General features: G+C 48.5%; 4 protein-coding genes across 4 annotated transcripts in view; 3 read left to right on the top strand and 1 right to left on the bottom strand.

Moving 5' to 3' along the window:
• LOC139229020 (C-C motif chemokine 20-like) overlaps nt 1–1,126 on the top strand; it is a 10,626-nt gene extending 9,500 nt beyond the window's left edge. The window contains exon 4 of the mRNA XM_070860684.1: nt 1,052–1,126. Within this exon, the coding sequence (XP_070716785.1) occupies nt 1,052–1,126 (75 nt within the window). The remainder of the gene's footprint in view (nt 1–1,051) is intronic.
• Nucleotides 1,127–31,107: 29,981 nt separating this feature from the next.
• pnhd (pinhead) lies at nt 31,108–110,207 on the top strand. Its single transcript, XM_070860683.1, has 7 exons — nt 31,108–31,177; nt 31,536–31,625; nt 34,251–34,393; nt 100,738–101,005; nt 104,507–104,688; nt 104,798–104,856; nt 110,051–110,207. The coding sequence occupies exons 1-7, from the start codon at nt 31,108–31,110 to the stop codon at nt 110,205–110,207; spliced, it is 969 nt and encodes a 322-aa protein (XP_070716784.1).
• Nucleotides 110,208–123,418: 13,211 nt separating this feature from the next.
• admp (anti-dorsalizing morphogenic protein) lies at nt 123,419–128,844 on the top strand. The gene is made up of 5 exons (XM_070860843.1): nt 123,419–123,698; nt 123,801–123,946; nt 125,521–125,643; nt 126,905–127,100; nt 128,441–128,844. The coding sequence occupies exons 1-5, from the start codon at nt 123,419–123,421 to the stop codon at nt 128,842–128,844; spliced, it is 1,149 nt and encodes a 382-aa protein (XP_070716944.1).
• A 3,086-nt stretch (nt 128,845–131,930) lies between these two features.
• On the bottom strand, nt 131,931–137,545 carry pole4 (polymerase (DNA-directed), epsilon 4, accessory subunit). The gene is made up of 4 exons (XM_070860844.1): nt 137,298–137,545; nt 133,096–133,180; nt 132,860–132,901; nt 131,931–132,127 (listed from the first exon to the last, which is right to left on the bottom strand). The coding sequence occupies exons 1-4, from the start codon at nt 137,535–137,537 to the stop codon at nt 132,114–132,116; spliced, it is 381 nt and encodes a 126-aa protein (XP_070716945.1). The 5' UTR covers nt 137,538–137,545; the 3' UTR covers nt 131,931–132,113.
• Nucleotides 137,546–139,921: the final 2,376 nt, after the last annotated feature.

The following is a 139,921-nucleotide window of genomic DNA, read 5'->3' as shown; positions in this document are numbered from 1 at the left end:
GCCTTTGGGGTCCTCGAGAATTGCAAACTTCCCCAAGCTGCAGGGAGCAATAGACTGTATGCACATCGCCCTGCGAGCACCTTTATAGGATGCAGAGGTTTACCGTAACTGAAAGGGATTTCACTCCCTAAATGTGCAGCTCGTTGTCGACCACAAGCAAATAATCATGGCAGTAAATGCAAATTTTCCAGGGAGCAACCATGATGCGCACATCTTGCGTGAGAGCACTGTGTCTGACCTGTTTAAGAGTCAGCCAATAGGTCACGGTTGGATGCTGGGGGATAAAGGATATCACCTTGCCAGCTGGCTCATGACCCCCCTGCAAAAGACTCAGACAGAAGCCGAGAAGCGCTACAACGAAAGCCATATAGCCACACGCAATATCGTTGAAAATACATCATCATCATCATCATCATAGGCAGTCCCTCGAAATTGAGGAAGACTTGCTTCCACTCTAAAAGTGAGTTCTGAGGTGACTGAACAGTTCAATACGGGAATTACAGTCTCTGTCATAGGTGGTACAGACAGTCGTTGAAGGAAAGGGTGGGTGGGGAGTCTGGTTTTCCGCACGCTTCTTCCGCTGCCTGCGCTTGCTTTCTGCATGCTCTCAGCGACGAGACTTGAGGTGCTCAGCGCCCTCCTGGATGCTCTTCCTCCACTTAGGACAGTCTTTGGCCAGAGACAATTGGAATGCTGAAGCAGCGCTTCAGATGCCTGGACTACTCAGGAGGCAACCTACAATATCACCCTGAGCAGGTCGCTGAGTTCATTGTGGTATGCTGCATGTTGCATTACCTAGCTATCAGGAGAGGACAACATTTGCCAGATGGGACTTCCGGTCCACTTGAGGAGAGAGAGGAGGCGGAAGAGGAGGAAGAGAAGGACAAGGACCTCGGGGAGGACAATCAGCCTGGCAATGAACCCATGCCCCCACCCCGCCTCCCCCCCTCCACACCACCTCCCCACACCACTGGAAAAGCCCCGTGGTAGTTACACAGCTGCAAGACTCTTGCGTCAGCAGCTCATAAATGAACGCTTTGCGTGATGTTAGGTTGGTGACAGTTATAGTTGCGTTACATTTCATATTTTCCTGGCCATTGTTTGCAACTCTTGTATTGGTGTTTAACCTTACGTTATTAGAAGATACTGCACAACAATTGTAAAGTCAATAAAAATGTTTAGTAATTTAACAATTGATGTAAAAAAAATTTAAACAAACTATAACACCCATCTTCCCCATCCCCCACCCCCAACAGTCAACAACATTTTTTACCCAACAATAAATTTTCAATAACGGTAACAGTACAAAAACACCCTCCCACCACCCCCAACATTCAACAAATTTTTAATAATAAGAGGAACAGTCAAGAATTTTAATTAAAATAGATGAAGCCCTCCCCTCCCTACCTGCGGCCACACTCCCCCTCATCATAACCCACCCTTTCCCACTTACATTCCCCTTTCTAGCAACAGAGTCAAGTTGTCTTGCAGCAGGGCATCTCGAGAGCTGCTGCTGTGTTGGGGGCAAGGGGTTGGGGGGGCTAACGTTGTCAGATTCAATTCAGGGGGCCCATGAGAAGACGTTTCCGAAGAAACGTCTTTCGAGTCAGAAGCAACTGCTTCCTCCTGACTCGCATCTGTTGACGTTGTTGGTGGTACGGCACCTTGGGTTGCAGTGCCATATCCCGAAACCATCGCCTGCCGCATGGCATCGACGGAGCCGACTGTTCGCCGCATTGTCGCAACCATCTGCGCCATGTCCTCCGAGATTTGCGCAGATAGTGTGGCAATGTTGCCGGTCAACCCACCAATCGCTTGGAGGAGCTCCCGACCAATGTCAACACTCACCCTCGACAGAGACACCATGTCCTCATTCACATCTGCCTGTCGCTGCGCGTGCCTACCTTGCCGATCAACCTCCGCAGGATCGACGTGGGCACTGGACCACTCAGAGTGCCCTGCTGCAAGCCGCTTTGCCCCGCTACTTCATCCATTGAGGATGACATGGCCACAGGTACTGCAGACGACCCTTCAGACTCATCATCCTCCTCGGTTGTATCTTCTTCCCCCATGTTCAGCATGACCTGCAGCAATTGGGGTGATGCTCCAGGGGCCTCCCATTACATGTGGGGAGCCTGGAGTGCTGGAAAACATAATTAAGGTTAGTAGAAGAGCAGGGGAGACATGAGAATGATTGCGCTGTGCAGTCATACATACGGGGAGCAACACTACTGCAATAAATATGAACCAGTGACGTTACATATAATTAACATGAGAGTACAGAAGAGTACAGAAGCTGCATGCATAACATTACATCATTCATATATTATAATCAAATGGCATTAAATTACTTTAAATACCACTGGTTTACACATTAGTCATGGGATCTGCACCACCATGGGTGGTAGAACGATTATGTGCCCCTACAAGGGCTGAGGCACGCTCCTCCAGGTTAACTGAAAAAGATCAGCAGGCCCTCCTCTGGTCCACCTTTGCTCTGCCCGATTCTTAGATATCTTCTGCAAATGTGACAAGAGCATGGCATAAGCTAATTGCCTAGGTACTATGACAGAAACATAGAGATATTGTAATCCATAATTAGTCATCGCACATGCTATTCATCATTAATGTTATATACTAATATGGTTTGTATGCAATTGATGCATGGTTATAACATCTACGTTCAGAGAAAACATTTAATAAGACTGTGGTTAGGAACTAATGCATGACACCAACCCCCTCGCGTACAATTCCCAGGAAAGGCCCCATCCACGGACCATGCCATTCGCTGCTTAAGGGGAGGGAGCTGGGTTATTGCAATCGATGGAGGTCCCCGAGGGGGAGGGGAATCAGGACCGCTGATGAGCTCGGCAATGACCAGACCATGAGGGGAGAGGGCACCGTTTCCCTGGGCTGTACTCGGAGACCTCCATGTGACCAAGTGCTAATGTCCCAAGTGTCCCAGGACATACAGTGAGCCATGGCAGCTCTCTCCCAGTCCAGGCTGGGTCACTGTGTGACTGACAGCAGCCGGAGAGGCTCACAGTCTGGGCAAAGCAGAGCGGCCTCCTCAGCGCTGAGTCGTGCCCCCATCCACCAACCTAACCAAAAAGGAGAAGGTGCCCAAGTTAAAGAGTTGCTCACAGCACATAAGCAGCGATATAATTTAATAATTCTGCTTCTAAATTAAAATGGTAGAAATGCCGAGTGTTGCGCTCTGTCTGTTTCCAGTCATTGCTTTGGCCCCAATTTTTGATCAAAGCATTTAAATAATAATTAATACTGTCAATTCAGTTTAAGGCATCGCAGCCAGATTACGAATGCACATTTGAACGGAATGGTTCCTGGGACACCTGCCCTCCCAGGCTGAGAGTCCTGGGGGCGCAGGTTCTGACCCAAGGCCAAATCTTAACAGGGATGCTGCCCGAGATTACTCAGCTTAATTACAATCTGGCAAATTTACATTCTAATTAATTAGTCAGTGCATCATTACAATTATAAATTTAATAATTTAATAGTTAGTCTTGCAGATGGCACCAGACTGTTCCAGCAAGTGCGGCACTGGTTTGGCTCTCTCACGTCGTGGGCTGCCGAAGTTACCACTTCGATGATGTCCGCCCATATTCGCTGGTATAGAAACATAGAAACGTAGAAAATAGGTGCAGGAGTAGGCCATTTGGCCCTTCGAGCCTGCACCACCAGTCAATAAGATCATGGCTGATCACTCACCTCAGTACTCCTTTCCTACTTTTTGTCCATTCCCCTTGATCCCTTTAGTCATCAGGGCCATACCTAACTCCCTCTTAAATATATCCAATGAAGTGGCATCAACAACTCTCTACGGTAGGGAATTCCACAGGTTAATAACACTCTGAATGAAGAAGTTTCTCCTCATCTCAGTCCTAAATGGCTTACCCCTTATCCTTAGACTGTGTCCCCTAGTTCTGGACTTCCCCAACATCGGGAACATTCTTCTTGCATCTCACCTGTCCAGTCCCGTCAGAATTTTATATGTTTCTATGAGATCCCCTCTCATCCTTCTAAATTCCAGTGAATACAGGCTCAGTCGATCCAGTCTCTCCTCATATGTGAGTCCTGCCATCCCGGGAATCAGTCTGGTGAATCTTCGCTGCACTCCCTCAATAGCAAGAATGTCCTTCCTCAGATTAGCAGACCAAAACTGAACACAATATTCCAAGTGAGGCCTCACCAAGGCCCCGTACAACTGCAGTAAGACCTCCCTGCTCCTATACTCAAACCCCTGGCTATGAAGGCCAATTTACCATTTGCCTTCTTCACCACCTGCTGTATCTGCATGCCAACTTTCAATGACTGATGTACCATGACACCCAGGTCTCGTTGCACCTCCCCTTTTCCTAATCTGCCACCATTCAGATAATATTCTGCCTTCGTGCTTTTGCCCCCAAAGTGGATTTATCCACATTATACTGCATCTGTCATGCATTTGCCCACTCACCTAACCTGTCCAAGTCACCCCGCAGCCTCTTAGCGTCCTCCTCACAGCTCACACCGCCACCCAGCTTGGTGTCATCTGCAAACTTGGAGATATTACACTCAATTCCTTCATCGAAATCATTAATGTATATTGTAAATAGCTGGGGTCCCAGCACTGAGCCCAGCGGCACCTCACTAGTCACTGCCTGCCATTCTGAAAAGGACCCGTTTATCCCGACTCTCTGCTTCCTGTCTGCCAACCAGTTCTCTATCCACGTCAGTACATTACCCGCAATACCATGTGATTTAATTTTGCACACTAATCTCTTGTGTGGGACCTTGTCAAAAGCCTTTTGAAAGTCCAAATACACCACATCCACTGGTTCTCCCTTGTCCACTCTACTTGTTACAACCTCAAAAAATTCCAGAAGATTTGTCAAGCATGATTTTCCTTTCATAAATCCATGCTGACTTGGACCGATCCTCTCACTGCTTTTCAAATGCGCTGCTATTTCATCTTTAATAATTGATTCCAACATTTTCTCCACTACTGATGTCAGGCTAACCGGTCTATAATTACCCGTTTTCTCTCTCCCTCCTTTTTTAAAATGTGGTGTTACATTAGCATTAGCTACCCTCCAGTCCATAGGAACTGATCCAGAGTCGATAGACTGTTAGAAAACGATCACCAATGTATCCACTATTTCTAGGGCCACTTTCTTAAGTACTCTGGTATGCAAACCATCAGGTCCCGGGGATGTATCGGCCTTCAATCCCATCAATTTCCCGCCTAATAAGGATTTCCTTCAGTTCCTCCTTCTCACTAGACCCTTGGTCCCCTAGTATTTCCGGAATGTTATTTGTGTCTTCCTTCGTGAAGACAGAACCAAAGTATTTGTTCAACTGTTCTGCCATTTCTTTGTTCCCCATTATAAATTCACCTGATTCTGACTGCAAGGGACCTACGTTTGTCTTCACTAATCTTTTTCTCTTCACATATCTATAGAAGCTTTTGCAGTCAGTTTTTATGTTCCCAGCAAGCTTACTCTCGTACTCTATTTTCCCCCTCCTAATTAAACTCTTTGTCCTCCTCTACTGAATTCTAAATGTCTCCCAGTCCTCAGGTTTGCTACTTTTTCTGGCCAATTTATATGCCACTTCCTTGGATTTAACACTATCCTTAATTTCCCTTGTTAGCCACGGTTGAGCCTCCTTCCCCGTTTTATTTTTACTCCAGACAGCGATGCACAATTGTTGAAGTTCATCCATGTGATCTTTAAATGTTTGCCATTGTCTATCCACAGTCAACCCTTTAAGTATCATTTGCCAGTCTATTCTAGCCAATTCACGTCTCACACCATCCCACCCCGGGTTAATTGTTAATTGGCCCCACCGAGTCTCCACCTCATGGACCAGAGCTTCGTTGGTTTCATCAGAAAAGGCTTTCGCCCTCCTTCTCCCTGCAATCTCTGCAACATCAATCTCTCCCGACTTCTCATGTTCCATCTCCATTGCCCCAACACAACCATCCTTCTCTTTCTCCCTCCCTTTGTCTTCTGAGCATGTGCAGATGACCCCTGACCTCCCGAACCGCGGGAAAAGTTAATTGACTGAAAAGAAAACATGCATGCGCAGAACGGCAGTTGCTATGGACGCCGGCCTTGCACGACTGAATACAACAGTATCACCCATTTCACATCGCTAAAGCTATCGCCCAAATTAAAAAGGCGAAACTAGCAGTTTTTAAAATGGGCGATATTCCGGCGATCCTGAAAAATAAAACAACACCTAACGCCGGAAATATCACCCGTTTTTGAGCAATAGCGATAATAATGGAAAGTCTAGCACTAAATCTGCTTACTGAAGTCATATCAACAACAGCTTGTATTTATATAGCGCCTATAAAGCAGTAAAACATCCCATGGTGCTTCACAGGAGTATTATCAAACAAAATTTGACACTGAGTCATATTATTAGGACAGAGAGGTAGGAGTTAAGGAGGAAACGGAGGTGGAGAGGTTTTGGGAGGGAATTTCAGAGATTTGGGCCTCAGCACCTGGCAATGGTGGAGCGATTAAAATTGGGGATGCACAAAAGGCCAGAATTGGAGGAGCACAGATATCTTGGAGGGTTGTAGGGCTGGAGGAGGTTTCAGAGATAGGGAGGGATGAGGCCATGGAGGCGTTTGAAAAAAAGGATAAGAATTTTTAAATCGAGGCTTTGCTTAACCTGGAATCAGTGGCTAGGGAACGGAGTTTGTGGCGGGGACTGAAGACAATGACTTTTGTCTTCCCAATATTTACTTGCAGGAAATTTCTGCTCATCCAGTACTGGAGGGGTCGAGAGAGGTGGTGGGAAGGTAGAGCTGGGTGTCGTCAGCATACATGTGGAATCTGGTTGTGTTTTCGGATGATGTTGCCGAGAGATAGCATGTAGATGACAAATAGGAGGGGGCCAAGCAAAGATCTATGGGGGACACTAGAGGTAACGGTGTGGGAGTGGGAAGAAAAACCATTGCAAGTGATTTTCTGGCTAGGACTGGATAGATAAGAATGGAACCAGATGAGTGCAGTCCCACCCAGCTGGATGACGGAGGAAAAGCATTGGAGAAGGATTGTTAAGTATTGAATAAAGAGTCTGACCAGATACTGTGAGCTCAAAGTAAAGTTGACCGTAGTCTTTTGTTGCAGGTCTCCAGAGTGCCTCTCCAGCCTGTGAGGCCTCCTTAAGTACAGGTGCTCCCAAGGGATTGTGGGATCTCTTGGGACTCCAGGGGATGAGCCCTCTGGTGGTTAAACAAGGTATTTACAGGTTTACATATATAACAAGGATGGTGTGTTCAACCATGTCAAAGGTTGCAGACAGGTCGAGAAGGGCGAGGAGGGATAGTTTGCCACGGTCACAGCCACATCAGATGTCATTTGTGACTTTCATAAGAGCCATTTCGGTACTGTGGCAGGGCAGAAACCTGATTAGAGGGATTTGAACATGGAGTTCCAGGACAGATGGCACAGATTTGGGAGGAGACAACACCTTCAAGGACTTTGTAGAAGAAAGGAAGGTTGGAGCTGGAGTGATAGCTTGCAAGGAGGAGAGGTATTGTAGGAGGATGGTGTGGTCAAAGGTTGGTTGTTTGAGGAGAGGGGTGATGACGGCAGATTTGAAGGAGAGGGGGACAGTACCTGAGGAGAGAGAACCGTTAACAATATCAGCTAACATGGGGCCCAGGAAGGGAAGTTGGGTGGTCAGCAGTTTAGTGGGAATCATGTCGAGGGAGCAGGAGGTGGGTCTCATGAATAAGATGAGCTCAGAGAGGGCATGAGGGGAAATAGGAGAGAAACTAGAGAAAGGTTCAGGACTTTTGCAGGGGGGATAGAAACATAGAAACATAGAAAATAGGTGCAGGAGCAGGCCATTCGGCCCTTCGAGCCTGCACCACCATTCAATAAGATCATGGCTGATCATTCACCTCAGTACCCCTTTTCTGCTTTCTCTCCATACCCCTTGATCCCTTTAGCTATAAGGGCCATATCTAACTCCCTCTTGAATATACCCAATGAACTGCCATCAACAACTCTCTGCGGTAGGGAATTCCACAGGTTAACAATTCTCTGAGTGAAGAAGTTTCTCCTCATCTCAGTCCTAAATGGCTTATCCCTTATCCTTAGACTGTGTCCCCTGGTTCTGGACTTCCCCAACATTGGGAACATTCTTCCTGCATCTAACCTGTCCAGTCCCATCAGAATTTTATATGTTTCTATGAGATCCCCTCTCATCCTTCTAACCTCCAGTGAATAAAGGCCCAGCCGATCCAGTCTCTCCTCATAGGTTAGTCCTGCCATCCCAGGAATCAGTCTGGTGAACCTTCGCTGCACTCCCTCAATAGCAAGAACATCCTTCCTCAGACTAGGAGACCAAAACTGAACACAATATTCCAGGTGAGGCCTCACCAAGGCCCTGTACAACTGTAGTAAGACCTCCCTGCTCCTATACTCAAATCCCCTAGCTATGAAGGCCAACATACCATTTGCCTTCTTCACCGCCTGCTGTACCTGCATGCCAACTTTCAATGATTGATGTACCGTGACTCCCAGGTCTCGTTGCACCTCCCCTTTTCCTAATCTGCCATTCAGATAATATTCTGCCTTCGTGTTTTTGCCCCCAAAGTGGATAACCTCACATTTATCCACATTATGCTGCATTTGACCACTCACCTAACCTGTCCAAGTCACCCTGCAGCCTCTTAGCGTCTTCCTCACAGCTCACACCGCCACCCAGTTTAGTGTCATCTGCAAACTTGGAGATATTACACGTAATTCCTTCATCTAAATCATTGATGTATATTGTAAATAGCTGGGGTCCCAGCACTGAGCCCTGCGGCACCCCACTAGTCACTGCCTGCCATTCTGAAAAGGACCCGTTTATCCCGACTCTCTGCTTCCTGTCTGCCAACCAGTTCTCTATCCACGTCAGTACATTACCCCCAATACCATGTGATTTAATTTTGCACACTAATCTCTAGTGTGGGACCTTGTCAAAAGCCTTTTGAAAGTCCAAATACACCACATCCACTGGTTCTCCCTTGTCCACTCTACTAGTTACATCCTCAAAAAATTCCAGCAGATTTGTCAAGCATGATTTCCCTTTCATAAATCCATGCTGACTTGGACCGATTCTGGGATTCTTAGAGGAAGTTTGGCCCGGTGGGCTAGGGGAAGGGAGGGACATGGCAGAGGCAGCTGAGCAGATTGACTCAATCTTAGTGACAAAGAAGTCCATGAGCTCTTCACACATTGTTATCGGTGAGGATGGATGTCAGCCTAAGGACCTTCCTGTTTCTCATCTACATGCTGCCTGTCAGCGACATCACTTAGTCAGATCAAACCACTACACTGCAGCGGTTTAAGAAGAAGGCTTCTCCGGAATGGGAAATAAATGTCAGGCTTGTCAGCGACGCCCACATACCCAGAGTGAATAAAATCACACAGTGGAGTTAAGGATTGTTGCTGATAATGGCTGTTTGCCAGAATGTACAGCTTAGAACCTTCAAGTAAAGATCAGCAATTAAGATTCTGAAAGAGGTTGTTTGTGAACAAAAGCCTGTGTTTTGCTCAGGTGAGAACCTCTGTTCCTTTTGAAATACCAGGCTATGATTGCAAACTTTACACCGAACATCAAATTATTAGGGGCTGAAATTCCGTTGAGGGGGATTTCACTGCGGAATTGTAGCCCATAACTCTCATTAATCATCTCGCCAAAAGCAGAATGGAAATAGACTGCAGACCACTCACAGAACAGCAGTGGGTGCTGGTAACACAGTTCACTTCTTCTTCTTCTTAGGTGGCCCCTCGTATCGAGGATGACTTGTTTCCACACCAAAAAGGGATGAGTTCACAGGTGTTTCAATGAAGGATCTAATATTCCAGATCCCGAACTATATATTGAAGGGTGGAAGATGCCTGTGCGTGGATTTTTTTAATGTGTGATGGCCGTTGCACACCAGCTACCATGCAGGCTTGACAGAGCTAGGTCTTGGTCCAGTGGCAAAGATTAACCAAGGTGACTGGAGACCAGCTCTGCTGCACGGACCTAATGCGCACACATATTGCATGTGGGCTGGCCCGTGCTCCCTCTGGGCCCTTGCCTCTCCTGGGCCCCGATCACGTCGCTCCATGATCTCTCGCCACTCCTTCGTCCCGGCCTCGCCGCTCCTTCGCCCTGATCTCATTGCTCCTGCTGTACCTGCCCATGCTCCAATCAGCGACCTGGATTATGGTGATGTCCAATTCAGTCGCCCTCCTCCAAGTCATCGCCCTCCTGCGCCAGCTCGAGCTGCTCCCTGGAGTGGAGTTATGTGTACATGTGATCTTTATCCCCACCCATTTATTCCCCATTCCTCGCCTCCTCATGAAGACAATGGGGCTGATTTTCCTGTACTGGTGAAGCTCACTTAACTCGCTGAGGAAAGCTCATTTGCATAATTACTCCCAGCACCTGGCCAGACTCAGAGGGTGGCAGCCGGTAGGGTGGAAAATGGGGTGTCAGTGAAATTTAAAGGGATGTGAACAATTAAAGTAGAGATTCAAAATAGGGTGACAATAATTCTGAAGGCTTTTGAAAAGGCCCAAAGAGCTTGTCAGCCCATCAGCAGCCTTGGCTAAGGCTGGAGGAGCAGGGGATTAAGAGGCGGCTGGCAAATGATAAAGATATGGCACGGGCCTGCAGGCAAGTGTTGAAGATGAGGCCCAGCGACCAACCCCATGCTTGGTGGCTGCTGAAGTCACGGTGGTGTTGCAAGGAGAGTTTCCCTCTGTGCCACTCCAGGTTAGCATCTCCATAGGTCAGCACTGCAACGTGCCTGTACGAAGGTGGAACCAGGTTTCTAGGTGCAGCTGTCCATTGCTATCACTGGATGTGGCAGCCCAAGCCATATGGAAGCTGCCGGTGTCTCTACAGCAGATGGCACAATCCCTACAGCAAATGGCACAATCCTTACAGCAGATGGCACAGAGTCCTAACAGCTCTCCAAAGTACGGAGGAGCGGAGAGGTCGGAGCCCAGAGGTGGAGCAGCGTGGACAAGACCAAGGGAAGGCGCAGCACGGACCAATAGCGAGGCTGTGAGGTTGTGAGGCTCACATTGCATACTATGAATTTCACATAGAGAGAGATCCTGTGGGAAGGAGGAAGGAAGGAGGACAGTAGGAGTATGTTGGAGTTTGTGTGTATGTATTGGCACATGCGGCGGAGCCTGGTCTCCAGTCGTCTTGGTTCCCCTCGCCACTGGACCAAGACCTTGCACTGTCAGGCCTGTGTGGTGGCTGGTGTGCAATAGCCACCCCACGTTAAAAGAATACATGCACAGGCATCTTCCACCCTTTAAAATGAGTTCATCAGTCACCTGAGTCCTCATTCTTAGTGTGGAAGCAAGTCCGGGGAGCGTCGAAAGGCCTATAAAGGCCCAGCGTGTCGGAGAGGCGGCAGTCAGAGGAGTTTGGGCAGTCCGGGGAGTGTCGAGCGGCCTATAAAGGCCCAGCACGTTGGTGAAGCGGCAGTCGGAGGAGTTTGGGCACTACGGGGAGTGTCGAGAGGCCTATAGAGGCCCAGCGCGTCGGAGAGGTGGCAGTCGGAGGAGTTCGGGCAGTCCGGGGAGCGTCGAGAGGCCTATAAAGGCCCAGCACATTGGTGAAGCGGCAGTCGGAGGAGTTCGGGCAGTCCGGGGAGCGTCGAGAGGCCTATAGAGGCCCAGCCGGTGCAGCTGCAGCAGGATGAGAAGGCAAAAAAGAAGTAGAAAGAAATCGAACGGATGATGTCACGGCCAAGGGGGTGAGTGATTGGCTGGGGATTGGTAAGTAGCTTTTCTTTTTTCTTTTTTCTTTTCTTTATGAGTAAGTAACCTTTTAGCAATGTTGTTGCCAATTTAAGTTTATCTAAGGGTTAAGTCATGGCAGGAGAGCTCAGACACGTGTTATGCTCCTCCTCTACCATGTGGGAAGTCAGGGACGCTTCCGGTGTCCCTGACAACTATGTGTGCGGGAAGTGTATCCACCTTCAGCTCCTGACGGACTGCATTACGGAACTGGAGCTGTGGGTGGATTCACTCTGGAGCATGCACGCTGCTGAGAATGATGTGAATAGCACGTTTAGTGAGTTGGTCTCACCGCAGGTAAAGGGTTCACAGCCAGATAGGGAATGGAAGACCAACAGGAAGAGCAGTGCGAGGAAGGTAGTGCAGGGATCCCCTGTGGTCATCCCCCTGCAAAAAAGATACACCGCTTTGAGTACTGTTGAGGGAGATGACTCATCAGGGGAGAGCAGCAGCAGCCAAGTTCATGGCACTGTGGCTGGCTCTGCTGCAGAGGAGGGCAGGAAAAAGAGTGGGAGAGCGATAGTGATAGGTGATTCAATTGTAAGGGGAATAGATAGGCGTTTCTGCGGCCGCAACCGAGACTCCAGGATGGTATGTTGCCTCCCTGGTGCAAGGGTCAAGGATGTCTCGGAGCGGGTGCAGGACATTCTGAAAAGGGAGGGTGAACAGCCAGTTGTCGTGGTACATATAGTTACCAACGATATAGGTAAAAAATGGGATGAGGTCCTACAAGATGAATTTAGGGAGCTAGGAGTTAAATTAAAAAGTAGGACCTCAAAAGTAGTAATCTCAGGATTGCTACCAGTGCCACAGGCTAGTCAGAGTAGGAATCGCAGGATAGTTCAGATGAATGCGTGGATAGAGCAGTGGTGCAGAAGGGAGCGATTCAAATCCTAGGGCATTGGAGCCGGTTCTGGGGGAGGTGGGACCAGTACAAACCGGATGGTCTGCACCTGGGCAGGACCGGAACCAATGTCCGAGGGGGAGTGTTTGCTAGTGCTGTTGGGGAGGAGTTAAACTAATATGGCAGGGGGATGGGAACCTATGCAGGGAGACAGAGGGAAATAAAATGGACACAGAAGCAAAAGATAGAAAGGAGAAAAGTAAAAGTTGAGGTCAGAGAAACCCAAGGCAAAAAACAAAAAGGGGCACATTACAGCAAAATTCTAGAGGGGCAAGGTGTGTTAAAAAGACAGGCCTGATGGCTCTGTGCCTCAATGCGAGGAGTATTCGGAATAAGGTGGACGAATTAATTGCGCAGTTAATGGGTATGATGTCATTGGCATCACGGAGACATGGCTCCAGGGTGACCAAGGCTGAGAACTCAACATCCAAGGGTATTCAGCATTTAGGAAGGATAGACAGAAAGGAAAAGGAGGCGGGGTGGCTTTGCTGGTTAAAGAGGAAAGTAATGCAACAGTAAGGAGGGACATTAGCCTGGATGATGTGGAATCGGTATGGGTGGAGCTGCGGAATTCCAACGGGCAGAAAACGCTAGTGGGAGTTGTGTACAGACCATCAAACAGTAATAGTGACGTTGGGGACAGCATCAAACAAGAAATAAGGGATGTGTGCAATAAAGGTATAGCAGTTATCATGGGCGACCTTAATCTACATATTGATTGGGCTAACCAAACTGGTAGCAATGCGGTGGAAGAGGATTTCCTGGAGTGTATTAGGGATGGTTTTCGAGACCAATATGTCGAGGAACCAACTAGAGAGCTGGCCATCCTAGACTGGGTGATGTGTAATGAGAAGGGACTAATTAGCAATCTTGTTGTGCGAGGCCAAATGGGGAAGAGTGACCATAATATGGTAGAATTCTTTATTAAGATGGAGAGTGACACAGTTAATTCAGAAACTAGGGTTCTGAACTTGAGGAAAGGTAACTTCGACTATATGTGGCATGAATTGGCTAGAATAGACTGGCAAAGGATACTTAAAGGGTTGATGGTGGATAAGCAATGACAAACATTTAAAGATCACATGGATGAACTTCAGCAATTGTACATCCCTGTCTAGAGTAAAAATAAAACGGGGAAGGTGGCTCAACCATGGCTAACAAGGGAAATTAAGGATGGTGTTAAAGCCAAGGAAGAGGCATATAATTTGGCTAGAAAAAGCAACAAACCTGAGAACTGGGAAAAATTTAAAATTCAACAGAGGAAGACTGAGGGTTTAATTAAGAGGGGGAAAATAGAGTATGAGAAGAAGCTTGCAGGGAACATAAAAACTGACTGCAAAAGCTTCTATAAATATATGAAGAGAAAAAGATTGGTGAAGACAAACGTAGGTCCCTTGCAGTCGGATTCAGGTGAATTTATAATGGGGAATAAAGAAATGGCAGACCAATTGAACAAATACTTCGGTTCTGTCTTCACGAAGGAAGACACAAATAACATTCCAATTGTACGAGGGGACAATTGGTCTAGTGAGAAGGAGGAACTGAAGGATATCCTTATTAGGCGGGAAATTGTGTAAGGAAAATTGATGGGATTGAAGGCCGATAAATCCACAGGACCTGATAGTCTGCATCCCAGAGTACTTAGGGAAGTGGCCCTAGAAATAGTGGATGCATTGGTGATCATTTTCCAACAGTCTATCCACTCTGGATCAGTTCCTATGGACTGGAGGGTAGCTAATGTAACACCACATTTTAAAAAAGGAGGGAGAGAGAAAACGGGTAATTATAGACCGTTGGGCCTGACATCAGTAGTGGGGAAAATGTTGGAATCAATCATTAAGGATGAAATAGCAGCACATTTGGAAAGCAGTGACAGGATTGGACCAAGTCAGCATGGATTTATGAAAGGGAAATCATGCTTGACAAATCTTCTGGAATTTTTTAAGGATGTAACTAGCAGAGTGGACAAGGGAGAACCAGTGGATGTGGTGTATTTGGACTTTCAAAAGGCTTTTGACAAGGTCCCACACAAGAGATTAGTGTGCAAAATCAAAGCGCATGGTATTGGGGGTAATGTACTGACGTGGACAGAGAACTGGTTGGCAGACAGGAAGCAGAGAGACGGGATAAACGGGTCCTTTTCAGAATGGCAGGCAGTGACTAGTGGAGTGCCACAGGGCTCAGTGCTGGGACCCCAGCTCTTTACAATATACATTAACGATTTAGATGAAGGAATTGAGTGTAATATCTCCAAGTTTGTGGATGACACTAAACTGGGTGGCGGTGTGAGCTGTGAGGAGGACGCTAAGAGGCTGCGGGGTGACTTGGACAGGTTAGGTGAGTGGGCAAATGCATGGCAGATGCAGTATAATGTGGATAAATGTGAGGTTATCCATTTTGGGGGCAAAAACACGAAGGCAGAATATTATCTGGATGGCGGCAGATTAGGAAAAGGGGAGGTGCAACGAGACCTGGGTGTCATGGTTGATCAGTCACTGAAAGTGGGCACGCAGGTACAGCAGGCGGTAAAGAAGGCAAATGGTATGTTGGCCTTCATAGCTAGGGGATTTGAATATAGAAGCAGGGAGGTTTTACTGCAGTTGTACAGGGCCTTAGTGAGGCCTCACCTGGAATATTGTGTTCAGTTTTGGTCTCCTAGTCTGAGGAAGAATGTTCTTGCTATTGAGGGAGTGCAGCGAAGGTTCACCAGACTGATTCCAGGGATGGTTGGGCTGTCATATGAGGAGAGACTGGATCAACTGGGTCTTTATTCACTGGAGTTTAGAAGGATGAGAGGGAATCTCATAGAAACGTATAAGATTCTGACGGGACTGGACAGGTTAGATGCGGGAAGAATGTTCCCATTGTTGGGGTAGTCCAGAACCAAGGGACATAGTCTTAGGATAAGGCTTAGGCCATTTAGGACTGAGATGAGGAGAAACTTCTTCAGTCAGAGAGTTGTTAACCTGTGGAATTCCCTGCCGCAGAGAGTTGTTGATGCCAGTTCATTGGATATATTCAAGAGGGAGTTAGGTATGGCCTTTACAGCTAAGGGGATCAAGGGGTATGGCGAGAAAACAGGAAAGGGGTACTGAGGGAGTGATCAGCCATGATCTTCTTGAATGGCGGTGCAGACTCCATGGGCTGAATGGCCTACTCCTGCACCTATTTTCTATGTTTCTATGTTGCTATGCTCGACCCCGAGGGACTGCCTATGATGATGATGATGATGAACAGCTCTGAATCCGCCTCTGTGCTGAACTGGAAAACAGATCCCCATGCCCATTGTCAGGAGGGTGTTCCAAGGCCGGCAGATAAAGTTCGTAGCATCATGGCAGGTACAGCCAATCACTGTATGTTGGATGCTGATAACCTCGACATGCCTTCTCTCAAACAGTCCCACTGAAAGCATTTTACACTGTGATTGAGCTGTTTCTGAGGAAGCATCAAACACTCTGGTTAACTTTCATATATCCTAGCAATGCCATCAGGTCTGGTATCCCAGGTTCATTGAGGAATAGGATGCACTAATCATCTGCCAATACCATGCTCACTCACCTCTGTCTGCAGATGTAGGTTGCAGTTGGGGGAAGGGGGATGTGGGAGTGGGGTGCGGGAGGGGGTGTGCGGGAGGGGGTGTGGGACGGAGTGCGAGAGGGGGAGCGGGAGAGGGGTGCGGGAGGGGGTTGCGGGAGGGGTTGCGAGAGGGGGTGCGGGAGGTGGTGCGGGAGGGGGTTGCGGGAGGGGGTTGCGGGAGATGGTGTGCGGGAGGTGGGTGCGGGAGGGGGGTGCGGGAGGTGGTGTGCGGGAGGGGGGTGCGGGAGGTGTGTGCGGGAGGGGGTGCGGGAGGGGGGTGCGGGAGGGAGTGTGGGAGGGGATGCGGGAGGTGGTGTGCGGGAGGGGGGTGTGGGAGGGGGTGCTGGATGGGTTGCGGGAGGGGGTGCGGGAGGTGGTGTGCGGGAGGGGGTGCTGGATGGGTTGCGGGAGGGGGTCGGGAGGTGGTGTGCGGGAGGGGTTGTGGAAGGGGGTGTGCGGGAGGGGGGTGTGGGAGGTGGTGTGCGGGAGGGGGTGCGGGAGGGGTGCGGGAGAGGGTGCGGGAGGGGGATGCGGGAGGGGGTGTGGGAGGGGATGCGGGAGGTGGTGTGTGGGAGGTGGTGTGCGGGAGGGGGGTGTGCGGGAGGGGGGTGTGGGAGGGGGTGCGGGATGGGTTGCGGGAGGTGGTGTGCGGGAGGGGGTGCGGGAGGTGGTGTGCGGGAGTGGATGCGGGAGGGGGTGCGGGATGGGGTGCGGGAGAGGGTGCGGGAGGGGGGTGCGGGAGGGGGTGCGGGAGGGGGTTGCGGGTGGGAGTGTGGGAGGGGATGCGGGAGGTGGTGTGCGGGGGAGTGGTGTGGGAGGTGGTGTGCGGGAGGGGGGTGTGGGAGGTGGTGTGCGGGAGGGGGTGCGGGAGGTGGTTTGCGGGAGGGGGTTGTGGGAGGGGTTGCGGGAGGGGGTGCGGGAGGGGGTGTGGGATGGGTTGCGGGAGGGGGGGTGCGGGAGGGTGTGCGGGAGGGGGTGCGGGATGGGTTGCGGGAGGGGGTGCGGAAGGGGTTGTGGGAGGGGGTGTGGGAGGGGGTTAAGGCACCTATCAGCATCACCTACCTGGCATTGCTTGGTTTGTCTTCCTCTTCTTCCAGAGGCGTGTGATGCTGGGGGGGAGCCGAGTGATGCCGGGGGGGATGGGGGGGTGGCGAGTGATCCTGGTGGTGGGGAGGGGGTGATGCTGTGGGGGGTGATGCTGAGGGTGATGCTGGAGAGGGGGATGTGATGCTGGGGGAGGGGTGTGATGCTGGGGGCGGTGTAGTGCTGGGGGGCGGGGGCCGTGTGATGCTGGGGGGGCCCATGTGATGCTGGGGGGGTGATGCTGGGGAGGGGGATGTGATGCTGGGGTGGCGGGTGTGATGCTGGGGGCGGCGTAGTGCTGGGGGGCGGGAACCGTGTGATGCTGGGGGGCCCATGTGATGCTGGGGGGGGCATGGTGCTGGTGGGTGGGGGTCGTATGGTGCTGGGGGGTGTCCGTGTGATGCTGGGGGTGGGGGTGTGATGCTGGGGGGCGGGGCCGCGTGTGATGCTGTGGTCGAGTAGACACAAAGCCGTCTCTCAGGAATTATCACTCCCAGTGGTAAATGTGCACATACGTGGCCAGGTAAGGCTATCGCTAAACCTGCCGGAGTGCCGTCTTTCTAATGAGACATTAAACCGAGACCCCCATCTGCTCTCTCAGGTGGACGTAAAAGATCCCATGGCATTATTTCAAAGAAGAGCAGGAGAGTTATCCCTGTGTCTTGGCCAATATTTATCCCTCAATCAACATTACAAAAACAGATTATTTGGTCATTATCACATTGCTGGAAGCTTGCTGTGTGCAAATTGGCTGTTGTGTTTCCTACAGCAGTGACTACACTTCAAAAAGTACTTTGTTGGCTGTAAAACGCTTTGGGACATCCGGTGGTCATGAAAGGCGCTATATAAATGCAAGTCTTGCATTGTTTCTTTTTCCAGTTTGCAAATTGTAGTTGAAACAACATGTCGCTGTTTGGAAGAGGTGTAGGAAAGGGTTAAGTTCTGCTCTCTCTCTCTCTGCCTCTCTTTCTCTCTCGACTCTGCAATACCTGATCACCCAGTCCCACACTCACCTAAGGCGCTTTTTTGCAACATGGGAAAACGTATCATTAAAACCCACTGAGCATTTGACAGTATTGAGCAAGAAGTCCAGGTTCCATCAGAAATACAGCCTGCTTCCTGGGTGAGATTAAAGATCTGGGACTGCCAGACCTGCTCCACCTGACAGAATTCACAAATAATTCTCTTTAAAAATAAATTTATCATAAAAACACAAATAGGTCACAATAACCCCCATAACTGTGCTGCCTGGTAATATTACCTGAAGTTCACCTGCCTTCTTGCCTGGGAAGTCTTAATTGATAAGATGAATTTAATAGCTTGCTATGGCTGAATATAAGTAAATAGTTTCAGCTGTGGCTCACTCGCCTCTGAGTCGGAAGGTTGTGGGTTCAAGTCCCACTCCAGAAACTTGAACGTATAAAAAATTCTAGGCTGACACTCCAGGGCAGTACTGAGGGAGTGTTGCACTGTCGGAGGTGCTGCCTTTCGGATGAGATGTTTAACCTAGACCCTGTCTGCTCTCTCAGGTGGATGTAAAAGATCCCATGGCACTATTTTGAAGAAGAGCAGGGATATCTCTCTTCCCCCCTCTCACCCCAGTGCCTGTCTTCCCCCTCTTTCCCACCACCATGTGTGTGTCTCTCTTGCCCCCACCCCGTGTGTCTCTTTCCCACCCACCATGTCTCTCTCTCTCTCTTTCCCATCCCATGTGTCTGTCTCTCCCCCACTGCCCCGTGTGTCTCTCTCTCCCCCCCACCCCCCCCGTGTCTCACTGCCCCCTGACTCTTTCTCTCCCCCATCCCGTGTCTCTCTCTCACCACCCCCCCTGCTCCCGTGCCTCTCTCCCACCGCCCCATGTCTCTCGCTCTCCTGTGTTCTCTCTCTCTCACCACCCCCCCTGCTCCCGTGTCTCTCTCCCACCGACCCCTGTCTCTCTCTCTCTCCCCCATCCCCCTGTCTCTCTCTCTCCTGTGTTCTTGTAACTCCCTCCCCCCGTGTCTCTCTCTCCCCCCTGTTCGTCCAGCCACCTGCTGCCTCCCTCTCTCCCTCCGATGTTTTCTCTCCCACAGAAATGTAAAAATGTTCCAAATAATGCAAAGGCTGGAAGCAAATCCAGCTCCGGGCTTCAGCGGCAGAAATTGTTTCAACAGCGAACTCCATGCCGACTCGTCAGAAGATCGGGGCCCGAAGAGTCAGGGGCGGAGTCCAGAGGACGCAGGCACAGAAAAAACACAGTGCAAAAAGTCACTCTGCAATATTTATCCCTCAATCAACATAACAAAAAAAAACAGATTATCTGTTTATTGCTGTTTATGGGAGCATGCTGTGCGCAAATTGGCTACTGCATTTCCCACATTACAGCAGTGACTACACTCCAAAAATACTTAATTGGCTGTAAAGCATTTGAGATGTCTAGTGATCGTGAAAGGCGCTATATAAATGCAAGTCTTTCTTTCTTTATGTAAATAACTACTAATGTGTGTTACATAGAAACATAGAAAATCAGTGCAGGAGTAGGCCATTCGGCCCTTCAAGCCTGCACCACCATTCAATAAGATCATGGCTGATCATTCACCCCAGTACCCCTTTCCTGCTTTCTCCCCATATCCCTTGATCCCTTTAGCCGTAAGGGCCATATCTAACTCCCGCTTGAATATATCCAATGAACTGGCATCAACAACTCTCTGTGGTAGGGAATTCCACAGGTTAACAACTCACTGAGTGAAGAAGTTTCTCCTCATCTCAGTCCTAAATGGCCTACCCCTTATCCTAAGACTGTGTCCCCTGGTTCTGGACTTCCCCATCATCAGGAACATTCTTCCCGCATCTAATGTTCCTGATGATGGGGAAGTCCAGTCCCGTCAGAATCTTGTAAGTTTCTATGAGATCCCCTCTCATCCTTCGAAACTCCAGTGTATAAAGGCCCAGTTGATCCTATCTCTCCTCATATGTCAGTCCCGCCATCCCGGGAATCAGTCTGGTGAACCTTTGCTGCACTCCCTCAATAGCAAGAACGTCCTTCCTCAGAATAGGAGACCAAAACTGAACACAATATTCCAGGTGAGGCCTCACCAAGGCACTGTACAACTGCAGTAAGACCTTTCTGCTCCTATACTCAAATCCCTCAGCTATGAAGGCCAACATACCATTTGCCTTCTTCACCGCCTGCTGTACCTTCATGCCAACTTTCAATGACTGATGAACCATGACACCCAGGTCTCGTTGCACCTCCCCTTTCCTAATCTGCCACCATTCAGATAATATTCTGCCTTCGTGTTTTTGCCCCCAAAGTGGATAACGTCACATTTATCCACATTATACTGCATCTGTCATGCATTTGCCCACTCACCTAATCTGTCCAAGTCACCCTGCAGCCTTTTAGCGTCCTCCTCACAGCTCACATCGCCACCCAGTTTAGTGTCATCTGAAAACTGAGAGATATTACACTCAATTCCTTCATCAAAATCATTAATGTATATTGTAAAGAGTTGGGATCCCAGTACTGAGCCCTGCGGTACTCCACTAGTCACTGCCTGCCATTCTGAAAAGGACCCGTTTATCCCAACTCTCTACTTCCTGTCTGCCAACCAGTTCTCTATCCATGTCAGTACGTTACCCTCAATACCATATGCTTTGATTTTGCACACCAATCTCTTTTGTGGGACCTTGTCAAAAGCTTTTGAAAGTCCAAATACACCACATCCACTGGTTCTCCCTTGTTCACTCTACTAGTTACATCCTCAAAAAATTCCAGAAGATTTGTCAAGCAAAATTTCCCTTTCATAAATCCATGCTTACTTGGACCGATCCTGTCACTACTTTCCAAATGCGCTGCTATTTCGTCTTTAATAATTGATTCCAACACTTTTCCCACTACTGATGTCAGGCTAACCGATCTATAATTACCTGTTTTCTCTCTCCCTCCTTTTTTAAACAGTGTTGTTACATTAGCTACCCTCCAGTCCAAAGGAACTGATCCAGAGTCGATAGACTGTTGGAAAATGATCACCAATGCATCCACTATTTCTATGGCCACTTCCTTAAGTACTCTGTGATGCAGACTATCAGGCCCCGGGAATTTATCGGCCTTCAATCCCATCAATTTCCCTAACACAATTTCCCACTTTATAAGGATATCCTTCAGTTCCTCCTGCTCACTCGACCCTCGGTCCCCTAGTATTTCCAGAAGGTTATTTGTGTCTTCCTTCGTGAAAACAGAACCAAAGTATTTGTTTAACTGGTCCACAATTTCTTTGTTCCTCATTATAAATTCACCTGAATCTGACTGCAAGGGACCCACGTTTGTCTTCACTAATCTTTTTCTCTTCACATATCTATAGAAGCTTTTATGGTCAGTTTTTATGTTCCCAGCAAGCTTCCTCTCATACTCTATTTTCCTCCTTCTAATTAAACCCTTTGTCCTCCTCTGCTGTATTACAAAATTCTCCCAGTCCTCAGGGTTGCTGCTTTTTCTGGCCAATTTATATGCCTCTTTCTTGGATTTAATACTATCCTTAATTTCCCTTGTTAGCCACGGTTGAGCCACCTTCCCCATTTTATTTTTACTCCAGACAGGGATGTACAATTGTTGAAGTTCATTCATGTGATCTTTAAATGCTTGCCATTGCCTGTCCACCGTCAACCCTTTAAGTATCTCTCGCCAGTCTATTCTAACCAAATCACATCTCATACCATCGAAGTTACCTTTCCCCAAGTTCAGGACCCTAGTCTCTGAATTAACTGTGTCATTCTCCACCTTAATAAAGAATTCTACCATATTATGGTCACTCTTCCCCAAGGGGCCTCGCACAACAAGATTGTTAATTAGTCCTTTCTTATTACACATCACCCAGTTTAGGATGGCCAGCCCTCTAGTTGGTTCCTCGACATATTGGTCTAGAAAACCATCCCTAATACACGCCAGGAAATCCTCCTCCACCGCATTGCTACCAGTTTGGTCAGCCCAATCTTTAAGTAGATTAAAATCGCCCATGATAACTGCTGTACCTTTATTGCACGCATCCCTAATTTCTTGTTTGATGCTGTTCCCATCCTCATTATTACTGTTTGGTGGTCTGTACACAACTCCCACTAGCGTTTTCTGCCCTTTGGTATTCCGTAGCTCCACCCATACAGATTCTACATCACCCAAGCTAATATCCTTCCTTACTATTGCATTAATTTCCTCTTTAACCAGCAACGCCACTTCACCTTCTTTTCCTTTCTGTCTATCCTTCCTAAATGTTGACTACCCCTGGACTTTGAGTACCAAACCTTGGTCACCCTGGAGCCATGTCTCCGTGATGCCAATTACATCATATCCGTTAACTGCTATCTGCACAGTTAATTCTTCCACCTAATTCCGAATACTCCTCCCATTGAGGCACAGAGCCTTCAGGCTTGTCTTTTTAACACCCTTTGCCCCTTTAAGATTTTGCTATAATGTGTCCCTTTTTGCTTTTTGCCTTGGGTTTTTCGGCCCTCCATTTTTACTTTTCTTCTTTCTATCTTTTGCTTCTGCCCCCATTCTACTTCCCTCTGTCTCCTTGCATAGGTTCCCATCCCCCTGCCTTATTAGTTTAACCCCTCCCCAACAGCACTAGCAAACACTCCCCCTCGGACATTGGTTCCAGTCCTGCCCAGGTGCAGACCATCGATTTTGTACTGGTCCCACCTTCCCCTGAACCGGTTCCAATGTCCCAGGAATTTGAATCCCTCCCTTCTGCACCACTCCTCAAGCCACGTATTCATCTGAGCTATTCTACAATTCCTACTCTGAGTAGCATATGGCACTGGTAGCAATCCTGAGATTACTACTTTTGAGGTCCTACATTTTAATTTAGCTCCTAGCTCCCTACATTCGTCTTGTAGGACCTCATCCCATTTTTTACCTATATCGTTGGTACCTATATGCACCACGACAACTGGCTGTTTACCCTCCCCCTTTAAAATGTCCTGCACCAGGGAGGCAACATATCATCCATGAGTTTCGGTTGCCGCCGCAGAAACGTCTATCTATTCCCCTTACAATAGAATCCCCTATCACTATAGCTCTCCCACTCTTTTTCCTGCCCTCCTGTGCAGGAGAGCCAGCCACGGTGCCATGGACTTGGCTGCTGCTGCCCACCGCTGATGAGTCATCCCCCTCAACAGTACTCAAAGCAGTGTATCTGTGTTGAAAACTAAGTACTGATTATTAATTAATAAATATATCTAAAAATTAATGAATAAATGGTGATTAACTCTTACTAACGTTTCAATGGGTTAGTTAATTATTAAGTTCAGGTTAGTTGAATTTAAATTGTTAATTGAATTGTCATAATTATTGCCAAGATTTGACTTAAATGAATGACTTCAATATTTGAATGAAATGCCTAAATCAATTAATCAATTGACAAGCACTCTGAGTAATTGTTTCCAAAATGGTGCTGATATTTTATTGTGTCTCAAGCTCTCAGATCTGACCTTGGTAAGTTAATATGTATCTTTAAACGTTTTTCTTGGTGTGTCCTGAACAATGTCTTCTGCTTTTATCACATGTAGCCCTTCTGTGTTGGGCCCTGTCCCTGCTAAATTCACCCGGCTGGCTGCAGTTACACTGTGCTAGGCTCATTGCCCTATCCTGTTCCAGTCTTGACATCATCCCATCATATAACTCATTCATGGTTCTTCTTTGAGAACATTACAGATGGAATAGATAATGAATTTCCTCTGTAAGACAGTTTGTTTGGACTTTCAGAGAGAATGTGACAAAGTTTCTTGGGAAAAATTTCCAATTAAACTAAACAGGAGTCCAAGTTAGAACATGGGAAGGGATAAGGACTTGGGTAAAAATAGGACACAGAGCACATTTCTGCGGTGCAGTCATGCTGTTTTATAGGTTAACAAAGCAGCCAATTTGCACACAGCCAGGTCCCACTGATAGCAATGAGGTAATGACCAACTATCTGTTTCGGTAGTGTTGCTGAGGAATATATGTTGGCCAGGACACCGGGAAAATTCCCCTGATCTTTTTCAAATATTGCCGCAGGATTTTTTGCATCCACCTGAACAGGCAGACTGGGCCTTGGTTTAACATCGTATCCAAAAGGACAGTGCTTTTGCAATGGAGCACTCCCTCAGTACTGCACTGAAGTGTTGGTCTAGATTATGTTTGAGGTCCCCGCTGCAAGATTGGTTTGTCCTGAGACAGACAGGTCAGGAAAACCAGGCCTATACATGACCTAACAAGCGGTCCTTAAATGGGCAACCAACCCCTGACGATTGCTTCTGCTCCTCCTTGACGATCGCTGCCGTTAATTATAGAATCATAGAAAGTTACGGCACAGAAGGAGGCCATTCGGCCCATCAGGTCTCTGCCAGCCGAAAAAGAGCTACCCAGCCTGATCCCACTATCCAGCTCTTGGTCCGTAGCCCTGTAGGTTACAGTACAGCACATCCAAATACTTTTTAAATGTGGTGAGGGTTTCTGCCTCTACCACCCTTTCAGGCAATGAGTTCCAAACCCCCACCACCCTCTGGGTGAAAAATGTTCTCCTCAACTCCCCTCTAATCCTTCTACCAATTACTTTAAATCTATGTCCCCTGGTTGTTGACCCCTCTGCTAAGGGAAATAGGTCCTTCCTATCCACTCTATCTAGGCTTCTATCTCCTGTGTATCTTCTCTAGTTCAATCACACATTTCCTGTAATGCGGTGACCAGAACTGTACGCAATACTCTAACTGTGGCCTAACTAGTGTTCCTCTACACTTCTCAGTATCGACCATTTATTGTGTATTCCCTTGCCTTGTTAGCCCTCCCCAAGTGCATTACCTCACACTTCTGCAGACTGAATTCCATTTGTGACTTTTCTGCCCACCTGACCTGTCCATTAATAATCCTGCAGTCTACAGCTTTCTTCCTCACTGTCAACCACAGTGCAAATTTTTGTATCATATACAAACTTCTTAATCATTGATATATATACCACAAAAAGCAAGGGACTTAATACTGAGCCCTGTGGAACCCCACTGGAAACAGCCTTCCAGTCACAAAAACACCCACGACAATACCCTTTGCTTCCTGCCTCTGAGACGTTTTTGGACCTCTTTGCCTTAGATCCCATGGGCTTTTACTTTTCTGACTAGTCTGCCATGAGAGACCTTGTCGAAAGCCTTTCTAAAATCCATGTAGACTACATCAAACATGCTACCCTCATTGACCCTACTTATTACCTCCTCAAAAAATTCAATCAACACGACCTTCCCTTAACAAATCCATGCTGACTCCTTGATTAATCTGTGCCTTTTAAAATGATGATTAGTACTGTCCCTCAGAATTTTTTCCAATATCTTCCAAAGGAAAATTGTTGTGGTTGTTGGAGGCCAATCATCTCAGCCCCAGGACATTGCTGCAGGCGTTCCTCAAAGCAGTATCCTCGGCCCAAACATCTTATAAGAACATAAGAAATAGGAGCAGGAGTAGGCCAAACGACCCCTCAAGCCTGCTCCGCCATTTAATACAATCATGGCTGATCCGATCATGGACGCAGGTCCACTTCCATGCAAGCTCTCCATAACCCCTTATTCCCTTATCGTTTAATAAACTGTCTATTTCTGTCTTAAATTTATTCAATGTCCCAGCTTCCACAGCTCTCTGAGGCAGCGAATTCCACAGATTTCAACCCTCTGAGAGAAGAAATTTCTCCTCATCTCAGTTTTAAATGGGCAGCCCCTTATTCTAAGATCATGCCCTCTAGTTCTAGTCTCCCCTATCAGTAGAAACATCCTCTCTGCATCCACCTTGTCAAGCCCCCTCATAATCTTATACGTTTTGATAAGATCACCTCTCATTCTTCTGAATTACAATGAGCAGAGGCCCAACCTATTCAACTTTTCCTCATACGTCAACCCCCTCATCTCCAGAATCAACCTTGTGAACCTTCTCTGAACTGCCTCCAAAGCAAATATATCCTTTCGTAAATATGGAAACCAAAACTGCATGCAGTATTCCAGGTGTGGCCTTACCAATACCCTGTATAACTGTAGCAAGACTTCACAGCTTTTATAGTCCATTCCCTTTGCAATAAAGGCCATTGGCCTTCCTGATCACTTGCTGTACCTGCAAACTAACCTTTTGTGTTTCATGCACAAGTACCCCCAGGTCCCGCTGTACTGCAGCACTTTGCAATCTTTCTCCATTTAAATAATAACTTGCTCTTTGATTTTTTTTTCTACCAAAGTGCATGACTTCACATTTTCCAACATCTTCAGTTGCTTCATCAATGATCTTCCCTCCACTATAAGGTCAAAAGTGGGGATGTTCGCTGAACTGCACAGTGTTCAGTTCCATTCACAACTCTTTAGATAATGAAGCAGTCCATACCCGCATGTAGCATCCAGGCGCGAGCTAGTAAGTGGCAAATGGCAAGTAACATTCGTGCCACACAAGTACCAGACTATCTCCAACATGCGAGAGTCTAACCACCGCCCCTTGACATTCAATGGCATTACTATCGCCGAATCCCCTACCATCAACATCCTGGGGGCTCACCATTGACCAGAAACTTAACTGGACCAGCCACATAAATACTGTGGCTACAAGAGCAGGTCAGAGGCTGGGTATTCTGTGATGAGTGTCTCACCTTCTCACTCCCCAAAGCCTTTCCACCATCTACAGGGCACAAGTCAGGAGTGTGATGGAATACTTTCCACTTGCCTGGATCGGTGTGGCTCCAACAACATTCAAGAAGCTCGACACCATCCAGCCCGCTTGATTGGCACCTCATAAACCACCTTAAACATTCACTCCCTCTACCACCGGCGCATTGTGTCTGCAGTGTGCACAATCTACAAGATGCACTGCAGCAACTCACCAAGGCTTCTTCGGCAGCACCTCCCAAACCCGCGACCTCTACCACCTAGAAGGTCAAGGGCAGCAGGCACATGGGAACACCATCACCTGCAAGTTGCCCTCCAAGGTACACACCATCCTGACTTGGAAGTATATCGCCGTTCCTTCACAGTCGCTGGGTCAAAATCATGGAACTTTTCCCACAAGGATTGCAGCAGTTCAAGAAGGCGGCTCACCATTACCTTCTCAAGAGCAATCAAGGATGGGAAATAAATGCTGGCCTTACCAGCAATGCCCACATCCCATGAATGAATTTTTTTTAAAGTTAGTGCAGGAGTCGCCTGAGTGCATCTTGTTGTCTAACCAGTATTGAGGAGTGCAGCCAGAGCCAAGTCCACGACACCATGGGTGGCTCAGCTGTACAAGGGGGTAGGTGGAATGTCTGAAAAGTAATAGTGACAGGGGATTCAATAGTTAAGGGAACAGACAGGCGTTTCTGTGGCTGCAGACAAGACTCCAGGATGGTATGTTGGCTCCTTGGTGCCAGGGTCAAGGATGTCACTGAGCAGCTGCAGGACATTCTGAGGGGGGAAGGTCATGGTCCATATCGATACCACTAATCATTTTATCAGCAACGATCATTTTATATACTTAGACCAGTATATTTTAGAGGTGCTACTGGAGTTGTTTACAGTCTTTCAACAAGTTCCATGTTAAACAGAAAGATTGCTGCAAGAAATGCAGACACAGTTAAGCGATTGATATCAGTGTATTCAAACTCAGGTTAAGGAGGGAGATGCGTTGGATCTTGTATGAATCTGTGTCTCAGTGATTCATAAGTTCCCCTTGTAATTAAACCAGTGTATTGCTCTTTTGGCTGCTGTTTAAAAGCTGCGAGCCATGCAGATCTCTGAACATGGCAGGAGATATCAACCACCTGTGGGATCACTGCCTCAGGAGGATAGGGGAGTAAACTGGAAAATGTTTCAAATTTGGCAAGGAACCGGCACAGAGACGACGGGTCAAATGGCCTCCTTCTGTGCTGTAAACTTCTACGTTTCTTCAATCCGTTGCCCTGTCTTTTCTACCAGACTTGGGAATTTATTTTTTTAAACCTAAAAAGATAAACTGTTGCACACTCTCAGTCGGTCAGTCAGCATCTGATGAGAAGACAGACAGGTTTACATTTTGTGTGTGGACCCTTATCAGAACCTGTTTGATTTCTCTCCCTGCTGAGTGTTTCCAGCATCAGCAGGGTTTTTTTTTGCGTTATAATTTATTTTTATTTTGTTATTTCTTCCTGCTGTGTTTTAACACCATCTCGCTCCGGAGATGTTTGAGAGATTCTGGCCGGGAACTTTCTGGGACCTGCCCCCACCGTAACTTCCCCGGGACCGCAGCGGAGGTCCCGTCCGCACGTGTGAACGGGCTTTACGGTGAAGTTTCGGTTTCCGGGAGAGCAGGGAGCGGCTCTGAGGAGATCCCCCTGGCCTACAGGTCGACAAAGTTCTCTGAAACAAGCATCGGCTGATGGAGGAGCAGGTCTGCTGGGCATGTGTGGTGGTCGTGAGCTGGAATCCTGTTCGACACCTCCATCGATTCCTGCGCGTGACCAATCCATAACAGTCTCGGGGAGTTTATGGTTGTCTGACTCAAGCTGTGGTTGTTTTGTTCGGACAGGTCAGATGCTGCAACAAAACACAGTCCTCAGAGGAACACACCTGCGAATATCGGGTGTTAGAATGGTCTCCCTGGCCAACCTGGCATCGCTGTTTTGCAGCACCCTCTGCTGTTCTGGGGCAATAACTGCCGTTATATTGGATTGCTTGTGCTGCCTGCAGCACCCTCTGCTGATCCTATGTGATGCGGATTCTTTATAGCTATATATAGAGAGAGCTATATAAAGGGAGCTTTATAGCCATATATATTTAGAGAGAGATGCAATATTCTGCAGCTAGAGAAACTGCCATGAGGACAGGACCGATGTCTTCAAATATTGGGAGCGCAGACAAGTTGCTCCCTTGAACCCTTTCTTTATATTTGCTTGTTTTTTGTTCGGGTGCAAGGAGAGGGGCCTCCATGTGCCATTGTCCCATGTTTATACAGCTGCTTGGTTCTGATCTTCATGTAATGTCGGTCCATCAGAACAGGCTTTGCATAACACGATACAATGGTCTAAACCAGTGTCAAATTTTATGTCTCATAATACTCCTGTGAAGCGCCTTGGGATGTTTCATTACGTTAAAGGCGCTATATAAATGCAAGTTGTTATCAGACGTAACCAAAAGCTACCCTTGTGTGTTAAGAATGGACAGGTAGTTAGAATCTAACGCCTTCAAACAGGCATTAAACCTTTTATTTGCAAATGCAAAAGGCCTAACGTCTGTTTCAGGCGTGGGCACTAGACTCCCATTTTTTGGCCTTTGCCAATATGGCCGGGGGGTGCACCTCTGGCTTATAATGTGTGTGTGCTTCCTGCTGCCATACTGGAGGCTTAGGAAGCCGTGTAGCATCTGAAAAACTTGTGCTGTGGGGTTGAATTTCCAGGCGAAGGGGTTGGTCCTCAGTGGCAGGGGTCTGAATTATGAGGGAAGATTGGAGAATTTTGGATTTTCCAGCCTAGGAAGGTGGCGTCTGAGAGGAGACTTTATCGAGGTGCATACAGTTGTTAAAGGAATGGAATAAATAAACCTAGAAACCTATTGCACTAGAATACATTGTGGAGTAGAAGCAGGGGACGTGGGTTCAAATTAGGAAAAAGTAATTTTAGGATTCCTATCAGGAAATTCTCCTTCAACAAAGAATGATCATGTGTGGATTAAACTTCCAGTCGGACCAGTGGAGACAAAAACCCTGGAATAATTTAAGAAATAATTGGATGCTGCAATGGATCTTTCTGGATGGATGAATTTAGATGGGCCAAATGGCCGCCTTCATCTGTAATTATCTTGTGATCCCAGTAGCTTCATTTGGCAACTCTAACAAAAACACAACAGCAACTTACATTTATATAGCACCTTTAACGTAGTAAAATATCCCAAGGAGCTTCACAGGAGTGTTATAAAACAAAATCTGACACTGAGCCACACAAGGAGATATTAGGGCAGATCTTGGTCAGAGAGATAGGTTTTAAGGAGCGTCTTAAAGGAGGAAAGAGAGGTAGAGAGGCGGAGAGATTTAGGCAGGGAGTTCCAGAGCTTGGTGCCTGGGCGGCTGATGGCACGACCACCAATAGTGGAGCGATTAAGGGCTTTTGGTGAATCAGACGTGGTCTGATCCTGCTTTAGGTTATTGCATGGTTATTAACTCCTTTTGGAAGGACAATTCGGGTTGATCAGAAACAGCACAACAATGTCTACTTGTCTGGAGCGGAACAATGAAATGGAGTCTCAGTCTGCACACTGGGTCTGGATTTTAGTGCAAGTGCAGCAGACTCCAACTGATAAGGGCAAGTCTTTGATTTTTGTGGGTGGATTTTGTGGCCCCGTCCTCCTGCTGTTTTTTGTCACCTGCTCTCTCACCCCCTAGTCTGATCTCTGCTAAGCTGTTGGGGGAATTCTTTCAAGTTCCCCACTTTCAAAGTGGCCACTGCCAGCTTTTAACTTAATTAAAGAATGTGTTTAAACAGTAATCTCAGCCCAAAAAAACAATAAACACACTGAGAGCCAATTCTACTAGCGATGGGGCCGAGCAGACCCACACTTCCACCTATTTGCAGAGAGTCCCTTTGAAGTGGCTGTCTGGAACCAGCTACTCGTGTTGCTTCGACGCCAGCTTGGTGCCTTATGAAGAACGAGGGCTGCGGACGTAGCCGGCAGTATACATCCCACCCACTCCGCGTCCCCGAACATAAATAGCACTTGAGAATCTCCCTGGCCAGTCAGAAGATGTCTCGGCTGGCTGAGAGAGCCCTGTGTCTGTTTGCTGCCCTGGTCCTCCACTCCAGTGGTCCGACAGGTAATTTTGTTACCGCAGCTTCCAGCTCTGCCTTCGCTGCTGACATCAGATGTCGATAATGTTCGGGGTTAAAAGGAAAAGTAGTTAGGTTAAGAAATTAATGGCTGGGGTTACGTGGTGTCAGTCAGTTGGAGCTGAGCAACGTTGTCTGGCAGCTGACTACACCTTTTGGTACTAAGCGTTACAGTCAAGAGACTTGCAACAGGCCTTGTATGTCGTTTAGGGCTTTTATTAGAATACAAAGGATGATTCTTCAGCTATCTGTCTTGCAGCTTAAAAAGCTAACAATTTTTGAGTATTTTTTAAAAACAGTTTTAATGCAATTAACGATTTTATGATTATTGTTCTCGCTGAGTAGGTGCTGGAGTTCTGACTGATCCCCGGAACATCGTGTTCAAGGAGAGGCACTGCTGCAGGAGACAACCTCATTATATCTTCATAGGAAAAGGTTAGAGAAGATCCCAAGGGCCTTCCATAGTCTCTGTCCCTCTTGCTCTTATAATCTGTTTCTAAATGTACACTGAGTCTGCTCAATCTATCCGTCCCGTATCTCCAGATTCCCTCTGCCTCTAACTCTCTAAAGATAAATCTATACTTGCAAATTGAGTGTCGGTACTGAACATTCTTCATTTTTCACCAATGCTAAATAGACAGTATAAATCTGGAGTCAGGGTTCGATCTGAGCCTGGAATAAGACTCGCTGGAGCGGACACCATGGAGTGTAAATCCAGTGGGATCACCGAAGAAGGCCATTCGACCCGTCTTGCCCACACCGACTCTCAGCTAGCCCCATTCCCCGGTCCTTTCCCCGTAGCCCTACATTTATTTTTCCTTCAGATACTTATCCAACTCCCTTTTGAAAGATAAAATTGAATCTGCCTCCACCACTCCTTCAGGCAGTGTATTGCAGATCTCGCTGTGCAAAACAAGTTTTTTCTTACAGAAACATAGAAAATAGGTGCAGGAGTAGGCCATTCGGCCCTTCGAGCCTGCACCACCATTCAATAAGATCATGGCTGATCATTCCCTCAGTACCTCTTTCCTGCTTTCTCTTCATACCCCTTGATCCCTTTAGCTGTAAGGGCCATATCTAACTTCCTCTTGAATATATCCAATGAAGTGGCATCAACAACTCTCTGCGGTAGGGAATTCCACAGGTTAACAACTCTCTGAGTGAAGAAGTTTCTCCTCATCTCAGTCCTAAATGGCTTACCCCTTATCCTTAAACTATGTCCCCTGGTTCTGGACTTCCCCAACATCGGGAACATTATTCCTGCATCTAACCTGTCCAGTCCCGTCAGAATTTTTATGTTTCTGTGAGATCCATTCTCATCCTTCTAAACTCCAGTGAATACAGGAGTTTATGTCGCCTTTGGTTCTTTTGCCAATCACCTTAAATCTGTGTCCTCTGGTTCTCGATCCTTTATCCAATGGGAACAGTTTCTCTCTATCTACCCTGTCTAGACCCCTCATGATTTTGAACACCTCTATCAAATCTCCTCTCAATCTTCTCTACTTCAAGAAGAACAACCCCAACTTCTCCAGTCTAGCAACATAACTGAAGTCCCTCATTCCTGGAATAATTCTTGTAAATCTTTTCTGCACCCTCTCTAAAGCCTTCACATCCTTCCTAAAGTGTGGTGCCCAGAATTGGACACAGTACTCCAGTTGGGGCTGAACCAGTGTTTTATACAGGTTCATCATAATTTCCACACATTTGTACTCTATTTATGAAGCCCAGGATCCCGTAAGCCTCTCAAACTTGATTTACAAAACGGTCACTATGCATTGGATATCCTGGAAAATGTTGTGAACCCACACCTAGGCTCAATTTAACTGTTTAGATAGTTGTGACTTTTCCCCAAATACCTAAATGTTTAACTGGTAAGGTGACAGCCCTGCCCCAGCCTGTATCCTGGCAATGCACAGCTCCTGTCTGGGCACAGAGAGCAAAAAACTCCAGATGCTGGAAGTGTGAACCCAGAACACAAAATGCTATAAACACTCAGCAGATCAGCTAGCTTCTGTGAGGAGTCAACATTGCAGGGATGGACCTGTCTGGGCAGGACTGGCAGGAGCCAGGTAGTGGAATCCAAACTTTCACTTCCTCTCTCTGACCCGTAGCTGCACTGTAAATGCACCTAATTTCTCTTTCCATCAATAATCTCTCTCTCTCCACTTCCCCCTCTCTCTTTTAATTTCTGGTTGAGTGGGAATGGTCTCATTCTGCAAGTCTGTCACTTCTTTCCCCTATATTTCTTCTTTTTGATTAATTCCACACTGCCTATTTCCCCCTCCGCAACATCTCCCGTCTCCGCCCCTGCCTCAGCCATCTGCTGCTGAAACCCTCATCCATGCCTGTATTATCTCTAGACTTGACTACTCCAATGCACTCCTGGCTGGCCTCCCATGTTCTACACTACGTAAACTTGAGGTCATCCAAAACTCGGCAGCCCATGTCCTAACTCACACCAAGTCCCATTCACACATCACATCACCCCTGTGCTCGCTGACCTACATTGGCTCCCGGTTAAACAATGCCTTGATTTCAAAATTCTCATCCTTGTTTACAAATCCCTCCATGGCCACGCCCCTCCCTATCTCTAATCTACTTCAGCCTCACAAACCCCCCCAAGATATCTGCGCTCCTCAAATTCTGCTTTCTTGAGCATCCCTGATTATAACTGTTCAACCATTGGTGGCTGTGCTTTCAGCTGCCTAGGCCCCAAGCTCTGGAACTCTCTCCCTAAACCTCTCCGTGCCTCTATCCTCCTTTAAGCTGCTCCTGAAAACTGACCTCTTTCACCAAGCTTTTGGTCATCTTCTCTAATTTCTTCTTTTGTGGCTCGGTGTCAAATTCATTTGTTTTGTCATAAAACACTCCTGTTGGTATGCCTTGAGATGTTTTATGACGGTAGAGGCGCTATATAAATAAGTTATTGTTGCTTTCTTGTGGTGCTTTTAATAGGCACAGTTGAAAAGATTTTTTTTAGATGATGTGATTTCTATTTCAAATATAGTGTAAATATAGGCCATCCTCCTCCTTCATGATGCTACTATTTTTTCCTGGCAGATATCTCCGGCAGCCCTGTCAGTGTGGACATTGGGAAGTGTAATTCTCACTGTGGCAGCCCCCAGACATCGGCACACTATAGCTCTGAATTCCTGGGATTCCCTAAACATCTCTCAATGCTGGAACAACTCCGAACAAACGAGGTGATTCTATTTACAACACTCTTCATTTTAACTCACAGAAACTTTAAAATTGAAACTAACACGGTAATTTGTAAAGAAACGACGCGAGTTAGTTTCCGTGGTGGGGGTGTCTCCCGCTCATCCTCTAACTTTGGCAAAAGGGACACTGAAACCCGAGAGAAACAACGTAAATATTTCCAGTTTCTTAGGAACAAGGGTACGCCATTCAGCCCCTCAAGCATGTTCTGTCATTTAATTAGATTATGGCTGATCTGTATCTTAACTCCACCTACCCGCCTTGCTTCTGTAATGCTTAATACTCTGTCAAAAATCTATCAATCTCAGTTTTGACATTTTCAGTTGACCCCTAACCTCAACAGCTTTTTGGGGAGAGTTCCAGATTTCCACAACAGGTCTCGATAGCTCTTCCGCCAAGGTTAGGGCGGATGATCATGAGCAACCCGCGGAAACTCACCTCCACAGAGTTCGCTTTGGAATAAAAATAGAAAATGCTGGAAACACTCAGCAGCATCTGTGGAGAGAGGAACAGAGTTAACGTTTCAGGTCATTGATCTCTGACCAGAAACTGTTCAACGTAAGAGAACAGAGGTTTTGGGCAGATTGATGGATTTTATAGCTGTGGGACCAAAACAAGCGTAGGAAATTTACAGGCAATAATATAAGGAGAGGAAGCTGCAGCAGCCAACAGCCTGGGATAGGGGCCTTCCGTTAGTGTCTGAGATAGGGGCGGTCTGTTAGTGTCTGAGATAGGGGCCGTCTGTTAGTGTCTGAAATAGGGGCGGTCTGTTCTTGCCTGAGATAGGGGCAGTCTGTTAGTGTCTGAGCTGGGGGCCGTCTGTTAGTGTCTGAGATAGGGGCCGTCTGTTAGTGTCTGAGATAGGGGCCGTCTGTTAGTGCCTGAGATAGGGGCGTTCTGTTAGTGTCTGAGATAGGAGCAGTCTGTTAGTGTCTGAGCTGGGGTTCGTCTGTTAGTGTCTGAGCTGGGGTTCGTCTGTTAGTGTCTGAGCTGGGGGCCGTCTGTTAGTGTCTGAGATAGGGGCCATCTGTTAGTGTCTGAGATAGGGGCCGTCTGTTAGTGCCTGAGATAGGGGCGTTCTGTTAGTGTCTGAGATAGGGGCAGTCTGTTAGTGTCTGAGCTGGGGGCCGTCTGTTAGTGTCTGAGCTGGGGGCCGTCTGTTAGTGTCTGAGATGGAGCCGTCTGTTAGTGTCTGAGACAGGGGCTGTCTGTTCATGTCTGAGAGAGAGGCAGTCTGTTAATGTCTGAGATAGGGGCGGTGTGTTAGTGTCTGAGATAGGGGCCGTCTGTTAGTGTCTGAGATAGGGGCAGTCTGTTAGTGTCTGAGATAGGAGCCGTCTTCGTGTCTGAGATATGGTCAGTCTGTTCGTGCCTGAGATAGGGGCCGTCTGTTAGTGTCTGAGATATGGTCAGTCTGTTCGTGCCTGAGATAGGGGCAGTCTGTTAGTGCCTGAGATAGGGGCAGTCTGTTAGTGCCTGAGATAGGGGCAGTCTGTTAGTGCCTGATATAGGGGCAGTCTGTTAGTGCCTGATATAGGGGCAGTCTGTTAGTGCCTGAGATAGGGGCAGTCTGTTAGTGCCTGAGATAGGGGCAGTCTGTTAGTGCCTGAGATAGGGGCAGTCTGTTAGTGCCTGAGATAGGGGCAGTCTGTTAGTGCCTGAGATAGGGGCGGTGTGTTAGTGTCTGAGATAGGGGCCGTCTGTTAGTGTCTGAGATAGGGGCAGTCTGTTAGTGTCTGAGATAGGGGCAGTCTGTTAGTGTCTGAGATAGGAGCCGTCTTCGTGTCTGAGATATGGTCAGTCTGTTCGTGCCTGAGATAGGAGCCGTCTTCGTGTCTGAGATATGGTCAGTCTGTTAGTGCCTGATATGGGGCCGTCTGTTAGTGCCTGAGATAGGGGCAGTCTGTTAGTATCTGAGATATGGTCAGTCTGTTCGTGCCTGAGATAGGGGCCGTCTGTTAGTGTCTGAGATATGGTCAGTCTGTTCGTGCCTGAGATAGGGGCCGTCTGTTAGTGCCCGAGATAGGGGCCGTCTGTTTGTGTCTGAGATCGTGGGGGTCTGTTAGTGTCTGAGATAGTGGCCGTTTGTTAGTGTCTGAGATAGGGGCCGTTTGTTGGTGTCGGAGATAGGGGCCGTCTCTTAGTGTCTGAGATAGGGTCCGTCTGTTAGTGCCTGAGATAGGGGCAGTCTGTTAGTGCCTGAGATAGGGGCAGTCTGTTAGTGCCTGAGATAGGGGCAGTCTGTTAGTGCCTGAGATAGGGGCAGTCTGTTAGTGCCTGAGATAGGGGCAGTCTGTTAGTGCCTGAGATAGGGGCAGTCTGTTAGTGCCTGATATAGGGGCAGTCTGTTAGTGCCTGAGATAGGGGCAGTCTGTTAGTGCCTGAGATAGGGGCAGTCTGTTAGTGCCTGAGATAGGGGCAGTCTGTTAGTGCCTGAGATAGGGGCAGTCTGTTAGTGCCTGAGATAGGGGCAGTCTGTTAGTGCCTGAGATAGGGGCAGTCTGTTAGTGCCTGAGATAGGGGCAGTCTGTTTGTGTCTGAGATCGTGGGGGTCTGTTAGTGTCTGAGATAGGGGCCGTCTTTTAGTATTGGAGATGGAGCCGTCTGTTAATGTCTGAGATAGAGGCCATCTGTTGGTGTCTGAGATAGGGGCGCTCTGTTAGAGTCTGAGATAGGGGCCGTCTGTTAGTGTCTGAGATAGGGGCCGCCTGTTAATGTCTGATATAGGGGCGCTCTGTTAGTGTCTGAGATAGGGGCCGTCTGTTAGTGTCTGAGATAGGGGCCGCCTGTTCGTGTCTGAGATCGTGGGGGTCTGTTGGTGTCGGAGATAGGGGCCGTCTGTTGGTGTCTGAGATAGCGGAATCTGTCAGTGTCTGAGATAGGGGCAGACTGTTCGTGTCTGAGATAGGGGCAGTCTGTTAGTGCCTGAGATAGGGGTGTTCTGTTAATGTCTAAGATATGGGCAGTCTGTTAGTATCGGAAATGGAGCCGTCTGTTAGTGTCTGAGACAGGGGCTGTCTGTTAGTGTCTGAGACGGGGGCAGTCTGTTAGTGCCTGAGATAGGGGCAGTCTGTTAGTGCCTGAGATAGGGGCAGTCTGTTAGTGTCTGAGATAGTGGCAGTCTGTTAGTGCCTGAGATAGGGGCGTTCTGTTAGTGTCTGAGATAGGGGCAGTCTGTTAGTGTCTGAGCTGGGGGCCGTCTGTTAGTGTCTGAGCTGGGGGCCGTCTGTTAGTGTCTGAGATGGAGCCGTCTGTTAGTGTCTGAGACAGGGGCTGTCTGTTCATGTCTGAGAGAGAGGCAGTCTGTTAATGTCTGAGATAGGGGCGGTGTGTTAGTGTCTGAGATAGGGGCCGTCTGTTAGTGTCTGAGATAGGGGCCGTCTGTTAGTGTCTGAGATAGGGGCAGTCTGTTAGTGTCTGAGATAGGGGCAGTCTGTTAGTGTCTGAGACAGGAGCCGTCTTCGTGTCTGAGATATGGTCAGTCTGTTCGTGCCTGAGATAGGGGCCGTCTGTTAGTGTCTGAGATATGGTCAGTCTGTTCGTGCCTGAGATAGGGGCAGTCTGTTAGTGCCTGAGATAGGGGCAGTCTGTTAGTGCCTGAGATAGGGGCAGTCTGTTAGTGCCTGAGATAGGGGCAGTCTGTTAGTGCCTGATATAGGGGCAGTCTGTTAGTGCCTGAGATAGGGGCAGTCTGTTAGTGCCTGAGATAGGGGCAGTCTGTTAGTGCCTGAGATAGGGGCAGTCTGTTAGTGCCTGAGATAGGGGCAGTCTGTTAGTGCCTGAGATAGGGGCAGTCTGTTAGTGCCTGAGATAGGGGCAGTCTGTTAGTGCCTGAGATAGGGGTGTTCTGTTAATGTCTAAGATATGGGCAGTCTGTTAGTATCGGAAATGGAGCCGTCTGTTAGTGTCTGAGACAGGGGCTGTCTGTTAGTGTCTGAGACGGGGGCCGTCTGTTCGTTCCTGAGATAGTGGCGTTCTGTTAGTGTCTGAGATAGGGGCAGTCTGTTAGTGTCTGAGATAGTGGCCGTCTGTTAGTATCTGAGTTGGGGCAATCTGTTCGTGTCTGAGATATGGTCAGTATGTTTGTGCCTGAGATCGGGGCTGTCTGTTAGTGCCTGAGATAGGGGCTGTCTGTTAGTGCCTGAGATAGGGGCTGTCTGTTCGTGTCTGAGATAGGGGCAGTCTGTTAGTGCCTCAGATCGGGGCAGTCTGTTAGTGTCTGAGATAGTGGCTGTCTGTTAGTGTCTGAGATCGGGGCCATCTGTTGGTGTCTGAGATAGGGGCAGTCTATTAGTGTCTGAGATAGGGGCCGTCTATTAGTGTCTGAGATAGGGGCCGTCTATTAGTGTCTGAGATAGGGGCCGTCTATTAGTGTCTGAGATAGGGGCCGTCTGTTAGTGTCTGAGATAGGGGCCGTCTGTTGGTGTCCAAGACAGCGGCGGTCTGTTAGCGCCTGAGATAAGGGCCGTCCGTTAAGTGTCTGTGATAGGGGCAGTCTGTTAGTGTCTGAGCGAGGCACAGTCTCTGAGCTAGGGGCAGTCTGTTAGTGTTTGAGATTGGGGCGTTCTGTTAGTGTCTGAGATAGTGGCGTTCTGTTACTGTCTGAGATAGGGGCCGTCTGTTAGTATCGGAGATGGAGCCGTCTGTTAATGTCTGAGATAGAGGCAGACTGTTAATGTCTGAGATAGGGGCGTTCTGTTGGTGTCTGAGATAGTGGCCGTCTGTTGGTGTCGGAGATAGGGGCCATCTGTTAGTGTCTGAGATAGGGGCAGTCTGTTAGTGTCTGAGATAGGGGCAGTCTGTTAGTGTCTGAGATAGGGGCAGTCTGTTAGTGCCTGAGATAGGGGCAGTCTGTTAGTGCCTGAGATAGGGGCAGTCTGTTAGTGCCTGAGATAGGGGCAGTCTGTTAGTGCCTGAGATAGGGGCAGTCTGTTAGTGCCTGAGATAGGGGCAGTCTGTTAGTGCCTGAGATAGGGGCAGTCTGTTAATGCCTGATATAGGGGTGTTCTGTTAATGTCTGAGGCAGGGGCAGTCTGTTATTGCCAGAGATACGGGCAGTCTGTTGGTGCCTGATATAGGGGCAGTCTGTTCGTGCCTGAGATAGGGGCCGTCTGTGAGTACCTGAGATAGGGACCGTCTGTTGGTGTCTGAGATAGGGGCAGTCTGTTAGTGTCTGAGATAGGGGCAGTCTGTTAGTGCCTGATATAGGGGCAGTCTGTTTGTGTCTGAGATAGGGGCCGTCTCTTAGTGTCTGAGAGAGGGGCAGTCTGTTAGTGTCTGAGATAGGGGCAGTCTGTTAGTGCCTGATATAGGGGCAGTCTGTTTGTGTCTGAGATAGGGGCCGTCTCTTAGTGTCTGAGAGAGGGACAGTCTGTTAGTGTCTGAGATAGGGCCCGTCTGTTAATGTCTGAGATAGAGGCAGTCTGTTAATGTCTGAGCTCGGGGCAGTCTCTGAGAAAGGGGCATTCTGTTCGTGTCTGAGATAGGGGCGTTCTGTTCGTGTCTGAGATAGGGGCCTTCTGTTCATGTCTGAGATAGGGGCCGCCTGTTAGTGTCTGAGATAGGGGCCGCCTGTTAGTGTCTGAGATAGGGGCAGTCTGTTAGTGTCTGAGATAGGGTCATTCTGTTAGTATCTGAGATAGGGGCACTCTGTTCGTGTCTGAGATAGGGGCTGTCTGTTCGTGTCTGAGAGAGGGGCAGTCTGTTAGTGTCTGAGATAGGGGTGTTCTGTTAGTGTCAGAGATGGGGGCAGTCTGTTAGTGTCTGAGATAGGGGCTGTCTGAGATGGGGGCAGTCTGTTCGTGTCTGAGATAGTGGCCGTCTGTTCGTGTCTGAGATAGGGGCCGTCTCTTAGTGCCTGAGATAGGGGCGTTCTGTTACCCACTGAGATAGGGGCCGTCTGTTAGTATCGGAGATTGAGGCAGTCTGTTAATGTCTGAGATAGGGGCCGTCTGTTAGTGCCTGAGATAGGGGCATTCTGTTAGTGTCTGAGATAGGGGCCGCCTGTTAGTGTCTGAGATAGGGGCATTCTGTTTGTGTCTGAGATAGGGGCAGTCTGTTAGTGTCTGAGATAGGGGCTGTCTGTTAGTGTCTGAGATAGGGGCAGTCTCTTAGTGTCTGAGATAGGGGCATTCTGTTTGTGTCTGAGATAGGGGCAGTCTGTTAGTGTCTGAGATAGGGGCTGTCTGTTAGTGTCTGAGATAGGGGCAGTCTGTTAGTGTCTGAGATAGGGGCAGTCAGTTAGTGTCTGAGATAGGGGCAGTCTGTTAGTGTCTGATATAGGGGCAGTCTCTTAGTGCCTGAGAGAGGGGCAGTCTGTTCGTGCCTGAGATAGGGGCAGTCTGTTAGTGTCTGAGATCGGGGCAGTCTGTTAGTGTCTGAGAAAGGGGCCGTCTGTTAGTGCCTGAGATAGGGGCCGTCTGTGAGTACCTGAGATAGGGGCCGTCTGTTAGTGTCTGAGCTTGGGCAGTCTGTTAGTGTCTGAGCTCGGGCAGTCTGTTAGTGTCTGAGCTCGGGGCAGTCTCTGAGATAGCGACAGTCTGTTAGTGTCTGAGATAGGGGCAGTCTGTTAGTGTCTGAGATAGGGGCCGTCTGTTGGTGTCTGAGATAGGGGCAGTCTGTTAGTGCCTGAGATAGGGGCAGTCTGTTCATGTCTGAGATAGGGGCCGTCTGTTAATGTCTGAGATAGGGGCCGTCTGTTAATGTCTGAGATAGAGGCAGTTTGTTAATGTCTGAGATAGAGGCAGTCTGTTCATGTCTGAGATAGGGGCGTTCTGTTAGTGTCTGAGATAGGGGCTGTCTGAGATGGGGGCAGTCTGTTCGTGTCTGAGATAGTGGCCGTCTGTTAGTATCGGAGATAGTGGCCGTCTGTTAGTATCGGAGATAGGGGCCGTCTGTTAGTATCGGAGATAGGGGCACTCTGCTAATGTCTGAGATAGGGGCACTCTGTTAATGTCTGAGATAGGGGCAGTCTGTTCGTGTCTGAGATAGGGGCAGTCTGTTGGTGTCTGAGCTCGGGGCAGTCTCTGAGAAAGGGGCAGTCTGTTAATGTTTGAGATAGGGGCAGTCTGTTAGTGTTTGAGATAGGGGCAGTCTGTTAGTGTTTGAGATAGGGGCAGTCTGTTCGTGTCTGAGATAGGGGCAGTCTGTTAGTGTCTGAGATAGGGGCCGTCTGTTGGTGTCTGAGATAGGGGCAGTCTGTTAGTGCCTGAGAAAGGGGCAGTCTGTTAGTGTCTGAGATAGGGCAGTCTGTTAGTGCCTGAGATAGCGGCAGTCTGTTAATGTCTGAGATAGGGGCACTCTGTTAATGTCTGAGATAGGGGCAGTCTGTTCGTGTCTGAGATAGGGGCAGTCTGTTAGTGTCTGAGCTCGGGGCAGTCTGTTAGTGTCTGAGATCGGGGCACTCTGTTCGTGTCTGAGATAGGGGCACTCTATTAGTGTCTGAGATAGGGGCTGTCTGTTCGTGTCAGAGATAGGGGCAGTCTGTTAGTGTCTGAGATAGGGGCTGTCTGTTAGTGTCTGAGATAGGGGCCGCCTGTTAGTGTCTGAGATAGGGGCAGTCTCTTAGTGTCTGAGAGAGGGGCAGTCTGTTCGTGTCTGAGGTAGGGGCGTTCTGTTAGTGTCAGAGATGGGGGCAGTCTGTTAGTGTCTGAGATAGGGGCTGTCTGAGATGGGGGCAGTCTGTTCGTGTCTGAGATAGTGGCCCTCTGTTCGTGTCTGAGATAGGGGCCGTCTGTTAATGTCTGAGATAGGGGCCGTCTGTTAGTGTCTGAGCTCGGGCAGTCTGTTAGTGTCTGAGCTCGGGGCAGTCTCTGAGATAGCGACAGTATGTTAGTGTCTGAGATAGGGGCAGTCTGTTAGTGTCTGAGATAGGGGCTGTCTGTTAGTGCCTGAGATTGGGGCAGTCTGTTAGTGCCTGAGATTGGGGCAGTCTGTTAATGTCTGAGATAGGGGCAGTCTGTTAATGTCTGAGATAGGGGCCGTCTGTTAATGTCTGAGATAGAGGCAGTCTGTTAATGTCTGAGATAGAGGCAGATTGTTAATGTCTGAGATAGGGGCCGTCTGTTAATGTCTGAGATAGAGGCAGTCTGTTAATGTCTGAGATAGAGGCAGTCTGTTAATGTCTGAGATAGGGGCCGTCTGTTCGTGTCTGAGATAGGGGCTGTCTGTTAATGTCTGAGCTAGGGGCAGTCTGTTAGTGTCTGAGCTCGGGGCAGTCTCTGAGAAAGGGGCAGTCTGTTAGTGTCTGAGATAGGGGCGTTCTGTTAGTGTCTGAGATAGGGGTATTCTGTTAGTGTCTGAGATAGGGGCGTTCTGTTAGTGTCTGAGATAGGGGCGTTCTGTTAGTGTCTGAGATAGGGGCGTTCTGTTAGTGTCTGAGATAGGGGCGTTCTGTTAGTGTCTGAGATAGGGGCGTTCTGTTAGTGTCTGAGATAGGGGCTGTCTGTTAGTGCCTGAGATTGGGGCAGTCTGTTAATGTCTGAGATAGGGGCAGTCTGTTAATGTCTGAGATAGGGGCCGTCTGTTAATGTCTGAGATAGAGGCAGTCTGTTAATGTCTGAGATAGAGGCAGATTGTTAATGTCTGAGATAGGGGCCATCTGTTAATGTCTGAGATAGAGGCAGTCTGTTAATGTCTGAGATAGAGGCAGTCTGTTAATGTCTGAGATAGGGGCCGTCTGTTCGTGTCTGAGATAGGGGCTGTCTGTTAATGTCTGAGCTAGGGGCAGTCTGTTAGTGTCTGAGCTCGGGGCAGTCTCTGAGAAAGGGGCAGTCTGTTAGTGTCTGAGATAGGGGCGTTCTGTTAGTGTCTGAGATAGGGGTATTCTGTTAGTGTCTGAGATAGGGGCGTTCTGTTAGTGTCTGAGATAGGGGCGTTCTGTTAGTGTCTGAGATAGGGGCGTTCTGTTAGTGTCTGAGATAGGGGCGTTCTGTTAGTGTCTGAGATAGCGGCGTTCTGTTAGTGTCTGAGATAGGGGCGTTCTGTTAGTGTCTGAGATAGGGGCGTTCTGTTAGTGTCTGAGATAGGGGCGTTCTGTTCGTGTCTGAGATAGGGGCGTTCTGTTAGTGTCTGAGATAGGGGCGTTCTGTTAGTGTCTGAGATAGGGGCGTTCTGTTAGTGTCTGAGATAGGGGCGTTCTGTTAGTGTCTGAGATAGGGGCGTTCTGTTAGTGTCTGAGATCGGGGCAGTCTCTTAGTGTCTGAGAGAGGGGCAGTCTGTTCGTGCCTGATATCGGGGCAGTCTGTTAGTGTCTGAGAGAGGGGCAGTCTGTTAGTGTCTGAGATCGGGGCAGTCTGTTAGTGTCTGAGATCGGGGCAGTCTGTTAGTGTCTGAGAAAGGGACCGTCAGTTAGTGTCTGAGCTAGGGGCCGCCTGTTAGTGTCTGAGATAGGGGCAGTCTGTTAGTGTCTGAGATAGGGGCATTCTGTTAGTGTCTGAGATAGGGGCGTTCTGTTAGTGTCTGAGGTAGGGGCGTTCTGTTAGTGTCTGAGATAGGGGCCGTCTGTGAGTACCTGAGATAGGGGCCGTCTGTTAGTGCCTGAGATAGGGGCCGTCTGTTAGTGCCTGAGATAGGGGCAGTCTGTTAGTGCCTGAGATAGGGGCAGTCTGTTAGTGTCTGAGATCGGGCAGTCTGTTAGTGTCTGAGCTCGGGGCAGTCTCTGAGATAGCGACAGTCTGTTAGTGTCTGAGATAGGGGCAGTCTGTTAGTGTCTGAGATAGGGGCCGTCTGTTGGTGTCTGAGATAGGGGCAGTCTGTTAGTGCCTGAGATAGGGGCAGTCTGTTCATGTCTGAGATAGGGGCAGTCTGTTAATGTCTGAGATAGGGGCCGTCTGTTAATGTCTGAGATAGAGGCAGTCTGTTAATGTCTGAGATAGAGGCAGTCTGTTCGTGTCTGAGATAGGGGCCGTCTGTTCGTGTCTGAGATAGGGGCTGTCTGTTAATGTCTGAGCTAGGGGCAGTCTGTTAGTGTCTGAGCTTGGGGCAGTCTCTGAGAAAGGGGCAGTCTGTTAGTGTCTGAGATAGGGGCGTTCTGTTAGTGTCTGAGATAGGGGCGTTCTGTTAGTGTCTGAGATAGGGGCGTTCTGTTAGTGTCTGAGATAGGGGCGTTCTGTTAGTGTCTGAGATAGGGGAGTTCTGTTAATGTCTGAGCTAGGGGCAGTCTGTTAGTGTCTGAGCTCGGGGCAGTCTCTGAGAAAGGGGCAGTCTGTTAGTGTCTGAGCTCGGGGCCGTCTGTGAGTACCTGAGATAGGGGCAGTCTGTTAGTGTCTGAGCTCGGGTAATCTGTTAGTGTCTGAGCTCGGGGCAGTCTCTGAGATAGCGACAGTCTGTCAGTGTCTGAGATCGGGGCAGTCTGTTAATGTCTGAGATAGAGGCAGTCTGTTAATGTCTGAGATAGGGGCCGTCTGTTAGTGTCTGAGATAGGGGCACTCTATTGATGTCTGAGATAGGGGCGTTCTGTTAGTGCCTGAGATAGGGGCAGTCTGTTAGTGCCTGAGATAGGGGCAGTCTGTTAGTGCCTGAGATAGGGGCAGTCTGTTAGTGCCTGAGATAGGGGCAGTCTGTTAGTGTCTGAGATAGGGGCCGTTTCTTCGTGTCTGAGATAGGGGCGTTCTGTTAGTGCCTGAGATGGCCAGTCTGTTAGTGCCTGAGATAGGGGCCGTCTGTTAGTGCCTGAGATAGGGGCATTCAGTTCGTGTCTGAGATAGGGGCCGTCTGTTAATGTCTGAGATAGGGGCGTTCTGTTAGTATCTGAGATAGGGGCAGTCTGTTAGTGCCTGAGATAGGGGCAGTCTGTTAGTGCCTGAGATACAGGCAGTCTGTTAGTGCCTGAGATAGGGGCAGTCTGTTAATGTCTGAGATAGGGGCAGTCTGTTAATGTCTGAGATAGGGGCATTCTGTTAGTGTCTGAAATAGGGGCCGTCTGTTCGTGTCTGAGATAGGGGCCGTCTGTTAATGTCTGAGATAGGGGCTGTCTGTTAATGTCTGAGATAGGGGCCGTCTGTTAATGTCTGAGATAGGGGCCGTCTGTTAGTGTCTGAGATAGGGGCCGTCTGTTCGTGTCAGAGATGGGGGCGGTCTGTTAATGTCTGAGATAGCGGCAGTCTGTTAGTGTCTGAGATTGGGGCAGTCTGTTAATGTCTGAGATAGGGGCAGTCTGTTAGTGCCTGAGATAGGGGCAGTCTGTTAATGTCTGAGATAGGGGCAGTCTGTTAATGTCTGAGATAGGGGCCGTCTGTTGGTGTCTGAGATAGGGGCAGTCTGTTAGTGTCTGAGATCGGGGCTGTCTGTTAATGTCTGAGATAGAGGCAGTCTGTTAGTGTCTGAGATTGGGGCAGTCTGTTAGTGCCTGATATCGGGGCAGTCTCTTAGTGTCTGAGAGAGGGGCAGTCTGTTCGTGTCTGAGATAGGGGTGTTCTGTTAGTGTCAGAGATGGGGGCTGTCTGAGATGGGGGCAGTCTGTTCGTGTCTGAGCTCGGGGCAGTCTGTTAGTGTCTGAGATCGGGGCACTCTGTTCGTGTCTGAGATAGGGGCACTCTATTAGTGTCTGAGATAGGGGCTGTCTGTTCGTGTCTGAGATAGTGGAAGTCTGTTAGTGCCTGATATAGGGGCAGTCTCTTAGTGTCTGAGATAGGGGCCGTCTGTTCGTGTCAGAGATAGGGGCCGCCTGTTAGTGTCTGAGATAGGGGCCGCCTGTTAGTGTCTGAGATAGGGGCAGTCTCTTAGTGTCTGAGATAGGGGCGTTCTGTTAGTGTCAGAGATGGGGGCAGTCTGTTAGTGTCTGAGATAGGGGCTGTCTGAGATGGGGGCAGTCTGTTCGTGTCTGAGATAGTGGCCCTCTGTTCGTGTCTGAGATAGGGGCCGTCTGTTAGTGCCTGAGATAGGGGCAGTCTGTTAGTGCCTGAGATAGGGGCAGTCTGTTAGTGTCTGAGATAGGGGCAGTCTGTTAGTGCCTGATATAGGGGCAGTCTGTGAGTACCTGAGATAGGGGCCGTCTGTTAGTGTCTGAGCTTGGGCAGTCTGTTAGTGTCTGAGATCGGGGCAGTCTGTTAGTGTCTGAGAAAGGGGCCGTCAGTTAGTGTCTGAGATAGGGGCGTTCTGTTAGTGTCTGAGATAGGGGCGTTCTGTTAGTGTCTGAGATAGGGGCGTTCTGTTAGTGTCTGAGATAGGGGCGTTCTGTTAGTGTCTGAGATAGGGGCGTTCTGTTAGTGTCTGAGATAGGGGCGTTCTGTTAGTGTCTGAGAAAGCGGCAGTCTGTTAGTGCCTGAGATAGGGGCCGTCTGTGAGTACCTGAGATAGCGGCCGTCTGTTAGTGTCTGAGCTTGGGCAGTCTGTTAGTGTCTGAGCTCGGGCAGTCTGTTAGTGTCTGAGCTCGGGGCAGTCTCTGAGATAGCGACAGTCTGTTAGTGTCTGAGATAGGGGCAGTCTGTTAGTGTCTGAGATAGGGGCCGTCTGTTGGAGTCTGAGATAGGGGCAGTCTGTTAGTGCCTGAGATAGGGGCAGTCTGTTAATGTCTGAGATAGGGGCAGTCTGTTAAATGTCTGAGATAGGGGCCGTCTGTTAATGTCTGAGATAGAGGCAGTCTGTTAATGTCTGAGATAGAGGCAGTCTGTTAATGTCTGAGATAGGGGCCGTCTGTTAATGTCTGAGATAGAGGCAGTCTGTTAATGTCTGAGATGGAGGCAGTCTGTTAATGTCTGAGCTAGGGGCAGTCTGTTAGTGTCTGAGCTCGGGGCAGTCTCTGAGAAAGGGGCAGTCTGTTAGTGTCTGAGATAGGGGCTGTCTGTTCGTGTCTGAGATAGGGGCGTTCTGTTAGTGTCTGAGATAGGGGCGTTCTGTTAGTGCCTGAGATAGGGGCCGTCTGTGAGTACCTGAGATAGGGACCGTCTGTTGGTGTCTGAGATAGGGGCCGTCTGTGAGTACCTGAGATAGGGGCAGTCTGTTAGTGTCTGAGATAGGGGCCGTCTGTTAATGTCTGAGATAGGGGCCGTCTGTTAATGTCTGAGATAGCGGCAGTCTGTTAGTGCCTGAGATAGGGGCCGTCTGTGAGTACCTGAGATAGGGGCCGTCTGTTAGTGTCTGAGCTTGGGCAGTCTGTTAGTGTCTGAGCTCGGGCAGTCTGTTAGTGTCTGAGCTCGGGGCAGTCTCTGAGATAGCGACAGTCTGTTAGTGTCTGAGATAGGGGCAGTCTGTTAGTGTCTGAGATAGGGGCCGTCTGTTGGTGTCTGAGATAGGGGAGTCTGTTAGTGCCTGAGATAGGGGCAGTCTGTTAATGTCTGAGATAGGGGCAGTCTGTTAATGTCTGAGATAGGGGCCGTCTGTTAATGTCTGAGATAGAGGCAGTCTGTTAATGTCTGAGATAGAGGCAGTCTGTTAATGTCTGAGATAGGGGCCGTCTGTTCGTGTCTGAGATAGGGGCTGTCTGTTAATGTCTGTGCTAGGGGCAGTCTGTTAGTGTCTGAGCTCGGGGCAGTCTCTGAGAAAGGGGCAGTCTGTTAGTGTCTGAGATAGGGGCTGTCTGTTCGTGTCTGAGATAGGGGCGTTCTGTTAGTGTCTGAGATAGGGGCGTTCTGTTAGTGTCTGAGATAGGGGCGTTCTGTTAGTGTCTGAGATAGGGGCGTTCTGTTAGTGTCTGAGATAGGGGCGTTCTGTTAGTGTCTGAGATAGGGGCGTTCTGTTAGTGTCTGAGATAGCGGCGTTCTGTTAGTGTCTGAGATAGGGGCGTTCTGTTAGTGTCTGAGATAGGGGCGTTCTGTTAGTGTCTGAGATAGGGGCGTTCTGTTAGTGTCTGAGATAGGGGCGTTCTGTTAGTGTCTGAGATAGGGGCCTTCTGTTAATGTCTGAGATCGGGGCCGCCTGTTAGTGTCTGAGATAGGGGCCGCCTGTTAGTGTATGAGATAGGGGCAGTGTCTGAGATAGGGGCTGTCTGTTAGTGTCTGAGATAGGGGCTGTCTGTTAGTGTCTGAGCTAGGGGCAGTCTGTTAGTATCTGAGCTCGGGGCAGTCTCTGAGATTGGGGCAGTCTGTTAGTGTCTGAGATAGGGGCAGTCTGTTAGTGCCTGATATCGGGGCAGTCTGTTCATGTCTGAGATAGGAGCGTTCTGTTAGTGTCTGAGATAGGGGCTGTCTGAGATGGGGGCAGTCTGTTCGTGTCTGAGATAATGGCCGTCTGTTAGTATCGGAGATAGGGGCCGTCTGTTAGTATCGGAGATAGGGGCACTCTGTTAATGTCTGAGATAGGGGCACTCTGTTGGTGTCTGAGCTCGGGGCAGTCTCTGAGAAAGGGGCAGTCTGTTAATGTTTGAGATAGGGGCAGTCTGTTAGTGTTTGACATAGGGGCAGTCTGTTAGTGTCTGAGATAGGGGCGTTCTGTTAGTGTCTGAGATAGGGGCATTCTCTTAGTGTCTGAGATAGGGGCTGTCTGTTCGTGTCTGAGATAGGGGCAGTCTGTTAGTGTCTGAGATAGGGGCTGTCTGTTAGTGTCTGAGATAGGGGCAGTCTGTTTATGTCTGAGCTCGGGGCACTCTCTGAGAAAGGGGCATTCTGTTAGTGTCTGAGATAAGGGCTGTCTGTTAGTGTCTGAGATAGGGGCAGTCTGTTACTGTTTGAGATAGGGGCAGTCTGTTAGTGCCTGATATCGGGGCAGTCTATTCATGTCTGAGATAGGGGCGTTCTGTTAGTGTCTGAGATAGGGGCTGTCTGAGATGGGGGCAGTCTGTTCGTGTCTGAGATAGTGGCCGTCTGTTAGTATCGGAGATAGTGGCCGTCTGTTAGTATCGGAGATAGGGGCCGTCTGTTAGTATCGGAGATAGGGGCACTCTGTTAATGTCTGAGATAGGGGCACTCTGTTAATGTCTGAGATAGCGGCAGTCTGTTCGTGTCTGAGATAGGGGCAGTCTGTTGGTGTCTGAGATAGGGGCAGTCTGTTGGTGTCTGAGCTCGGGGCAGTCTCTGAGAAAGGGGCAGTCTGTTAATGTTTGAGATAGGGGCCGTCTGTGAGTACCTGAGATAGGGGCAGTCTGTTAGTGTCTGAGCTCGGGTAGTCTGTTAGTGTCTGAGCTCGGGGCAGTCTCTGAGATAGCGACAGTCTGTCAGTGTCTGAGATAGGGGCCGTCTGTTAGTGTCTATGTAGGGGCACTCTATTGATGTCTGAGATAGGGGCATTCTGTTGGTGTCTGAGATAGGGGCCATCGGTTAATGTCTGAGATAGAGGCAGGCTGTTAGTGCCTGATTTCGGGGCAGTCTGTTAGTGTCTCAGATAGGGGCTGTTTCTTCGTGTATGAGATAGGGGCGTTCTGTTAGTGCCTGAGATAGGGGCAGTCTGTTAGTGCCTGAGATAGGGGCAGTCTGTTAGTGCCTGAGATCGGGGCAGTCTGTTAGTGTCTGAGATAGGGGCCGTTTCTTCGTGTCTGAGATAGGGGCGTTCTGTTAGTGCCTGAGATGGCCAGTCTGTTAGTGCGTGAGATAGGGGCCGTCTGTTAATGTCTGAGATGGGGGCCGCCTGTTAGTGTCTGAGATAGGGGCGTTCTGTTAGTGTCTGAGATAGGGGCAGTCTGTTAGTGCCTGAGATAGGGGCAGTCTGTTAGTGTCTGAGATAGGGCAGTCTGTTAGTGCCTGAGATAGCGGCAGTCTGTTAATGTCTGAGATAGGGGCACTCTGTTAATGTCTGAGATAGGGGCAGTCTGTTCGTGTCTGAGATAGGGGCAGTCTGTTAGTGTCTGAGCTCGGGGCAGTCTGTTAGTGTCTGAGATCGGGGCACTCTGTTCGTGTCTGAGATAGGGGCACTCTATTAGTGTCTGAGATAGGGGCTGTCTGTTCGTGTCTGAGATAGTGGAAGTCTGTTAGTGCCTGATATAGGGGCAGTCTCTTAGTGTCTGAGATAGGGGCCGTCTGTTCGTGTCAGAGATAGGGGCCGCCTGTTAGTATCTGAGATAGGGGCCGCCTGTTAGTGTCTGAGATAGGGGCAGTCTCTTAGTGTCTGAGATAGGGGCATTCTGTTAGTGTGTGAGATAGGGGCAGTCTGTTAGTGTCTGAGATAGGGGCAGTCTGTTAGTGTCTGAGATAGGGGCTGTCTGTTAGTGTCTGAGATAGGGGCCGCCTGTTAGTGTCTGAGATAGGGGCAGTCTCTTAGTGTCTGAGAGAGGGGCAGTCTGTTCGTGTCTGAGGTAGGGGCGTTCTGTTAGTGTCAGAGATGGGGGCAGTCTGTTAGTGTCTGAGATAGGGGCTGTCTGAGATGGGGGCAGTCTGTTCGTGTCTGAGATAGTGGCCCTCTGTTCGTGTCTGAGATAGGGGCCGTCTGTTAATGTCTGAGATAGGGGCCGTCTGTTAGTGTCTGAGCTCGGGCAGTCTGTTAGTGTCTGAGCTCGGGGCAGTCTCTGAGATAGCGACAGTATGTTAGTGTCTGAGATAGGGGCAGTCTGTTAGTGTCTGAGATAGGGGCTGTCTGTTAGTGCCTGAGATTGGGGCAGTCTGTTAGTGCCTGAGATTGGGGCAGTCTGTTAATGTCTGAGATAGGGGCAGTCTGTTAATGTCTGAGATAGGGGCCGTCTGTTAATGTCTGAGATAGAGGCAGTCTGTTAATGTCTGAGATAGAGGCAGATTGTTAATGTCTGAGATAGGGGCCGTCTGTTAATGTCTGAGATAGAGGCAGTCTGTTAATGTCTGAGATAGAGGCAGTCTGTTAATGTCTGAGATAGGGGCCGTCTGTTCGTGTCTGAGATAGGGGCTGTCTGTTAATGTCTGAGCTAGGGGCAGTCTGTTAGTGTCTGAGCTCGGGGCAGTCTCTGAGAAAGGGGCAGTCTGTTAGTGTCTGAGATAGGGGCGTTCTGTTAGTGTCTGAGATAGGGGTATTCTGTTAGTGTCTGAGATAGGGGCGTTCTGTTAGTGTCTGAGATAGGGGCGTTCTGTTAGTGTCTGAGATAGGGGCGTTCTGTTAGTGTCTGAGATAGGGGCGTTCTGTTAGTGTCTGAGATAGCGGCGTTCTGTTAGTGTCTGAGATAGGGGCGTTCTGTTAGTGTCTGAGATAGGGGCGTTCTGTTAGTGTCTGAGATAGGGGCGTTCTGTTAGTGTCTGAGATAGGGGCGTTCTGTTCGTGTCTGAGATAGGGGCGTTCTGTTAGTGTCTGAGATAGGGGCTGTCTGTTAGTGCCTGAGATTGGGGCAGTCTGTTAGTGCCTGAGATTGGGGCAGTCTGTTAATGTCTGAGATAGGGGCAGTCTGTTAATGTCTGAGATAGGGGCCGTCTGTTAATGTCTGAGATAGAGGCAGTCTGTTAATGTCTGAGATAGAGGCAGATTGTTAATGTCTGAGATAGGGGCCATCTGTTAATGTCTGAGATAGAGGCAGTCTGTTAATGTCTGAGATAGAGGCAGTCTGTTAATGTCTGAGATAGGGGCCGTCTGTTCGTGTCTGAGATAGGGGCTGTCTGTTAATGTCTGAGCTAGGGGCAGTCTGTTAGTGTCTGAGCTCGGGGCAGTCTCTGAGAAAGGGGCAGTCTGTTAGTGTCTGAGATAGGGGCGTTCTGTTAGTGTCTGAGATAGGGGTATTCTGTTAGTGTCTGAGATAGGGGCGTTCTGTTAGTGTCTGAGATAGGGGCGTTCTGTTAGTGTCTGAGATAGGGGCGTTCTGTTAGTGTCTGAGATAGGGGCGTTCTGTTAGTGTCTGAGATAGCGGCGTTCTGTTAGTGTCTGAGATAGGGGCGTTCTGTTCGTGTCTGAGATAGGGGCGTTCTGTTCGTGTCTGAGATAGGGGCGTTCTGTTCGTGTCTGAGATAGGGGCGTTCTGTTAGTGTCTGAGATAGGGGTGTTCTGTTAGTGTCTGAGATAGGGGCGTTCTGTTAGTGTCTGAGATCGGGGCAGTCTCTTAGTGTCTGAGAGAGGGGCAGTCTGTTCGTGCCTGATATCGGGGCAGTCTCTTAGTGTCTGAGATAGGGGCAGTCTGTTAGTGTCTGAGATCGGGGCAGTCTGTTAGTGTCTGAGATCGGGGCAGTCTGTTAGTGTCTGAGAAAGGGACCGTCAGTTAGTGTCTGAGCTAGGGGCCGCCTGTTAGTGTCTGAGATAGGGGCAGTCTGTTAGTGTCTGAGATAGGGGCGTTCTGTTAGTGTCTGAGATAGGGGCGTTCTGTTAGTGTCTGAGGTAGGGGCGTTCTGTTAGTGTCTGAGATAGGGGCCGTCTGTGAGTACCTGAGATAGGGGCCGTCTGTTAGTGTCTGAGATAGGGGCAGTCTGTTAGTGCCTGAGATAGGGGCAGTCTGTTAGTGTCTGAGATCGGGCAGTCTGTTAGTGTCTGAGCTCGGGGCAGTCTCTGAGATAGCGACAGTCTGTTAGTGTCTGAGATAGGGGCAGTCTGTTAGTGTCTGAGATAGGGGCCGTCTGTTGGTGTCTGAGATAGGGGCAGTCTGTTAGTGCCTGAGATAGGGGCAGTCTGTTCATGTCTGAGATAGGGGCAGTCTGTTAACGTCTGAGATAGGGGCCGTCTGTTAATGTCTGAGATAGAGGCAGTCTGTTAATGTCTGAGATAGAGGCAGTCTGTTCGTGTCTGAGATAGGGGCCGTCTGTTCGTGTCTGAGATAGGGGCTGTCTGTTAATGTCTGAGCTAGGGGCAGTCTGTTAGTGTCTGAGCTTGGGGCAGTCTCTGAGAAAGGGGCAGTCTGTTAGTGTCTGAGATAGGGGCGTTCTGTTAGTGTCTGAGATAGGGGCGTTCTGTTAGTGTCTGAGATAGGGGCGTTCTGTTAGTGTCTGAGATAGGGGCGTTCTGTTAGTGTCTGAGATAGGGGCGTTCTGTTAATGTCTGAGCTAGGGGCAGTCTGTTAGTGTCTGAGCTCGGGGCAGTCTCTGAGAAAGGGGCAGTCTGTTAGTGTCTGAGCTCGGGGCCGTCTGTGAGTACCTGAGATAGGGGCAGTCTGTTAGTGTCTGAGCTCGGGTAGTCTGTTAGTGTCTGAGCTCGGGGCAGTCTCTGAGATAGCGACAGTCTGTCAGTGTCTGAGATCGGGGCAGTCTGTTAATGTCTGAGATAGAGGCAGTCTGTTAATGTCTGAGATAGGGGCCGTCTGTTAGTGTCTGAGATAGGGGCACTCTATTGATGTCTGAGATAGGGGCGTTCTGTTAGTGCCTGAGATAGGGGCAGTCTGTTAGTGCCTGAGATAGGGGCAGTCTGTTAGTGCCTGAGATAGGGGCAGTCTGTTAGTGCCTGAGATAGGGGCAGTCTGTTAGTGTCTGAGATAGGGGCCGTTTCTTCGTGTCTGAGATAGGGGCGTTCTGTTAGTGCCTGAGATGGCCAGTCTGTTAGTGCCTGAGATAGGGGCATTCTGTTAGTGTCTGAAATAGGGGCCGTCTGTTCGTGTCTGAGATAGGGGCCGTCTGTTAATGTCTGAGATAGGGGCTGTCTGTTAATGTCTGAGATAGGGGCTGTCTGTTAATGTCTGAGATAGGGGCCGTCTGTTAGTGTCTGAGATAGGGGCCGTCTGTTCGTGTCAGAGATGGGGGCGGTCTGTTAATGTCTGAGATAGCGGCAGTCTGTTAGTGTCTGAGATTGGGGCAGTCTGTTAATGTCTGAGATAGGGGCAGTCTGTTAGTGCCTGAGATAGGGGCAGTCTGTTAATGTCTGAGATAGGGGCAGTCTGTTAATGTCTGAGATAGGGGCCGTCTGTTGGTGTCTGAGATAGGGGCAGTCTGTTAGTGTCTGAGATCGGGGCTGTCTGTTAATGTCTGAGATAGAGGCAGTCTGTTAGTGTCTGAGATTGGGGCAGTCTGTTAGTGCCTGATATCGGGGCAGTCTCTTAGTGTCTGAGAGAGGGGCAGTCTGTTCGTGTCTGAGATAGGGGTGTTCTGTTAGTGTCAGAGATGGGGGCTGTCTGAGATGGGGGCAGTCTGTTAGTGTCTGAGATCGGGGCACTCTGTTCGTGTCTGAGATAGGGGCACTCTATTAGTGTCTGAGATAGGGGCTGTCTGTTCGTGTCTGAGATAGTGGAAGTCTGTTAGTGCCTGATATAGGGGCAGTCTCTTAGTGTCTGAGATAGGGGCCGTCTGTTCGTGTCAGAGATAGGGGCCGCCTGTTAGTGTCTGAGATAGGGGCGTTCTGTTAGTGTCAGAGATGGGGGCAGTCTGTTAGTGTCTGAGATAGGGGCTGTCTGAGATGGGGGCAGTCTGTTCGTGTCTGAGATAGTGGCCCTCTGTTCGTGTCTGAGATAGGGGCCGTCTGTTAGTGCCTGAGATAGGGGCAGTCTGTTAGTGCCTGAGATAGGGGCAGTCTGTTAGTGTCTGAGATAGGGGCAGTCTGTTAGTGTCTGATATAGGGGCAGTCTGTGAGTACCTGAGATAGGGGCCGTCTGTTAGTGTCTGAGCTTGGGCAGTCTGTGAGTACCTGAGATAGGGGCAGTCTGTTAAATGTCTGAGATAGGGGCCGTCTGTTAATGTCTGAGATAGAGGCAGTCTGTTAATGTCTGAGATAGAGGCAGTCTGTTAATGTCTGAGATAGGGGCCGTCTGTTAATGTCTGAGATAGAGGCAGTCTGTTAATGTCTGAGATAGAGGCAGTCTGTTAATGTCTGAGCTAGGGGCAGTCTGTTTGTGTCTGAGCTCGGGGCAGTCTCTGAGAAAGGGGCAGTCTGTTAGTGTCTGAGATAGGGGCTGTCTGTTCGTGTCTGAGATAGGGGCGTTCTGTTAGTGTCTGAGATAGGGGCGTTCTGTTAGTGTCTGAGATAGGGGCGTTCTGTTAGTGTCTGAGATAGGGGCGTTCTGTTAGTGTCTGAGATAGGGGCGTCTGTTAGTGTCTGAGATAGGGGCGTTCTGTTAGTGTCTGAGATAGGGGCGTTCTGTTAGTGTCTGAGATAGGGGCGTTCTGTTAGTGCCTGAGATAGGGGCCGTCTGTGAGTACCTGAGATAGGGACCGTCTGTTGGTGTCTGAGATAGGGGCCGTCTGTGAGTACCTGAGATAGGGGCCGTCTGTTAGTGTCTGAGCTTGGGCAGTCTGTTAGTGTCTGAGCTCGGGCAGTTTGTTAGTGTCTGAGCTCGGGGCAGTCTCTGAGATAGCGACAGTCTGTTAGTGTCTGAGATAGGGGCAGTCTGTTAGTGTCTGAGATAGGGGCCGTCTGTTGGTGTCTGAGATAGGGGAGTCTGTTAGTGCCTGAGATAGGGGCAGTCTGTTAATGTCTGAGATAGGGGCAGTCTGTTAATGTCTGAGATAGGGGCCGTCTGTTAATGTCTGAGATAGAGGCAGTCTGTTAATGTCTGAGATAGAGGCAGTCTGTTAATGTCTGAGATAGGGGCCGTCTGTTCGTGTCTGAGATAGGGGCTGTCTGTTAATGTCTGTGCTAGGGGCAGTCTGTTAGTGTCTGAGCTCGGGGCAGTCTCTGAGAAAGGGGCAGTCTGTTAGTGTCTGAGATAGGGGCTGTCTGTTCGTGTCTGAGATAGGGGCGTTCTGTTAGTGTCTGAGATAGGGGCGTTCTGTTAGTGTCTGAGATAGGGGCGTTCTGTTAGTGTCTGAGATAGGGGCGTTCTGTTAGTGTCTGAGATAGGGGCGTTCTGTTAGTGTCTGAGATAGGGGCGTTCTGTTAGTGTCTGAGATAGGGGCGTTCTGTTAGTGTCTGAGATAGCGGCGTTCTGTTAGTGTCTGAGATAGGGGCGTTCTGTTAGTGTCTGAGATAGGGGCGTTCTGTTAGTGTCTGAGATAGGGGCGTTCTGTTAGTGTCTGAGATAGGGGCGTTCTGTTAGTGTCTGAGATAGGGGCGTTCTGTTAGTGTCTGAGATAGGGGCCTTCTGTTAATGTCTGAGATCGGGGCCGCCTGTTAGTGTCTGAGATAGGGGCCGCCTGTTAGTGTATGAGATAGGGGCAGTGTCTGAGATAGGGGCTGTCTGTTAGTGTCTGAGATAGGGGCTGTCTGTTAGTGTCTGAGCTAGGGGCAGTCTGTTAGTATCTGAGCTCGGGGCAGTCTCTGAGATTGGGGCAGTCTGTTAGTGTCTGAGATAGGGGCAGTCTGTTAGTGCCTGATATCGGGGCAGTCTGTTCATGTCTGAGATAGGAGCGTTCTGTTAGTGTCTGAGATAGGGGCTGTCTGAGATGGGGGCAGTCTGTTCGTGTCTGAGATAATGGCCGTCTGTTAGTATCGGAGATAGGGGCCGTCTGTTAGTATCGGAGATAGGGGCACTCTGTTAATGTCTGAGATAGGGGCACTCTGTTGGTGTCTGAGCTCGGGGCAGTCTCTGAGAAAGGGGCAGTCTGTTAATGTTTGAGATAGGGGCAGTCTGTTAGTGTTTGAGATAGGGGCAGTCTGTTAGTGTCTGAGATAGGGGCGTTCTGTTAGTGTCTGAGATAGGGGCCGCCTGTTAGTGTCTGAGATAGGGGCCGCCTGTTAGTGTCTGAGATAGGGGCATTCTCTTAGTGTCTGAGATAGGGGCTGTCTGTTCGTGTCTGAGATAGGGGCAGTCTGTTAGTGTCTGAGATAGGGGCTGTCTGTTAGTGTCTGAGATAGGGGCAGTCTGTTTATGTCTGAGCTCGGGGCACTCTCTGAGAAAGGGGCATTCTGTTAGTGTCTGAGATAAGGGCTGTCTGTTAGTGTCTGAGATAGGGGCAGTCTGTTACTGTTTGAGATAGGGGCAGTCTGTTAGTGCCTGATATCGGGGCAGTCTATTCATGTCTGAGATAGGGGCGTTCTGTTAGTGTCTGAGATAGGGGCTGTCTGAGATGGGGGCAGTCTGTTCGTGTCTGAGATAGTGGCCGTCTGTTAGTATCGGAGATAGTGGCCGTCTGTTAGTATCGGAGATAGGGGCCGTCTGTTAGTATCGGAGATAGGGGCACTCTGTTAATGTCTGAGATAGGGGCACTCTGTTAATGTCTGAGATAGCGGCAGTCTGTTCGTGTCTGAGATAGGGGCAGTCTGTTGGTGTCTGAGATAGGGGCAGTCTGTTGGTGTCTGAGCTCGGGGCAGTCTCTGAGAAAGGGGCAGTCTGTTAATGTTTGAGATAGGGGCCGTCTGTGAGTACCTGAGATAGGGGCAGTCTGTTAGTGTCTGAGCTCGGGTAGTCTGTTAGTGTCTGAGCTCGGGGCAGTCTCTGAGATAGCGACAGTCTGTCAGTGTCTGAGATAGGGGCAGTCTGTTAATGTCTGAGATAGGGGCATTCTGTTGGTGTCTGAGATAGGGGCCATCGGTTAATGTCTGAGATAGAGGCAGGCTGTTAGTGCCTGATTTCGGGGCAGTCTGTTAGTGTCTCAGATAGGGGCTGTTTCTTCGTGTATGAGATAGGGGCGTTCTGTTAGTGCCTGAGATAGGGGCAGTCTGTTAGTGCCTGAGATAGGGGCAGTCTGTTAGTGCCTGAGATCGGGGCAGTCTGTTAGTGTCTGAGATAGGGGCCGTTTCTTCGTGTCTGAGATAGGGGCGTTCTGTTAGTGCCTGAGATGGCCAGTCTGTTAGTGCGTGAGATAGGGGCCGTCTGTTAATGTCTGAGATGGGGGCCGCCTGTTAGTGTCTGAGATAGGGGCGTTCTGTTAGTGTCTGAGATAGGGGCAGTCTGTTAGTGCCTGAGATAGGGGCAGTCTGTTAGTGCCTGAGATACAGGCAGTCTGTTAGTGCCTGAGATAGGGGCAGTCTGTTAATGTCTGAGATAGGGGCAGTCTGTTAATGTCTGAGATAGGGGCATTCTGTTAGTGTCTGAGATAGGGGCCGTCTGTTAGTGTCTGAGATAGGGGCCGTCTGTTAATGTCTGAGATAGGGGCTGTCTGTTAGTGTCTGAGATAGGGGCCGTCTGTTAATGTCTGAGATAGGGGCCGTCTGTTGGTATCTGAGATAGGGGCCGTCTGTTCGTGTCAGAGATAGGGGCGGTCTGTTAATGTCTGAGATAGCGGCAGTCTGTTAGTGCCTGAGATAGGGGCCGTCTGTGAGTACCTGAGATAGGGGCAGTCTGTTAGTGTCTGAGATAGGGGCAGTCTGTTAGTGTCTGAGCTCGGGCAGCCTGTTAGTGTCTGAGCTCGGGGCAGTCTCTGAGATAGCGACAGTCTGTCAGTGTCTGAGATAGGGACAGTCTGTTAATGTCTGAGATGGAGGCAGTCTGTTAATGTCTGAGATAGGTGCCGTCTGTTAGTGTCTGAGATAGGGGCACACTATTAATGTCTGAGATAGGGGCATTCTGTTGGTGCCTGAGATAGGGGCCATCGGTTAATGTCTGAGATAGAGGCAGTCTGTTAGTGCCTGATTTCGGGGCAGTCTGTTAGTGTCTCAGATAGGGGCCGTCTGTTAGTGTCTGAGATAGGGGCGTTCTGTTAGTGCCTGAGATGGGGCCGTCTGTTAGTGCCTGAGATAGGGGCCGTCTGTGAGTACCTGATATAGGGACCGTCTGTTGGTGTCTGAGATAGGGGCCGTCTGTGAGAACCTGAGATAGGGGCAGTCTGTTAGTGTCTGAGATAGGGGCAGTCTGTTAGTGTCTGAGCTCGGGCAGTCTGTTAGTGTCTGAGATAGGGGCCATCTGTTGGTGTCTGAGATAGGGGCAGTCTGTTAGTGCCTGAGATCGGGGCAGTCTGTTAATGTCTGAGATAGGGGCAGTCTGTTAATGTCTGAGATAGGGGCCGTCTGTTGGTGTCTGAGATAGGGGCAGTCTGTTAGTGCCTGAGATAGGGGCTGTCTGTTAATGTCTGAGCTAGGGGCAGTCTGTTAGTATCTGAGCTCGGGGCAGTCTCTGAGAAAGGGGCAGTCTGTTAGTGTCTGAGATAGGGGCGTTCTGTTAGTGTCTGAGATAGGGGCGTTCTGTTAGTGTCTGAGATAGGGGCGTTCTGTTAGTGTCTCAGATAGGGGCGTTCTGTTAGTGTCTGAGATAGGGGCGTTCTGTTAGTGTCTGAGATAGGGGCCGTCTGTTAGTGTCTGAGATAGGGGCACTCTGTTAATGTCTGAGATAGGGGCCTTCTGTTAATGTCTGAGATAGGGGCAGTCTGTTCGTGTCTGAGATAGGGGCCGCCTGTTGGTGTCTGAGATAGGGGCAGTCTGTTGGTGTCTGAGCTCGGGGCAGTCTCTGAGAAAGGGGCAGTCTGTTAATGTTTGAGATAGGGGCGTTCTGTTAGTGTCTGAGATAGGGGCGTTCTGTTAGTGTCTGAGATAGGGGCGTTCTGTTAGTGTCTGAGATAGGGGCATTCTGTTAGTGTCTGAGATAGGGGCGTTCTGTTAGTGTCTGAGATAGGGGCCTTCTGTTAATGTCTGAGATCGGGGCCGCCTGTTAGTGTCTGAGATAGGGGCCGCCTGTTAGTGTATGAGATAGGGGCATTCTCTTAGTGTCTGAGATAGGGGCTGTCTGTTAGTGTCTGAGATAGGGGCTGTCTGTTAGTGTCTGAGCTAGGGGCAGTCTGTTAGTATCTGAGCTCGGGGCAGTCTCTGAGAAAGGGGCATTCTGTTAATGTTTGAGATAGGGGCAGTCTGTTAGTGTTTGATATAGGGGCCGCCTGTTAGTGTCTGAGATAGGGGCCGCCTGTTAGTGTCTGAGATAGGGGCATTCTCTTAGTGTCTGAGATAGGGGCTGTCTGTTAGTGTCTGAGATAGGGGCAGTCTGTTAGTGTCTGAGATAGGGGCTGTCTGTTAGTGTCTGAGATAGGGGCAGTCTGTTTATGTCTGAGCTAGGGGCAGTCTGTTAGTGTCTGAGCTCGGGGCAGTCTCTGAGAAAGGGGCATTCTCTTAGTGTCTGAGATAGGGGCAGTCTGTTACTGTTTGAGATAGGGGCAGTCTGTTAGTGCCTGATATCGGGGCAGTCTATTCATGTCTGAGATAGGGGCGTTCTGTTAGTGTCTGAGATAGGGGCTGTCTGAGATGGGGGCAGTCTGTTCGTGTCTGAGATAGTGGCCGTCTGTTAGTATCGGAGATAGTGGCCGTCTGTTAGTATCGGAGATAGGGGCCGTCTGTTAGTATCGGAGATAGGGGCACTCTGTTAATGTCTGAGATAGGGGCACTCTGTTAATGTCTGAGATAGCGGCAGTCTGTTCGTGTCTGAGATAGGGGCAGTCTGTTGGTGTCTGAGATAGGGGCAGTCTGTTGGTGTCTGAGCTCGGGGCAGTCTCTGAGAAAGGGGCAGTCTGTTAATGTTTGAGATAGGGGCCGTCTGTGAGTACCTGAGATAGGGGCAGTCTGTTAGTGTCTGAGCTCGGGTAGTCTGTTAGTGTCTGAGCTCGGGGCAGTCTCTGAGATAGCGACAGTCTGTCAGTGTCTGAGATAGGGGCAGTCTGTTAATGTCTGAGATAGAGGCAGTGTGTTAATGTCTGAGATAGGGGCCGTCTGTTAGTGTCTATGTAGGGGCACTCTATTGATGTCTGAGATAGGGGCATTCTGTTGGTGTCTGAGATAGGGGCCATCGGTTAATGTCTGAGATAGAGGCAGGCTGTTAGTGCCTGATTTCGGGGCAGTCTGTTAGTGTCTCAGATAGGGGCTGTTTCTTCGTGTATGAGATAGGGGCGTTCTGTTAGTGCCTGAGATGGGGCAGTCTGTTAGTGCCTGAGATAGGGGCAGTCTGTTAGTGCCTGAGATAGGGGCGTTCTGTTAGTGCCTGAGATGGCCAGTCTGTTAGTGCGTGAGATAGGGGCCGTCTGTTAATGTCTGAGATGGGGGCCGCCTGTTAGTGTCTGAGATAGGGGCGTTCTGTTAGTGTCTGAGATAGGGGCAGTCTGTTAGTGCCTGAGATAGGGGCAGTCTGTTAGTGCCTGAGATACAGGCAGTCTGTTAGTGCCTGAGATAGGGGCAGTCTGTTAATGTCTGAGATAGGGGCAGTCTGTTAGTGTCTGAGATAGGGGCCGTCTGTTAGTGTCTGAGATAGGGGCCGTCTGTTAATGTCTGAGATAGGGGCCGTCTGTTAGTGCCTGAGATAGGGGCAGTCTGTTAGTGCCTGAGATACAGGCAGTCTGTTAGTGCCTGAGATAGGGGCAGTCTGTTAATGTCTGAGATAGGGGCATTCTGTTAGTGTCTGAGATAGGGGCCGTCTGTTAGTGTCTGAGATAGGGGCCGTCTGTTAATGTCTGAGATAGGGGCCGTCTGTTAGTATCTGAGATAGGGGCCGTCTGTTCGTGTCAGAGATAGGGGCGGTCTGTTAATGTCTGAGATAGCGGCAGTCTGTTAGTGCCTGAGATAGGGGCCGTCTGTGAGTACCTGAGATAGGGGCAGTCTGTTAGTGTCTGAGATAGGGGCAGTCTGTTAGTGTCTGAGCTCGGGCAGCCTGTTAGTGTCTGAGCTCGGGGCAGTCTCTGAGATAGCGACAGTCTGTCAGTGTCTGAGATAGGGACAGTCTGTTAATGTCTGAGATGGAGGCAGTCTGTTAATGTCTGAGATAGGTGCCGTCTGTTAGTGTCTGAGATAGGGGCACACTATTAATGTCTGAGATAGGGGCATTCTGTTGGTGCCTGAGATAGGGGCCATCGGTTAATGTCTGAGATAGAGGCAGTCTGTTAGTGCCTGATTTCGGGGCAGTCTGTTAGTGTCTGAGATAGGGGCCGTTTCTTCGTGTCTGAGATAGGGGCGTTCTGTTAGTGCCTGAGATGGGGCCGTCTGTTAGTGCCTGAGATAGGGGCCGTCTGTGAGTACCTGATATAGGGACCGTCTGTTGGTGTCTGAGATAGGGGCCGTCTGTGAGAACCTGAGATAGGGGCAGTCTGTTAGTGTCTGAGATAGGGGCAGTCTGTTAGTGTCTGAGCTCGGGCAGTCTGTTAGTGTCTGAGATAGGGGCCGTTTCTTCGTGTCTGAGATAGGGGCAGTATGTTAGTGCCTGAGATCGGGGCAGTCTGTTAATGTCTGAGATAGGGGCAGTCTGTTAATGTCTGAGATAGGGGCCGTCTGTTGGTGTCTGAGATAGGGGCAGTCTGTTAGTGCCTGAGATAGGGGCTGTCTGTTAATGTCTGAGCTAGGGGCAGTCTGTTAGTATCTGAGCTCGGGGCAGTCTCTGAGAAAGGGGCAGTCTGTTAGTGGCTGAGATAGGGGCTGTCTGTTAGTGTCTGAGATAGGGGCGTTCTGTTAGTGTCTCAGATAGGGGCGTTCTGTTAGTGTCTGAGATAGGGGCCGTCTGTTAGTGTCTGAGATAGGGGCACTCTGTTAATGTCTGAGATAGGGGCCTTCTGTTAATGTCTGAGATAGGGGCAGTCTGTTCGTGTCTGAGATAGGGGCCGCCTGTTGGTGTCTGAGATAGGGGCAGTCTGTTGGTGTCTGAGCTCGGGGCAGTCTCTGAGAAAGGGGCAGTCTGTTAATGTTTGAGATAGGGGCAGTCTGTTAGTGTTTGAGATAGGGGCAGTCTGTTAGTGTCTGAGATAGGGGCAGTCTGTTAGTGTCTGAGATAGGGGCAGTATGTTAGTGTCTGAGATAGGGGCAGTCTGTTAGTGTCTGAGATAGGGGCCGTCTGTTGGTGTCTGAGATAGGGGCAGTCTGTTAGTGCCTGAGATAGGGGCAGTCTGTTAATGTCTGAGATAGGGGCAGTCTGTTAATGTCTGAGAATGTGTCGTCTGTTAATGTCTGAGATAGAGGCAGTCTGTTAATGTCTGAGATAGGGGCCATCGGTTAGTGTCTGAGATAGGGACCGTCTGTTCGTGTCTGAGATAGGGGCCGTCTGTTAATGTCTGAGCTCGGGGCAGTCTGTTAGTGTCTGAGCTCGGGGCAGTCTCTGAGAAAGGGGCAGTCTGTTAGTGTCTGAGATATGGGCAGTCTGTTAGTGTCTGAGCTCGGGGCGGTCTGTTAATGTCTGAGATAGCGGCAGTCTGTTCGTGCCTCAGATAGGGGCCGTCTGTGAGTACCCGAGATAGGGACCGTCTGTTGCTGTCTGTGATAGGGGCCGTCTGTGAGTACCTGAGGTAGGGGCAGTCTGTTAGTGTCTGAGCTTGGGTAGTCTGTTAGTGTCTGAGCTCGGGACAGTCTCTGAGATAGCGACAGTCTGTCAGTGTCTGAGATAGGGGCAGTCTGTTAATGTCTGAGATAGAGGCAGTCTGTTAATGTCTGAGACAGAGGCAGTCTGTTAGTGCCTGATTTCGGGGCAGTCTGTTAGTGTCTGAGATAGGGGCCGTTTCTTCGTGTCTGAGATAGGGGCGTTCTGTTAGTGCCTGAGATGGGGCCGTCTGTTAGTGCCTGAGATAGGGGCCGTCTGTGAGTACCTGATATAGGGACCGTCTGTTGGTGTCTGAGATAGGGGCCGTCTGTGAGAACCTGAGATAGGGGCAGTCTGTTAGTGTCTGAGATAGGGGCAGTCTGTTAGTGTCTGAGCTCGGGCAGTCTGTTAATGTCTGAGATAGGGGCAGTCTGTTAATGTCTGAGATAGGGGCCGTCTGTTGGTGTCTGAGATAGGGGCAGTCTGTTAGTGCCTGAGATAGGGGCTGTCTGTTAATGTCTGAGCTAGGGGCAGTCTGTTAGTATCTGAGCTCGGGGCAGTCTCTGAGAAAGGGGCAGTCTGTTAGTGGCTGAGATAGGGGCTGTCTGTTAGTGTCTGAGATAGGGGCGTTCTGTTAGTGTCTGAGATAGGGGCGTTCTGTTAGTGTCTCAGATAGGGGCGTTCTGTTAGTGTCTGAGATAGGGGCGTTCTGTTAGTGTCTGAGATAGGGGCCGTCTGTTAGTGTCTGAGATAGGGGCACTCTGTTAATGTCTGAGATAGGGGCCTTCTGTTAATGTCTGAGATAGGGGCAGTCTGTTCGTGTCTGAGATAGGGGCCGCCTGTTGGTGTCTGAGATAGGGGCAGTCTGTTGGTGTCTGAGCTCGGGGCAGTCTCTGAGAAAGGGGCAGTCTGTTAATGTTTGAGATAGGGGCAGTCTGTTAGTGTTTGAGATAGGGGCAGTCTGTTAGTGTCTGAGATAGGGGCAGTCTGTTAGTGTCTGAGATAGGGGCAGTATGTTAGTGTCTGAGATAGGGGCAGTCTGTTAGTGTCTGAGATAGGGGCCGTCTGTTGGTGTCTGAGATAGGGGCAGTCTGTTAGTGCCTGAGATAGGGGCAGTCTGTTAATGTCTGAGATAGGGGCAGTCTGTTAATGTCTGAGAATGTGTCGTCTGTTAATGTCTGAGATAGAGGCAGTCTGTTAATGTCTGAGATAGGGGCCATCGGTTAGTGTCTGAGATAGGGACCGTCTGTTCGTGTCTGAGATAGGGGCCGTCTGTTAATGTCTGAGATAGGGGCACTCTGTTAATGTCTGAGATAGGGGCCTTCTGTTAATGTCTGAGATAGGGGCAGTCTGTTCGTGTCTGAGATAGGGGCCGCCTGTTGGTGTCTGAGATAGGGGCAGTCTGTTGGTGTCTGAGCTCGGGGCAGTCTCTGAGAAAGGGGCAGTCTGTTAATGTTTGAGATAAGGGCAGTCTGTTAGTGTTTGAGATAGGGGCAGTCTGTTAGTGTCTGAGATAGGGGCAGTCTGTTAGTGTCTGAGATAGGGGCAGTATGTTAGTGTCTGAGATAGGGGCAGTCTGTTAGTGTCTGAGATAGGGGCCGTCTGTTGGTGTCTGAGATAGGGGCAGTCTGTTAGTGCCTGAGATAGGGGCAGTCTGTTAATGTCTGAGATAGGGGCAGTCTGTTAATGTCTGAGAATGTGTCGTCTGTTGATGTCTGAGATAGAGGCAGTCTGTTAATGTCTGAGATAGGGGCCATCGGTTAGTGTCTGAGATAGGGACCGTCTGTTCGTGTCTGAGATAGGGGCCGTCTGTTAATGTCTGAGCTCGGGGCAGTCTGTTAGTGTCTGAGCTCGGGGCAGTCTCTGAGAAAGGGGCAGTCTGTTAGTGTCTGAGATAGGGGCAGTCTGTTAGTGTCTGAGCTCGGGGCGGTCTGTTAATGTCTGAGATAGCGGCAGTCTGTTCGTGCCTCAGATAGGGGCCGTCTGTGAGTACCCGAGATAGGGACCGTCTGTTGCTGTCTGTGATAGGGGCCGTCTGTGAGTACCTGAGGTAGGGGCAGTCTGTTAGTGTCTGAGCTTGGGTAGTCTGTTAGTGTCTGAGCTCGGGGCAGTCTCTGAGATAGCGACAGTCTGTCAGTGTCTGAGATAGGGGCAGTCTGTTAATGTCTGAGATAGAGGCAGTCTGTTAATGTCTGAGATAGGGGCATTCTGTTGGTGTCTGAGATAGAGGCCATCGGTTAATGTCTGAGACAGAGGCAGTCTGTTAGTGCCTGATTTCGGGGCAGTCTGTTAGTGTCTGAGATAGGGGCCGTTTCTTCGTGTCTGAGATAGGGGCGTTCTGTTAGTGCCTGAGATGGGGCCGTCTGTTAGTGCCTGAGATAGGGGCCGTCTGTGAGTACCTGATATAGGGACCGTCTGTTGGTGTCTGAGATAGGGGCCGTCTGTGAGAACCTGAGATAGGGGCAGTCTGTTAGTGTCTGAGATAGGGGCAGTCTGTTAGTGTCTGAGCTCGGGCAGTCTGTTAGTGTCTGAGATAGGGGCCATCTGTTGGTGTCTGAGATAGGGGCAGTATGTTAGTGCCTGAGATCGGGGCAGTCTGTTAATGTCTGAGATAGGGGCAGTCTGTTAATGTCTGAGATAGGGGCCGTCTGTTGGTGTCTGAGATAGGGGCAGTCTGTTAGTGCCTGAGATAGGGGCTGTCTGTTAATGTCTGAGCTAGGGGCAGTCTGTTAGTATCTGAGCTCGGGGCTGTCTCTGAGAAAGGGGCAGTCTGTTAGTGGCTGAGATAGGGGCTGTCTGTTAGTGTCTGAAATAGGGGCGTTCTGTTAGTGTCTGAGATAGGGGCGTTCTGTTAGTGTCTCAGATAGGGGCGTTCTGTTAGTGTCTGAGATAGGGGCGTTCTGTTAGTGTCTGAGATAGGGGCCGTCTGTTAGTGTCTGAGATAGGGGCACTCTGTTAATGTCTGAGATAGGGGCCTTCTGTTAATGTCTGAGATAGGGGCAGTCTGTTCGTGTCTGAGATAGGGGCCGCCTGTTGGTGTCTGAGATAGGGGCAGTCTGTTGGTGTCTGAGCTCGGGGCAGTCTCTGAGAAAGGGGCAGTCTGTTAATGTTTGAGATAGGGGCAGTCTGTTAGTGTTTGAGATAGGGGCTGTCTGTTAGTGTCTGAGATAGGGGCAGTCTGTTAGTGTCTGAGATAGGGGCAGTATGTTAGTGTCTGAGATAGGGGCAGTCTGTTAGTGTCTGAGATAGGGGCCGTCTGTTGGTGTCTGAGATAGGGGCAGTCTGTTAGTGCCTGAGATAGGGGCAGTCTGTTAATGTCTGAGATAGGGGCAGTCTGTTAATGTCTGAGAATGTGTCGTCTGTTAATGTCTGAGATAGAGGCAGTCTGTTAATGTCTGAGATAGGGGCCATCGGTTAGTGTCTGAGATAGGGACCGTCTGTTCGTGTCTGAGATAGGGGCCGTCTGTTAATGTCTGAGCTCGGGGCAGTCTGTTAGTGTCTGAGCTCGGGGCAGTCTCTGAGAAAGGGGCAGTCTGTTAGTGTCTGAGATAGGGGCAGTCTGTTAGTGTCTGAGCTCGGGGCGGTCTGTTAATGTCTGAGATAGCGGCAGTCTGTTCGTGCCTCAGATAGGGGCCGTCTGTGAGTACCCGAGATAGGGACCGTCTGTTGCTGTCTGTGATAGGGGCCGTCTGTGAGTACCTGAGGTAGGGGCAGTCTGTTAGTGTCTGAGCTTGGGTAGTCTGTTAGTGTCTGAGCTCGGGGCAGTCTCTGAGATAGCGACAGTCTGTCAGTGTCTGAGATAGGGGCAGTCTGTTAATGTCTGAGATAGAGGCAGTCTGTTAATGTCTGAGATAGGGGCATTCTGTTGGTGTCTGAGATAGAGGCCATCGGTTAATGTCTGAGACAGAGGCAGTCTGTTAGTGCCTGATTTCGGGGCAGTCTGTTAGTGTCTGAGATAGGGGCCGTTTCTTCGTGTCTGAGATAGGGGCGTTCTGTTAGTGCCTGAGATGGCCAGTCTGTTAGTGCCTGAGATAGGGGCCGTCTGTTAATGTCTGAGATGGGGGCCGTCTGTTAGTGCCTGAGATAGGGGCATTCAGTTCGTGTCTGAGATAGGGGCGTTCTGTTAGTGTCTGAGATAGGGACTGTCTGTTAGTGCCTGAGATAGGGGCAGTCTGTCAGTGTCTGAGATAGGGGCAGTCTGTTAATGTCTGAGATAGGGGCCGTCTGTTAGTGTCTGAGATAGGGGCCGTCTGTTAGTGTCTGAGATAGGTGCCGTCTGTTAATGTCTGAGATAGGGGCTGTCTGTTAATGTCTGAGATAGGGGCCGTCTGTTAATGTCTGAGATAGGGGCCGTCTGTTAATGTCTGAGATAGGGGCCGTCTGTTAGTGCCTGAGATACAGGCAGTCTGTTAGTGCCTGAGATAGGGGCAGTCTGTTAGTGTCTGAGCTCTGGGCAGTCTCTGAGATAGCGACAGTCTGTCAGTGTCTGAGATAGGGGCAGTCTGTTAATGTCTGAGATAGGGGCCGTCTGTTAGTGTCTGAGATAGGGGCCGTCTGTTCGTGTCAAAGATAGGGGTGGTCTGTTAATGTCTGAGATAGCGGCAGACTGTTAGTGCCTGAGATAGGGGCCGTCTGTGAGTACCTGAGATAGGGGCAGTCTGTTAGTGTCTGAGATAGGGGCAGTCTGTTCGTGTCTGAGCTCGGGCAGTCTGTTAGTGTCTGAGCTCGGGGCAGTCTCTGAGATAGCGACAGTCTGTCAGTGTCTGAGATAGGGGCAGTCTGTTAATGTCTGAGATAGGGGCCGTCTGTTGGTGCCTGAGATAGGGGCAGTCTGTTAGTGCCTGAGATAGGGGCAGTCTGTTAGTGTCTGAGATAGGGGCAGTCTGTTAGTGTCTGAGATAGGGGCAGTCTGTTAGTGCCTGATATAGGGGCAGTCTGTTAATGTCTGAGATAGAGGCAGTCTGTTAGTGCCTGATTTCGGGGCAGTCTGTTAGTGTCTGACATAGGGGCCGTTTCTTCGTGTCTGAGATAGGGGCGTTCTGTTAGTGCCTGAGATAGGGGCCGTCTGTTAATGCCTGAGATAGGGGCAGTCTGTTAGTGCCTGAGATAGGGGCAGTCTGTTAGTGTCTGAGATAGGGGCAGTCTGTTAGTGCCTGATATAGGGGCAGTCTGTTAATGTCTGAGATAGGTGCAGTCTGTTAGTGTCTGAGATAGGGGCAGTCTGTTGGTGTCTGAGATAGGGGCCGTCTGTGAGTACCTGAGATAGGGACCGTCTGTTAGTGTCTGAGCTAGGGCAGTCTGTTAGTGCCTGAGATAGGGGCAGTCTGTTAGTGTCTGAGATAGGGGCCGTTTCTTCGTGTCTGAGATAGGGGCGTTCTGTTAGTGCCTGAGATAGGGCCGTCTGTTAGTGCCTGAGATAGGGGCAGTCTGTTAGTGCCTGAGATGGCCAGTCTGTTAGTGCCTGAGATAGGGGCCGTCTGTGAGTACCTGAGATAGGGACCGTCTGTTAGTGTCTGAGCTAGGGCAGTCTGTTAGTGTCTGAGCTCGGGGCAGTCTCTGAGATAGCGACAGTCTGTCAGTGTCTGAGATAGGGACAGTCTGTTAGTGTCTGAGCTAGGGTCTGTCTGTTAATGTCTGAGATAGGGGCCATCTGTTTGTGTCTGAGATAGGGGAATATGTTAGTGTCTGAGATAGGGGCAGATTCTTAGTGTCGAAGACAGCGGCGGTCTGTTAGCGCCTGAGATAAGGGCCGTCCGTTAAGTGTCTGCGATAGGGGCAGTCTGTGAGTACCTGAGATAGGGGCAGTCTGTTCGTGTCTGAGATAGGGGCCGTCTGTTCGTGCCTGAGATAGGGGCATTCTGTTCGTGTCTGAGATAGGGGCCGTCTGTTAGTGTCTGAGATGGAGCCGTCTGTTAGTGTCTGAGATAGGGACTGACTGTTAATGTCTGAGATAGAGGCATTCTATTACTGTCTGAGATAGAGCCAGTCTGTTCGTGCCTGAGATAGGGGCATTCTGTTAGTGCCTGAGATAGGGGCAGTCTGTTAATGTCTGAGATAGGGGCAGTCTGTTAATGTCTGAGATAGGGGCAGTCTGTTAATGTCTGAGATAGGGGCATTCTGTTAGTGTCTGAGATCGAGGCAATCTGTTAGTTTCTGAGATAGGGGCCGTCTGTGAGTACCTGAGATAGGGGCAGTCTGTTAGTGCCTGAGAGAGGGGCAGTCTGTTAGTGTCTGAGATAGGGGCCGTTTCTTCGTGTCTGAGATAGGGGCGTTCTGTTAGTGCCTGAGATGGCCAGTCTGTTAGTGCCTGAGATAGGGGCCGTCTGTTAGTGCCTGAGATAGGGGCATTCAGTTCGTGTCTGAGATAGGGGCCGTCTGTTAAAGTCTGAGATAGGGGCCGTCTGTTAATGTCTGAGATGGGGGCCGCCTGTTAGTGTCTGAGATAGGGGCCGCCTGTTCGTGTCTGAGATAGGGGCGTTCTGTTAGTGTCTGAGATAGGGGCAGTCTGTTAGTGTCTGAGATAGGGGCAGTCTGTTAGTGCCTGAGATAGGGGCAGTCTGTTAGTGCCTGAGATACAGGCAGTCTGTTAGTGCCTGAGATAGGGGCCGTCTGTTAGTGTCTGACATAGGGGCGTTCTGTTAGTGCCTGAGATGGCCAGTCTGTTGGTGCCTGAGATGGGGGCCGTCTGTTAATGTCTGAGATGGGGGCCGTCTGTTAGTGCCTGAGATAGGGGCATTCAGTTCGTGTCTGAGATAGGGGCCGTCTGTTAATGTCTGAGATGGGGGCCGCCTGTTAGTGTCTGAGATAGGGGCCGTCTGTTAATGTCTGAGATAGGGGCCGTCTGTTAATGTCTGAGATAGGGGCTGTCTGTTAGTGTCTGAGATAGGGGCCGTCTGTTAGTGTCTGAGATAGGGGCCGTCTGTTAATGTCTGAGATAGGGGCTGTCTGTTAATGTCTGAGATAGCGGCAGTCTGTTAGTGCCTGAGATAGGGGCCGTCTGTGAGTACCTGAGATAGGGGCCATTTCTTCGTGTCTGAGATAGGGGCGTTCTGTTAGTGCCTGAGATGGGGCCGTCTGTTAGTGCCTGAGATAGGGGCCGTCTGTGAGTACCTGAGATAGGGACTGTCTGTTGGTGTCTGAGATAGGGGCCGTCTGTGAGAACCTGAGATAGGGGCAGTCTGTTAGTGTCTGAGATAGGGGCAGTCTGTTAGTGTCTGAGCTCGGGCAGTCTGTTAGTGTCTGAGATAGGGGCCATCTGTTAATGTCTGAGATAGGGGCAGTCTGTTAGTGCCTGAGATAGGGGCTGTCTGTTAATGTCTGAGCTAGGGGCAGTCTGTTAGTGTCTGAGCTCGGGGCAGTCTCTGAGATAGGGGCGTTCTGTTAGTGTCTGAGATAGGGGCGTTCTGTTAGTGTCTGAGATAGGGGCCTTCTGTTAGTGTCTGAGATAGGGGCACTCTGTTAGTGTCTGAGATAGGGGCTGTCTGTTAGTGTCTGAGATAGGGGCTGTCTGTTAGTATCGGAGATAGGGGCCGTCTGTTAGTGTCTGAAATAGGGGCAGTCTCTTAGTGTCTGAGATAGGGGCATTCTGTTAGTGTCTGAGATAGGGGCACTCTGTTAGTGTCTGAGATAGGGGCTGTCTGTTAGTGTCTGAGATAGGGGCTGTCTGTTAGTATCGGAGATAGGGGCCGTCTGTTAGTATCGGGGATAGGGGCACTCTGTTAATGTCTGAGATAGGGGCACTCTGTTAATGTCTGAGATAGGGGCAGTCTGTTCGTGTCTGAGATAGGGGCAGTCTGATGGTGTCTGAGATAGGGGCAGTCTGTTGGTGTCTGAGCTCGGGGCAGTCTCTGAGAAAGGGGCAGTCTGTTAATGTTTGAGATAGGGGCAGTCTGTTAGTGTTTGAGATAGGGGCAGTCTGTTAGTGTCTGAGATAGGGGCAGTCTGTTAGTGTCTGAGATAGGGGCAGTATGTTAGTGTCTGAGATAGGGGCAGTCTGTTAGTGTCTGAGATAGGGGCCGTCTGTTGGTGTCTGAGATAGGGGCAGTCTGTTAGTGCCTGAGATAGGGGCAGTCTGTTAATGTCTGAGATAGGGGCAGTCTGTTAATGTCTGAGATAGGGGCCGTCTGTTAATGTCTGAGATAGAGGCAGTCTGTTAATGTCTGAGATAGGGGCCATCGGTTCGTGTCTGAGATAGGGGCTGTCTGTTAGTGTCTGAGATAGGGGCCGTCTGTTAATGTCTGAGCTAGGGGCAGTCTGTTAGTGTCTGAGCTCGGGGCAGTCTCTGAGAAAGCGGCAGTCTGTTAGTATCTGACATAGGGGCAGTCTGTTAGTGTCTGAGCTCGGGGCGGTCTGTTAATGTCTGAGATAGCAGCAGTCTGTTAGTGCCTCAGATAGGGGCCGTCTGTGAGTACCTGAGATAGAGGCAGTCTGTTAATGTCTGAGATAGGGGCCGTCTGTTAGTGTCTGAGATAGGGGCACTCTATTGATGTCTGAGATAGGGGCATTCTGTTGGTGTCTGAGATAGGGGCCATCGGTTAATGTCTGAGATAGAGGCAGGCTGTTAGTGCCTGATTTCGGGGCAGTCTGTTAGTGTCTGAGATAGGGGCTGTTTCTTCGTGTATGAGATAGGGGCGTTCTGTTAGTGCCTGAGATGGGGCCGTCTGTTAGTGCCTGAGATAGGGGCAGTCTGTTAGTGCCTGAGATAGGGGCAGTCTGTTAGTGCCTGAGATAGGGGCAGTCTGTTAGTGCCTGAGATAGGGGCAGTCTGTTAGTGTCTGAGACAGGGGCCGTTTCTTCGTGTCTGAGATAGGGGCGTTCTGTTAGTGCCTGAGATAGGGGCCGTCTGTTAGTGCCTGAGATAGGGGCATTCAGTTCGTGTCTGAGATAGGGGCCGTCTGTTAATGTCTGAGATGGGGGCCGCCTGTTAGTGTCTGAGATAGGGGCCGCCTGTTAGTGTCTGAGATAGGGGCCGCCAGTTAGTGTCTGAGATAGGGGCGTTCTGTTAGTGTCTGAGAATGGGGCAGTCTGTTAGTGCCTGAGATAGGGGCAGTCTGTTAGTGCCTGAGATACAGGCAGTCTGTTAGTGCCTGAGATAGGGGCAGTCTGTTAATGTCTGAGATAGGGGCAGTCTGTTAATGTCTGAGATAGGGGCATTCTGTTAGTGTCTGAGATAGGGGCCGTCTGTTAGTGTCTGAGATAGGGGCCGTCTGTTAATGTCTGAGATAGGGGCTGTCTGTTAATGTCTGAGATAGGGGCCGTCTGTTAATGTCTGAGATAGGGGCTGTCTGTTAGTGTCTGAGATAGGGGCCGTCTGTTAGTGTCTGAGATAGGGGCCGTCTGTTAATGTCTGAGATAGGGGCTGTCTGTTAATGTCTGAGATAGCGGCAGTCTGTTAGTGCCTGAGATAGGGGCCGTCTGTGAGTACCTGAGATAGGGGCAGTCTGTTAGTGTCTGAGATAGGGGCAGTCTGTTAGTGTCTGAGCTCGGGGCAGTCTCTGAGATAGGTGCCGTCTGTTAGTGTCTGAGATAGGGGCACTCTATTAATGTCTGAGATAGGGGCATTCTGTTGGTGCCTGAGATAGGGGCCATCGGTTAATGTCTGAGATAGAGGCAGTCTGTTAGTGCCTGATTTCGGGGCAGTCTGTTAGTGTCTGAGATAGGGGCCGTTTCTTCGTGTCTGAGATAGGGGCGTTCTGTTAGTGCCTGAGATGGGGCCGTCTGTTAGTGCCTGAGATAGGGGCCGTCTGTGAGTACCTGAGATAGGGACCGTCTGTTGGTGTCTGAGATAGGGGCCGTCTGTGAGAACCTGAGATATGGGCAGTCTGTTAGTGTCTGAGATAGGGGCAGTCTGTTAGTGTCTGAGATAGGGGCAGTATGTTAGTGTCTGAGATAGGGGCAGTCTGTTAGTGTCTGAGATAGGGGCCGTCTGTTGGTGTCTGAGATAGGGGCAGTCTGTTAGTGCCTGAGATAGGGGCAGTCTGTTAATGTCTGAGATAGGGGCAGTCTGTTAATGTCTGAGATAGGGGCAGTCTGTTAATGTCTGAGATAGGGGCTGTCTGTTAATGTCTGAGATAGAGGCAGTCTGTTAATGTCTGAGCTAGGGGCAGTCTGTTAGTGTCTGAGCTCGGGGCAGTCTCTGAGAAAGGGGCAGTCTGTTAGTATCTGAGATAGGGGCAGTCTGTTAGTGTCTGAGCTCGAGGCGGTCTGTTAATGTCTGAGATAGCGGCAGTCTGTTAGTGTCTCAGATAGGGGCCGTCTGTGAGTACCTGAGATAGGGACCGTCTGTTGGTGTCTGTGATGGGGGCCGTCTGTGAGTACCTGAGATAGGGGCAGTCTGTTCGTGTCTGAGCTCGGGGCAGTCTCTGAGATCGCGACAGTCTGTCAGTGTCTGAGATAGGGGCAGTCTGTTAATGTCTGAGATAGAGGCAGTCTGTTAATGTCTGAGATAGAGGCAGTCTGTTAATGTCTGAGATAGGGGCCATCGGTTAATGTCTGAGACAGAGGCAGTCTGTTAGTGCCTGATTTCGGGGCAGTCTGTTAGTGTCTGAGATAGGGGCTGTCTGTTAATGTCTGAGCTAGGGGCAGTCTGTTAGTGTCTGAGCTCGGGGCAGTCTCTGAGAAAGGGGCAGTCTGTTAGTGTCTGAGATAGGGGCTGTCTGTTAGTGTCTGAGATAGGGGCGTTCTGTTAGTGTCTGAGATAGGGGCCTTCTGTTAATGTCTGAGATAGGGGCCGCCTGTTAGTGTCTGAGATAGGGGCCGCCTGTTAGTGTCTGAGATAGGGGCATTCTGTTAGTGTCTGAGATAGGGGCACTCTGTTAGTGTCTGAGATAGGGGCATTCTGTTAGTGTCTGAGATAGGGGCCGTCTGTTAATGTCTGAGATAGGGGCTGTCTGTTAATGTCTGAGATAGCGGCAGTCTGTTAGTGCCTGAGATAGGGGCCGTCTGTGAGTACCTGAGATAGGGGCATTCTGTTAGTGTCTGAGAAAGGGGCCGTCTGTTAGTGTCTGACATAGGGGCGTTCTGTTAGTGTCTGAGATGGCCAGTCTGTTAGTGCCTGAGATGGGGGCCGTCTGTTAATGTCTGAGATGGGGGCCGTCTGTTAGTGCCTGAGATAGGGGCATTCAGTTCGTGTCTGAGATAGGGGCCGTCTGTTAAAGTCTGAGATAGGGGCCGTCTGTTAATGTCTGAGATGGGGGCCGCCTGTTAGTGTCTGAGATAGGGGCCGCCTGTTAGTGTCTGAGATAGGGGCGTTCTGTTAGTGTCTGAGAATGGGGCAGTCTGTTAGTGCCTGAGATAGGGGCAGTCTGTTAGTGCCTGAGATACAGGCAGTCTGTTAGTGCCTGAGATAGGGGCAGTCTGTTAATGTCTGAGATAGGGGCAGTCTGTTAATGTCTGAGATAGGGGCATTCTGTTAGTGTCTGAGATAGGGGCCGTCTGTTAGTGTCTGAGATAGGGGCCGTCTGTTAATGTCTGAGATAGGGGCTGTCTGTTAATGTCTGAGATAGGGGCCGTCTGTTAATGTCTGAGATAGGGGCTGTCTGTTAATGTCTGAGATAGCGGCAGTCTGTTAGTGCCTGAGATAGGGGCCGTCTGTGAGTACCTGAGATAGGGGCAGTCTGTTAGTGTCTGAGATAGGGGCAGTCTGTTAGTGTCTGAGCTCGGGGCAGTCTCTGAGATAGGTGCCGTCTGTTAGTGTCTGAGATAGGGGCACTCTATTAATGTCTGAGATAGGGGCATTCTGTTGGTGCCTGAGATAGGGGCCATCGGTTAATGTCTGAGATAGAGGCAGTCTGTTAGTGCCTGATTTCGGGGCAGTCTGTTAGTGTCTGAGATAGGGGCCGTTTCTTCGTGTCTGAGATAGGGGCGTTCTGTTAGTGCCTGAGATGGGGCCGTCTGTTAGTGCCTGAGATAGGGGCCGTCTGTGAGTACCTGAGATAGGGACCGTCTGTTGGTGTCTGAGATAGGGGCCGTCTGTGAGAACCTGAGATATGGGCAGTCTGTTAGTGTCTGAGATAGGGGCAGTCTGTTAGTGTCTGAGATAGGGGCAGTATGTTAGTGTCTGAGATAGGGGCAGTCTGTTAGTGTCTGAGATAGGGGCCGTCTGTTGGTGTCTGAGATAGGGGCAGTCTGTTAGTGCCTGAGATAGGGGCAGTCTGTTAATGTCTGAGATAGGGGCAGTCTGTTAATGTCTGAGATAGGGGCAGTCTGTTAATGTCTGAGATAGGGGCCGTCTGTTAATGTCTGAGATAGAGGCAGTCTGTTAATGTCTGAGCTAGGGGCAGTCTGTTAGTGTCTGAGCTCGGGGCAGTCTCTGAGAAAGGGGCAGTCTGTTAGTATCTGAGATAGGGGCAGTCTGTTAGTGTCTGAGCTCGAGGCGGTCTGTTAATGTCTGAGATAGCGGCAGTCTGTTAGTGTCTCAGATAGGGGCCGTCTGTGAGTACCTGAGATAGGGACCGTCTGTTGGTGTCTGTGATGGGGGCCGTCTGTGAGTACCTGAGATAGGGGCAGTCTGTTCGTGTCTGAGCTCGGGGCAGTCTCTGAGATCGCGACAGTCTGTCAGTGTCTGAGATAGGGGCAGTCTGTTAATGTCTGAGATAGAGGCAGTCTGTTAATGTCTGAGATAGAGGCAGTCTGTTAATGTCTGAGATAGGGGCCATCGGTTAATGTCTGAGACAGAGGCAGTCTGTTAGTGCCTGATTTCGGGGCAGTCTGTTAGTGTCTGAGATAGGGGCTGTCTGTTAATGTCTGAGCTAGGGGCAGTCTGTTAGTGTCTGAGCTCGGGGCAGTCTCTGAGAAAGGGGCAGTCTGTTAGTGTCTGAGATAGGGGCTGTCTGTTAGTGTCTGAGATAGGGGCGTTCTGTTAGTGTCTGAGATAGGGGCCTTCTGTTAATGTCTGAGATAGGGGCCGCCTGTTAGTGTCTGAGATAGGGGCCGCCTGTTAGTGTCTGAGATAGGGGCAGTCTCTTAGTGTCTGAGATAGGGGCATTCTGTTAGTGTCTGAGATAGGGGCACTCTGTTAGTGTCTGAGATAGGGGCTGTCTGTTAGTGTCTGAGATAGGGGCTGTCTGTTAGTATCGGAGATAGGGGCCGTCTGTTAGTATCGGAGATAGGGGCACTCTGTTAATGTCTGAGATAGGGGCACTCTGTTAATGTCTGAGATAGGGGCACTCTGTTAATGTCTGAGATAGGGGCAGTCTGTTCGTGTCTGAGATAGGGGCAGTCTGATGGTGTCTGAGATAGGGGCAGTCTGTTGGTGTCTGAGCTCGGGGCAGTCTCTGAGAAAGGGGCAGTCTGTTAATGTTTGAGATAGGGGCAGTCTGTTAGTGTTTGAGATAGGGGCAGTCTGTTGGTGTCTGAGATAGGGGCAGTATGTTAGTGTCTGAGATAGGGGCAGTCTGTTAGTGTCTGAGATAGGGGCTGTCTGTTGGTGTCTGAGATAGGGGCAGTCTGTTAGTGCCTGAGATAGGGGCAGTCTGTTAATGTCTGAGATAGGGGCAGTCTGTTAATGTCTGAGATAGGGGCAGTCTGTTAATGTCTGAGATAGGGGCCGTCTGTTAATGTCTGAGATAGAGGCAGTCTGTTAATGTCTGAGATCGGGGCCATCGGTTCGTGTCTGAGATAGGGGCCGTCTGTTAGTGTCTGAGATAGGGGCCGTCTGTTAATGTCTGAGCTAGGGGCAGTCTGTTAGTGTCTGAGCTCGGGGCAGTCTCTGAGAAAGGGGCAGTCTGTTAGTATCTGAGATAGGGGCAGTCTGTTAGTGTCTGAGCTCGAGGCGGTCTGTTAATGTCTGAGATAGCGGCAGTCTGTTAGTGCCTCAGATAGGGGCGGTCTGTGAGTACCTGAGATAGGGACCGTCTGTTGGTGTCTGTGATAGGGGCCGTCTGTGAGTACCTGAGATAGGGGCAGTCTGTTAGTGTCTGAGCTTGGGTAGTCTGTTAGTGTCTGAGCTCGGGGCAGTCTCTGAGATAGCGACAGTCTGTCAGTGTCTGAGATAGGGGCAGTCTGTTAATGTCTGAGATAGAGGCAGTCTGTTAATGTCTGAGATAGAGGCAGTCTGTTAATGTCTGAGATAGAGGCAGTCTGTTAATGTCTGAGATAGAGGCAGTCTGTTAATGTCTGAGATAGGGGCCATCGGTTAATGTCTGAGACAGAGGCAGTCTGTTCGTGCCTGATTTCGGGGCAGTCTGTTAGTGTCTGAGATAGGGGCCGTTTCTTCATGTCTGAGATAGGGGCGTTCTGTTAGTGCCTGAGATGGGGCCGTCTGTTAGTGCCTGAGATGGGGGCAGTCTGTTAGTGCCTGAGATAGGGGCAGTCTGTTAGTGCCTGAGATAGGGGCCGTTTCTTCGTGTCTGAGATAGGGGCGTTCTGTTAGTGCCTGAGATGGCCAGTCTGTTAGTGCCTGAGATAGGGGCCGTCTGTTATTGCCTGAGATACAGGCAGTCTGAGTGCCTGAGATAGGGGCAGTCTGTTAATGTCTGAGATAGGGGCAGTCTGTTAATGTCTGAGATAGGGGCAGTCTGTTAATGTCTGAGATAGGGGCATTCTGTTAGTGTCTGAGATAGGTGCCGTCTGTTAATGTCTGAGATAGGGGCTGTCTGTTAAAGTCTGAGATAGGGGCTGTCTGTTAATGTCTGAGATAGGGGCCGTCTGTTAATGTCTGAGATAGGGGCCGTCTGTTAATGTCTGAGATGGGGGCCGTCTGTTAGTGCCTGAGATAGGGGCATTCAGTTCGTGTCTGAGATAGAGGCGTTCTGTTAGTGTCTGAGATAGGGGCAGTCTGTTATTGCCTGAGATACAGGCAGTCTGTTAGTGCCTGAGATAGGGGCCGTCTGTTAGTGTCTGAGCTCGGGGCAGTCTCTGAGATAGCGACAGTCTGTCAGTGTCTGAGATAGGGGCCGTCTGTTAGTGTCTGAGATAGGTGCCGTCTGTTAATGTCTGAGATAGGGGCTGTCTGTTAGTGTCTGAGATAGGGGCCGTCTGTTAATGTCTGAGATAGGGGCCGTCTGTTAATGTCTGAGATAGGGGCCGTCTGTTAATGTCTGAGATAGGGGCCGTCTGTTAGTGCCTGAGATAGTTTCATTCAGTTCGTGTCTGAGATAGGGGCGTTCTGTTAGTGTCTGAGATAGGGGCAGTCTGTTATTGCCTGAGATACAGGCAGTCTGTTAGTGCCTGAGATAGGGGCCGTCTGTGAGTACCTGAGATAGGGGCAGTCTGTTAGTGTCTGAGATAGGGGCAGTCTATTCGTGTCTGAGCTCGGGCAGTCTGTTAGTGTCTGAGCTCGGGGCAGTCTGTTAGTGTCTGAGATAGGGGCCGTTTCTTCGTGTCTGAGATAGGGGCGTTCTGTTAGTGCCTGAGATGGGGCCGTCTGTTAGTGCCTGAGATAGGGGCAGTCTGTTCGTTCCTGAGATAGGGGCAGTCTGTTAGTGTCTGAGATAGGGGCAGTCTGTTAGTGCCTGATATAGGGGCAGTCTGTTAATGTCTGAGATAGGTGCAGTCTGTTAGTGTCTGAGATAGGGGCAGTCTGTTAGTGTCTGAGATAGGGGCAGTCTGTTAGTGTCTGATAGGGGCCGTCTGTTGGTGTCTGAGATAGGGGCTGTCTGTTAGTGCCTGAGATAGGGGCAGTCTGTTAATATCTGAGATAGGGGCAGTCTGTTAATGTCTGAGATAGGGGCCGTTTGTTAATGTCTGAGATAGAGGCAGTCTGTTAATGTCTGAGATCGGGGCCATCGGTTAGTGCCTGAGATAGGGGCCGTCTGTTAGTGCCTGAGATAGGGGCCGTCTGTTAGTGTCTGAGATAGCGGCAGTCTGTTAATGTCTGAGATAGCGGCAGTCTGTTAGTGCCTGAGATAGGGGCCGTCTGTGAGTACCTGAGATCGGGGCCGTCTGTTAGTGTCTGAGATAGGGGCAGTCTGTTAGTGTCTGAGATAGGGGCCGTCTGTTAGTGCCTGATTTCGTGGCAGTCTGTTAGTGTCTGAGATAGGGGCCGTTTCTTCGTGTCTGAGATAGGGGCGTTCTGTTAGTGCTTGAGATGGGGCTGTCTGTTAGTGCCTGAGATAGGGGCAGTCTGTTCGTGCCTGAGATGGCCAGTCTGTTAGTGCCTGAGATAGGGGCCGTTTCTTCGTGTCTGAGATAGGGGCGTTCTGTTAGTGCCTGAGATAGGGCCGTCTGTTAGTGCCTGAGATAGGGGCCGTCTGTGAGTACCTGAGATAGGGACCGTCTGTTAGTGTCTGAGCTAGGGCAGTCTGTTAGTGTCTGAGCTCGGGGCAGTCTCTGAGATAGCGACAGTCTGTCAGTGTCTGAGATAGGGGCAGTCTGTTAGTGCCTGAGATAGGGGCAGTCTGTTAGTGTCTGAGATAGGGGCAGTCTGTTAGTGCCTGATATAGGGGCAGTCTGTTAATGTCTGAGATAGAGGCAGTCTGTTAGTGCCTGATTTCGGGGCAGTCTGTTAGTGTCTGACATAGGGGCCGTTTCTTCGTGTCTGAGATAGGGGCGTTCTGTTAGTGCCTGAGATAGGGGCCGTCTGTTAATGCCTGAGATAGGGGCAGTCTGTTAGTGCCTGAGATAGGGGCAGTCTGTTAGTGTCTGAGATAGGGGCAGTCTGTTAGTGCCTGATATAGGGGCAGTCTCTGAGATAGCGACAGTCTGTCAGTGTCTGAGATAGGGACAGTCTGTTAGTGTCTGAGCTAGGGTCTGTCTGTTAATGTCTGAGATAGGGGCCATCTGTTTGTGTCTGAGATAGGGGAATATGTTAGTGTCTGAGATAGGGGCAGATTCTTAGTGTCGAAGACAGCGGCGGTCTGTTAGCGCCTGAGATAAGGGCCGTCCGTTAAGTGTCTGCGATAGGGGCAGTCTGTGAGTACCTGAGATAGGGGCAGTCTGTTCGTGTCTGAGATAGGGGCCGTCTGTTCGTGCCTGAGATAGGGGCATTCTGTTCGTGTCTGAGATAGGGGCCGTCTGTTAGTGTCTGAGATGGAGCCGTCTGTTAGTGTCTGAGATAGGGACTGACTGTTAATGTCTGAGATAGAGGCATTCTATTACTGTCTGAGATAGAGCCAGTCTGTTCGTGCCTGAGATAGGGGCATTCTGTTAGTGCCTGAGATAGGGGCAGTCTGTTAATGTCTGAGATAGGGGCAGTCTGTTAATGTCTGAGATAGGGGCAGTCTGTTAATGTCTGAGATAGGGGCATTCTGTTAGTGTCTGAGATCGAGGCAATCTGTTAGTTTCTGAGATAGGGGCCGTCTGTGAGTACCTGAGATAGGGGCAGTCTGTTGGTGCCTGAGAGAGGGGCAGTCTGTTAGTGTCTGAGATAGGGGCCGTTTCTTCGTGTCTGAGATAGGGGCGTTCTGTTAGTGCCTGAGATGGCCAGTCTGTTAGTGCCTGAGATAGGGGCCGTCTGTTAAAGTCTGAGATAGGGGCCGTCTGTTAGTGTCTGAGATAGGGGCAGTCTGTTAGTGCCTGAGATAGGGGCAGTCTGTTAGTGCCTGAGATACAGGCAGTCTGTTAGTGCCTGAGATAGGGGCCGTCTGTTAGTGTCTGACATAGGGGCGTTCTGTTAGTGTCTGAGATAGGGGCAGTCTGTTAGTGTCTGAGATAGGGGCAGTCTGTTAGTGCCTGAGATAGGGGCAGTCTGTTAGTGCCTGAGATACAGGCAGTCTGTTAGTGCCTGAGATAGGGGCCGTCTGTTAGTGTCTGACATAGGGGCGTTCTGTTAGTGCCTGAGATGGCCAGTCTGTTGGTGCCTGAGATGGGGGCCGTCTGTTAATGTCTGAGATGGGGGCCGTCTGTTAGTGCCTGAGATAGGGGCATTCAGTTCGTGTCTGAGATAGGGGCCGTCTGTTAATGTCTGAGATGGGGGCCGCCTGTTAGTGTCTGAGATAGGGGCCGTCTGTTAATGTCTGAGATAGGGGCCGTCTGTTAATGTCTGAGATAGGGGCTGTCTGTTAGTGTCTGAGATAGGGGCCGTCTGTTAGTGTCTGAGATAGGGGCCGTCTGTTAATGTCTGAGATAGGGGCTGTCTGTTAATGTCTGAGATAGCGGCAGTCTGTTAGTGCCTGAGATAGGGGCCGTCTGTGAGTACCTGAGATAGGGGCCATTTCTTCGTGTCTGAGATAGGGGCGTTCTGTTAGTGCCTGAGATGGGGCCGTCTGTTAGTGCCTGAGATAGGGGCCGTCTGTGAGTACCTGAGATAGGGACTGTCTGTTGGTGTCTGAGATAGGGGCCGTCTGTGAGAACCTGAGATAGGGGCAGTCTGTTAGTGTCTGAGATAGGGGCAGTCTGTTAGTGTCTGAGCTCGGGCAGTCTGTTAGTGTCTGAGATAGGGGCCATCTGTTAATGTCTGAGATAGGGGCTGTCTGTTAATGTCTGAGCTAGGGGCAGTCTGTTAGTGTCTGAGCTCGGGGCGTTCTGTTAGTGTCTGAGATAGGGGCCTTCTGTTAGTGTCTGAGATAGGGGCGTTCTGTTAGTGCCTGAGATAGGGGCGTTCTGTTAGTGCCTGAGATAGGGGCCGTCTGTGAGTACCTGAGATAGGGACCGTCTGTTAGTGTCTGAGCTAGGGCAGTCTGTTAGTGTCTGAGCTCGGGGCAGTCTCTGAGATAGCGACAGTCTGTCAGTGTCTGAGATAGGGGCAGTCTGTTAGTGCCTGAGATAGGGGCAGTCTGTTAGTGTCTGAGATAGGGGCAGTCTGTTAGTGCCTGATATAGGGGCAGTCTGTTAATGTCTGAGATAGAGGCAGTCTGTTAGTGCCTGATTTCGGGGCAGTCTGTTAGTGTCTGACATAGGGGCCGTTTCTTCGTGTCTGAGATAGGGGCGTTCTGTTAGTGCCTGAGATAGGGGCCGTCTGTTAATGCCTGAGATAGGGGCAGTCTGTTAGTGCCTGAGATAGGGGCAGTCTGTTAGTGTCTGAGATAGGGGCAGTCTGTTAGTGCCTGATATAGGGGCAGTCTGTTAATGTCTGAGATAGGTGCAGTCTGTTAGTGTCTGAGATAGGGGCAGTCTGTTGGTGTCTGAGATAGGGGCCGTCTGTGAGTACCTGAGATAGGGACCGTCTGTTAGTGTCTGAGCTAGGGCAGTCTGTTAGTGCCTGAGATAGGGGCAGTCTGTTAGTGTCTGAGATAGGGGCCGTTTCTTCGTGTCTGAGATAGGGGCGTTCTGTTAGTGCCTGAGATAGGGCCGTCTGTTAGTGCCTGAGATAGGGGCAGTCTGTTAGTGCCTGAGATGGCCAGTCTGTTAGTGCCTGAGATAGGGGCCGTCTGTGAGTACCTGAGATAGGGACCGTCTGTTAGTGTCTGAGCTAGGGCAGTCTGTTAGTGTCTGAGCTCGGGGCAGTCTCTGAGATAGCGACAGTCTGTCAGTGTCTGAGATAGGGACAGTCTGTTAGTGTCTGAGCTAGGGTCTGTCTGTTAATGTCTGAGATAGGGGCCATCTGTTTGTGTCTGAGATAGGGGAATATGTTAGTGTCTGAGATAGGAGCAGATTCTTAGTGTCGAAGACAGCGGCGGTCTGTTAGCGCCTGAGATAAGGGCCGTCCGTTAAGTGTCTGCGATAGGGGCAGTCTGTGAGTACCTGAGATAGGGGCAGTCTGTTCGTGTCTGAGATAGGGGCCGTCTGTTCGTGCCTGAGATAGGGGCATTCTGTTCGTGTCTGAGATAGGGGCCGTCTGTTAGTGTCTGAGATGGAGCCGTCTGTTAGTGCCTGAGAGAGGGGCAGTCTGTTAGTGTCTGAGATAGGGGCCGTTTCTTCGTGTCTGAGATAGGGGCGTTCTGTTAGTGCCTGAGATGGCCAGTCTGTTAGTGCCTGAGATAGGGGCCGTCTGTTAGTGCCTGAGATAGGGGCATTCAGTTCGTGTCTGAGATAGGGGCCGTCTGTTAAAGTCTGAGATAGGGGCCGTCTGTTAGTGTCTGAGATAGGGGCAGTCTGTTAGTGCCTGAGATAGGGGCAGTCTGTTAGTGCCTGAGATACAGGCAGTCTGTTAGTGCCTGAGATAGGGGCCGTCTGTTAGTGTCTGACATAGGGGCGTTCTGTTAGTGTCTGAGATAGGGGCAGTCTGTTAGTGTCTGAGATAGGGGCAGTCTGTTAGTGCCTGAGATAGGGGCAGTCTGTTAGTGCCTGAGATACAGGCAGTCTGTTAGTGCCTGAGATAGGGGCCGTCTGTTAGTGTCTGACATAGGGGCGTTCTGTTAGTGCCTGAGATGGCCAGTCTGTTGGTGCCTGAGATGGGGGCCGTCTGTTAATGTCTGAGATGGGGGCCGTCTGTTAGTGCCTGAGATAGGGGCATTCAGTTCGTGTCTGAGATAGGGGCCGTCTGTTAATGTCTGAGATGGGGGCCGCCTGTTAGTGTCTGAGATAGGGGCCGTCTGTTAATGTCTGAGATAGGGGCCGTCTGTTAATGTCTGAGATAGCGGCAGTCTGTTAGTGCCTGAGATAGGGGCCGTCTGTGAGTACCTGAGATAGGGGCCATTTCTTCGTGTCTGAGATAGGGGCGTTCTGTTAGTGCCTGAGATGGGGCCGTCTGTTAGTGCCTGAGATAGGGGCCGTCTGTGAGTACCTGAGATAGGGACTGTCTGTTGGTGTCTGAGATAGGGGCCGTCTGTGAGAACCTGAGATAGGGGCAGTCTGTTAGTGTCTGAGATAGGGGCAGTCTGTTAGTGTCTGAGCTCGGGCAGTCTGTTAGTGTCTGAGATAGGGGCCATCTGTTAATGTCTGAGATAGGGGCTGTCTGTTAATGTCTGAGCTAGGGGCAGTCTGTTAGTGTCTGAGCTCGGGGCGTTCTGTTAGTGTCTGAGATAGGGGCCTTCTGTTAGTGTCTGAGATAGGGGCCTTCTGTTAGTGTCTGAGATAGGGGCGTTCTGTTAGTGTCTGAGATAGGGGCGTTCTGTTAGTGTCTGAGATAGGGGCCTTCTGTTAATGTCTGAGATAGGGGCCGCCTGTTAGTGTCTGAGATAGGGGCCGCCTGTTAGTGTCTGAAATAGGGGCAGTCTCTTAGTGTCTGAGATAGGGGCATTCTGTTAGTGTCTGAGATAGGGGCACTCTGTTAGTGTCTGAGATAGGGGCTGTCTGTTAGTGTCTGAGATAGGGGCTGTCTGTTAGTATCGGAGATAGGGGCCGTCTGTTAGTATCGGGGATAGGGGCACTCTGTTAATGTCTGAGATAGGGGCACTCTGTTAATGTCTGAGATAGGGGCAGTCTGTTCGTGTCTGAGATAGGGGCAGTCTGATGGTGTCTGAGATAGGGGCAGTCTGTTGGTGTCTGAGCTCGGGGCAGTCTCTGAGAAAGGGGCAGTCTGTTAATGTTTGAGATAGGGGCAGTCTGTTAGTGATTGGGATAGGGGCAGTCTGTTAGTGTCTGAGATAGGGGCAGTCTGTTAGTGTCTGAGATAGGGGCAGTATGTTAGTGTCTGAGATAGGGGCAGTCTGTTAGTGTCTGAGATAGGGGCCGTCTGTTGGTGTCTGAGATAGGGGCAGTCTGTTAGTGCCTGAGATAGGGGCAGTCTGTTAATGTCTGAGATAGGGGCAGTCTGTTAATGTCTGAGATAGGGGCCGTCTGTTAATGTCTGAGATAGAGGCAGTCTGTTAATGTCTGAGATAGGGGCCATCGGTTCGTGTCTGAGATAGGGGCTGTCTGTTAGTGTCTGAGATAGGGGCCGTCTGTTAATGTCTGAGCTAGGGGCAGTCTGTTAGTGTCTGAGCTCGGGGCAGTCTCTGAGAAAGCGGCAGTCTGTTAGTATCTGACATAGGGGCAGTCTGTTAGTGTCTGAGCTCGGGGCGGTCTGTTAATGTCTGAGATAGCAGCAGTCTGTTAGTGCCTCAGATAGGGGCCGTCTGTGAGTACCTGAGATAGAGGCAGTCTGTTAATGTCTGAGATAGGGGCCGTCTGTTAGTGTCTGAGATAGGGGCACTCTATTGATGTCTGAGATAGGGGCATTCTGTTGGTGTCTGAGATAGGGGCCATCGGTTAATGTCTGAGATAGAGGCAGGCTGTTAGTGCCTGATTTCGGGGCAGTCTGTTAGTGTCTGAGATAGGGGCTGTTTCTTCGTGTATGAGATAGGGGCGTTCTGTTAGTGCCTGAGATGGGGCCGTCTGTTAGTGCCTGAGATAGGGGCAGTCTGTTAGTGCCTGAGATAGGGGCAGTCTGTTAGTGCCTGAGATAGGGGCAGTCTGTTAGTGCCTGAGATAGGGGCAGTCTGTTAGTGTCTGAGACAGGGGCCGTTTCTTCGTGTCTGAGATAGGGGCGTTCTGTTAGTGCCTGAGATAGGGGCCGTCTGTTAGTGCCTGAGATAGGGGCATTCAGTTCGTGTCTGAGATAGGGGCCGTCTGTTAATGTCTGAGATGGGGGCCGCCTGTTAGTGTCTGAGATAGGGGCCGCCTGTTCGTGTCTGAGATAGGGGCGTTCTGTTAGTGTCTGAGATAGGGGCAGTCTGTTAGTGTCTGAGATAGGGGCAGTCTGTTAGTGCCTGAGATAGGGGCAGTCTGTTAGTGCCTGAGATACGGGCAGTCTGTTAGTGCCTGAGATAGGGGCAGTCTGTTAATGTCTGAGATAGGGGCAGTCTGTTAATGTCTGAGATAGGGGCATTCTGTTAGTGTCTGAGAAAGGGGCCGTCTGTTAGTGTCTGACATAGGGGCGTTCTGTTAGTGTCTGAGATGGCCAGTCTGTTAGTGCCTGAGATGGGGGCCGTCTGTTAATGTCTGAGATGGGGGCCGTCTGTTAGTGCCTGAGATAGGGGCATTCAGTTCGTGTCTGAGATAGGGGCCGTCTGTTAAAGTCTGAGATAGGGGCCGTCTGTTAATGTCTGAGATGGGGGCCGCCTGTTAGTGTCTGAGATAGGGGCCGCCTGTTAGTGTCTGAGATAGGGGCGTTCTGTTAGTGTCTGAGAATGGGGCAGTCTGTTAGTGCCTGAGATAGGGGCATTCTGTTAGTGTCTGAGATAGGGGCCGTCTGTTAGTGTCTGAGATAGGGGCCGTCTGTTAATGTCTGAGATAGGGGCTGTCTGTTAATGTCTGAGATAGGGGCCGTCTGTTAATGTCTGAGATAGGGGCTGTCTGTTAGTGTCTGAGATAGGGGCCGTCTGTTAGTGTCTGAGATAGGGGCCGTCTGTTAATGTCTGAGATAGGGGCTGTCTGTTAATGTCTGAGATAGCGGCAGTCTGTTAGTGCCTGAGATAGGGGCCGTCTGTGAGTACCTGAGATAGGGGCAGTCTGTTAGTGTCTGAGATAGGGGCAGTCTGTTAGTGTCTGAGCTCGGGGCAGTCTCTGAGATAGGTGCCGTCTGTTAGTGTCTGAGATAGGGGCACTCTATTAATGTCTGAGATAGGGGCATTCTGTTGGTGCCTGAGATAGGGGCCATCGGTTAATGTCTGAGATAGAGGCAGTCTGTTAGTGCCTGATTTCGGGGCAGTCTGTTAGTGTCTGAGATAGGGGCCGTTTCTTCGTGTCTGAGATAGGGGCGTTCTGTTAGTGCCTGAGATGGGGCCGTCTGTTAGTGCCTGAGATAGGGGCCGTCTGTGAGTACCTGAGATAGGGACCGTCTGTTGGTGTCTGAGATAGGGGCCGTCTGTGAGAACCTGAGATATGGGCAGTCTGTTAGTGTCTGAGATAGGGGCAGTCTGTTAGTGTCTGAGATAGGGGCAGTATGTTAGTGTCTGAGATAGGGGCAGTCTGTTGGTGTCTGAGATAGGGGCAGTCTGTTAGTGCCTGAGATAGGGGCAGTCTGTTAATGTCTGAGATAGGGGCAGTCTGTTAATGTCTGAGATAGGGGCAGTCTGTTAATGTCTGAGATAGGGGCCGTCTGTTAATGTCTGAGATAGAGGCAGTCTGTTAATGTCTGAGCTAGGGGCAGTCTGTTAGTGTCTGAGCTCGGGGCAGTCTCTGAGAAAGGGGCAGTCTGTTAGTATCTGAGATAGGGGCAGTCTGTTAGTGTCTGAGCTCGAGGCGGTCTGTTAATGTCTGAGATAGCGGCAGTCTGTTAGTGCCTCAGATAGGGGCCGTCTGTGAGTACCTGAGATAGGGACCGTCTGTTGGTGTCTGTGATGGGGGCCGTCTGTGAGTACCTGAGATAGGGGCAGTCTGTTCGTGTCTGAGCTCGGGGCAGTCTCTGAGATCGCGACAGTCTGTCAGTGTCTGAGATAGGGGCAGTCTGTTAATGTCTGAGATAGAGGCAGTCTGTTAATGTCTGAGATAGAGGCAGTCTGTTAATGTCTGAGATAGGGGCCATCGGTTAATGTCTGAGACAGAGGCAGTCTGTTAGTGCCTGATTTCGGGGCAGTCTGTTAGTGTCTGAGATAGGGGCTGTCTGTTAGTGTCTGAGATAGGGGCGTTCTGTTAGTGTCTGAGATAGGGGCCTTCTGTTAATGTCTGAGATAGGGGCTGCCTGTTAGTGTCTGAGATAGGGGCCGCCTGTTAGTGTCTGAGATAGGGGCAGTCTCTTAGTGTCTGAGATAGGGGCACTCTGTTAGTGTCTGAGATAGGGGCTGTCTGTTAGTGTCTGAGATAGGGGCTGTCTGTTAGTATCGGAGATAGGGGCCGTCTGTTAGTATCGGAGATAGGGGCACTCTGTTAATGTCTGAGATAGGGGCACTCTGTTAATGTCTGAGATAGGGGCACTCTGTTAATGTCTGAGATAGGGGCAGTCTGTTCGTGTCTGAGATAGGGGCAGTCTGATGGTGTCTGAGATAGGGGCAGTCTGTTGGTGTCTGAGCTCGGGGCAGTCTCTGAGAAAGGGGCAGTCTGTTAATGTTTGAGATAGGGGCAGTCTGTTAGTGTTTGAGATAGGGGCAGTCTGTTGGTGTCTGAGATAGGGGCAGTATGTTAGTGTCTGAGATAGGGGCAGTCTGTTAGTGTCTGAGATAGGGGCTGTCTGTTGGTGTCTGAGATAGGGGCAGTCTGTTAGTGCCTGAGATAGGGGCAGTCTGTTAATGTCTGAGATAGGGGCAGTCTGTTAATGTCTGAGATAGGGGCAGTCTGTTAATGTCTGAGATAGGGGCCGTCTGTTAATGTCTGAGATAGAGGCAGTCTGTTAATGTCTGAGATCGGGGCCATCGGTTCGTGTCTGAGATAGGGGCCGTCTGTTAGTGTCTGAGATAGGGGCCGTCTGTTAATGTCTGAGCTAGGGGCAGTCTGTTAGTGTCTGAGCTCGGGGCAGTCTCTGAGAAAGGGGCAGTCTGTTAGTATCTGAGATAGGGGCAGTCTGTTAGTGTCTGAGCTCGAGGCGGTCTGTTAATGTCTGAGATAGCGGCAGTCTGTTAGTGCCTCAGATAGGGGCGGTCTGTGAGTACCTGAGATAGGGACCGTCTGTTGGTGTCTGTGATAGGGGCCGTCTGTGAGTACCTGAGATAGGGGCAGTCTGTTAGTGTCTGAGCTTGGGTAGTCTGTTAGTGTCTGAGCTCGGGGCAGTCTCTGAGATAGCGACAGTCTGTCAGTGTCTGAGATAGGGGCAGTCTGTTAATGTCTGAGATAGAGGCAGTCTGTTAATGTCTGAGATAGAGGCAGTCTGTTAATGTCTGAGATAGAGGCAGTCTGTTAATGTCTGAGATAGAGGCAGTCTGTTAATGTCTGAGATAGGGGCCATCGGTTAATGTCTGAGACAGAGGCAGTCTGTTAGTGCCTGATTTCGGGGCAGTCTGTTAGTGTCTGAGATAGGGGCCGTTTCTTCATGTCTGAGATAGGGGCGTTCTGTTAGTGCCTGAGATGGGGCTGTCTGTTAGTGCCTGAGATGGGGGCAGTCTGTTGGTGCCTGAGATAGGGGCAGTCTGTTAGTGCCTGAGATAGGGGCCGTTTCTTCGTGTCTGAGATAGGGGCGTTCTGTTAGTGCCTGAGATGGCCAGTCTGTTAGTGCCTGAGATAGGGGCCGTCTGTTAATGTCTGAGATGGGGGCCGTCTGTTAGTGCCTGAGATAGGGGCATTCAGTTCGTGTCTGAGATAGGGGCCGTCTGTTAATGTCTGAGATGGGGGCCGTCTGTTAGTGCCTGAGATAGGGGCATTCAGTTCGTGTCTGAGATAGGGGCAGTCTGTTATTGCCTGAGATACAGGCAGTCTGTTAGTGCCTGAGATAGGGGCCGTCTGTTAGTGTCTGAGCTCGGGGCAGTCTCTGAGATAGCGACAGTCTGTCAGTGCCTGAGATAGGGGCAGTCTGTTATTGCCTGAGATACAGGCAGTCTGTTAGTGCCTGAGATAGGGGCAGTCTGTTAATGTCTGAGATAGGGGCAGTCTGTTAATGTCTGAGATAGGGGCAGTCTGTTAATGTCTGAGATAGGGGCATTCTGTTAGTGTCTGAGATAGGTGCCGTCTGTTAATGTCTGAGATAGGGGCTGTCTGTTAAAGTCTGAGATAGGGGCTGTCTGTTAATGTCTGAGATAGGGGCCGTCTGTTAATGTCTGAGATAGGGGCCGTCTGTTAATGTCTGAGATGGGGGCCGTCTGTTAGTGCCTGAGATAGGGGCATTCAGTTCGTGTCTGAGATAGAGGCGTTCTGTTAGTGTCTGAGATAGGGGCAGTCTGTTATTGCCTGAGATACAGGCAGTCTGTTAGTGCCTGAGATAGGGGCCGTCTGTTAGTGTCTGAGCTCGGGGCAGTCTCTGAGATAGCGACAGTCTGTCAGTGTCTGAGATAGGGGCCGTCTGTTAGTGTCTGAGATAGGTGCCGTCTGTTAATGTCTGAGATAGGGGCTGTCTGTTAGTGTCTGAGATAGGGGCCGTCTGTTAATGTCTGAGATAGGGGCCGTCTGTTAATGTCTGAGATAGGGGCCGTCTGTTAATGTCTGAGATAGGGGCCGTCTGTTAGTGCCTGAGATAGGGGCATTCAGTTCGTGTCTGAGATAGGGGCGTTCTGTTAGTGTCTGAGATAGGGGCAGTCTTTTATTGCCTGAGATACAGGCAGTCTGTTAGTGCCTGAGATAGGGGCAGTCTGTTAGTGTCTGAGCTCGGGGCAGTCTCTGAGATAGCGACAGTCTGTCAGTGTCTGAGATAGGGGCAGTCTGTTAATCTCTGAGATAGGGGCCGTCTGTTAGTGTCTGAGATAGGGGTGGTCTGTTAATGTCTGAGATAGCGGCAGTCTGTTAGTGCCTGAGATAGGGGCCGTCTGTGAGTACCTGAGATAGGGGCAGTCTGTTAGTGTCTGAGATAGGGGCAGTCTATTCGTGTCTGAGCTCGGGCAGTCTGTTAGTGTCTGAGCTCGGGGCAGTCTGTTAGTGTCTGAGATAGGGGCCGTTTCTTCGTGTCTGAGATAGGGGCGTTCTGTTAGTGCCTGAGATGGGGCCGTCTGTTAGTGCCTGAGATAGGGGCAGTCTGTTCGTTCCTGAGATAGGGGCAGTCTGTTAGTGTCTGAGATAGGGGCAGTCTGTTAGTGCCTGATATAGGGGCAGTCTGTTAATGTCTGAGATAGGTGCAGTCTGTTGGTGTCTGAGATAGGGGCTGTCTGTTAGTGCCTGAGATAGGGGCAGTCTGTTAATATCTGAGATAGGGGCAGTCTGTTAATGTCTGAGATAGGGGCCGTTTGTTAATGTCTGAGATAGAGGCAGTCTGTTAATGTCTGAGATCGGGGCCATCGGTTAGTGCCTGAGATAGGGGCCGTCTGTTAGTGCCTGAGATAGGGGCCGTCTGTTAGTGTCTGAGATAGCGGCAGTCTGTTAATGTCTGAGATAGCGGCAGTCTGTTAGTGCCTGAGATAGGGGCCGTCTGTGAGTACCTGAGATCGGGACCGTCTGTTGGTGTCTGAGATAGGGGCCGTCTGTTAGTGTCTGAGATAGGGGCAGTCTGTTAGTGTCTGAGATAGGGGCCGTCTGTTAGTGCCTGATTTCGTGGCAGTCTGTTAGTGTCTGAGATAGGGGCCGTTTCTTCGTGTCTGAGATAGGGGCGTTCTGTTAGTGCTTGAGATGGGGCTGTCTGTTAGTTCCTGAGATAGGGGCAGTCTGTTCGTGCCTGAGATGGCCAGTCTGTTAGTGCCTGAGATAGGGGCCGTCTGTTAATGTCTGAGATGGGGGCCGTCTGTTAGTGCCTGAGATAGGGGCAGTCTGTTAGTGTCTGAGATAGGGGCCGTTTCTTCGTGTCTGAGATAGGGGCGTTCTGTTAGTGCCTGAGATAGGGCCGTCTGTTAGTGCCTGAGATAGGGGCCGTCTGTGAGTACCTGAGATAGGGACCGTCTGTTAGTGTCTGAGCTAGGGCAGTCTGTTAGTGTCTGAGCTCGGGGCAGTCTCTGAGATAGCGACAGTCTGTCAGTGTCTGAGATAGGGACAGTCTGTTAGTGTCTGAGCTCGGGTCTGTCTGTTAATGTCTGAGATAGGGGCCATCTGTTTGTGTCTGAGATAGGGGAATATGTTAGTGTCTGAGATAGGGGCAGATTCTTAGTGTCGAAGACAGCGGCGGTCTGTTAGCGCCTGAGATAAGGGCCGTCCGTTAAGTGTCTGCGATAGGGGCAGTCTGTGAGTACCTGAGATAGGGGCAGTCTGTTAGTGTCTGAGACGGGAGCAGTCTGTTAATGTCTGAGATAGGGGCATTCTGTTCGTGCCTGAGATAGGGGCCGTCTGTTCGTGCCTGAGATAGGGGCATTCTGTTCGTGTCTGAGATAGGGGCCGTCTGTTAGTGTCTGAGATGGAGCCGTCTGTTAGTGTCTGAGATAGGGACTGACTGTTAATGTCTGAGATAGAGGCATTCTATTACTGTCTGAGATAGAGCCAGTCTGTTAATGTCTGAGATAGGGGCATTCTGTTAGTGCCTGAGATAGGGGCAGTCTGTTCATGTCTGAGATAGGGGCAGTCTGTTAATGTCTGAGATAGGGGCAGTCTGTTAATGTCTGAGATAGGGGCAGTCTGTTAATGTCTGAGATAGGGGCAGTCTGTTAGTTTCTGAGATAGGGGCCGTCTGTGAGTACCTGAGATAGGGGCAGTCTGTTAGTGTCTGAGATAGGGGCCGTCTCTTGGTGTCTGAGATAGGGGCAGTCTGTTAGTGCCTGAGATAGAAACATAGAAACATAGAAAATAGGTGCAGGAGTAGGCCATTCGGCCCTTCGAGCCTGCACCACCATTCAATGAGTTCATGTCTGAACATGCACCTTCAGTACTCCATCCCTGCTTTCTCGCCATACCCCTTGATCCCCCTAGTAGTAAGGACTACATCTAACTCCTTTTTGAGTATATTTAGTGAATTGGCCTCTACAACTTTCTGTGGTCGAGAATTCCACAGGTTCACCACTCTCTGGGTGAAGAAGTTTCTCCTCATCTCGGTCCTAAATGGCTTACCCCTTATCCTTAGACTGTGACCCCTGGTTCTGGACTTCCCCAACATTGGGAACATTCTTCCTGCATCTAAACCTGTTAGAATTTTAAAAGTTTCTATGAGATTCCCTCTCATTCTTCTGAACTCCAGTGAATACAAGCCCAGTTGATCCAGTCTTTCTTGATATGTCAGTCCCGCCATCCTGGGAATCAGTCTGGTGAACCTTCGCTGCACTCCCTCAATAGCAAGAACGTCCTTCCTCAAATTAGGAGACCAAAACTGTACACAATACTCCAGGTGTGGCCTCACAAAGGTCCTGTACAACTGTAGCAACACCTCCCTGCCCCTGTACTCAAATCCCCTCGCTATGAAGGCCAACATGCCATTTGCTTTCTTAACCGCCTGCTGTACCTGCATGCCAACCTTCAATGACTGATGTACCATGACACCCAGGTCTCGTTGCATCTCCCCTTTTCCTAATCTGTCACCATTCAGATAATAGTCCGTCTCTCTGTTTTTACCACCAAAGTGGATAACCTCACATTTATCCACATTATACTTCATCTGCCATGCATTTGCCCATTCACCTAACCTATCCAAGTCACTCTGCAGCCTCATAGCATCCTCCTCGCAGCTCACACTGCTACCCAACTTAGTGTCATCCGCAAATTTGGAGATACTACATTTAATCCCCTCGTCGAAATCATTAATGTACAATGTAAACAGCTGGGGCCCCAGCACAGAACCTTGCAGTACCCCACTAGTCACTGCCTGCCATTCTGAAAAGTACCCATTTACTCCTACTCTTTGCTTCCTGTCTGACAACCAGTTCTCAATCCACGTCAGCACACTATCCCCAATCCCATGTGCTTTAACTTTGCACATTAATCTCTTGTGTGGGACCTTGTCGAAAGCCTTCTGAAAGTCCAAATATACCACATCAACTTGTTCTCCCTTGTCCACTCTACTGGAAACATCCTCAAAAAATTCCAGAAGATTTGTCAAGCATGATTTCCCTTTCACAAATCCATGCTGACTTGGACCTATCATGTCACCTCTTTCCAAATGCGCTGCTATGACATCTTTAATAATTGATTCCATCATTTTACCCACTACCGATGTCAGGCTGTCTGTTAATGTCTGAGATAGGGGCAGTCTGTTAGTGTCTGAGATAGGGGCTGTCTGTTAGTGTCTGAGATAGGGGCCGTCTGTTAGTGTCTGAGATAGGGGCCTTCTGTTAATGTCTGAGATAGGGGCGGTCTGTTAATGTCTGAGATAGGGGCTGTCTGTTAGTGTCTGAGATAGGGGCTGTCTGTTAGTGTCTGAGATAGGGGCAGTCTGTTAGTGTCTGAGATAGGGGCAGTCTGTTAGTGCCTGATATAGGGGCAGTCTGTTAGTGCCTGCGATACAGGCAGTCAGTATCTGAGATAGGGGCCGTCAGTTAATGTCTGAGATAGGGGCCGTCTGTTAATGTCTGAGATAGGGGCTGTCTGTTAGTGCCTAAGATAGGGGCCCTCTGTTAATGTCTGAGCTAGGGGCAGTCTGTTAGTGTCTGAGCTCGGGGCAGTCTGTTAGTGTCTGAGCTAGGGTCTGTCTGTTAATGTCTGAGATAGGGGCCGTCTGTTTGTGTCTGAGACAGGGGCCGTCTGTTAATGTCTGAGATAGGGGCATTCTGTTCGTGCCTGAGATAGGGGCCGTCTGTTAGTGTCTAAGATAGGGTCTGTCTGTTAATGTCTGAGATAGGGGCTGTCTGTTAGTGTCTGAGATAGGGGCCGTCAGTTAGTGTCTGAGATAGGGGCAGTCTGTTAGTGTCTCAGCTAGGGCAGTCTCTGAGATAGCGACAGTCTGTCAGTGTCTGAGATAGGGGCCGTCTGTTAGTGTCTGAAATGGAGCCGACTGTTAATGTCTGAGATAGAGGCAGTCTGTTAATGTCTGAGATAGGGGCGTTCTGTTAGTGTCTGAGATAGGGGCCTTCTGTTAGTGTCTGAGATAGGGGCGTTCTGTTAGTGTCTGAGATAGGGGCCTTCTGTTAATGTCTGAGATCGGGGCCGCCTGTTAATGTCTGAGATAGGGGCCTTCGGTTAATGTCTGAGATAGGGGCCGTCTGTTCGTGTCTGAGATAGGGGCATTCTGTTAGTGTCTGAGATAGGGGCCTTCGGTTAATGTCTGAGATAGGGGCCGTCTGTTCGTGTCTGAGATAGGGGCCGTCTGTTAGTGCCTGAGATAGGGTCATTCTGTTAGTGCCTGAGATAGGGGCAGTCTGTTAATGTCTGAGATAGGGGCAGTCTGTTAGTGTCTGAGATCGGGGCTGTCTTTTAGTGTCTGAGATAGGGGCAGCCTGTTATTGTCTGAGATAGGGGCAGTCTGTTAGTGCATGCGATACAGGCAGTCAGTATCTGAGATAGGGGCCGTCAGTTAATGTCTGAGATAGGGGCCGTCTGTTAGTGCCTGAGATAGGGGCCGTCTGTTAGTGCCTGAGATAGGGTCATTCTGTTAGTGCCTGAGATAGGGGCAGTCTGTTAATGTCTGAGATAGGGGCAGTCTGTTAGTGTCTGAGATCGGGGCTGTCTTTTAGTGTCTGAGATAGGGGCAGCCTGTTATTGTCTGAGATAGGGGCAGTCTGTTAGTGCATGCGATACAGGCAGTCAGTATCTGAGATAGGGGCCGTCAGTTAATGTCTGAGATAGGGGCCGTCTGTTAGTGCCTGAGATAGGGGCCGTCTGTTAGTGCCTGAGATAGGGGTCTTCTGTTAGTGCCTGAGATAGGGGCCGTCTGTGAGTACCTGAGATAGGGGCAGTCTGTTAGTGTCTGAGATAAGGGCAGTCTGTTAGTGTCTGAGATAGGTGCCGTCTCTTAGTGTCTGAGAGAGGGGCAGTCTGTTAGTGCCTGAGATAGGGGCGTTCTGTTAGTGTCTGAGATAGGGGCGTTCTGTTAGTGTCTGAGATAGGGGCGTTCTGTTAGTGTCTGAGATAGGGGCGTTCTGTTAGTGTCTGAGATAGGGGCCGCCTGTTAATGTCTGAGATAGGGGCTGTCTGTTTGTGTCTGAGATGGGGGCTGTCTGTTTGTGTCTGAGATGGGGGCTGTCTGTTAGTGTCTGAGATAGGGGCATTTTGTTAGTGTCTGAGATAGGGGCATTCTGTTAGTGTCTGAGATAGGGGCCTTCGGTTAATGTCTGAGATCGGGGCCGTCTGTTCGTGTCTGAGATAGGGGCATTCTGTTAGTGTCTGAGATAGGGGCCTTCGGTTAATGTCTGAGATAGGGGCCGTCTGTTCGTGTCTGAGATAGGGGCCCTCTGTTAGTGCCTGAGATAGGGGCAGTCTGTTAATGTCTGAGATAGGGGCATTCTGTTAGTGTCTGAGATAGGGGCAGTCTGTTAATGTCTGAGATAGGGGCATTCTGTTAGTGTCTGAGATAGGGGCCGTCTGTAAATGTCTGAGATAGGGGCCGCCTGTTAGTGTCTGAGATAGGGGCTGTCTGTTCGTGTCTGAGTTAGGGTCTTCTGTTAGTGCCTGAGATAGGGGTGTTCTGTTAGTGCCTGAGATAGCGGCAGACTGTTAGTGCCTGAGATGGGGGCCGTCTGTTAAAGTCTGAGATGGGGGCCGTCTGTTAGTGCCTGAGATAGGGGCAGTCTGTTAGTGTCTGAGATAGGGGCAGTCTGTTAGTGTCTGAGATAGGGGCTGTCTGTTAATGTCTGAGATAGGGGCAGTCTGTTAGTTTCTGAGATAGGGGCCGTCTGTGAGTACCTGAGATAGGGACCGTCTGTTGGTGTCTGAGCTCGGGGCAGTCTCTGAGATAGCGACAGTCTGTCAGTGTCTGAGATAGGGACAGTCTGTTAGTGTCTGAGCTAGGGTCTGTCTGTTAATGTCTGAGATAGGGGCCGTCTGTTTGTGTCTGAGATAGGGGAATCTGTTAGTGTCTGAGCTAGGGGCAGTCTGTTTGTGTCTGAGATATGGGCAGTCTGTGAGTACCTGAAATAGGGGCAGTCTGTTGGTGTCTGAGATAGGGGCAGTCTGTAAGTTTCTGAGATAGGGGCCATTTGTGAGTACCTGAGATAGGGGCTGTCTGTTCGTGTCTGAGATAGGGGCTGTCTGTTCGTGTCTGAGATAGGGGCAGTCTGTTAGTGCCTGAGATAGCGGCGTTCTGTTATTGTCTGAGATCGGGGCAGTCTGTTCGTGCCTGAGATCGGGGCAGTCTGTTAGTGTCTGAGATAGGGGGCATTTGTTCGTGTCTGAGATCGGGGCAGTCTGTTAATGTCTGAGATAGAGGCAGTCTGTTCATGTCTGAGATAGGGGCCGTCTGTTTAGTGTCTGATATAGGGGCCATCTGTTCATGTCTGAGATAGAGGCAGTATGTTAATGTCTGAGATAGGGGCCGTCTGTTAGTCCCTGAGATAGGGGCCGTCTGTTAGTCCCTGAGATAGGGGCAGTCTGTTAGTGCCTGAGATTGGGGCGGTCTGTTTGTGTCTGAGACAGGGGCCGTCTGTTCGTGTCTGCGATAGGGGCAGTCTGTGAGTACCTGAGATATGGACAGTCTGTTCGTGTCTGAGCTAGGGGCAGTCTGTTAGTGCCTGAGATAGGGGCCATTTGTGAGTACCTGAGATAGGGGCCGTCTGTTAGTGTCTGAGATCGGGGCCGTCTGTTCGTGTCTGAGATAGGGGTCGTCTGTTGCCTGAGATAGGGGCGTTCTGTTAGTGTCTGAGATAGGGGCCGTCTGTTTGTATCGGAGATGGAGCCGTCTGTTAGTGTCTGAGATGGAGCCGTCTGTTAATGTCTGAGATAGAGGCAGTCTGTTAGTTTCTGAGATAGGGGCAGTCTGTGAGTACCTGTCATAGGGGTCGTCTGTTAGTGCCTGAGATAGGGGCAGTCTGCTCCTGCCTGAGATAGGGGCCGTCTGTTAGTATCGGAGATGGAGCCGTCTGTTAGTGTCTGAGATAGGGGCAGTCTGCTCGTGCCTTAGATAGGGGCAGTCTGTTAGTGTCTGAGATGGGGGCAGTCTGCTCGTGCCTGAGATAGGGGCCGTCTGTTAGTATCGGAGATGGAGCCGTCTGTTAGTGTCTGAGAAAGGGGCAGTCTGTTAGTGTCTGAGATCGGGGCAATCTGTTAGTGTCTGAGATGGGGCCGTCTGTTAGTGTCTGAGATAGTGGCGGTCTGTCAGTGCCTGAGATAGTGGCGGTCTGTCAGTGCCTGAGATAGGGGCGGTCTGTCAGTGCCTGAGATAGGGGCAGTCTATCAGTGCCTGAGATAGGGCTGGTCAGGTCAGTGTCTGAGATAGGGCCTTCAAGTCAATGCTCTCACACTAAAATATGTAACTGGGTTGAAACAGTGAGAAAATCCCTGTCCCGCTTGCAGTGATAGCGCTGGTGATTCGCGCAGCAGTATGTTTCAACGTCAAAAAGTTTGGGGCTTTTTATCAGTTGATTTTACACTTCAACCAAAGCCTATCCTTCCTGGTTTGAGTCCGCCTCTTCCAGGCAACTTCTAATAGCCAAGTGACTGTAGGTGCTTCTTTCTGTATTTACTAGGAGACACAGCTGTGTACACTGAAAATCTCACAGCTGGGATTGGCACAATGTTATCAGCTCCACCAAGAAATCATTGTGTTGTTATAACTTCTATCCCTGGAAATGGGTTTCCCATTATCTGAATCCCTGAACGAGAAAATTTAGTATGTGCACGACAAACAGTATGAGATGCAAATGGCGTAGATCAGTATCGCTTGTTTCTCACTGTGTATCCCACTACTGACCAGTTTCGAACCTCAGCTTATGCATCTTTGCACAGCACAGACCATCAGTTATAAACATCTAGCTCCACAAAGGGATCTGATTCAGATGCTACACTATTGTTTAAGCCAGTTGGAAGAGGTGGTCTTGTGTTGTAAGGATGGACATTGGCAGTAGTATACAAAGAGCTGATGCAGAACCCGAAGAGAAGAAAACTTTTAAAGTTGAAGAAAAACTCATTTCTGTTGTACCTATTCATAAAAGCGGACCATCTGCCCAGTTCCTTTTAATTACAGAGTAACTGATTGGATACTGGTGGCGGGCAGCACTCAGTGCATGAGTCTGAGTATGTAAGGAACTCCCAGCCTTCCCACCTGAGCAGAGCGGGAACAAGGCTGCCTCTGTGCCTTTCTGTGAAGTAGGAGACAAAATGACATCCTTCAACGGTGTGGATTTTCCTGCTTGATTTTTTAAAAAGGTTGTATACTTTTCTCTCTGCCTTCTCTGCCAGCTGTTCAGAGATTTCTTCTTTCTCCGGTGTCATAGTGAAAATGAGAGAAAATGTAAATCAAGTCTTTCTGTGAAACAAAGCGAATCACCAGCGCTATCACTGCAAGCGGGACAGGGATTTTCTCACTGTTTCAACCCAGTTACATAAGAACATAAGAAATAGGAGCAGGAGTGGGCCATACGGCCCCTCGAGCCTGCTCCGCCATTCATTAAGATCATGGCTGATCTGATCATGTACTCAGTTCCACTTCCTCGCCCACTCCACATAACTCCTTATGCCCTTATCATTTAAGAAACTGTCTATTTCTGTCTTAAATTTATTCAATGTCCCAGCTTCCACAGCTCTCTGAGGCAGCGAATTCCACAGATTCACAACCCTCTGAGAGAAGAAATTTCTCCTCATCTGTTTTAAATGGGCGGCCCCTTATTCTAAGATCGTGCCCAATAGTTCTAGTCTCCCCCCATCAGTGGAAACATCCTCTCTGCATCCACCTTGTCAAGCCCCCTCATAATCTTATACGTTTCGATAAGATCACCTCTCATTCTTCTGAATTCCAATGAGTAGAGGCCCAACCTACTCAACCTTTCCTCATAAGTCAACCCCCTCATCCCCAGAATTAACCTAGCGAATCTTCTCTGAACTGCCTCAAAAGCAAGTATATCCTTTCGTAAATATGGAAACCAAAACTGCATGCAGTATTCCAGGTGTGGCCTCACCAATAACTTATATTAGCTGTAGTAAGACTTCCCTGTTTTTATATTCCATCTCCTTTGCAATAAAAGCCAAGATACCATTGGCCTTCCTGATTACTTGCTGTACCTGCATACTATCCTTTTGTGTTTCATGCACAAGTACCCCCAGGTCCCGCTGTACTGCGGCACTTTGCAATCTTTCTCCATTTAAATAATAACTTGCGCTTTGATTTTTTTCTGCCAAAGTGCATGACCTCACACTTTCCAACATTATACTCCATCTGCCAAATTTTTGCCCACTCACTTAGCCTGCCTATGTCCTTTTTGGAGATTTTTTGTGTCCTCCTCACACATTGCTTTTCCTCCCATCTTTGTATCACCAGAAAACTTGGCTAAGTTCCACTCAGTCCCTTCTTCCCAGTCGTTAATATAGATTGTAAATAGTTGGGGTCCCAGCACTGATCGCTGCGGCACCCCACTAGTTCTCCTGTGAAAGTTCACCAATGGGAATTCCGTTTGTCTCTCCACAGATGCTGCCTGACCTGCTGAGTGTTTCCAGTATTTTCTGTTTTCATTTCAGATTTCCAGAATCCGCAGTATTTTGCACATGCTCCTATAAAAATTCTTTGTCTAAAGTATGAATGGGATTGGAATTTCTGCAGAAATAGGAAGTTGATTCCCATGACGTGGGATTTCTGTATCAAATGCACTCTGGATTTTCGGGTCCTTTGCACTATGGGTTTCGCCGGGTTTCACCCCGGAGCAGCGAGAAATGGGGCAGCAAGGTCTTTAGCGTCCGGTTGCGCTCCTCGGGTCGGGTTTTGCGGTGGCGCTCAGAAGCACTGCCGGGGAGAGCTGCGCCGGGTGTACAACGCCTCTCGTTGCGACACCGGCAGTAGTTTGGACTCGCACCCGACCCGTACGCCCCAAAGTGCGCCCCGCAATGATAGGCAGGGAAAACACAGTGGTCCAGCCCTGCCGGCGGCAGTGAGGTGCATAAAGTGCAAAAAGCTAAGTTCCAGTCTTTATTCTTTTATTTTTTTGTAGCGATTTATGTTGTGGTGGTGTGGGCAATGTTTTTGAAATGTTTTGTTGATTTTTTTTTCCTCTCCCAAGGCCTCTCTCATTGCGCTCCCGGCCCTGCATTTTATTTGGCGAGGTTTTCATTTTTGCGCCACGAAAATTGTACAACGCTTCCCTTTGCGCTCCCTGGCGCAGGGCCCAGATGGCAAAAATGTCTCCACAGCGTAACTTTCCTGCCCCGCCTCCGTTTTCGGGCAGAAACTCCAGCCCCATGGGCCTTATTAATATGAGGAATTGGTGATATGTAATTCACTGTGGGGCACTGATGCAATTTAGTTCGAGCCTTGTCTCACTTATTGTTTCACATTGCTTGTTCTCCTTTGCCCAGAAGCGCGAGTCGGAGCGCACGTTGGATCTTGCTGGGATGCCAACAGGGTCGTCATGCCCACGCGATTTTCTGTGCGAGCCGGTGAGGATGAGGGTCGAGCAGTTTTCACAGTTTGATGGAGTCCGCGAGCTGGAGGTGATTGAGGAGTGTCAGTGCAATGAGAGCCCTACAGGATGTGTTCGGTCACTACTACTGAAAACGTACTTGCCTGACAGTCCATTGGAGATTACTGTGGATGTGGGCAGGTGCTCCACACCAACAGCTCCAGGTACTTCCATCTAGTGGTTAGCTATTAGTAACATTTATATATAGCATCCTTAATAACCTCAGCATGTCCCAAAGCGTTTTACAGCCAATCAGGTACTTTGTGAAGTGTAGTCACTCTTGTACTGTAGGAAATGCGGCAGCCAATTTGCGCACAGCAAGCTCCCACAAACAGCAATGTGAGAATGATCAGATAATCTGTTTTTAGTGATATTGGTTGAGGGATAAATGTTCACAGGACACCGGTTATAGCTCCTCAACTATTCTTCAAAATAGTGCCACTTGAGAGGGCAGATGAGGCCTTGGTTTAAAATCTTATCTGAAAGAACTAATGGGGTGGGGTGGAATCAGCTGTGCTTCCATGCAACTGAAGTGATCTCCTGATCCAGCAGGGCCACCTCATTTAAATCTTTTCAACATACATTATTCCCAGTGTGGAGGGGACACTGTGGCAACTGGTGGGCTGGGAATATGGAATGCAGCAGCTGTTAAAGGGCTGCAGTCCTTATTGGGGATAAGTAAGAAAAACAGAATTGCAAGGTTGGGAATGAATGGCAATCAGTAATCTAAGTTAATCTGTGCAGTCAGATCCAGATTCATGTTAATGCTTCGGTGGGAATAAAGGGAATAAAGGCAACAACAGTCAAGTATAACATTCTGCGCCATTTACTGTCTCTCATGTAGGCTTGTGTCCCATTTATTTGAATCCTTGGGTAAAACAAGGAAACTGAGAGTCTACAGCACATATACAGGCTATTCGGCCCAACTGGTCTATGTCACTGTTTATGCCCCACACAAGCCTCCTCCCACACTCCTTTATCTAGCTTCTCCTTAAATGCATCTATATTATTCGCCTCAACTACTCCTTGTGGTAGCAAATTCCACATTCTAACCATTCTCTGGGTAAAGAAGTTTTTCCTGAATTCCTCATTGATTTTATTAGTGACTATTTTATAACTATAATGCCTAGTTTTGGATTCCCCACAAGCGGAAACATTTTCTCTAGGTCTACTCTATGAAACTGTTGATTAGGCAGCGTTTCGCTGATTGAGAGACTATTGGCTCTCTGGGATTGTAACTGTGAGAGGCTTTAATGGAAGAAAATCACTGCCAGTGCCCTGTTTGTGAGGAAAGGAAGTAAACGCCTTCATCACCCAGCACCATTTTAAACAGGCAGACACTGCGTAAAGAGCTGCCAGGAAGTGGACCAAGGGGAATTCACTCTAGGACCAATTCCCAGTCATCAAAATAATTATGGGGGCTGGAACAGAGGTTGCACATGCCTACAGCCTGGCTTTTAAAAACATGTTTTCTTCTTCCCCCCCCCCCCCCTCGCAGGGTCAGCAGTGCTGTGCTGTCTGGGCTCTGCCCATTTCTGTACCGCTCTTGTGCTAGAGGCAAGGCACTGTTTCCCTCGTGCTACATTGGGGTATCAGTCCTATACAGTCCTGCCCACCCATCGGGGACAGAGGCAGCCTCACCACTGCCACCCCTCCCTCACTAATATTAACCCATTTGCCTTTCTTTCCTCTTATATTTTTATTAATCACAGACCACCGTACCAACCTTTCTTTTTGTTCTATTTTCTCCCAATGTCTCCGAACGGTGTTGCCTTTTGCTCCGGGCTGTAGTCAGCAAATATAGAACTGTATCCACTCTTTCCCAATCCACTCCTCCAGCTCCCTCCTTGTGGCACAGCCAGTGCATTTCTCGGGCAATTGGGGGCCTACTCTTCTCAAAATGTTTTACTTTTTGCGTTAAAAATGATGCATCCTGGTTAATTTCAAACACTTTTAGGCTTCACAATTAACAGCTAATAATTACTCTACTACTAAAAGGACAATAGGTGCCATTTAAGTTTATCCCTATTCAACAGACAAACCCGACCGAAAAGCTACTTCGATACTCACCCTCCCCATTAGCACAGCAAGTCTCCACATCCAATGCCTCCCAGTCCACATACAGAGATACCGCACCAGAACTTCAGATACACACTGAACACACTGAGGCACCACACCAAGACAGCACATGGAAATACCACTCCGAGACAGCACACATCACACCGAGATACCCAATAGAAACACCCCAAGACATCAAATGGCGACACCATAGGGAGACACCACACCAGTGTAGCCTCAGTCTGTAATTTCAGTGCATAATCTGTGTATCGACTCAGGTGGGGTAGATTTGGACTTTGGTCGGCCGCCCATTCCGGCACCTGTGATTTTGAGGTTCCAGGCGCAGGGCGCCAAACAGATGCCCGATGCAGATCGCCAGATTCCGCAATGGAAAACGGGCCAGAGCTGCTGCCAGGAAGGTAAATCGCAATTGTGGAAGGTCAGGTCCTGGAGCGGAAGCGGTCCAGATTTGTGGGGCCTGCAGTGTGTAATCTCAGTATGTAACCTCAGTCTATAGTGAGTGTGTAGACTCAATGTGTGTCACTTTGGTGTGTAATCTCAAGTTGTATTCTCGGGGTTAAATTTGACTTGTGTGCGATGATGTAAAACGTGTGATAGCGAAGCGGCAGCCTGCATTACATCTCCCCAAATTTTTATTTCCATTGACTTCAATAATGTATGTAATGTAATATCAGTAACATACCAGAGGGCTTCCAGCTCACGTGGAACTGCAGCGCAGCTGAAATCAAGTGATGAAGGAGAAAATATTGGGGCAGAAGATAGCTGGGGGTGGGGTCAGGAGGGTGAGGGGTAATCTGACAGTAAGTGACTGTGACAGGAAAGTTGGGTGGTGGTACCCAGGACCATCTAACCTCTTTTTAAAAAAAAAATGAAAATGATGGTAAATATTGTTCTTGGCAGAAATAAAAAGGCTTGGTTGGTGGTCCACTTCTTGGAGGTGGCGGTCATCACCAGGAAAGTTACACAGCACTAGTAGCCAGCAATTGCGTGGCATCACTAACCCAAAAAGTGTAGTCATAGTATTAGTAACAAGTGCTCATTGCTTCTGAGAACTAGAACCATGTAGCTCCCTCTGAGGTGATGGCTGCTTATGTCATTATCATAGGCAGTCCCTCAAAATCGAGAAAGACTTGCTTCCACTCCAAAAGTGAATTCTCAGCTGACTGAACAGTCCAATTCGGGAATTACACTCTCTGTCGCAGGTGGGACAGTCGCTGGAGGAAAGGGTGGGTAGGGAGTCTGGTTTGCCGCACGCTCCTTCCGCTGCCTGCGCTTGATTTCTGCATGCTCTCGGCGACGAGACTCGAGGGGCTCAGCGCCCTCCCAGATGCTCTTCCTCCACTTAGGGCGGTCTTTGGCCAGCGACTCCCAGGTGTCGGTGGGGATGTTGCGCTTTATCAAGGAGGCTTTGAGGGTGTCCTTGAAACATTTCCTCTGCCCATCTGGGGCTCGCTTGCCGTGTAGGAGTATGTAGACTTATGTAATTCTCCCTCAGTAAACCCACGAGAAATTTGGGAAATGCTATCATTAAGAAAAGCCATTTTTTCCTGAAGTATAATGCTCTCATTTTGTTTCACTCCCTGTAGGTGGCTTGGGATGTGTGCCCACCAAATTTGAACCGCTTGTGTTGGAGAGCCCAAATGGATTGGAGCTTATTCAAACTGTGGAATTGTGTGAGGTGAGAGAGAACTGCTACAGACTGCCCCATGTGGAGCAATACTATGTGATCACCATTAATTCCAGCGGTGAGAAGGAAGAGGGGCTCAAGGTACTGGAGGTGTTAATTACTCAGCAGCTACAGTTTGCTCAGTGTTTGGCTGTTGTTCATACACAGGTTCCTGGAGTGACTGTGCCTCTTTGTTGTGGTAATGTTGCAGGAAATCGATGTTGGCAGATGTTTGGGAGTGTGTACTGCAGGAAGTGGCTGTCTCCTGAGGTAAGCACAGCTGGTCCTGGCCCCCTCCCCACCCCCACCAGTGTCTGTTTTCCTAAAGACACAGTCCGATGCTGAGTTTCACTTACTGAGCTGTGCCAGTGGCAGCCATGACTTCTGTGGCAGATCTGGAAATTAAATGAGTTGTTATTGCTGCCTTCAGAGGCTTGCAGGCCAAACTCCCCTGCACTGCTGCAAGTAGCAGAAATGGTAAAAAAAAAATATACTTTGAATGGGGTACAGCTGGGCGATGAGGAAGAGTAGATGGATTTAGGAGTTGCAAGTTTACAAGATATTAAAGCAGCACCTCAAATGGATAAGGTCACAAAAAAGCAAATGGCATACTGGGTTTATAGCAAGATATATAGAATATAATAGTAAAGATGTAATAGTGAATTTATATTAACATAAGAACATAAGAAATAGTAAGATCACACTTGAAAGTACTGTGTGTAGTTTTTGGCTCCACACTATCGGAAGGATGTTCAGACAATAGAGAGGGTACAGTGCAGATTCAACAGGATGCTGCTCGCTATGAGAAATACAAATATGAAGACTGACTTGAAAAATTAGGGCTGTTTTTGTTCGAAAAGAGATTACAGGGTGATTTAATAAAGATGCTTGAAATTGTGAGAGGATGAGACAGAACTGATAGAAACATTCTTTCCAGTGATTGAGGGGCCTAGTGTGAGGGGATATAGATATAAGATTAAATGTAAGAGATTTAGGATGGAGAGCAGGAGCAACATTTTGCATTGTGTGAGGCTGTGGAATGTACTACTGGAGTCAGTGATTGAAGTAGAGACCACCATAAGCTTCTGCCGACCTCTCGCAGTAACATCAGAATTCCCGGAGCAATGGCTGTTTATGAAGTTTCTCCGGGTTTCTGCCGAAGTTACGGAAGAAGATTGGGAGAACCCCTGCGGAATTGTCAACATTTAAGAATAGGTTAGATAGGTGGTTAAAGAAAAGGGAGATCAAGGGATTTTGGGAACAAGGCAGGCACATGGGATTGAGTGAGTTTGCTTTGGTCCAAATGAAGCAGTTCAGTAAGATGGAGTTACCTTCAGAAGATGCAGCAGCGCAGGAATAGAGATGAACAGGGAACCACCATCAACAGAGCAAAAAAACCAGAGATAATTCATTGTTTTATTACTAGGATATTAAACATCAGGGCTCTTTCATTCCCATCTATTGAAAGGATCTGCATACTTTCAGGGTCTTTCTGATGAGAATTCGATTCAAATTTTCACCCCTTTTCTGCCAAACTGTGCTTTAAGAGACCATAACATCATTAGCGGATGAATGCTTAGTGTATTCCTAAAGCGTTCCTTAGATCACTATTTAAGGGTTGGTGTCAGCTCATTCAAATTACTGCTGTATTAAAATAGTGGACAGAGAAGTGCCATGTGAACCTGTTAAGTGATGATGATTCACTGATAACACTAATAGTCATTTCTAGGCTCACATGTCCTTAGATCTTTAATTTAAAATGTTGAATTTACAGGATTCTACTTCCCAGTTTTTTTCCACCCTTTTAATACGCAAGATCATCATCATAGGCAGTCCCTCGAAATCGAGGAAGACTTGCTTCCACTGAAAGTGAGTTCTCAGGTGGCTGTACAGTCCAATGTGGGAATTACATAAGATAGGCCTCTCTTAATAACAATATACCGCTTTACCTCGTCTCCGCAGCAGGTCTCGTGTCATCCTGGTTAACCCTTGTCACTGGATAAAGGCCTAGCTCTGTCAAGCCCATGTGGTGGCTGATGTGCAACGGTCACCACACGTTAAAAAAATTCATGCACAGGCATCTTCCAGCCCCCTCAATTTGAATTCAGGACTGGAACATCGGGTCCTTCATTGAAACACCTGTGAACTCGTGGACGCAAGTCATCCTCGTTCGAGGGACCACCTATGATGATGATCAGCTCCTCTATGACTCTTTTCAATTTTGGTATCCAGCACTATAGATCTTGGCCCTTCACCTTAGGTTTTGCAATCTTAAAAAGGCTCAAAAAATGAAAATGAATATGCTCCACTTACACAGTATAAACAATACCATATTCTTTAATAAGACACATACAGGTTAACTCAATGTGTAACTCAATGAAAGAGATCCAGGGGATGAAATTCAGCCTCCCGATAAGGCCCGTTACCAACGGAATGCGACGGCCGGGCGGCGGAATCGAATGGCCGCCAATTTGTGGCCGCCAGCAAAATTCAGCACGGGGGTGGGGGGGTGGGATTTCTGGCGATCTCCACTTCTGCCCCGTCGCTGCCAAGCGGCTTTAAGTGCGTCATCAGTTATTAGCCGAAGCATAGCTGAGCCCCCACCTCCAGCAAAATTCAAATATCTAATGCCTGCCGAGTGGTGCCCCCAACTGCTTTTTCTGTCGGTGCACCTTGCATTCTGTTTGTGAGCCCTGGCTGTGCAGTGGCCATTAAACTCAAGGGCCCACTGCCACGACCGGCATTTTTATTTTGCCGGAAGTGTAACTCACTGAAAGAGACCAGTCTCTGTGTAACTCACTGAGAGAGACCAGTCTCTGTGTAACTCACTGAGGGACCCAGTCTCTGTGTAACTCACTGAGGGACCCAGTCTCTGTGTAACTCACTGAGAGAGACCAGTCTCTGTGTAACTCACTGAGAAAGACCCAGTCTCTGTGTAACTCACTGAGAAAGACCCAGTCTCTGTGTAACTCACTGAGGGACCCAGTCTCTGTGTAACTCACTGAGAGACCCAGTCTCTGTGTAACTCACTGAGGGACCCAGTCTCTGTGTAACTCACTGAGAGAGATCAGTCTCTGTGTAACTCACTGAGAGGGACCTCTCTAGCTCAATGTAACTCATCGAGAGTTACCCAGAATTTTTGTTACTCGCTAAGAGATATCTGATCTCTGTATAACTCACTCGGAACATTCCAGGTTCAATATAACTATATTGTTTATACCATTATTAAAGACATGTATTTTTAAATAAATTTTGTACTGAAGGGATTTGTTCTGTAATTGTTCTTCAGTGCAGAAAGTATTATTTATTGGCAGAAGATTTATTTGCTGTGCTCCTGTAAGTGATGTGCACTTACAGGAGCACAGTTCAGTTTAATGTTACCGGTTTATTTCAAAGCATGTATTGCAGGAAGCTTTACTATTCTGTACTGTTACCTATGTGCCTCTGAGTTCTGTTCGCTTTTACTTGGGGCTTGGCCACTCGTTATTGCATGCAGTCAATTTAATTGAACAATTTGAAAGGAGGATATTTACTGAAAAAGCAGGGATGCAGTAACTCAATGTTCAGCTCCTTTTTTACTGCATTTTAAAGCCAGGTTGATTTTTGGCAGGATCAGGATGTGTTGAAATATTGGCTACATCTGCATTTTAAAGGCACTGACTGTCAGTCTGGACTCAAAGAAATTTACAGCACAGAAGGAGGCCATTTAACCATCGTGTCTGCGCCAGCTGAAAGAGAGCTATCCAGCCTAATCTCACTTTCCAGCTCTTGGTCTGTAGCCCTGTAGGTTATAGCACTTCCAAGTGCATTTCCAAGTACTTTTTAATTGAGATGAGGGTTTCTGCCTCTACCACTCTTTCAGGCAGTGAGTTCCAGACCCCCACCACCCTCTGTGTGAAAAAAGTTTTCAACTCCCCTCTAATCCCTCTACCAATTATTTTAAATCTATGCCCACTGGTTATTGACACCTCTGCTAGGGGAAATACGTCCTTCTTAGCCACTCTATCAAGGCCCCTCATAATTTTATACACCTCAATTAAGTCTCCCCTCAGCCTCCTCTTTTCCAAAGAAAACAACCCCAGCCTATCCAATCTTTCCTCATAGCTAAAATTCTCCAGTCCAGGCAACATCTTCATAAATCTCCTCTGTACCCTCTCTATGGTAATCACATCCTTCCTGCAACGTGGTGACCAGAACTGCACACAGTACTCTAGCTGTGGCCTAATTATTGTTATACACAGTTCTAGCATTATCTCTCTGCTCTTATATTCTACGCTTCGGCTAATAAAGTAAAGTATCCTGTATGCCTTCTTCACCACCTTATCTACCTGATAGTTCGCATGCCAGACACGAGATTCCCAAAGCAAGCGCTCTGCTCGGAACTCCTTCATGGCAAACGAGCCAAAGGTGGGCAGCGGTAACGTTACAAGGACACCCTCAAAGCCTTCCTGATAAAGTGCAACATCCCCACTGACACCTGGGAGTCCCTGCCAAAGACCGCCCTAAGTGGAGGAAGTGCTTCCGGGAGGGCGCTGAGCTCCTCGAGTCTCGTCGCCAAGAGCATGCAGAAATCAAGCGCGGGCTGCGGAAAGAGCGTGCGGCAAACCTGTCCCACCCACCCCTTCCCTCAACAACTATCTGTCCCACCTGTGATAGAGACTGTGGTTCTCGGATTGGACTGTACAGCCACCTAAGAACTCATGTTAAGAGTGGAAGCAAGTCTTCCTCGATTCCGAGGGATTGCCTATGATGATAATGGTGATCTACCTGTCCGACTACCTTCAGGCATCTGTGGACATGCACTCCAAGGTCCCTGTGTTCCTCTACATTTCTCAGTATCCTTCCATTTATTGTGTATTCCTTTCCCTTGTTAGTCCCTGCCAAATGCATTACCTCACACTTCTCCAGATTGAAGTCCATTTGCCACTGATCTGCCCATCGGACCAGTTCATTGATATCTTCCTGCAGCTATCTTCCTCACTATCAACCACACAGCCAATTTTTATATAATCTGCAAACTTCTTAATCATGCCCTCTACATTCAAGTCTAAATCATTGATATATACCACAAAAAGCAGGGGAGCTAGTAGTGAGCTCTGCGGAACCGCACTGGAAACGGCCTTCCAATCACAAAAACACCCGTCGACCATTACCCTTCATTTCCTGCCACTGAGCCAATTCAACTTGCCACTTTCCCTTGGATCCCATTGGTTTGTACTTTTTTGGCCAACCTGCCATGTGGGACCTTGCCAAAGGCCTTGCTAAAATCCATGTAGACTGCATCAAATGCACTATCCTCACCGACCTTCCTCGTTGCCTCCTCAAAAATTCTATCAAGTTAGTTAGCTCTATCACATATTGAACTGTACCACCTTCTCATTGCATTGTATTTGACCAAAGTTTCTCGGGCAGGATCTATTCTCCTGTTATCAGAGATATTGATGGTCATCCCCCTTTTTTTCAGGGATACTCGGAGTAAGGACAAGTGTATGGTTTGGGAAGGCGGCTCGTCCAATGGCTGCTCCCCTCGGGAATATGAAACTCACACATTCAGGAGTAGACGTGGAAAGATCAGGAATGTCTATACCATCAAATCCTGCAAATGCCATAGGACAAGCTGACAGTGAACAGAAAGAGGATGCAGAATTGTACCAACAAACGCTGTGAGCACCACTTGTGGGAAGGTGGTGCTGTGTGTCAGATCTCTAGATTCCTCTCCACAATGCAGAGCCAGTAAAAGTAGGGACTGTCACACAACTAAACATCACTCTGCTGGCTTGCGTAATGTTTTATTTTAACCTCAGTTGTTTGCTCCTCCTTTCCCAAAGCCACTTGAATATGGTTACAAGGCACCAGTACTTCTCCCATGTCCCCATTTCTTGATTTGTGTGCAGCAGTATCCAATGGTGTCCCCATCTGATGCCTATACTTTCCAGCAGGAGCTACTAGACATGGTCCAGGAGCAGTAACCTCTGGCTAAGTTCTCACATCCCTCGTAAGGGCACCAGGCTCAATGGATAAATATCGCAAATTCAGCATAAACTAGGTATTGAGCCCGGGACCCGATCGCAACTTACACGAATGGGTAATCTGCAAACTCGGAGAGGGAGGCCCGTTGGTGTAAGGGCGTCTCAGCAGCGATCACCCAGAGCCACCAGCAACAAAGCTGAAGTGATGCCATGATGCTCTGATAAAGGAGACGAGGTCAGGGAAGGACTCATCGAATTGCACGTTAGTGAAACCTTCAGCTCCACAGGGAGCTCTCAGGAGGTAATTGAACCCCCCAGGGATCTACTAATGGCTGCACAAGTTCCGTGGCCTTACCTAGGACTTCAGCGGGACTCATGCCAATTTTCAGCTAGTATTGGTTTCCTGAAGGCCTGTTGAGGACATTTTGGACAGAATTCCCAGGTTTGCCCACAGGCATCCCCTTGATGTGTGGGGTGGGGGGAGGTGGAGAGCAGGTGTAGGATTTAGCCTCTTTCCTCCTTTGGAAAATCATTTAAGACTTTATATGGGCAGTTTTGCAGCGAAACCAGATTCTGATCCATTTGCAGGTCCCCTGAACAGTGACTTGCTGCACTTCTGCCCAAGGCCCAGTTGGAATTTCAGGCCCTTCATCTTTATGCACCAATTCTCTGAGCCCTGTGTGTAGCCACTGGGAACTGATCGAATGTTAAACTGGGCTGAACCTATTGCAGTGGATTGATCCCATTTTAGCAGAGAGACATTAAGCAAAACAATCTGAGGAAAGACATCAGGCAGTCCAGGATTGTTCCCAATGACTGCTATATTGTTGATTGAGCTGCAATAGTTCTGTATTCAATGTGCTAATACATTTGTTCAGTATGGATACACTGTACCAGATGTAAAATAACTCCTTTTGTGTAAATAAATAATGATGAAAACTTGGTTCTTGTGCTTGTCATGCTGCAGCACCTTTTGATACATGAGGGGTTACACAGACACCTGTGATCGATGATTCACGGTTTCAGGTCGCGTGGCCTAACGGATAAGGTGTCTGAATTCGATTGCGACCGTGACGTTATCAGAAAATTGCACGTTCGAATCCTGCTGTGGTCAATTAGTTCACCGCATGAAATGTTATATCACCAGCAGCAGAGTGGCGCAGCAGAAGCGTGCTGGGCCCATAACCCAGAGGTCGATGGATCGAAACCAACCTTTGCTAACTGCAATCTTTAATGTGGGTGCGGCCAACATTTCCACCACAACCAATCCCAGCCTTGACAAGGGTTGATTTCTAAAATCATTCCCAAAAAGAGTTTCAGGTCAATGATGCTTGAGTCATTTAAAAAAAAAAAAGAATGAAACATTATTCTGTGCTCAAGATTAATTAAAGGATATAACTAATGGAGCGAGGTGATGGAATGAAGCCTCACCAATTGCTCCTGCCGCTGGTCAAATTGGTGTTGGATGCTGACAGCTAGCACACAGCAGGATGGTCCTGTAAACCTGTCCGCAAACAGCAGGCTGATGAGATGGTTCTGAAGTGTCTCTTAACGCAACACTTAAACAATGAGGTAACTCAAATGAGCACAACTCGTCGGAGCGCTATGACAACCATGCTCTATTTATAACATTCATATCTCCACCAGTGTAAGCTTTTGGAATGAAGTTTTTCTGTTGATTTAACATGTGGAAATGGAGAGTGCCCTCAGGACAGTGTTCCCACTGTCTTTCACTGAACTCCCTTCTGATTCATATGACTTAGCAGATTTACTTTTAAAAATAATTTTGGTTCTTTGTGTCCAAGCTGAGGAACGTCACTGTTAAGGAATGGACTATTTTCCACTTTTATCACCCGCCGTCAGCAGTAATCACTCCCGGGTCAGGTACAACACAGATAAATGCCTGGGGCAAGATATTCTTTGTGCTCTAGATAAAGCAAAACTGTAAACCCATTTCCAAAGGATGTATTTATGATATTGCTGTACTTAGTGCACAGTGGCAATCTTCCTACAGTACAACAGTGACTAAATTAAAGATTACATTAGCTGTAAAGCACTTTGAGATGTCCTAAGGTTGTGAAAGGCGCTGTATAAATGCAAGTTCTTTATTTATTTTCACTCATGACTTAACCTCAACCTCAGAACAGCACCCTCTACTGTGCTCCCTATGTATTTCTCACACCTTAATGATCTCTCTGAATGAGATTACCAATTTGAGGCAAATTGTAAGGATTGGAGTGGAACTGCTCCATACACATTTCCCATAGGAACCGTACACCTGACAGAGAGGGGGCAACTTCCAACCCATCAGCCTGGGCTGGATTTTAATGTGGGCACCTGTAGTGAAAGGGCAGTGTCCTAACTTGTCATGGTCTGAAGTAAACTGATGAGAGAGTTGCGTAAACCCAGAAAAAGGCACATTTAATGCTCTCTATCGCTAAGAAATGTTTGCCATATATTGTGGCTCATGATTATTATGGAATCATAGAACGATACAGCACAGAAGGAAATCATTCAGCCCATCGCGCCTGTGCTAATTAGTCCCACTCCCCTGCTCTGTCCTCATAGCCTTGTAACTTTTTTCCCTTAAAGTATTCATCCAATTCCCTTTTGAAAGTTACTATTGAATCTGCTTCCAACTCCCTTTCAGGCCGTGAATTCCAGGTCACAATAACGCACTGCGTTAAAACATTTTCTCATGTTACCTCTGGTTCTTTTGCCAATCACCTTAAATCTGTGCCCTCTTGTTTACTGACCCTTCTGCCACTGGAAACAGTTTCTCATTTACATTATCAAAACCCATCATGATTTTGAACACCTCTATCAACACCCCTCTTAATCTTCTCTCTTCTATAGAGAACAACCCTAGCTTCTCCAGTCACTCCACATAACTACCCTGGTACCATTCTAGTAAGTTCCCTTAACATCTGTCCTAAAGTGCAGTGCCCAGAATTGGACACAATACTCCAGCTGAAACCTAGCCAGTGTTTTATAAAGGTTCATCCAAATTTCTTGCTTTTGTACTCTATGCCTCTATTTATGAAGCCAAGGATCCCGTATGAATCATAGCATTATATAAGTTTACAGCACGGAAGGAGGCCATTTTGGCCCATCGTGTCCATGCCGGCCAACAAGAGGCTATCCAGCCTAATCCCACTTTCCAGCTCTAGGTCCATAACCCTGCAGGTTATAGCATCTCAAGTGCACATCCAAGTACTTTTGAGAGTTTCTGCCTCTACCACCCTTTCAGGCAGTGAGTTCCAAACCCTCACAACCCTCTGCGTGAAGAAATTTCCCCTCAAATCCCCTCCAAACCCTTTTACCAATTACTTTAAATTTATGCCCCCTGGTTGTTGACCTGTCTGCTAAGGGAAATAGGCCTTTTCTATCCACTATATCTAGGCCCGTCATAATTTTATACACCTCAATGAAGTCCCTCATCCTCCTCTGTTCCAAGGAAAACATCCAGCCTATCCACTGGATAGCTAAGATTCTCCACTCCCGGCAACATCCTCGTAAATCTCCCCTTTACCCTCTCCAGTGCAATCACGTCCTTCCTGCAATGCGGTGATCAGAACTGCACGCAGTACTCCAGCTGTGGCGTAGCCAGTGTTTTATACAGTTCAAGCATCACCCCCTCCACTCTTGTATTTTATGCCTCAGCTAATAAAGGCAAGCAGTCCGTATGTTTTCTTAACCACCTTATCTACCTGGCATGCTACTTTCAGGGATCTATGGACATGCACTCCAAGGTCCCTTTGTTCCTCTACACTTCTCAGTGTCCTACCATTTAATGTGTATTCACTTTCCTTGTTAGCCCTCTCCAAATGCATTACCTGACACTTCTCTGGATTAAATTCCATTTTCCACTGTTCTGCCCACCTGACCAGTTCATTGATATCTTCCTGCAGTCTTCATTATCAACCACACAGCCGATTTTAGTATCATCTGCAAACTTCTTAATCATACCCCCTATATTCAAGTCTGGATCATTGATGTATATCACAAAAAGCAAGGGACCTAATACTGAACCCTGCGAAACCCCACTGGAATCATCCTTCCAGTCACAAACATACCCATCAACCATCGTATGCTTTTATAACCGCTTTCTCAACCTGCCCTGCCACCTTCAATGATTTGTGCACATATACCCCCAGGGCTCTCTGTTCCTGCACCTACTTTAGAATTGTACCCTTTAGTTTATATTGCCTCTCCTCATTCTTCCTACCAAAATGTATCACTTCACACTTTTCTGTGTTAAATTTTATCTGCCACGTGTTTGCCCATTCCACCAGCCTATCTATGTCCTCTTGAAGTCTATCCCTATCCTTCTCACTGTTCACTATACTTCCAAGTTTTGTGTCATGTGCAAATTTTGTAATTGTGCCCTGTACACCTAAGTCCAAGTCATTAATATATATCCCAAAAAGCAGTGGTCCTAGAACCAACCCTGGGGAACACCACTGTATACCTTCCTCCAGTCCGAAAAACAACTGTTCACCACTACTCTCTGTTTCCTGTCATTTAGCCAATTTTGTATCTATGCTACCACTGTCCCTTTTATTCCATGGGTTTCAACTTTGCTGGCAAGCCTATTATATGGCACTTTATCAAATGCCTTTTGGAAGTCCATGTGCATCACATCAACCGCATTGCCCTCATCAACCCTCTGTTACCTCGTCAAAAAACTCAATCAAGTTGGTTAAACACGATTTGCCTTCAACAAATCCATGCTGGCTTTCCTTAATTATTCACACTTGTCCAAGTAACTGTTAATTTTGTCCTGGATAATCGTTTCTAAAAGCTTTCCCATGAGCGAGGTTAAACTGACTGGTCTGTAATTGCTGGATTTATTCTTATACCCTTTTTTGAACAAGGATGTAACATTTGCAATTTGCCAGTCTTTTGGCACCAACCCCGTATCTAAGGAGGATTGGAGGATTATGGCCAGCCAGGTGACTTTGGCAGCATCTTCTTCCTTGTTAAGACTGATGCAAAGTACTCATTTAGTATGGTAGCTTAGTGGTTATGTCATTGGATTAGTAATCCAAAGGACATGACGAAAGATTCAGATACATGAGTTCAAGTTCTGACACCGCAGCTATGGAATTTAAATTCAATTAAGTAAATCTGGAATTTTTAAAAACTACTGTCAGTAATGGTGACCATGAAACTACTAGATTGTTGTAAAAACTCACCTGGTTCCCTAATTCCTTGAGGGAAGGAAATCTGTTGCCCTTACCTGGTCTTACCTGTTGTGAATCCAGACCCACAACAATGTGGTTGACTCTTAGGCACCCTCAGAAATGGCCTAGCAAGCCAGTTGTTTCAAAAAGGTGGCTCAATGTGACTTTCTCAAGGGCAATTAGGGATGGGCAATAAATGCTGACCTTGCCAATGATGCCCACATTCCATGACTGATGAAAAAAACCTCAACCATGCTCTCTGCCTCCAAGCATAGATATCCTTTTTGATTCCTAATCGGCCCCACCCCTCCTCTTACGACCCATTTATTATTTATATGCCTACAGAAAACATTTGGATTCCCTTTTATGTTAGCTGCCAATCTGTTCTCATGAGCATTCCTGGTCAATTACTGAACTTACTGAATAAAGGAACCCCAGAAACTGCCATTTTTAAAAGAACTGAGCTGTGATAAGAGAATACTTTGTACATGAGACCATGTCTGCATGGCACCAAATTTATAAAGGAGCAAATGACCCATTGTATGGGTGGCCAGGCTTTAGTATTTGTGCACTGCAGAGGTATGTACCATGGACTTTCTCTACCTTTACATATAAAGTTTAAATCCAATGAAATGCCCATTTATTTTCATACGTTTTGGGTATTTGACAGAAACAGATCTCAGAGTTATGAATTAGGATTTAACAAGCACAAATCACTAAAAGCTAGGTGCAAAAAGTAATCAAAAGGGCTATTGGAATGTTGGCTAGAAAACAAAGGGGGGGAAGTTATGCTTCAGTTGTACAGAGGCTTGGCCAGTCCCCATCTGGATATTGCATTCAGTTTTGCACACACCTCAGGAGGATATATGGGCCTTGTAGGGCCTGCAGCGCAGATTCACCAAAATGATACCAGGATTCAAGGGGTTAAGTTATGAGGACAGGTTGCATGAAGTTGGTTTGTATTCCCTTGAGTTTAGAAGGTTGAGGGCTGATTTAATTGAGGCGTTTAAAATGATAAAATGATTTGATAGGGTAGACACAGAAAAACTATTTCCTTTGGTAGGGGAATTCAGAACAAGGTGGCACAATCTTAAAATTAGAGCTATGCCATTCAGAAGTGAGATCAAGAAGTACTTTTCACACTAAGATTAGTGGAAATGTGGAAATCTTCCAAAAGGCTATGGATGCTGGGTCAATTGAAATTTTCAAGACTGAGTTCGACAGATGTTTATTAGCTAAGAGTGTCAAGGGATATGGAGCAAATATGGATAAAGATCAGCCATGATAGAAACATAGAAAATAGGTGCAGGATTAGGCCATTCGGCCCTTCGAGCCTGCACCACCATTCAATAAGATCATGGCTGATCATTCACCCCAGTACCTCTTTCCTGCTTTCTCTCCATACCCCTTGATCCCTTTAGCCGTAAGGGCCATATCTAACTCCCTCTTGAATATATCTAATGAACTGGCATCAACAACTCTCTGCGGTAGAGAATTCCACAGGTTAACAACTCTCTGAGTGAAGAAGTTTCTCCTCATCTCGGTCCTAAATGGCTTACCCCTTATCCTTAGACTGTGATCCCTGGTTCTGGACTTCCCCAACATCGGGAACATTCTTCCTGCATCAAACCTGTCCAGTCCCGTCAGAATTTTATATGTTTCTATGAGATCCCCTCTCATTCTTCTAAACTCCAGTGAATACAGGCCCAGTCGATCCAGTCTCTCCTCATGTCAGTCCCGCCATCCCGGGAATCAGTCTGGTGAACCTTCGCTGCACTCCCTCAACAGCAAAATCTAATTGAATGGCAAGCATGCTCGAGGTGCTGAATAGCCTACTCCTGTTTCTATAAACAATGAGACAACAGTATAAAAAATAACCCTTTCCAAACCTCCAGACCCACAAAATTCAAAGAGAGCAAACCAGTGAATAAGAAATACAAGAACAAATCAGATATCAGATCAGTTATTATTTAAATGGAGAAGGATTGCAAAGTGCCACAGTACAGCGGAACCTGGGGGTACTTGTGCATGAAACACAAAAGGATAGTATGCAGGTACAGCAAGTGATCAGGAAGGCCAATGGTATCTTGGCCTTTATTGCAAAGGGGATGGTGTATAAAAGCAAGGAAGTCTTGCTACAGCTATACACAGTATTGGTGAGGCCACACCTGGAATACTGCGTGCAGTTTTGGTTTCCATATTTACGAAAGGATATACTTGCTTTGGAGGCAGTTCAGAGACGGTCACTAGGTTGATTCCGGAGATGAGGGGGTTGACTTATGAGGAAAGGTTGAGTAGATTGGGCATCTACTCATTGGAATTCAGAAGAATGAGAGGTGATCTTATCAAAACGTATAAGATTATGAGGGGGCTTGACAAGGTGGATGCAGAGAGGATGTTTCCACTGACGGGGGAGACTAGAATTAGAGGGCATGTTCTTAGAACAAGGGGATGCCCATTTAAAACAGAGATGAGGAGAAATTTCTTCTCTCAGTGGGTTGTAAATCTGTGGAATTCGCTGTCTCAGAGAGCTGTGGAAGCTGGGACATTGAATAAATTTAAGACAGGAATAGACAGTTTCTTAAACGATAAGGGATTATGGGGAGCGGGTGGGGAAGTGGAGCTGAGTCCATGATCAGATCAGCCATGATCTTATTGAATGGTGGAGCAGGCTCGAGGGGCCGTATGGCCTACTCCTGCTCCTATTTCTTATGTTCTTACAGAGCTACCTGGTCTTCGAGGGCTGGCTTATCAGGGCTCAGAGGCCGAGATGGCCCAGAACACCCCTGTTCTTGTCACATTGGAGGTATTTTTTTCCAAGAGATTTCCAAAGTTGTTGTTTCCCTTTGGGTGTGGGATCTGGTGAGATGGAGACATTTTTTCAAGGCTGTTTCATTCATGTTCCTTCAGAGTTACAACCTACTCTCCCTGACCAACCCCTTTCTACTTCAAGTACATTTTTATCTTTTAGCCTTTTATCAGGTTCCTGTTTGTCTCATTGACCTAGTTGCTACTCCACCTCACTTTGCACCATTCCTGGTGGTTTTGATCCTGCTCCTGGAGCCATGTTACCTCACTCTCTCACTATTACCATCGATATGTTTGAAGAAGCACTTCAAGTTCTTGCAGATGAAGACCTCCAAACTATATCTGGGAAAACTAAGCACAGCGTTTTAAAACAAAGTAGCAAGAACTGCCGAACTTAGTTTACTAGAGGTGTTCTGCTTCTTGGCAGCAGTATTTTACATTAATTTGCTTGATTATCCTGTTGCCATTTCTTGGCTTTTGTATTGCCGAGCTTAGGATAATGCCTGATAGCACACTAAACCCCACGCCAGCAGCTAATGCTGCTGTCAGAATTGCAAATAACAAGTTAATTAGAACATTTACATATTTAATATATGGTAATAAGTAGTTGTCATTTCAGGAGGCAGGGAAGAGAAAGTGAAAGGAATTTGGATTAAATTGTCGAACTGTATTAAAATGTTTAATTTGTATGGTCAATAAGATTTGGCATTAATTTGCTTTTGTGATTAACTTTGTTCAGGAATCAGGAAACCTCTGTCCTCAGAACTGGGAGATGAGAAAATCGAAAATCTGTACCAAGACTAAATTTTAAACTTGTCTAATATATAAGATGGAATATCAGAATCACAGATCCTTAATCATCATCATAGGCAGTCCCTCGAAATCGAGGAAGACTTGCTTCCATTCCTAAAATGAGTTCTTTAGTGGCTGAACAGTCCAACACGAGAGCCACAGACCTTGTCACAGGTGGGACAGATATTCGTTGGGGGAAGGGGAGGGCGGCACTGATTTACCACACACTCCTTCCGCTGCCTGCGCCTGACCTCTTCATGCTCGCAGCGTTGAGACTCAAAGAGCTCAACGCCCTCCCGGATGCACTTTCTCCACCTAGGGCAGTCTTCAGCCAGGGTCTCCCAGGTGTCAGTGGTGGTGTCGCACTTCACCAGGGAGGCTTTGAGGGTGTTCTTGTAATGTTTCCGTTGCCCACCTTTGGCTCGTTTGCCATGAAGGAGCTCCGTGTAGAGCAATTGCTTAGGGAGTCTCATGTCTGGCATGCGAACTAAGTGGCCTGCCCACCGAAGCTGATTGAGACTGGTTAGTGCTGCAATGCTGGGGATGTTAGCCTGGGTGAGGACACTGATGTTGGTGCGTCTATCCTCCCAGGGAATTTGCAGGATCTTGCGGAGACCTCGTTGGTGATATATCTCCAGCGACTTGATGTGTCTTCTGTACATCGTCTATGCCTCTGAGCCATACAGGAGGATGGGTATTACTACAGCCCTGTAGACCATGAGCTTGCTGGTAGGTTTGAGGGCCTGATCTTCGAACACTCTTTTCCCCATCAATGTCTGCCTTTGTTGACAAGAGGCTCCCGAGGTATGGGAAGTGGTCCATGTTGTCGAGGGCCGCGCCGTGAATCTTGATAACTGGGGGGCAGTGCTGTGTGGTGAGGACAGGGCGGTGGAGGACCTTTGTCTTACGGATGTTAAGCGTGAGGCCCATGCTTTCATATGTCTTGGTGAATACATCGACTATATCCTGGAGTTTAGCCTCAAAATATGCGCAAACGCAAGCGTCGTCCGCGTACTGCAGTTCAACGACAGAGATTTGGGTGGTCTTGGACCTGGCCTGGAGGCGGCGTGGGTTAACCAGCTTCCCACTGGTTCTGTCGTTTAGTTCCACTCCAGCGGAGAGCTTGCTGACAGTGAGGTGGAGCATGGCAGAAAGGAAGATTGAGAATAGGGTTGGAGCGATGACGCAGCCCTGTTTGACCCCTGTCCGGATGTGGAATGGGTCTGTAATGGATCCGTTGGTAAGGATCACGGTCTGCATGTCGTCGTGGAGCAGGCGAAGGATGTTGACAAACTTTCGGGGGCATCCGAAACGGAGGAGGACGCTCCATAAGCCCTCACGGGCGACAGTGTCAAAGGTCTTTGTAAAATCGGAAAAGGCCATGCATAAGGGCTGGCGCTGCTCCCTGCATTTTTCCTGCAGTTGTCGTGTTGCAAAGATCATGTCCATTGTTCTCCGTAGGAGACGAAATCCGCACTGTGACTCTGGGAGGAGCTCCTCGGCCACAGGGAGAAGACGGTTGAGGAGAACTCGAGCGACAATCTTCCCAGTGGTTGATAGCAGGGAGATTCCCCTGTAGTTGCCGCAGTCGGATTTGTTCCCCTTTTTAAAAATTGTCACAATCACTGCATCTCTAAGATCTCCCGACATGCTCTCCTCCCTCCAATGAAAGAGATGAGGTCATGTATCCATGCCAACAGCCATATTTTAGCGCCTCGGCAGGAATTCCATCCGCACCTGTAGCCTTGTTATTCTTGAGCTGTTTTATGGCTTTGCTTACCTCGTGAAGCGTTGGGGTCCACAGAGGTGGTGGCGGGTTGCATGTTGCGGGATGGAGTTGAGAACACTCGAGTCAAAGGTTGATTCTTGATTGAGGAGATCTTAAAAGTGCTCCTTCCAGTGGGCCCAGAGAGCCTCGGTGTCGTTGATGAGTGTTTCCCCGTTCTTGGCCAGGAGTGGGGTGGGGCCTTGGGAGTTTGGACCGTAGGTGGCCTTGACTGCAATGAAAATTCCTCACGTGTCGTGGCTGTCGGCTAGTTGTTGCATCACCTGTGCTTTCTCCATCCACCACCTGTTCTTTAGATCCCGGGTTTTTTGTTGGACCTCAGCCTTGAGCCGTCTGTAACGTTGCTTTGTAGCTCTCGAGTTGGGTTGTTACTTGAGGCTCAGAAATGCTCTGCGCTTACGATCAATTAGCTCTTGGATCTCCTGATCATTTTCATCAAACCAGTCCTGGTGTTTTCTGGTTGAGTAACCAAGTGTCTCTTCACAGGCATTGGTTATGGAGGCCTGGAGTGCAGACCAAGCGCTATGGGCATTGAGCATCTCAGGGTCAACAAGGCACGCCAGAATGGCTGTGAGGCGCTGGCTGCACAGGGCTCTCTTAGCTGGGTCCTTAAGTGCCCTGGTATTAATTTTTTTGCGGCACTGCTTCTGCTATCCTCTCTGCTTTGGAGCTATGTTAATATTGATGACAAATCGGATTAGGCGATGGTCCATCCAGCAGTCATCAGCTCCTGTCATGGCGCGGGTGATGCGCACATCCTTGCGATCCCTGGTTCGGACGATGACATAACCCAGCAGGTGCCAGTGTTTGGAGCGAGGGTGTTGCCACGATGCTTTGTATTTGTCCCTCTGGCGGAACAGGGTGTTGGCGACGAGGAGTTCGTGTTCTAGACACTTTGTCAGGAGTAGGGTGCCGTTGGAGTTGGATTTCCCTACCCCCTCTCTGCCAATCACGCTTCCTCAGAGGGCTGTGTCTTTGCCGATCCTGGGATTAACGTCACCTAGGAGGATCAATTTGTCGTCCTTAAACAGATAAGGTAGTTATCCCTCTCAGTCCATTTTCATCATCAAGACCCATTTTAGCCTCTTGTAAGCCCTTTCTATCCAGCTATGCATTTTTTTCTGAAATACAGTGCCCACGTGTTTCGTTGTGCCTGGGCTCAGGAAACAGTCAGCAATTCATCAATCACTTGATGATTGCAGGTAAAGAATGTCCATAACAGAAGGGTGAGAGGGAAAACCGGAGGGGGCACACACTGCAAATCTCAAACCTGAAGGAGCTTACACTGGACTTAGTGAGCTGACACTCCAATCTCCCTATTGCAGAGGAGCATGCAGGAGGTGAGCCTGCATTTGCAGGCTGGTACCCATACTTCCATCTTTCTCTTCCCATAGAAATTAGTCCTTTACTCAAACATTGTTGCAATAGGCAATGTACCTAGTGTCACTGCATCATTTCATTGTATGTGAACTGCAACTGAAATATGTTACAAGGAGTGCCCTGCAGATTCCAACATGCTTTGCCCATTGTGTTTCTGTTGGGTCACCTGAAGAGCAGCTGCTTACAGGCCTGGAGACAGAGGACCCATTCTCTTCCTGCCACAGCATCCACCTGCAGCAAGCATCAACCCAGAAATATCTACTGCAGGAGAAGACATCGTTAAACTCAGTCTTTCTCCCTCCCACCCAGTCTCTATCTATCTGAGCATTTTATATCTCTCTCCCTAACCCAAACTCTCTCTTTAGCCACAGTCGCTATCTGAGCATGAGCATTTTAATCTTTTTTTCTCTCTAACCTAGTCTCCCTATTTAACCATCTTTATCTTTCCCAGTCTTTCTCTCTTTCCCACCCAGTTTCTATCTGAGCATTTTATCTCTGTAACCTAGGCTCCCCTTTTCTCTGACCCAACCTTTCTATTTCTCTGACCCAGTGCCTCTCGGGGATGCCAGCTCCCTCTGTTTGTACAGCTAATGGTTCCATTAGTGGAAATTATTCAGCCAAGGACTCAGCAAGCGGCCCCGACTGTGCGAGGACAATCGGGAGGGAGGGAAGCGGTGGGGGGGTCTCTGCGAGGGGCCGGGGATCAGTCGATGCTTGTGTATTAGAGATTGAGGAGCGCGGCCCTTGCTGAGTTTGGGGTCACACCTCGTTAGCAGGAGGGTGCGAGCCCCTCACACCCACTAATTGGCCGCTAGCATAGTCCGCTCCGATGGGCCGCACAGAGGAATATATTGCGGCTCCCTCCGAGGCCGCGATCCCACTGTCCCAGCCCCGCCTTGTGAGTGAGAGCCATGTGCCCCGCTGTCGGTGCCTCGCTGCTGCTCCTGCTCGTGTCCCTGGGGCCGAATTGCACCGCCCGCCTGTCCGGCCACAGCCAGCAGGTCCGCTCCCAGGCACTCAAGCGGCTGCTGGAGGTGTTCGGGATGGAAGACGCCCCGCAGTCCCCCCACACAGTCCGCCAGCCCCCTCAGTACATGCTGGACCTCTACAACACGGTGGCAGACGTGGGTGGATTGACCAAAGACCCCGGCCTGCTGGCGGGTAACACAGTGCGCAGCTTCCTGGATAGAAGTGAGAGAGCCTGTCCTGTGTAGTGTTTTGTCTCTGGCAAGCTTTCCCCTCGCTCAGCCCCACTCACCTTTGCATCTTTTGTCTTTCCCCCCCTCCCACCAGCCCGAAGTCAGCAGTTCCAGTTCTTCTTCTTCAACCTGTCGAGTGTGGCCAGGAGCGAGACGATTCTGAGCGCCGAGCTGCACCTCTTCAAACTGCGAGGCCGACCCTCCCAGGACAGCCTGTATCACAGGCACCACTTCTGCCAGGTAAGAGAGCCGGGAACCAGTGCATCCCTTCACCCAGTAATGCAGCCAACCCGGAGTGTAACAGCTACCTCAACTCTTCACTGACACAGGGGAGTGAGAGAGATAAACTCGATACAGAAACAGAGACTTAAAGGCATTCAGAGAGAAACAGAAAGGATAAGAAAGTGAGTGAGTGACAGGCAGAAAGAAGTTCAGAGTAAAACAGACAGAAACTCAAGGAAGTGAGAGAGACAGAAAGAAATTCAGAGAGAAAACTCAAATTGAGAAAACCAAGAAATAAATTGAGAAGGAGCATTTCTTTGGTTGTGTGGTTTTACACATGTCCTCTTAATATGAGTGGAATGTCCTGTGTATTTACACCCAGAGAATATGTGTAATCTGGACATAAAGCAAATATCCGGCGTAAGAGACCGAGGAAACCCGAGCGATAGCGTTACACACGTAACTCAACTTGAATGGCCTACACTGGCTCCTATTTCTTATGTAATTACGCTACAGCCGAATGTCCTCAATCTTTTATGCCCATCTATCGATCCCTCCGCTCAAAAGCATCTCGGCCCATTTTTCCGAGAGCCGATGCACACAAATTTCCTGCAATTATACTGGTTCAAAATTAAGCCCAGACTTAGGGTGCAGCAGGAAAGAGTCAGTTTTCTGGTGTTTTGTGATTTTGTTTTATTTATCCACACTGAGACCTGCAATGTAGTTACTGAGACTGACTGGCGCTGTATATTATAAGACCTGCACTGCATTTTCTGGTTCTTTCAATGTATTTTTATGGTATCATAATGGGGTAATTTTGACTTTCTGCGATAGTGTAAGACAAGTGAACAGGAATGGGCAGGCTGTTTCACATCTTTCTCGATTATTATTTCCAATAGAAATCCAGAGAGATGTAAAACAGGCTATTACCCATTTCACACTATCGCACAAAGTCAAAATTACCCCCAAAGTGTCATGTATACCTTCTTAAATATGCTGTGCCTAATGTGCATGAGTGATAGATGGTTTGAAACTTTAATTGTAATAGTTAAAGGAATGTATGATATAAATTTGGTGCTTTCATTGAATCCCGATTGCTTAAGCTGATTTCCGTCATTTTTACATTCCGCTGTATACCAATGAGATCGGCAGGAAATTTGGGTGTAAATAGACATCGGCAAAATGAACGCCCGAATAGGTGTAATACCAGGTGTAACCTCCCGATTACACCCCTACATGAAATTCCACCTCATGCTGTGTAAGAGGCTGGAAACAAGAACCAAGTTTTGAAGAATCTCTCTTAGTTCAGTCTCAGTGAGTATGAATCCTTGTGAGTGTGCAATGTTCATCAATTGGTGCATAGTGGTTTGGGCTGGTAGCTCCTGCAGGTATAATGGGGCTAGGTGCGAGAGAAGTCATTGCTGAGCCGCAGTGGGAAGTGAGCCAAACAGCTTTTTTGCATTCAGGTCTGGGGAAATCACTAAAGGAGGAGCCAGGAGGCAGTGCACTCATTCCACTTTGATTGTTTCCTGGCTTTGTTTACAATATAATTTCTTATTACAAACTTGTCTGAGCTGTATACTCTGTTTTAGGTCAGTGTGTACCAGATATTGGACAATAATAACACGTCTACAGCAGACGGGAAACGACTGCTGTCATCCAGAGTACTTGCGGTCCATGACAGCACATGGGAGGTCTTCACAATCACTCAGGCTGTAAGTAATATTGCAATTATTCAACAATACCTACAGGAATAACTATTCTGATCCCTGTCATACCTGCATGAGTAATCACACTCCCCTTTAGTACATTGCATAAGTAACTATGCTGGTCTCTGTGGTAACATTATCTTTGGTGGCATCCACACAAAGCACTGCTACATCATTTGGAGTAACCACATTCAAAGAATGATACAGTACAGAAGGAGGCCATTTGGTACTATGTGCCTATGTCAGCTCTTTGCAGGTTTAACAAGGGTCTTTCAGAGCACACCAACCTTTGCTATTCCTGCAGCAGTAACTGAACAGGCTCTTGGTATACCTGTGGGAGTAACTATACAGACCTGTTATACCTGTGGGAGTAAGTATACAGACTTGTTATACCTGTGGGAGTAACTATACAGACCCGTTATAACTGCGGGAATAACTGCACAGACCCGTTATAACTGCGGGAATAACTGCACAGACCCTTGTTATAACTGCGGGAGTAACTGCACAGACCCTTGTTATAACTGCGGGAGTAACTGCACAGACCCTTGTTATAACTGCGGGAGTAACTGCACAGACCCGTGTTATAACTGCGGGAGTAACTGCACCAATACTCCAGTCTCTACCAATATGCTGGGGTGGAATGTGCGAGCGCATGCACGCTGACCACCATATTGCACACCTGTATAACGGCCGCGGCATCAACAGATTTCTATGTCCATGTGAGGATATCGGCCTTAAACCACTGAACGCTGTATGAAAAGAGCCAGGCTAAGCAGACTGAAAGCCACAGTGGATTAGCACATGTGATTAACAGGCATGGCTCCATAGCAGAAATCTGCTTATGATTTGGTACCAAATTGGTTGTCTCACTCAAAGGCTATGAGGGTGGATTGAAAATAAATTTCACACGTATACAAAAAATGGTGCAGGATTAGATAAAGGTAAACTGGAAAGAGATCTTGGGCGCATGTAGGAAAATGTAGGATAGATGTTGAGAAGAACTTCTTCACACAAACATTGAATGAGCTTCCAGGTAAGGAAGTGGAAATGAAAACCTTAGTCTTTCAAAAGACCCAACGTGCTGGTTTTCTTTATTATGCAGTGCAGATGGGCTGAATAGCCTCTCAAATGTATGGAAAATGGAAATGTCATTAGTGCAATAGGAGGTTGGGGATAAGGCACACTATTCAGGCAGAACAGAGGGAGTCTTACTCTGCATGAAACACTTGCTATACTTGACTGATGAAAGATTTATTCATTTGTGCAGGTATATGTCTGGACACAGAATAAAGAGAGTAACAAGGGCTTGCTAGTCATTGTGCGAACTTTGGCTGGCCTGCAGCTCAACAATCAAATTGTCCGCTTCGCCACAGCCAGAGACCATCACAGCAGCAAACAGCCAATGCTGGTCCTCTTCACAGATGACGAGAGGAGACGGATTACGACCTCCAGTTCCTTAACAGGTAAAGTCTTCATTGGCACAAAAGCATAGGATCCACCTCACTGCTGCACCGCATTTAAAATTGCACTCATTGGACAAGTGCCTGTACAAGTTGGTTTAATCTCAGTCAGGTCCCTGTGGAGAGTCAGAACTGTATTTCTATTCAGTTACCCTGTACATAATTATTAACTTTCAATTCCTGATGGCTAAAAGGGTTCATGCACTGTCCTGTGTGCTGCTCAATCCTGCAGGGTGTAGATTCAATTCATACTTTAGTGTTAGCTTGGATAGAATTACAGGCACAAAAATTTACCTCAGTGCTACCAGGCTGCGATGAGTGAAAAATCAGCCAGTGTACCCACTCCTGACTGCTATTATAAGGATAGGCTGGCTCGTTCAGTCTCCACCACATGTGGTAGCTGTTTAATCTTTTTAAAATCACAATTCCTCTCCTTACAAATCACTTAATATCCTTACCTCCCATGTAAGTATCTATTGCCTTTTTAAACTTCTAAATTATTTCTGCGTCTCACCAATGACTAAATGTGCATGTGAGAGGGTATTGATTAATGTCAGGATTTAGCTGTGAATAGGCAATGAATGCTCATTATATAGGCTCACACTTGAGGCCAGTTGAGTGAAGTACTAGGGAGCTGGTGCAGTCTGTGGAACTGCACCCAGAATGGTAATGACATCATCAGGGATCAATCTTTCTCACTTCAAAGATTTACTGAGCTTAGCAATGCAGAAACAGGAGTAACATCAGCAGCAACAGTCATTAATATAGGGTGTTGACTGGGAGTTATTAGAGCCAGAAAGAGAGGAAGCTGGTTGATGGTCATTAGCAGGATAGTGGCAGAGGAGAGTTTTTTTTGCCAATTCATAAATCACAGTGGCCTGGATTTACCTCATCGGCAGATTTACTGCTGGTGTTATACCAAGAGCCAGTGTATCTTCTTGGCAAACTAATGGTGTTCTCCAAAATATTAGCAACCACCATAGGCAGCCCACCTCGAGTGGAAAATTCAGTACAGCTGAAAAAGTCAAAGCTATTATAGCTCACTGCACAGAGGCTGGTGCTTCTTTAAAGGCACCAAGCAAACAAATTTAAAAGGCTTTTTACAAGGTAATCCAACTTTAAAAAACTGATTTCAAACAAATGTAGGGATGAGAAAATGGAATCCTTGCTGACACTCTGCAGACTGCCACAAGAAAGGCTAGTTGGATAAGATAGCAGAAGGTGCTGGTGCCTGTGAAACCAACAAATGTCTTCAGAAAAGGACAAGAACATTTTTGTTTAAATATTGGACACCTGTACTACATTTTAGATGATTTCAGTTATTAATTATATTCCACTTTCAGATGTTGCCACAGAGACTCCATTTCTCCATGATACGACGCTCCAGAACAAAGTAAGCCAGAGCCGGAGCACTAGGTCCTTGGATTTCCTTGCATGTCAGAGGTATCCTCTATATGTAGACTTTGAAGAGATTGGCTGGTCTGGTTGGATTATCTCCCCTCGGGGTTACAATGCCTACCATTGTAAAGGATCATGTGTCTTCCCACTGGGCCAAAACATGAGACCCACCAACCACGCCACTGTCCAGTCCATCATCAATGCTCTTAAGCTAACTAAAGGCGTGGCATCTCCATGCTGCGTCCCAGACAAGCTCTTCTCCATCAATCTTCTTTATTTTGATGACGATGAGAATGTGGTCCTGAAACAATATGACGACATGGTTGCTGGCAGTTGTGGGTGCCATTAAACCATCACTGACCCCTTCGATCATCACCCAATTGCACCAGCCAGGAAACCATAACCATGCACAATGACTGGCTCTTGAGGGGAGAAACAGATATCTTCAAGAGACCTGGAACTTGGTCCAGGAAGCTCTTTCAAAGCATAATCATGAAAGTAAGCTACATATCCAAGAAATTGACTTTAACAGCCTCTCCAGAAAGCAAGGTGCAATGACTCCATAAGCAGACAGTCAGTTGTAGAATATGCATATGTGTATATAATTTTATATATAGATGTATTAATATATACAGGATCCATGAAAACTATTGCCAGAGTTCATAATATCTAATTAAATGTTTATCAAATAAATGTAAATGGATTATACAGAATACAGCACTGTAAACTTGGGTGATTTCAACGCATTTGTAAACTGCTAAAGAACAAAGCATGAAACAACACAAGAATGATCTCTTTCACACAGGCATTCTCCCCTCAGTTATTCCCCAACCCATCTTTCCACGATTTTCTGTCACTCTCCCTCAGTTAGTCTCAATCTTATTCTTCCATTCTCACCCTCCTTCAGTTATTGTCTCACATGGTCACTTTTCTCACTGACTCTCAATCCTTCCACTTCTCAATCCTATTCTCTCCTGTTATTCTTGCTTTGTTCTTTTTTTTCCCCCCTCTCCAAGTCCATTGTTTTTGTCCCCGTTATTCTCATTCACTACCACTAACTGCAATTCAGTCTTTGCACTCAAGACTGTTGCTCTCCTAGTCACATTTATTTTCTCTCATCTCTGCTATTCTCACTCTTTCCTTCAGTTTTTGTTATTTTCAAAATCTCTTTACTGTTAGTTTCCCTCAAATGCACATCATTGTGCTGCCAACTCCTGTTAGTCTCACTGTCTGTCTCCTAAACATTTAATCTCATTTGTCCCCTCCCCCAATTATAAATGGCCAGATTCTTCCTCACCCACCTTTACATATACTATCATACAATTTAGAGCCGATTTCCCCCTCACCCAACCCAAAAACTTGGGCACAAATAAGGCAAAGTGAGCTCCATCCGATTTGCCATGAACCCACCTATATTTCTGAATTCAGGTCGATACCCAGGACCTACCAATCGCCCGCACATGACCACCTCTTGGCAAGGCCTTATGCTTGGAAGCAGGAGAAAAGCCTGTAGCAACAGCAATAATTGGCTTTGGGGCCTTCTGGCTGCCTCAAATGGATGGCGAAAGAACTTGCCTTTTAAATATGGATACCGTGTTAGCCGGTTTCTAATCTATTGGTTCCTCCCTATTTTCCAGCAACTCCCTCAATGATTATCAATGCTGCATAGATCTGCTCCCTTTATTATGCTGGGATAATTACTATCTATCCCTGGAGTCTTTTTTTATATAATAAAGGCTTTTTAAACATCAATCATTCAGAATGTTTACTTCCTTGTGCTTGTCCCGTTTTGAGCCTATTTGCATTTTTAAGGTTGTCAGCTCCTCTCTGACTAACCGCTCACTGGAAGTACCAAAGGCACTTCTTACCGTTATGATTTGCACCTGCAGCCATTCTCTTCCCCCTCCTCCCCCAAATCTTTCTTTACCTTTCTGATCAACCTATTAAAATTTTTTTTTAGATGTTGCAATATTGCTCTGAAACATTATGTCTAGATTATGTGCTCAAGTCAGTGGAGCTTGAACCCACAGCCTTGAGTCAAGAGGCAAAGAAAAACAAACAAAGACCTTCAACTCCAATCAGACACCCAGCCTGAAAGAATGTGTCATCGTGCTGCCAGGCATCACAATACAATCACGCAGCACAATCAAAACATGGTCTTATAGATTCAACCAGGCAGAGAGACAATTGAAACAGCTCTGATTAAAAAAAATAAATAAAAGGGTGGGAAAAGAGCAGTACCCAGTCAAAAATCAGAAAGCTCAGTAAAAATGGAGCTTAGTCAAAAGAGAAAGCCCAAGTAGTCCTTAATCACTATCCTTCAAAACCAGAGACTCTCACTGGCTGTTGGCATTCACAGGCATTGCAATCAGCTTTAATTGCAGCTGAACAATTTCATTGTGATTTATTGGAGGCTTTTTGTTTTCCCTATATTTGGAGGGGGGGGGGGGTGCGGGGAGAAGCAAAACATATGATGCACAGGTCACATTAAATTAGAAAAGTTAGGTTATGTGGGATTACACAAAGGGGATAATCACTTGCATGTATGTCAACAGGATAAGTGTTACACAAGTTTAATTAGAAAGAAAATCTTCCCCACCAAGTCCATACTGCAGTACCTGGTGGCACTGCACAACATCCCTTGTGTACCCAATAGCAGAGAGATGCATTACTGCCCAAGGCCCCTGCAAGCAGACACCAAACTGAATGCCACAAGTGCATTATTTGCCATGTGTATCAGAGAGTGACGTCCCTTGCTAGTGACCAGGCTGACAAGCAGGAAAACCTTGGAAGGAGGAGGGGTGAAAGTGATTTTGGTTCAAGAAAAATAGGTTCAAGAGAGCAGGAAATAGTGTGGCTGTTGTAGTGACTGATGCCTGGTACTGGTACTTGTGTGGCACAAAGATGACTTCAAGAAGCATAAATAACCAATTAATTATTTAGTAGGTGTAAAGGTCAGACATCGCAAACATTATTCAATACATACCAATCCTCCTACATTACATAGAAAGACAATCTGGAAGTGAATTAGAAACTAATATGAACGAGATAGAATAGTGGGTCCCTGGGAGTAGGTTTTAGGTTGGAATTAACAGAGGGTTCAGGTAGTTAAACACGAGAAGAACAGAAACTTAGCAGTGCAGATTTCAGATCAGCTCTAGCTGTATGTCTAATAGCAGCAAAAGCCAGTGATTTTTATATTGCAGTGCCCTGAAGCCTTGCACAAGCCTACAGTAATGTGGTATCATTACACCCACTAAGATGATATACATCATGGGCTTGTTGTGCTAGCGAGTTATATTGCAAGAGAGATCGTCTATTTTGTATAAACTACTGATCCTGCCTAATAGGCATGCACACATGTATACCCCACCCACAGCATGATTGAAAAGGTCCTGTGGTTAAACGTAATATTGAAAACAAAAGTGACAGAAGTTTGTTAATGTAATGTAGCCATTTAATCTGCAAACATTCAGACCTGGAATCACAGTTCCTAACAGGTACAACTCCCTTTTTACAAATGATACAAAATGTACATACAAGTATATAGTGAGAATCTCCGAACACAGCTTTCCATCTACGCAGTCACTTTGACCTCCAGTGAAGCTCGTCACCATTTCACTCCAGAGTTCCTGGAAGAATAAAGAATAGTGAAACTGGGATACAAACAAGCAGCAATTGAGAGGGTATACAATGCAGATTCACTGGGATGCTGCCTGGTATGAGGAAATATAAATACGACAAAAAGACTTGAAAAATTGTGGTGATTTTCATTAGAAAAAAGATCGAGTGATTTGATAAAAAGCATTTAAAATTATGATGGGATGAGACAGTAGATATAAACTATTTCCAGTGATTGAGGAGGTCTACAACAAGGAGACAGAAGGGTCTAGAACAAGGGGGCATAGATAAAAGATTAAATGGAAGAGATTTATGACTGAGCTTTGAAAGGCTGTGGAATTTACCACCAGAGTCTGATTGAAGCAGAGATCACGTCAACATTTCAGAATAGGTTAGATAGGCAGTTGATGGAACAGGGTAGGCACATGGCATTAGTACTATTGCTCATGCGGCAGATTAACACCAGCACAATCGAGCTGACCTGAACAGACAGTTTGTGCAATTCAACAAGCCTGAGCTTTCACATCAGTAGCTTAACTCAAGGTAACTGTCTGCTGCACCTTGCAGCAACAACACCAACTACTGGATGAGCACAAAGCAATACAAGTTACGGAACCAATCACACCTGCACTGAGCAGGGAGAACAATATCCAGGAATTACATTGGAACGGCAGCAGGGGCAGGAGAAAATACCTGCCACAACAAAGATTACTGGCTGCTAGACAGAGGGAGGAAGCACTCACCTTCTAAAAATGCAAATTCATCTGCAGCATCAACGGCATTATCTGAAAGAGAAATAAAAAAGGCATCATTCAGCAATGTGGACAACTTCAGATTTAAACCACAACTGACACTCTCACCGAAGCAAACTCAACACCTCAGAACCTAGCCTCTCACACACGTCATAATCTCACATACAAAGACCCTCACAAGGGCTGACAACTCAGTGCTGCATGACAGAAGCTGCTGGCAGACTCACCCAAGTCCTTGCGTTGGATAGTTTTTCGTTTTCCCTGCAGAGCGTATATGTACGCATCCTTTGCAATCACCTCAACAAACAGCTCCTGTCGGGAGAAACCAAACACGTTGTTCAATCACTGGGGTACCCACATTGCCCAGTATACCCTCTCTCTAAAGGGGCCAGACACATACTTCCAGAAGGCCCAGTTCACCTCTTGTCTCTTCCCCAACCAGGCCCAACACCTCCTCCCTCGGACAGCCCACTCTGCTCCTCAAGGAGCAAGAACAGTTTCCTTTGCTTCATTAGCAAACAACAGGAGCCAAGTCTAAAGCTTCATTAATCCACTCTCCCAAGTAATATGATCAATGTCACTGTTTAATACTAGAGATTACATGATCTCAGGCAGAACCATCAGGTCAGGCTGTGTAACGAGATGAAATTAATCTACACAAAAAAAACCCAGATTCCTGAACTTAGAGGGCTGAAGGAAAAAAAACCTACCCAAGGACTTTACTCTCTGGAGGAGTAAGTTTGGGGAAGGGCGGGGGGGGGGGGGGGGGGGGGAAGAAGGGAAGGAGGGAAGAAAAGAGAATGGGACGACAATGACGACAGACTTGATAAAAGTGATTAAACCGTTCATCGATGTGGAGACTTTTAATTCAGAAGGTTCTTCTGTCAGGCAGAACAATCAAGGACTGCAGGACACAACTTAAAAGTTAAGGGCATCAGGAGAAAATGGTAAATTTAGTCAACACTTTTTCAGCAAGATAAAACTGTGGAACAGATTACCAATGACATTGCTGGGACAGAAAGCTATGGTAGGTTTAAAAAAAAAGACTGCATGATTAGTTAGGAAAGGGACAGTCTTATTAGAAATATGATCAGACTTGAATGGGTAGGCTAGATGGACAAATAGTCTCTGCCTCCCCAAACTATTACTATGTTACTTGGCAAATTGTGGTTAAAAGTCAGGGAATCCACCCTCACTTATCCCATATCCATTAGCCAGTAATCCTATTGGTTACCAGCCATCATGGTGACTGCACACATTGTGGCTAAACTACATGTATGCTTTTTGATGATGGAAAGTGATTGGCAAAGTTGGCACACTGCAGCTTACATTGTGATTACACCACAATGGCTCTTGACCAGGAAGACAACCCTATAAAAAGGAATATATTGGCACTGGCATCAACAAGATGACAAGCAGCTGCCATCAGCCTCCAGGTTGTGCCTGCCATTTTACATCCGCCAACAGGAGGATTACCTTCACTGCCCAAACATACAGACCAGCAGACTTTCAGCACCCTGGCCTCCCAACATTAGGAACATCCAAAAGTCACCATAGACACCAGTTACATTTGCAGAGAGGTGTGGCAGATTAGGCAAGAGTCTTCCAATGGGATCACACCCCAAAGATTTTACAGAACCACTTATAGGATTATAAAAAAAGATTTGCATTTATATACACCTTTCATGACCTCGGGGCTTCCCAAAGTACTGTACAGCCAATTAAGTAACTTTGAATTATAGTCACTGCTGTAACATACAGAACCACTTTCCCAATACTGTATGACCGTATCTCATTTTTAATGCGTGACAAATTCAAGTACAGCTCACTCAGAATTGATTAGACCTGTGGTGCATCCCAACATATTCAGTGTGCTTGAGCAATGCAGCCCCAAATACAACATGTTGGGGGGGGGGGGGGGGGCAGGGGAAAGAGAGGAGAGGATAAAGGGGAATCAGTGGATGTGGTGTATTTGGACTTCCAGAAGGCATTTGACAAGGTGCCACATAAAAAGGTTACTGCACAAAATAAAAGTTCACAGGTTTGGGGGTAATATATTAGCATGGATAGAGGATTGGCTAACTAACAGAAAACAGAGTTCGGATAAATGGTTCATTCTCGGATTGGCAATCAGTAACTAGTGGGGTGCTGCAGGGATCAGTGCTGGGACCCCAACTATTTACAATCTATATTAACGACTTGGATGAAGGGACCCAGTGTAACGTAGCCAAGTTTGCAGACGATACAAAAATGGGAGGAAAGGCAATGTGTGAGGACACAAAATCTGCAAAAGGACAGACAGGCTAAGTGAGTGGGCAAAAATTTGACAGATGGAGTATAATGTTGGACAGTGTGAGGTCATGCACTTTGGCAGAAAAAAAAAAATCAAAGAGCAAGTTATTATTTAAATGTAGAAAAATTGCAAAATGCTGCAGTACAGCAAGACCTGGCAGTCCTGGTGCATGAAACACAAAAGGTTAGTATGCAGGTATAGCAAGTGATCAGAAAGGCCAATGGAATCTTGGTCTTTATTGCAAAGGGGATAGAGTATAAAAGCAGGGAAATCTTGCTACAGTTACAAGGTATTGGTGAGGCCACACCTAGAATATTGCATACAGTTTTGGTTTCCATATTTAAGAAAGGATATACTTGCTTTGGAGGCAGTTCAGAGAAGGTTCACTAAGTTGATTCCAGAGATGAGGGGGTTGGCTTATGAGGAAAGGTTGAGTCGGTTGGGCCTCTACTCATTGGAATTCAGAAGAATGAAAGGTGATCTAATCAAAATGTATACGATTATGAGGGGGCTTGACAAGGTGGATGCAGAGAGGAGGTTTCCACTGATGGGGAGACTAGAACTAGGGGGAATCATCTTAGAATAAGGGGCCACCCATTTAAAACTGAGATGAGGAGGAATTTCTTCTGAGGGTTGTAAATCTGTGGAATTCACTGCCTCAGCTGTGGAAGCTGGGTCATTGATTAAATTTAAGACTGAGGTAGATAGTTTCTTTACCGATAAGGGAATAAGGGGTTATGGGGAGCAGGCAGGGAAGTAGACCAGAATCAATGATCGGATCAGCCATGATCATATTAAATGGTAGAGCAGGCTTGAGGAGCCCTATGGCCTACTCCTATTTATGTAGGAAGTGCACCTATAGCAAAAACTGGATGCAGTCAGTGTGACAGGAATCCAGTCATATTAGGGAAGATTTCTATAATGAGATGCTTCTGTAAAATAATTGGAGTGTGATCCCACTTCCTTCATACCACCATCAGCAGCTGTGCATTCAGCTGTCTTGGACCTAAACTCAAATTCCCTCCCCAAACCACTCTACCCTCCTTAAAATGTACCTCTTTAATCAAGCTTTTGGTCCCATCCTAATATCTTTAGCTTAGTGTCATTTTTGTGATTACACTCCTATGAAGTACCTTGGGACCGATAGATATACAAGTGCAAGTTGTTGAGCACTACAGTCTACTGACTGATACAGAACAAAAATCCTCAAGTCCTGGAAGCAGCAAGAGAAGGCAGCAGACCCAAAGGGCTGAGTTATGAATGACTTTTAGCTTTAGAATGAAAGGAGGGTGGTGGGGGCTCCTAATAGGAGTCATCACTGGACCATCCACACCATCCTGTGCAGGGTGACTGTACAACAGTAACAGTTAATCAGAGGGGCAGCCTCAACATGTATTTATTGAACACCTTTTAAAAGGTAGTACTCCCAATCAGCTCCGTAACACCATGCTCTACAGATTTGTTCCCAGGGACGCACAAGACAGACATCATCTGCTGCTGGAGAGCCATCAACTCGGTGAAAGACAAACTTCAGTCTTCCCAAAACTTGCTGGTCTTCCAGAGCACAGAGATGTCCACAGCCAAGCATCACAGACTGGCGCAACCCAAAGTCCAGGAGTACGTGCTGAGGGGCACACTAAAGGTTGGTGCAGTCACCGCAAAGGCACGGTGGGGAAGAGCCACAGTTTAAGGCCCTTCTGCCACGTTAAATTCAGGTGATGGAATCAGACCCCCCTCAGGCTGTACTTGTTAATCTGCTTGTATACAGAGCACCATGTACTGAAAAACACCTGTGTTGTGCCATGTATAATGAAAGTCTCTGTACTGTTTAATAACTTGTAAAGAAATGTAAATATACTCATCTGTTCCATGTACTGCTTTCACCTGCATAGTGCTACATATAACATGATACATGATCGGTATTGAAATGTATCCTGGAATGTAATGTAAACCTGTTCTTAACTGCTCAATGTAATACCCTTATTTGCACAGTACATGTAACATGATTTGCAGGTGTACTAAACACTGGCGGGTTTGCCCACTGGAGGCGGCGACTGAACTGCAGGTTGGACCAGCTGCCTCCAACGCTGCCAGGCCTGGGCTCCCGCGAGCGGTCGCCGCCCGTCACACACTCACCGCAGCTTTGCCGATGGCGAACACGGCCTCCTGACTAGCCAGCGACACCTCGGGGTCCGCCTTCATCAGCGCCTTGATGCGGCTCAGCGGCAGCCGGAGCAGCTTGTGCTGCAGCCCAGCGCTCGGGGAGCAGCTCGGCCGCTCCACTTCAGCCTCAGCGTCCAGCTGCGGGCTTTGGGCCGGCTCCTGATCCTGCTCGACCGCCGCTGCTGCCAGCGCCACACTCTCCCGTTCCTCCATCGTCGGCCTTCCCGCCTTTCAAGGAGCGAGCCTGGAGCAGCCTATCATAACGCACCTTCCGCCCGTCAATCACTCCCTCCGCCAATCACAGCACAGAATTGGCGCACGGTCTCTGCCAATCACAGCAGGGGATGTGAACGACGCTGGCCAATCAAATACATAATAGAACAGATTTGCCCAATAAATATTAGTCCAATCAAATTGCGCAGCATTATTCCTGGCACAGACATTTCACCAATCAGGTTCGCGGGTCTGCAATGAGGAGGCGGGCAGTGAGGTGAGATGGAAATATCTATCTCTGGTTTCGTTTGGTGTGAGGTGGGTTAGATATGGGAATGGGAGATGGGGTGGGTTAGGTATGGGAATGGGAGACGGGGTGGGTTAGGTATGGAAAGGGAGCTGGGCTGGGTTAAGGTTGCCAACTCTGGCTGAAAGTATTCCTGGAGGTTTCATCAAATGACCTCCACCCTAGGTTGCTTGCAGCAGTGAGCTGGAGATTAATCTTCAATTCCTGGAGACTCTAGGACAATCCTGGAGAGTTGGCAACCCTAGTCTGGATGTGGGGTGAGCTTTTTAAATTGGAGATTTGGGTTAACTTCGCCTTCAGCTATTTTGTGTAAAACCATAAATCAAGTGCCCCCTTATTAACGGGAGGCACTAAAACCGACAATTAAACCAATTAACTTTTAACCACAAACATAAATCAAGTTAAAATGTGGTTGCCGGGGGTGATGATGCACTCCAGTCCCTCCGGTGCCCACCTCTCGCGGAAGGCTGCAAGCGTACCAGTGGACACCGTGTGCTCCATCTCCAGCTCGGATGTAACCACGGAAGAGAGGCACGCAGTCGGGCTGAACGACTCCTTTGACTGCCGCTGCCTGGACCGGTCGATGGCCACCTTGGCCATGCCCAGGAGCTGTCCTACGAGGAGGCCTTAGCTTCGCCTTCAACTATTTTAAAATGCACCTGTAAGTCAAGTTTCCCCTGATTAGAGGGGGGCACTAAAACCGACATAAACAAATTAAACTTTGGACGGTAATATTAAATCAAATTAAAATTTGGTTGGCGGGGTTGATGATGCATTCTAGTCCCTCCGGTGCCCACCTCTCGCGGAAGGCCACAAGCATATTGGTGGACACCACATGCTCCATCTCCAAGGCCACCCTGGCTCGGATGTAACCGCGGAAAGGAGAGGCAGGCAGTCGGGCTGAACGACCCACTCGATCGCCCGCTGCCTGGACCGGTTGATGGCCACCTTAGCTACGCCCAGGAGCAGTCCTACGAGGAGGCCTTTGTTTCGCCTTCAAGGTTGAATTTAGAGTAGAGAGAGGTTCTGGCTGCAGAGAGGCAGAAGAAATACTGTTTGAAATAGACATGATCCTGAAAGTGCCCAGATTGTTTCAGGTAGCTTGGCCTACAGAATAGCTACTCTCAACAAGTAATAAATAAATAAATGAATGGCCTAAAAATATGTGGGTCTGCTGCACCAGAATATCCAGGGTTAAAGTGGAAATTTGGCAGATTTTTCTCTGTTAAAGGCACTATATCAATGTAAGTTATTGTTGTAGTATGAGACATGAAGCATTGACACACACCATAATGTGAGAAGTGGTTTCAGGAGCTTTGCATAGTAGGGCATGGCTAGTAAAAGTGACAGGTTATTATAAAATGCTTATCTACTTTCTATTAAAGGAAATTATTCTGCTAACGACACATTTTAATAAATGGAGCCTGCTATTTCAGGTCATGCAGTAATGCTTGAAATCCTGTTAAGAGTAACCAGGCCAGATATAAAAAGGAAAAGTAACTCCATTAATCCTCCTTCTTATGTCAGTGAGTGAATAAGATTAACCCTCTTCAGTCTCACTGCTACCTGTCCTTCGGAGCACTTGCCCTTTCCGGACTACGCTATATGCATCTGACACAGGAACAGAGGACACCAGAAGATACTGAAACAAGGGACATAGGCACCTCGTGCAACAGGACAAAACAAAACAGACTGATCAAAATAAACTACAACAGATGGAGAAGAGAGGCAAATTACACAAATTCCATTAAACGGGTAACTGTTTCCCACATTCCAACAGTGACTACACTCCAAAGGTACTTAATCGGCTGTAAAGCGCTTTCTGCTTTGAGATATCCGGTGGTCGTGAAAGGCGCTATATAAATGTAAGTCTTTTTAACTAATCCTGTGAATCTGGCATTGTCTCCCTGATAGCAAAGTGCTATACTATATAAATACAGATTTGGGTATTTCTTATATTTTTAATTATAATGGATTATTCTAAAATTATTCATATACTGTACTAAATTGCTGGACACTGTTAACGGAACAATGTGACACAAGGAGCTTCTTTACTAATGCTAAGAACCATTACAAA

This window comes from Pristiophorus japonicus, chromosome 18 (assembly GCF_044704955.1).
Source record: "Pristiophorus japonicus isolate sPriJap1 chromosome 18, sPriJap1.hap1, whole genome shotgun sequence".
Classification (NCBI taxonomy): Eukaryota; Metazoa; Chordata; class Chondrichthyes; family Pristiophoridae; genus Pristiophorus; species Pristiophorus japonicus.
Note: the sequence above shows the minus strand (reverse complement) of the source record. Positions and strands in the feature narration are given on the sequence as shown.

What these genes read in the sequence shown, in the direction of transcription:
- pnhd (XM_070860683.1), top strand. Translation starts at nt 31,108, where the DNA reads ATGTCTCGGCTGGCTGAGAGAGCCCTGTGTCTGTTTGCTGCCCTGGTC. An exon ending in TTATATCTTCATAGGAAAAG is followed by an intron (nt 31,626 to 34,250) that starts GTTAGAGAAGAT and finishes TTTTCCTGGCAG; the next exon opens with ATATCTCCGGCAGCCCTGTC. An exon ending in AACAACTCCGAACAAACGAG is followed by an intron (nt 34,394 to 100,737) that starts GTGATTCTATTT and finishes TCCTTTGCCCAG; the next exon opens with AAGCGCGAGTCGGAGCGCAC.
- admp (XM_070860843.1), top strand. Translation starts at nt 123,419, where the DNA reads ATGTGCCCCGCTGTCGGTGCCTCGCTGCTGCTCCTGCTCGTGTCCCTG. An exon ending in TCTTCACAATCACTCAGGCT is followed by an intron (nt 125,644 to 126,904) that starts GTAAGTAATATT and finishes TCATTTGTGCAG; the next exon opens with GTATATGTCTGGACACAGAA. An exon ending in GACCTCCAGTTCCTTAACAG is followed by an intron (nt 127,101 to 128,440) that starts GTAAAGTCTTCA and finishes TTCCACTTTCAG; the next exon opens with ATGTTGCCACAGAGACTCCA.
- pole4 (XM_070860844.1), bottom strand. Translation starts at nt 137,537, where the DNA reads ATGGAGGAACGGGAGAGTGTGGCGCTGGCAGCAGCGGCGGTCGAGCAG. An exon ending in TCGCCATCGGCAAAGCTGCG is followed by an intron (nt 133,181 to 137,297) that starts GTGAGTGTGTGA and finishes TTCTCCCGACAG; the next exon opens with GAGCTGTTTGTTGAGGTGAT. An exon ending in TATCCAACGCAAGGACTTGG is followed by an intron (nt 132,902 to 133,095) that starts GTGAGTCTGCCA and finishes TTTCTCTTTCAG; the next exon opens with ATAATGCCGTTGATGCTGCA.